The 119825-nt window shown below is 40.2% G+C and overlaps 6 protein-coding genes and 1 long non-coding RNA gene across 26 annotated transcripts; 4 read left to right on the forward strand and 3 right to left on the reverse strand.

Annotated features, from left to right (window-relative positions):
- Positions 1–2246: 2246 nt before the first annotated feature.
- rnf157 (ring finger protein 157) lies at positions 2247–25718 on the reverse strand. 9 transcript variants are annotated; one of them, XM_085169695.1, is made up of 20 exons: positions 24860–25715; positions 22365–22483; positions 17154–17242; positions 16600–16749; positions 15079–15196; positions 14900–14966; positions 14764–14807; positions 14560–14607; positions 14322–14393; positions 14045–14204; positions 13248–13360; positions 12924–13156; positions 12447–12546; positions 12201–12309; positions 10106–10320; positions 9941–10003; positions 9773–9821; positions 6667–6777; positions 5253–5287; positions 3332–3466 (listed from the first exon to the last, which is right to left on the reverse strand). In XM_085169695.1, exons 1-19 carry the CDS (start codon positions 24945–24947, stop codon positions 5253–5255), a joined length of 1983 nt encoding a protein of 660 aa, XP_085025821.1. In that variant the 5' UTR covers positions 24948–25715; the 3' UTR covers positions 3332–3466. The 9 variants fall into 9 exon arrangements, 7 of the variants coding, with proteins under 7 accessions (XP_085025820.1, XP_085025818.1, XP_085025822.1 ...); XM_085169694.1 differs by lacking the exon at positions 5253–5287 and having other exon boundaries at positions 2247–3466; positions 10106–10221; positions 24860–25718; XM_085169692.1 differs by lacking the exon at positions 5253–5287 and having other exon boundaries at positions 2247–3466.
- A 178-nt stretch (positions 25719–25896) lies between these two features.
- srsf2a (serine and arginine rich splicing factor 2a) lies at positions 25897–28759 on the forward strand. 5 transcript variants are annotated; one of them, XR_014875635.1, is made up of 4 exons: positions 25899–26462; positions 26788–27136; positions 28041–28130; positions 28622–28759. XR_014875635.1 is itself a non-coding variant. In XM_085169712.1 (3 exons), the coding sequence occupies exons 1-2, from the start codon at positions 26110–26112 to the stop codon at positions 27110–27112; spliced, it is 678 nt and encodes a 225-aa protein (XP_085025838.1). In that variant the 5' UTR covers positions 25897–26109; the 3' UTR covers positions 27113–27136; positions 27494–28759. The 5 variants fall into 5 exon arrangements, 2 of the variants coding, with proteins under 2 accessions (XP_085025838.1, XP_085025839.1); XR_014875634.1 differs by having other exon boundaries at positions 25903–26462; positions 26788–27706; XM_085169712.1 differs by having other exon boundaries at positions 25897–26462; positions 27494–28759.
- A 2279-nt stretch (positions 28760–31038) lies between these two features.
- On the forward strand, positions 31039–39553 carry mxra7 (matrix-remodelling associated 7). Of its 7 annotated transcripts, XM_085169710.1 has the most exons (5): positions 31045–32158; positions 32894–33113; positions 33218–33329; positions 34165–34220; positions 39064–39171. In XM_085169710.1, exons 1-4 carry the CDS (start codon positions 31883–31885, stop codon positions 34196–34198), a joined length of 642 nt encoding a protein of 213 aa, XP_085025836.1. In that variant the 5' UTR covers positions 31045–31882; the 3' UTR covers positions 34199–34220; positions 39064–39171. The 7 variants fall into 7 exon arrangements, with proteins under 7 accessions (XP_085025830.1, XP_085025834.1, XP_085025836.1 ...); XM_085169708.1 differs by lacking the exons at positions 34165–34220; positions 39064–39171 and adding an exon at positions 33882–34158 and having other exon boundaries at positions 31041–32158; XM_085169709.1 differs by lacking the exon at positions 39064–39171 and having other exon boundaries at positions 34165–39057.
- A 65-nt stretch (positions 39554–39618) lies between these two features.
- On the forward strand, positions 39619–50978 carry LOC146512438 (alpha-N-acetylgalactosaminide alpha-2,6-sialyltransferase 1-like). The gene is made up of 9 exons (XM_085169702.1): positions 39619–39826; positions 39921–40113; positions 40362–40524; positions 41940–42102; positions 46234–46372; positions 46462–46565; positions 46992–47075; positions 48013–48112; positions 49129–50978. The coding sequence occupies exons 1-9, from the start codon at positions 39732–39734 to the stop codon at positions 49330–49332; spliced, it is 1245 nt and encodes a 414-aa protein (XP_085025828.1). The 5' UTR covers positions 39619–39731; the 3' UTR covers positions 49333–50978.
- Positions 50979–52340: 1362 nt separating this feature from the next.
- LOC146512439 (alpha-N-acetylgalactosaminide alpha-2,6-sialyltransferase 1-like) lies at positions 52341–67786 on the forward strand. The gene is made up of 9 exons (XM_085169715.1): positions 52341–55113; positions 55247–55538; positions 55796–55958; positions 57172–57334; positions 61694–61832; positions 61919–62022; positions 62502–62585; positions 63125–63224; positions 66569–67786. The coding sequence occupies exons 1-9, from the start codon at positions 55019–55021 to the stop codon at positions 66776–66778; spliced, it is 1350 nt and encodes a 449-aa protein (XP_085025841.1). The 5' UTR covers positions 52341–55018; the 3' UTR covers positions 66779–67786.
- Positions 67787–76036: 8250 nt separating this feature from the next.
- Positions 76037–80523, reverse strand: LOC146512440 (uncharacterized). Its single transcript, XR_014875637.1, has 3 exons — positions 80446–80523; positions 79911–80284; positions 76037–79048 (listed from the first exon to the last, which is right to left on the reverse strand). It is a non-coding gene; the product is annotated as an uncharacterized LOC146512440 (long non-coding RNA).
- A 6221-nt stretch (positions 80524–86744) lies between these two features.
- LOC146512441 (alpha-N-acetylgalactosaminide alpha-2,6-sialyltransferase 1-like) lies at positions 86745–96350 on the reverse strand. Of its 2 annotated transcripts, XM_085171145.1 has the most exons (9): positions 96102–96350; positions 95665–95941; positions 95284–95446; positions 94271–94433; positions 90856–90994; positions 90663–90766; positions 89977–90060; positions 88937–89036; positions 86746–88466 (listed from the first exon to the last, which is right to left on the reverse strand). In XM_085171145.1, the coding sequence occupies exons 1-9, from the start codon at positions 96197–96199 to the stop codon at positions 88278–88280; spliced, it is 1317 nt and encodes a 438-aa protein (XP_085027271.1). In that variant the 5' UTR covers positions 96200–96350; the 3' UTR covers positions 86746–88277. The 2 variants fall into 2 exon arrangements, with proteins under 2 accessions (XP_085027273.1, XP_085027271.1); XM_085171147.1 differs by lacking the exon at positions 96102–96350 and having other exon boundaries at positions 86745–88466; positions 95665–95946.
- Between the last annotated feature and the right edge of the window lie 23475 nt (positions 96351–119825).

Consider the following 119825-nt stretch of genomic DNA (forward strand, 5'->3'; position numbering starts at 1 on the left):
GCCTTACCCAGTGAGCCAGCAGCTATGACCAGCGCTACTTGTGCAGTTAATAAAAGGACAGGTAATGTTTGTCACGCTGTTGCACACACAGCACGCTCGTTTGTTTCAACATACCAACGTGTACGTAATAAGCTAATACTCCTGTGTGCTATAGACTACAGTGTACGCTGTACACCTACTTACTGGTTTTGTCGCATCAGTCTGTGTCTCTGAGTTAACTTGTGTTTCTCTTACAGCTCCGGACCGCAAAAAATGCGCGTGCTCTTTGTGAGCTCGTTCCCGGCTCGTAACCAGCGCGTTCTGCCGTCAAGGGCGATCATTGGTTAAATGTGATCATGTGACTGATGCAAGCCAGATCCTTTTATTTAGCAAAACTGTGATTAATAGTTAAATATTATTGTTGAGGGGCACAGACAGGACTCCGCACGCACACACACATTAAAAAAAAAAAAAAAAAAAAAAAAAAAAAAAAAATTTAAAAAGTTGCCTCAACAAAAGGGCACTTTGGGCACCCATCAGGAAAGGGGCGGGTGCTCAAGCCCCTCCAGCCCCCCCCCCCCCCCCTCTGCACGTGCCTGTGTGTGAGTATTGTTCACAAATCTGGAAACTATTCAAATAACTGTAGTTATAGATACTGAGACTATACCCATGAGAGGACCAGAGTCATGTTTAAAGCTATTTTGGCATTTTTCAGTTGTGTTGCTATAGACCTGGTAGTCACAGAGAAACACTGTACTGTAATGTGTCTGGATTACAACAGGACACTGTGCTAGGACTGTCTAAATCTTCTCCAGCTCAAACTACATGCCATACCCTAGTGAAAAGGAGGGTTTGTCAAGAATTTTTAGTAGCTCCTGGAATTCCCTATATAGCCTTGTGTGAGTCATATGGAGGACGACCAAAACCATATCACAGAATGAGGACAATTCACCAGGCGGATCATTAGCAATACAAGATTGGTTTTAGTTTGGAGTGATGGAAACAAGTTAGCTGACAGATACAGAAAAATCTGCCGAGTTGTGTAGTTATAAGTAAAAAGATGAAACCATATTCTTCTTCTTTTTTCTGTTTTTGGATTATTACTTCATTTTCCTTTTTTAGGACAGGGACTGATAGGGATGCCACATTTGGCTACTGTTATGCTGATTGGTAACATCTGTTGGAAAGTACACAAATCCGCTCACATGTATATATTTGTAAGCAGAAAAGATCATTTGGGGCAACACAGATAAGGATAAAAGGAAGAGAATAGATGGATGGAAAGGTCAATTTTGTTGTGTGGGAATGGTTCCAATTTAACTGTAAGAATTTTCTACTAGTGAGTTTGAACTTTCTTCTGGGAAAATAAAGCATACCAAAGTCTGAAAAATGACTGTAAAATAAGTGCGTCGAGCGCTTTTCTCCTCAGAGAAGCAGTTCATGCTCAGAGACATAAACCAAAACACAACCTAGCACTGATTAATAAATCCTTCCATTTTAACTCAACAGAAAATCCCTTAAATGTCTGTTTAGTTGCAAAAACTTTATTGTCTGTTCAAAGTCTTCATTGACATTTTCACTCTAGAAAAGTGGGGTCTTGCAGATATGGGACCCATCCCTTTGATATCATACTGTGACTGGTGCTGTAATACAGCTTCATTAACACATTCGGACTGTGATCATGTGACTGTTCGCAGCTTGGTTATAGTAGTGCAGTAGTCTTGACCTTAACGGCCAACAGAATAGGGTTCCAGAAACTGATATTTAACACTGCAGAAGAATACGTTACGTCTTTATGCATGTGCAGTGATCCATCATCAAGTCTACAGTAGGGTGCAGGCTGACCTAGACTAACATGCTTACTCTACTGTCGCCTCATGCACCGCAAAGTGTGTCGTCTAGGAATCAGCTAATAGTGCATTAAATGTTGATATTGTCCCTTTTCAGTTATTCGTGTGTAAACCTTTACAAATTTTTCACATATTTTCATCCACATTCTAATAAACAACACAGTGTTCTGCAACAAATTAAAACACAGAAACAGAGGTCAACAACAGGTGATATACATTAAAGTGTATCTCACGAACTAAAAGCGTCACAAACAGGAAGAAACAGGCTCGAGGGAATGGTACAAACCGGGAAGCATGAAGATGAGCAAGATGCAAGACAGCAGTGTGGGCCAAGTCTTTCACTGTATTGATGCTTGTCTCACAAGAAATCCATTTACAATGGCAACGCTGAAATTTATTAATTTAAAAAAAAAAAAAAAAAAAAGCAGTAACAAACACAATGAAACGTCTGAATATGACCCAGCAGCGCAAACAGTTTTTTTCCACTGTTTGAACTGCGAACAAGCATCCTAGTGCAGGAAAAAAAGGACGAGATGCAGTGTCTTTATTGCTCGGTGGTATTTGTTGATTTCAAGTTGCACTACAATAATACTGACATGCTAAGATGGAGCTGTAGATGGAGACAGTGCCAGTGGTGTGTTTGAGTGTGAGTCAAAGTTTGTGTTTGATTCCAGTCAGGGGACATTTCAAACGTCCCGTACATTCCCCTTCTATGAGATTATCGTCCTACATTCTGTGTGGCATCTTTTTTTCCTTCCTCCAGTTGATCTCTGTTCATTTTGGCCACTGTAACTTGGCTCATCGACCGCCATACGAGTCCGATCACTTCTGCACTTTTGAATTGACATTCAGCACAGGTCGTTGTGTTTCAAAAGCATGGTGGAAATGAGAGGAAAACTTGGAAAGTTGCATGCGAAGTCGAGACAGGAGCTCCCTGATGAGAGGAGAGGGGTCAGCACTTTCTAGCTCAGTAAGGTAAGGTAGTCCGGTGTCAGCTGACTTTTAGCGTCAAAGCGTCCGACCACTCGTCAGGCATACAGTTTACAACAGAGAAGGAGAAATACGCTAGTAATAAATCCGATTGCCGATCACAGTAGCCCCTGACTGTTTAGCTGGTAATAGGAAGAAAGGGAAAAAAGAAGAGGAGCAGCATATATTTTTTCTAAAGATAGTGTCACAATACACAGCTCTCATTAAACCTACAGGTAATAAATAATAACGTAGCAGTAGGCTAATCATTCCCACAACAAGTTAGATCACAGATAAGAAAACAAGGAAACTCCTGTGAGGGGAAAAAAAACGCACAGACAATGGAGAGGTGTGATTCCTCTTTCCTCCTCACTCCAATCCAGAATCATCCAGGAAATTTTGAGAAAGATGGGGATGTGAGTCCCTGTTCAGTGAGGACAGTATCCAGCGCTGCAGCACTGTGGCAGGATTAAGAAGAGCTGACTGGATGAGTAAGTTTAGATTGGTGTGTGTTCGTGTGTGTTACACAATGAGTGGTCCACGGCAGGGATGTTTGGGACTCTGGACCCTGCTCTCTGCCCCCTGCTCCTCCAGGTTCATGTTGCTGGTGGAGTTGTGGTGGGGGAGAGGCTCCAAAACAGGCCTGTAGCCCCCGAGGTACAACAGGTCTGAATGAGAGAAGAGAACGAGAAGATGATTTGAATCTGTTTTTCCAGGTAACTCACAGACAAACCGTAATTTTTCAGTTAAACTTTATTTGCAGAAATCAATAAACCCAAGGTACCGTGCAAAAGTCTTGGACTGTCCCACATTTCTTTATGTTTTGCTAGAAAAATGGGAAATGGGTGCAGCAATTCATTGAAACGTGCAAATATATGTAGAAATGCAGTATTTAAGGCAAAAACAGAGTCTGTGCAGTTCTAATGAGCTTGGAAATTAATATTTCATATGATCACCTGTATTATTCAACACAGAACTAAATTCTCTTAGTCAGCTTTCTTGTATCTCTTCAACGATAGCTCTCCAGGCTTCCTAAAAGACAGTCAAAGCCCTTCTTTGGATGTTGGCTGTCTTTTTTTTTTTTTGGCATAACAATGTTGATCCAACTTCTGGAAGCCAAATCATGACTGATGGTGTATTATTGTGTTTTTCTATCCAGGTATGCTTTTCCTGCATTGGCAGGTTGTTTGTGTTATCTTTGCCGTGCTTAAAAATGAAGATTGTGCCTTTGATGCCTTTCAGGTGGTACTTTTCTGCATTCATAATTCCATCAATTTTAACAAGTTCCCCAACACTACTAATGGTAAATGGCCTGTATTTGTATAGTGCTTTACTAGTCCCTAAGGACCCCAAAGCGCTTTACACATCCAGTCACCCACCCATTCACACACTGGTGATGGCAAGCTACATTGTAGCCACAGCCACCCTGGGGCGCACTGACAGAGGCGAGGCTGCCGGACACTGGCACCACGGGGCCCTCTGACCACCACCAGTAGGCAAAGGGTGAAGTGTCTTGCCCAAGGACACAATGACCGAGACTGTCCAAGCCGGGGCTCAAACCGGCAACCTTCCGATTACAAGGCGACCTCCCAACTTTTGAGCCACGATCGCCCCATCGGCTGAAATGCATCCCTATACAATGACAGGTACAAGAACTAGACAGAAAGTGAGTAAAAACAGCTGACGTCCAAATAAAAAAAAATTGAAAGACTTAGAGAAAGCCTGGAGAACTATTGCTAAAGTGTTTTTAAAGACATAGAAATGGGGGGCTATGTCTTTGGCTATCATATATTTTAGACCGAGATCAAAGTGATAAACGTCCTAAGAATACTTTTTCATTACATTACAGTTTATTGCAATAACCATTAAGTTGATTACCCATTATAAAAAAAGAACAGAGATTGCTGAGGTGTAACCGTACAAAGACATGATACTCTTTCTTCTTTTCAAATCAAATTTATCCAAAACATTCAAATATTGAAAACTGTATTCTATTTTTAGATAAACAATAATAAATCAATGCTCAGTAGATCTCAGTGACGCATGTTGTGCTATTCCCTATTTAAAAATAAAGCCACAAACACAAAGAAAGAAAATAATTCATACTTTTCATGTCACCAGCGAAAACCTGAATAATAAACAGAAACACAATTCGGTGGATCCACATTTCCTAAACAGTTGTACCTTTTGCAAGCCTGAAGAAATTATAAATCGAAAAAAAAATAATGTAGACTTGCATTTTCTTTTTAAAACTTAAAAAAACGTTTCTTACTTTGATCGATTTGGTACTCGATGACCTAATTAGATTGTGAAATAAAATTTAATGATGAGGCTGAATAAGAAATCAAAAGGTAAAATAAGAACAAAAGAAAAACAACTGCTACAGTTTATAAATTACAACCCCCCAAATTGAGATTTTAAAGTCTGATCGACCATCTAACCACATCTCCATACCTAGTCCTCAATGTGCACTGGGCACGACTCCTCATCTGTCCATCCGAAAGAAAGCGAAAGAAGGAAAAAAGACAGAAGAGAAGAAGAAAGGGGCAGGAAGGAAAAATGTCCAGGAAAAGACAGCAGAGGATGTGAAGAATGATGGGAAGTAAAAAGGAGAGAAACAGAGAGATAACAGAACACCTTTACAACACAGGAATAGAAAACATGTCACGACATTCACCGTAAAACGCAAACAGGGTCGAGTGGGTTCATGGGAACGAAGGGAGTCTCGGGGTTTGGAGAGGGGACGAGGTCAAAAGCTACGAGAATGATGGAGAGCTAGAGGCTGTGAAGAAAGTTTGAACACAAAATGATATATGCTGACGAGGTAAACTAACACTCCAGAGTTTGTCTATTTACTGAATGGTGAACTCTTGTATTTGAATATCTAGTAGAAATAAACTGAGAGAATTCCTTAAATGTTTTATATGGAGTTTCTTTTATATGTCACATTTGTATTTGTATCAATAATGAAACAATATCCTTATCTTTCAGCCATTTAATAATATTTTTCATACCACACCAAAGGTTGTGATGGCTTTTTAAAGAGGTCTGTGTTAAATTAGCAGCTTTAAAATTGTTGAAATTACAAAGAAAGGGAAGTTTTATAGGCAATTTTTTAGTAGAAATGGAATCAAATTCAACCAGGAGTCCAGAAAATAACTGACTGCGCTTTACAAACGCTGGTCGTCAAGAACAAAATCGACACCTTTAGCTCTCATCACAGTAACTCACCCCGTGTGGCGAAGCAGACGGGAGGGCCGGGGAAGGACAGGAGGGAATATGGAGGGTGTGAAAATGAGTCGCAGATGTTTGGCAAAGCGGCTCGGAGCTGGCAGACACTGAACATGAACTTCAACTTTTGGGAAGGGCCAGATTGTTTCTCTCTCACACACTCTCATGAAAGCAAATGCAGAAATCATCCGTCAGTCACACGGTAAGATTCACTCAAACACGGCTACACAAACACACACGCGCGCGCTCACGCACACCGGGGCTTCAGCTAAAGGGGAGGAGGAGGGAGAGAGTGGACAACTAACCGCTACTGGAGAAATAAAAAAAAAAGCAATGAAGCACCACAACATCAAAGGGTAAGGATGAAGAGAAGAAGGAAGGCTCCTAGTCTTCATGCTGGGCAAAAATGCTACAAATCCTCATCTACAAACAGCGTTTAAAAACCTAACTGCTGCTCTCCCTAGCTTCCATTCACATTAGCACGTTAGCATAGCAAGCTAATGCATCAGAAATCCTTTAGTCCTCTGCAGATAACTCTCCTCACGTTTTCTTTCCTCCTGTATCTCTCTTCATCCCCCATCCCTACACTCTCAGTCTTCAGCTCTCATTGGTCCATGTTCGGGAGGTTGCCACTCACCCGCGAAACGGCTGTTGGGAGCCTGCTCATTATCCAACCCCAAAGAGGGCGTGTCACAGAGGGCGACGCCCTGATTGTTATTGGCCAACTCTGGACACCTGCTCCGCCCACCTGCAAGCGAGGGCAAAGGTCAAACAAGAGCAGCCAGGCACAGCATGTGGGGAGGAGGAGGAGGAGGAGAAGGTGGGACAGGCAGGAGGGTGAGAGAAAGAGGAAGAGGGGGGAGGGTGTCAGAGGTGGCCATGCTAGAATGGCAATAACAGAATAATAATTGATCAAATATTTGCACATTTGATCAATATGAGTCTCTAAGATCAAGTTTCAAGAAAGTGTGAAGATGTTCACTTTTTTTTCTTTATTTGGCCTTCAGCTTAATGCATATGTCAAATCATAATCCAGTGACTGGATGGAAAACATGGAGCAAAGGTGAGCATGTTCTGCTGAAAAAAAATGTGACAAGTGAAGGAACTATGATAAAACAAAGAAGTTTGGACACTTGCAAAGCTTAGTGTGCAGGACTGCAGTGTCATGACTGTCAAAACGCTGCCATTCTGACCTGTCACGGATCATCGTGGCTGTCAAATTCACTATTCCAACAGGAATCAATAGAATAGAATAATCCTTTAATTGTCCCACAGGGGGAAATTTGGGTGTAACAGCAGCAAGAAAGACACATATACAAACAAACAGCACACAAGACACAGAACAGAAACATACACAATTTTTCCATATTTATATGTAGAAATTTTTCAATATTTTTACAGGAAGAACTGTTTGATTTTTTACGCTCTTGACCAGTCATGGTTTACATCAAATGGTAGTGCATTTAATTTGATGATATCTTCAGTTCTATCTCTTGCGCTCATTCATATGCTGCTGTGGTGATGATGACAGCACTTATAATGAGAAAATAGTAGTAGTAAAAATCATATTTTGCTGCTTTTTTTCTTTAGCTTTGCCTGCCCAACATTTCTTCTGTGGAATTTAGGTCTTTCTCATACAAATGTCTTTGTATGTATATATATATATATATATATATATATATATATATATATATATATATATATATATCGTAAGTTAATATGAAGCAAATGAACTTGAGGTTTTGGTGTTTTATCTTATTCATGAAGCACAGATAAATGAGATGAGAAATAAATTAAAAAGAAATAAACGGGACCTGTATGGAATATGATTTTCTTCCTTTTCCAGCATGGCCAGATAATAAATACTGAGATGTATCATATGTGTGAGTGCCTCATGCCTGCAGCAAGCCTGCTCGTGTGCAGAGTGTGTGTGCTAATAAGGAAGTGATGAGTGAATGATTGGCAGCTCAGCACAGAGACACAGACAGGGCACATTCAGAAGCCGTCTGGCAGCGCTGGTGCAGATGCACACAAGTGTGCGTGCAAACATACATCCTACAGCGCGTGTGCTCATTCACAGTCTGTCAGGCAGCACAGGTCCGCTCGTCTCCTAAAAAACTGAAAGGTCATTCAGTAACTCGCAGAGATTGTTTCAGTCTGGCCCGAGGTATCACAACACACACACCCACGCGCACACACAAGTAATTTACATATACACGTTTCAAACCGTTGTCTAATTAAAGGTGACCTTGTTATTTTCGCTTCAAGCCTTACTGGTAATGGACGCCCACACGGTGCACATCACAACACTTTCTTTAGCACTCCATCGCGCTTGCCTTCTCTCTCTCTCATACATACATACATACACACACGCACTTCACACACTTGCAGACACATAAACGGCATCCAGGAGCAGTGCAGGTGGAGCATGTTTCATGATACAGAAGCTATAAAAGCAGGTGCAGGCAGCAAGGCTTAGGGAGTAAAAACACATAGATTGTACACTAACGCCAACAGCGAGTACACAAACATTCATAGAGAAATTCAAATCATGCAGATGCAAGTCAGCAGCCCCGTGTGGAGCAAAACCTGAATCTGATCAACAAAGGATGACTCTAGAGGCTCGTTTCCTGTTAGTGAAAGGATGCTCTGATCGATCAGAATACTTATTGCAAATGGCCAGCCTTTAATTCAGAATGAGGACACTTTGGAGAACAGAATAAATAAGTAAGAGCAAATCAACTGAGTTTGTGCTGCTTCATTCAGCTCTGTAACAACTCTGGGTGGCTGCTGACAAGAAAAGGCCTGGTTTGGTGCTTAGGACTGAGGTGGAGTTGGCTAATACTCTTACTCCTACCCTCAAACCTTTCCAGCATTAACTTTTAAAACTCATATCCAGAAACTGAACTGTCTTTGACTATACAGATGTAATTTACCCAGATGCTGCTACCAATACCTTGAAGCCTGTTGATGGATTTATCACTGCGGAAAGTGGAAGTATCATGACCGAGGTACGGTGATTACTGATAAAATGTCATTTTATTGATAGGGTTTATTCATAGGGTTATGGTACACATTCAAAAGAATGCATTCCTAGTTGCTTTCTTTCTAAGCTCCTTAGACTGTGTAATTAATAGTTATGATTTTCATAATGTTGGCTTTACTTGACTAATTTCATTGTGGAACCTCCATCCATACCTAGAAAGTATGCCTGCATCCTACAAGCTTACTGAGACACCTTCACAGTCCTTTTCTTAACTAACACTTGGATTAACAAATTTTAGATCATCACAGCTGTTAATGTCAGCATGAGACTTAAATATCACATACTGACTATAAAAGTGATTTAATTAGTAACTGTAACATCTTGAAGGCTTGATCAAAGCATCTGTAATTTATTTTGGCTCCTGTGGTCTTGTGAGCTCAGCCATCACTGTGCAGAAGATCAGATTCCTTTTGCAGACACGCTGCATGAGAAGCCATTCACTCTCATACAGATGCAGCCAAAATTGCAAGCATTTTGAAAGAGACTGCCCCATCTAGAGGACAGCTATTAACACACAACTCCATTACTTTGAAAGGGTTGGTATCACTCAGCCATGACACGAACAGATTTGCTATAATATGTAGTTTGTATGAAAGGGTGTATTTCCTTTTTTTTTTTCCTCATAGCTTGAGAACAACAAATGCAAACAGAGATGAGTTGCCATGGGTGAAAGGTGAATGATGGTTACTATAGTTACCTTTCCCATTAGATGGAGATGAGCAGTCCTCTTCGGTGACATCATTTCCCTGATGAAAATAGGGGGGGGGGGGGGGGGGGGGGGGAGAGCGTTATGAAACGTTGTAATAGGCAACTTCATTCATAAAATAAGCAATAATCGCAGTCTGCTCATCACCGTGTTAGTCACCTCTGAGTCCTGATCCTCTACAGCCACTGAATAGTTTTGTTCCTTTGGCTCTTTGGAAAATTCCTACGAAAAAGAAAACAACCAAAGGGAAGCTTTGAGTCCCGATGGGACAACAATTTATTTAAAACGACATGAATGTGCAGCTAGTTTATCCTCCATGCTCACCCTGTCTTGCTGTGACGGTCTTCGGTTCTCCATGGAGGCTTCCTGGTTCTCCTCGCAGTCCACATCTCCCCCCTCGTCCCCCCCGGGTTCACCTTCGGCCCCGGCCAGGTAGGACCCTGACATGGAGGACATGGTGTCAGTGCTGATGTGGGAGTGCTGCGAGTGGGACGAGGCCATGGACATCACTGACTGGGCCAGGCTGCTGCTCACTGGGTCTGGCAGACAGACGGAGACACACATCACGGTCCGGCTTTGGGGGGGTTCGGGTGTTTGTTTGTTTTCGTTTTTCGGCTGCCAGGTTGGAAAAAAACTAGGCCGTGCGTCCGCAAATATTATCAGCGGCAGAAAATGTAAATAGTGACTTGCAAAAATCGTTCCAGCTGGAATAATAGACCTTGCTTTCTGGGTTTTGCTAAAAGGCCGCTCTGTAGATTTCCCAGAAATTTTCATCTAGTGGCACCAACACAAAATGCTGAGGTGGTAAACCTCTGATTTATTTATGTTAAAAGCCTTCATTGAAGCTGCCTTCAGCTCCTTGTATTTAGCTTTCATGCAACATTTCTGAGACACTGAACACCATTTTGAGGAAAATGGGTTTCCTGGCTGGGTAGAGCAGCTGAAACCAACTTTTAGAACAAGATGGACCTAATTAACCCTGAATAAATGTTACAACAGAAAAAAAAGAGTATAGCAATAACACCACACTATGGACAAGCTACCCTAAAAATGAGAACACTACAATTCTTGTGACTTTTACACCTTTATTTGGGTGTGAAAGAACAAGAGTGAGTTTAATAGTTCGTCACAGCCTTTTTCTGTGATGGCAAACTTACTTTGTAATTGACGTCTTGATTATGACCATCATGTGTGTGCTTCCACTTAAGTAAATCTCTTATTAAGTGGACAACTTATGTTGTATTATGTAATTCAGGAATAGTGCACGAAATTAAGCTGGACTCTAGTTTGTTTCCTATTACCTCACATGCTGGGTGTTGCACAAATTAATTGGCATTAGAGTTGATGCATTTTTTTAATCATCTGATTAAAAAGGTTTTAAAGGGGAAACTATAGAATGATCATAATGGGTGTAGCCACAGTGATGGCCACCATCATCGTCACTTTCCCACAAGATTGACTCCCAACTTTTTTGATAGCTCTGGTTTTAGAATTGAATTTTGATATCCATTTGACAGCCTGCACCGAAACAATGAACTACAAGGTGTATTGCGGCCATAAAAAGACTTGATTTGGATTGAAAAAAGAAGGGAAATGAAAACAAAAGGGATGCAAAGGTACCACACTGTTTACATAATTACATTTAACAGTGAAGGAACTACTCACACTGCAAATCCCAGATTTAATAGCAAATGATTTTCAATCTTCTCAAATGTAATCCTTTTCAGTATTGTAGTGTTGCATAATAACACTTTACAATATACTTTGTAGTTTGTGTTGTATGTGTGTGGTACAGTACAGCCTATTTACTGGTACGGTCCAGTGCTTCGTTCCTGAATCGAAACTGTGATTTTATGCTCTTAAGTGACCTGATGTTGGCAGGTTTAAGCATAGTAAAAATGATCTCCACCAAAAAAAGCCGTTGCTATTTCAAAGTATGGTTGTGTGTAGAGTAGTTTTTGTCCATGGCGATGCAAAAAAACCCTTTTCTTGTTAAACATGGTTGATATAATCAGACTTGTGGTTTCTATAGGAGCACATACCAGCGTTTCACAGTGGCATAGATCATAATAAGCCTACTTGCTATCACTGGAAAATTATGTCCCACAATAAAAAATTAAGTCCAGAGTCACATTTCATGCATGATGAAAAGACTTACAGTGGCATCAACTATATAAAATGTGAGGCATAAAACAAAACCTTTAAAACCACATTTTGCCTTTAGCGAATAGAAGTGATTCACATCAGTTGCTGCAATTTTTAGAGCAACTCAAAATTTACATAAGTCACAGGCATTATGCATGTTATCATGCTTATGCAAGTGTGAGTCACACAAAAAATAGGCTTGAGGTGTTATAAAAAGGTAGGAAAAGGAGTATTTTGAGGTTTAGTGTGTGTGTGCATGTGTGTCAGTGTATACCTTCTGGGGAGGTAATGGTGGAGGACAGGGGGGTGCCGGTGCAGGATGACTGGTCGATGGCTCCAGAGGAGGAGAAAGTCAGGTTCTCGCTGTCTGGAGTTACTCCGCACTGTAAACCAACAAGAGCAAGCCGTGAGAGAGACGTTCACAACATGATGTGTAAACTAACGTGTAAACTCCCACAGCCGTAGGAGACATGTGACACTGTGAAAATGCATATTCTCTCTGTGTATGTTTAACACACACCTCCTGCTGGTCCACAGCGAGTTTGTGGCGACAGGCCTCGGATTCACTGCAAGACTTCTCGTCCTCCTCGGGAAGCACAGAGGAATTCTGGGAAAGTGACCTAAGACAAGCAACAAAGTGAATGTACATCAGAGAAAATAACACCAGGAGGCTGAAAATATTATGGAGCAGAAACTGAAATTAAATAGAGAAGGCTAATAATTTTGTAAAAACGTGTGTGGAAAAATCTTTTACTTTTTCTCTGTGAAATCTACTTCAAGGTCCAACCAATTAAGCTACAGTTAGCAGACTTGAACTGAAAAAAAGAATTTCTCATAAGAAAGAGCGGGGCAACCATATGTTGTTTTTTTTTTATATGCTCCTATGATCAAAGCATGCTGTCCTAAGCAGCCAGCTCCACCCTTCCCGCTGATCCAAGCAGAAAAAACAAACATCAACTTTGACCAGTTTTCTCTCTGGCCTCACAGGCAGGCTCACTTTGAACCACTCTTCTTGAGTTTAAGAGCCTGGCCGGAGTTGGAGTGGTCCAGAGGAGAGAGGGAGCGAGCCGGGGCAGGGTGAGGCTCGCTGCTATACGGAGGAAGGGCTCCAGAGACGTGGCTGGGACCAGAGTGGAGAGGAGGAGGAGCTACTGAGGTGGTGTTGAGGGGGCCGTTTAAGGCCTCCAAGAGAGACACCGCCTCATAACCAGGAGGGATGTGCTCTGATGCCTGTGAGGAGAAGAGGGCGGTAAGAATCTGAGTTCAGGATGACTGGAAATGATCACAACACTGTCTCTCTGTTACGTGGGTTCTGTCTCACCGAGTGTTCCTCTGAGTCGGAGGTCTGGGAAGTGATGACGGGGTTAAAGCTGCTAGGTGACAGAGGACTGAGTTTCTTCCTAATTGCTCGAATCTGCAGCAAAGCTCTGAATGCTTAAAGACAAAGAAGAAAGAAATTCAAACAATCCATACATCTACAAACAAAATTTTGAGGAAAAATATGATTTTAAAGGCTACAAACAAGATGAAGAGGGTTTGGAGGAACTGAGTTAATTATTATTTAATTGCCAATTTGACACCTTTACATTACAGATTATTTGTGAACAAGTGTCTTCATTTTTGTTTGGCTTTTATCAGTTTGGGAAACACTAACCTTGTCAAAGCGTATCAAAATGTACTATATTTTTAATTATTCTGGTTTTAGCTACAAAATATATGTTTTAGCACGAGAGGTTCCAAATCTCTCCTGCAGTGGATCTGTTCAATCTATGATCCAGATTTTACACTTTTTTCTTTTACATTTCTGATGCAGTTTCCTATAGTCTCTAGAACAGAAGCAGCTATTGTTTAAAATGTGTTTCCTTCCTCCCATATTTAATTCTACATGAAATCAAACAAGGATTTTATTTCTTTTTTATTACCTGTACTGCTTTTCCTCTATTAATGTAGTCTTTAAATAAATGAAAAACTAACTGAGTGAGGGACTATAGGATATTTATCCCCCTCAGTGTGCAGAATACATCTTGTTCAGCTAAAATATGAACTCGTTCTGCACTGTTTTCATTTGACTGTAAAACAAATCTGCCAAAAGATCAGTGTTTCGATATCTGAACTTACGCAGTCTGCAGATAGGGCAGCAGTTGGCCTGGTAGCGCAGGGTGTCTGCACAGGCGTTGCAGAGACACAGGTGTCTGCATGGCAGGATGAGCGTGTCTCGCACATCAGACAAACACACAACGCACTCCGCGCTGTTGTCGCTGATTTCGTCGTCGGCAACCTGGAGACAAAAATCATCAAAACACTCGGAAGAAGTCAATTTGCGAAAGCAGAGAGTGACACAGATTTTTTTTTTCTAAAGTGCTCTGAAATGCTTCATATGTTTTCCAATTTTTACCTTTGATTCCTGGCTGTTGTATTTGTTCTCGATCCCATAGATCTCCTGCAGTAGGTAACTCACGCCATCCACCTGGGAAAAGGAACACAGCGATGAATGAAGGCGGCCGCTCTCACGGGCCAGACGTGAGTTTCAAGGAGGAAATAAAGCTTTGGTGTGTCTTTGTCTTTCAAAAGAATAAAGCTGCTACACAAAAGGACGTAAGATGGAGGGAAAGAAGAAAGGCAGATGTATTCACCACTTGTTTCTGCTTCAGAGGCTTCACACAGTAGCTTCCATCCATGTGCTGGCAAAGAAGGCAACAGTTGTATGTATTATTAATACATCTGTAAAATATTAGCCTGTTTTTGGAGTTTAATATTGACAAGACATCATAATAATGAATCGAATTAAATCAAGAATAAATTATCCAAATTTCTGAAAATATAATTTTGGCTCTTACCTTTTCAAATGTAGCTAGCAGTATGTGAGAGTGGCCCAAATGATCTGCAAGGATGGAAATAAAACAAAAAACAAGTTGGTACATCTTTATGCATATTCATATGACATCACCAGTGTGACAAAGCACATTAGCTCACCCTCTCCCTCGTCTACAACAGCCTGCACAACCATGGGGAAGATTTCCTTGTCCATATCAAACTGCAGCTGAGGAGAGAAACACCGCAGATATCCATCTGTACAAACTGGCTTCACGCTCCAGCACAACCTCATGTAAACACACGTTTCAGTGATCGTGCTGCAGGTACAAGCCGCCTACCTCGTCGTCGGCCCACTCGCTGAGGTTGACGGTGTGTGATGGCAGACAGAACTGCTGGCAAACTCCCCTTTTGAAGTGTACCGTCTCAGACTGCAGTGAGCTGTCCTGGGGCAGGTAACTGCAGGAAGCAGATAGATACAGGTCAGGATATAAGAGGAAGGTAACAGGAAATGGCTGTTTCTATCTGCTGTAGCTGACTATAAGCAAAATAGGTAATTGTTTTTTAAACGTAGCAGCTGGAGAGGGGGAGTCTCATTTAAATGTAATTTATTCTGAGTAAAGTGGTGAAAAAGCAAAATGTGCATAGGTCCTCCGTCCTGTTTGGACAGAAATAGAATCACAGCTTCTTATGCAAGATATGCAAACACTGAGCTGCATGCGAGACCGTGCTGGCATAACAATTGTCTGGATGAATATTTATGGATATGCTTTTCTCTGCCACACTAGCCTGTTTTAATTTACACATTTATCTTTTTTCTTTAAGGATGCAGCAATGTCACTTTTTCTCTTCAAATATTTATTCAGAATCAGAAGCATCTTAAATGAATTGGACTCTGGTTCACTTTCCTCTCTGCATACAAAAAACAAAGCCTTTTAAATATGCAATACATAAATAGGCATATACACACAATATATTCACATATATTTAGCTTTGGTGGTCAGCTACAACTTATCTCAAACCCCAAACATCTGTTCTGTGTACGCTAATTTCAAGTCCGCATGGCATTGCAGAAAAGTCACTGGGCTCACTTTCATGTAAAAACACGAGTCCATAGCTGGTCTTCATATTTTAATATTAACCAAAAAAGAACATAGTGTTTCTGTTTTCCCTTGTAGGCTAGTAGATATTGTTGGCAGTGGCAAAAAAGAGAAGAAGCACAAAGCGAAAGTGATCAAATCCGAAATTAAAACAAGGGCAGTCGCTCTGTGGTGAGAGCTACACGCCTCCCACATTTTTATGATCCAAGCTGAAGATTTAGCGAAAATAAAATCAGCAAAACGGCATCAGCACTCTTTTTTCCTACACAAAGCAAAGTAGCACTTCATATTTTTCCCCTGGTCATCCACACCACAACCGCAGTTGCTCTATGCACCCACCAGTGGGGCCTGAATCACACTACCACAGGCTCTGTTTGGGCCACAAGTGGATGTTTAGAAAACAGAAAGAAAAAAACACACACACATAGAAATCGATCCTGTCTTTGCAGCAGTAGTTTTGTGGGGCGAAAGTAACCTGTTGCCACTTGGAGGAAGAATCTGTGTTTAATGTGGATCAGTGTTTTATGAAAACACAAGCCAGAGTAATTTGTGCTCAACTCAAGAGTTACGGACTCTCGATTCTAGACGGTTTCGCCAGAAATAAGCACAAATAGAAACACAGCTGTGATTACGAGACATCTGGTTCTACATAACTAGAACAAATTCTGCAGACTAACACCAGATATGCAGTTATAGTTCAATAAATGATAAATGGACTGGTTCTTATATAGTTACTTCATCAGGAAAATGACTCTCACTCACACTGGCACTCCGTTGTGAAACTCCTCTATGGCCTGGTAGTAGATGGTGATGGCCACCTGTGTGTCAGCATCAAAGGTGAACTCGACATTGTAGCAGGCTCTGGTCTTCCCCGCTGCTTCGTCACCGGGCAGCTTCAGGTCCTCACTGCACCTGGATGAAAAAGGGAGAATAACAATGTCAATTATTGTTTTCATTTTGTTTGTTAGGCTATGATTATGAGGTTTTTTGTGTGTGTTTGCGAAAAGCAAAAAAAAATCTGTTTTATAGAGTGCGATAAATCTCTCAATAACGTAAATCATGGTTAAATAACTTGTATATATGTATTTATTTGCCTTTGGCTCTAAACTCAGCACAAGCTTTCCTGTGTATCCAGGCCTCTTGTATGTCTACAAATAACAAAGATTTAATCTCGCCAAAAAATTAAAACAAATGAAATAAACACGCATAATTTGACACTCTCTCTTATATTTGTTGCTATGACTTGCTCCCTAAAAGCAGATCTGCTGACATGAAATTAGACCGAGGCTGTGTAATCAGTGGACAGATGTGCGTACCGTACGAGTCGCAGCGTGTCCTTTCGAATGTTTATAAGGCTTCGTAGCGTCTTTACAGGTTCCTGAGGTGGAGGGGCTGCATACGGGAACTGAAAACAGAAAGGAACAGAAAACAAAAAACAAATTATAGATGCTAAATACATGTTATGATACCGAAGAGTACTACCATTCATTTTCGTCTCGACCGCACAACATTCCTCTCTTCACCACAGCAAATTTAGGGCTGCATGATGACCCTGGCTGCTCCCAGTTTAACCTTAACACAAAGATGTTTTTGGTTTGTCAGCACAGATCTCGTCGATGCTGACAAGTGCTGAGCAAGAGTAAAAAATCTGCCCTTGCTGTGTCTTTCCAGGGATGGGCCTGACACTTCAGACAGTGTTTGGTAGGTTCCTGAACTTGTGTGTAAAACAGCCCAGCGTAAAACTGAATCTACTTACAAGACAAATGGCTAATTGACAAGAATATAACGACTTTCTGTGATGGGTTAAACCTTGGTGTAAATTAACACATGAGCGTTAAACTTGACCCTATCTGCGGATCACTTCTCAGCACTCCTTTGTTGCGTGTCTGAAGCCAAAAGTTGCTGAATTAGCGTAAGCGGAGAGCCGAGGTGGTTTAAGGATCTCTGGAGGATGTGGTCAGATACCTCGATACTACAACCCCCAAATCTGTACGCCTCTGTGTTTAAGTGTGTTTGCGTGGCTGTGAATGGAACCGTATTCAGCACTATTGCACATCTGGGCTCAGCAGGAGTCACGCCTGTAAACCACACAAACAAACACACATCGAGTAACAGATGCTGAAAAGAGCCATTCATCGGGAACTCACGGGCAACACTGTAGGTCTTATTAAAAATCATAAACATCAGAGCAACACTCTGCACTTCCTCGCACACTCCCAGAGTAAAATCAAAACCCACAGATTGTTTCTCCTGTTCAAATAAAGGCCAGTGTTGTTCAAAGAACCCACAGGTCAGTTTTGGTATTGAGAAACTGTAGCTCAGAGTGACACCACTAACAAGCTGATACTAGGCCGTTACAGTGTTTACCATGTTCACCATGTTAGTCTAGCATGTAGCATGCTAATATTTGGTAGTTACACTTTGCAAAACTTGTCCTAAAGCTCCTAATACTAACTCTATAGCAGGCACCACATATATAACACATTTAACCACTCAGGAAATAATACCTACACGAAGCCTCGGACAGCTGAACCTTAAACTCTTCTCTTTGATCAATTTAATTGAACATTTTCCAAATTCTTTCCAGAGATGCTCAACCTCTATCAACCTCTAACAGATTTTTTCCATCCATCTTTATTTATAAAGCACCATAGCTGACACAAGGTGCTGTAAATTGGAGCTAAACTAAATCATAAAAATACATAAGATATAAATAAAACCATAAATATAAAACAGGCAAATAAAAAGAAACCTAAAACAAGAAAAAAACTCAGTTTCGCTGGGCTGAAGGCCAAAGAATGAAAATGGGTTTTAACGTGCAAGGGCAGGTTACTCCATAATTTAGGAGCAACTCAAACTTGCACAAAAGTAATTTGCACTGAAATATCTGCACTGACCACTGCACCACTTGACATAAATTACCCCGACCATTCGTGCTCATTCTGATGCTCCTTGGACTTATGTCTGTGCTTAAAATTGTCTGTGCTTAAAATTGTCTGTGCTTAAAATTGTCAGTGCTTAAAATTGTCAGTGCTTAAAATTGTCTGTGCTTAAAATTGTCGGTGCTCAAATTGTCCGTGTCATCATTCTCTGTCTGTCTGTGTCACCCAGTACTGTGTACTTATATTATATATTATATTATACTGTGTATAATGACAATAAAAGCTTTCAATTTCAATTTAATTCAATGGCAGAAAAGGCCCTGTCCCCTCTGAGTGTCCTCCTAGACCTCAGTACTTTCAGGAGCAGCTGGTCAGCTGACCTGAGAGACGTACAGGGTGTGTATGGGTGAAGAAGATCAGAGCACTGAGGCAGGGCAAGACTGTGAAAGCGTTTAAGAACAGTCATAAGAATTTTAAAATGAACAGGCAGCCAGTGCAGTAAAACAGAAAACATTTCACTCTTGCCAATCGCCTTAAGTGATAAAAAGTGGACTTCACCACTGCTCTAATTTAAAATCACTGTCCAACTTAAAACCAAGGTCGGTAATGACAGGTTTAAAATAAACTTCCAGGGGTCCCAAATCAACAGAGGAAGACTCACAGGGACGACTGGGTCCAAACAGGAACACCTCAGATTTTGTTTCATTAAAATTTAAAATGTTTACATTTAAGATTGCTTTAATGTCATCTAGACAGGCCAAGAGAGGTTTTATTTTATTTTATCTTTTAATAAAAGTTTGTGTAGAATCCATGCTGTTGTGGTTGACTATTCTTTGTTTCCCAGAGTAAACACACTTGCCCTGAAAATTTGCTCATAGTTACCGTGAACATGTGGATTTGGAACATGCCGATTAAATACTTGTGGTCATAAATTAACCCAGCAAGCACAGTTGAAACAGTATTGTGGTTATGAGGCAGACTGCCAGACTGATGCTGTTTCCCAATCCAACAGTAGACTGGTGTGTCTTACAAGGCAGAACATATTGATCATATTATTCCATATCTAAAAAAATAAATAAATGCTGTAAATGTGACTCAAAATTCATCTATTTGTAAAAGACTTCTTAGAGAGAATGTGCTGCTGGCTGTCTATTCTACACATTCTAGCTTTGGCTGAAAAATAGTCCCAAAGTAAAAAATTGTGCTGTGATCATTGGCAATCAAGAACAACAGGATTTAAACCGCAGGTTTGGAGGAGGAGAAAGGAAAAGGCTATAACAATACAGACAAATACAGTACTGTGCAAAAATCATGAAAGCTTTGTTGTAATTTCTTTAAGTAGTCTTCAGGAATAGCTCTCTAGGCTTCTTGGAGGACATGCAAAGGTCGTCTTTAGATGTTGGCCGATGATCTCACACTGCTTCAGTAACCTTTAGGTGCAGCCTCTGGGGAGGCCAGTTCATGTTGATAATGTTTAACTATGTTGTTTTCCTTCCAGGTATGCTTTTACTACACTGAGAGTGTGCCAAGAAAGAGCGGCTGCAGCCTATCCTATCTGTTATAGGGCAAGAGTCAGGCTGCACCCTGGACAGGTTCTTAGTTTGTTTCAGGGCTAACACATAGAAACAGACCCAGGCAACTTTTTTAAAAAAAATACAGGAACGTCAGGCTCCTTTCATGTTCCAATCTGATATTTGTATATGATACTATTCCAATCCTGACACAAAATCTGCAGGTACCTAAAGTCCTGATTCAATAAAAGGACTAGGTGTTACAATCCCTTATAATACATTGCTTCAAATGGAGAAAGTCTTGAGGGATGGCTACTATGAGGAAAGGCAGGCCAGAAGCTTTACCAGCGGGACCCATCATCGGCTGTGTCTCAACTTCATACGGTCTTTCGGCCTTTTATCACAAATTATTCTACAAATTTTTCTTTCTTTTTACTTCCTTGGTTAGGTTTAGGGATTATAAATCCTTAGCCTAGCCTTAGCCTAAATGTTCTGGAATAATAATGGAAATGGAAAAAGTATCAAAATCCCAAAAATATCAAGCTGATGAGTGGAAGTCAGTGATCACCAAAGAACTTAGGATTCATCCTCTGTGAATTAGGAATGCCTCTGAAGAATCTGACAACAACCCAAAGGTACTGGATTCAAAGTAGGCCACCTAACCATCGTTGCCAACCCGTGTTGTGGCTAAAATCCATTTTGCGTTTGTGTTGTCCAGCCAGGGCACACAAAAATCCCTAAATATAGCCACGTCTATTATCCTGTTTGTCGAGTGGTGCGGGAGACTGAGAACACAACAACTGCGGTTGGATTTATGATTCCACAGCACCATCTGCTTCGAAACCACCAACCATTATATAATGCTGGTAAAGCTTCAGACACACATACAAGAACAAAAAAAACAAAACATCACCAGCTGAATTCTGAGCCCACGGGAGGATTATAAACACCCATATAATCGGGAGAAAAACTGCACTCCTAATTTTAGCCCCAGTCTAGACAGAAACGGCACTGCAACTGCGATTAGCACACAGAGCGAGATGAAGCCCAGTCTTTCTGTTCCATATCAGCTTCAATTTATTCCAACATTTTAGCCCCTTCAAGCCTTTTGGACTGTGTTAAATTCTCTTTTTCCTCTGCGGGTTTGAGCTCTTTGCAATCTGAAGCTCTCATTAGTTTGAACTTCAGGTTCATGATTAGGTTTGCACGCACCCACCGGAGGGACCATCACTTATCAACGTCTCTGTAGACGGACTCAGCAGACTCTCATTTCATTTTTAATTAGTTTGACAGGATGAGACGTTAAAATAAATTTCAATCAATGACGGTGTGAAAGACCGGTAATTGCCACTGCAGGAGTCAAGCCTGCTGAAACTTATCAACTCTTGTTTAATAGGAAGAAGACAGCAATACCATTGATGCTGAAGTGGTAAAGAATCAATTTTTCCATCGATCAAATGCAGAAAAATGTTTCTGCTGCTCAGATGTGCACATTTTTAAGACTGGACACATTTAAACATTGTCTTCTTGGAAACAATGAATATCCTTCATTTTCATTTCTTTGTTTTTTTTTCTTTTTTACATTTTATTGTGTAAAAACTTGCTGAAAAACCAAACGTATCATCTATCAATAGAAAATAAAAGGAGCCTTTGTTAATGTTTGGTCTTTTGTCCACGTTTAACATGAACATCAACAATTGTTACAGTATCAACAGCCACTTTTTTGGGTACACAAACATCTAACAGCCAATCACATGCTAGTATGCAGTGATCTGAGGCATATAATTATTGTACATTATTCAAGGCAGCCCGTCAAAGTTCAAACTGAGCATCAGAATAGGAAAGAAAGGTGATTTACCTGACTTTGAGAGTAGCATGTTTAGTTGGTTTAGTTTAGACTAGCTGGTATGAGTATTTCAGGGTCAGAATTTAGCATAAATAACAGTAAATCATCTGCGTTACAAAGAATTAAGGAAATTCTGAAGGCAAAAGGGGGGTGTAAATCTAGCAAAGTGTAACTAACAAAGAAGTATAAAGGAAAAAGCATGATAATGGGATAAGAAATTTCCTTTGAAACACCCCAAATTTTTGCTTTTGACATTATGTTTTGCTGTTAGTGTGTAAAAATACCTACCGCTACTGGTCTGGTCCCCAGGAAGTTAAGGTCTGTATTCTCCCCAAACAGGTAACCCTCCGGGTGAGTGGAGTCAAACTTCTCTCCCCCCATGATGAAATGGCTGGCAAAGTAACTCCCTGCACAACGAAAAAGAAGAAATAAGAACATATTTATGATTGTTTATTACGTTTCAATGTACATGAAAAGTACATATACAAAATGCAAATTGATGAAATCATTTTCATCGAAAACTGAAGGAGCCATGCGAAATTAAGCTGCTACAAACTGACACTTTGCGAGTCCTACCCATCTGGCACTTCACCGGCATAAAACATTTATACTTCCTATAAATCTCTGAGCCTACATTCTCAGTATTCACAGATAACTCGCTGTAAGAGCCAAGTAATCCCAAACTGCACGATATAATTACCTCATCCTGTCCCTAAACTGGCAGGTTAGACAAAATGGTCCTTTTCTTATTTTACTATGACCGAAAATAGTGAAATAAAAAGCTGATGACTAAAAGACTAATGCTGGGCTGTTATTGTGCTGTAGCTTCTATACCTGTTTACCTAGACTCAAGGGGGATGGCAGCTAGACTAAATGGACATTCTGCTTTTTAATAACAGGTTAGGCTAATATCATAAGACTGTAATGGAGGTTTGCGGTCTCTAAATAACATGCTGGGCAGTCGAGTCATGTTTCTGCAGGGAGGACATCTGGTCTGGCATTGCTGGTCTGAATCTGGCTGCTTGGTTTTTCACACTTATTAAGACCATACAGGAGGATGAGGGTTTGATAGTTTGACCTTAAAGCCATTAACATAATAAAGGGGAAAAACAGCCTAAGCGATGAGCCTGTCTCCCTCTCTCTTCATCACTTTATTTACAGCAGGTGGGAGAGGCGACCTGGGCTCAGGCTCTGTCACCAGATCCCACAGACAGGAACTAGGGCTGACAGATCGGTTTCGCTGGCAGCAATAGCCACCTCTATCCTCCCTGCCAGCATCACCACCACTACTGCTCCAGGCTACAACCGGGGCTGTTATATCACAAATTTATATCGCCTACGACTAACTCAGCTGCTGTGGCAACAGCGGGGCTAATGGCAGCCACTTTTCTTCCCTTCCATCCTCATCACAATCAGCACACGATGTCAGGATGAATCTGAAATATTACTCTGATGTTTCTGAGCGTGAGAAAACTCATATTCCCGGATTGTGTTGCAGATCTAATTTCGTGGGAGATTTTATTTTAATTTATGTAGTCGCATTTGACAGATTTGAACAGCAATACGATTACATTTTCTAACACAATGCCTGTTTGGTATTATTGTTAATCCGGGGAGGGGGCTGGACACAATGCAGCAATCAGAAAATATCAAACACGACAGACTGAAAACACACAGGTCAGTCTGAAGGAAAGGGCCACTTTATTAGCTGGGTCGAATGAGCCTGTGCGGACTAATGTTTATTCATTTATTTTTTAAATGTAAAGAAAAGGTCTTCCAGATATATCCCATAATATGGCATTTATATTTAGTCTGACTAAATTTATATTTAGTCAGGAAAAAAATTATCTTAGGAAAAAAGGAAATAAATGATCAAAACTAAAAGACTCCACAGAGCTGAAGGAATTAAATTATTATTGATTGATAATTATGTTGCAACTATTTTGATTATTCTTTTAGTAAAAGTTTGCAGCTTCAGCTTTTATTATGATTACAAATTATTTTTTGTATGAGTCATTCATTTGATTGAAAACTGTAAATTAGACATATTTAGATTTTAGACATTTTGAACTGTATTTTACAGTTGAAACCGAAAGAACATAAAATAATGCAAACATAATTGACAGGCAGTACTGGGTGGACATTCACAAATAAACTGAGATTAATAATTAGTAAATTAACAGTTTTAAAAATGCATAGATCATCGCAGCTAAAATTTAAGCTTTAAACTTTAAAATATATTCTAATTTGTGGGTTTTATATCTCAACGTGAATATATCTGACTAGTCTTTTAAATGCCATCCGTCAGGATTTATTCATTTCCACAGCCTGATTTAGTCCTAATGCCAACCAGATGCACCAAAGGAAAAGCCAAACCCAGTTCCGTCTGCCAGTTTCTCTTATTCATGAAAAATTTGAAGTTGAATTTGCATAAATACGTGCAAAGGACAGTTAGTTATAGAAACATAGGGGTGCTGGTGTGTGTTGCTGTCCCTCTATGGATGTCACTACAATGCTGCAAGATGAAGAATAAATTAGAATAAATCATCTAGCACATAAATATGGAGTAAAGGGAAAGCGCACTTTTAAGTGGGTGGAAAGGTGGCTCGTGAAAAACACCGGTCTCCACAGGTAGCCGCTCCGGGTTAAAGGCTGAAATGCCCCTGCAGGCCTGTAAGCTCACGGGATACGAACGTGATGTTTTCCCTCCAGAATAAATCATCTGCAGCGAGTTTTAGATAACGCTCACCCAACCCAGTCCGACCTGTTGTTTGATGACTTACCAGATTTCGGTGGATAGCGGTACACCGAATTGGACGGGATGTCCACTTCTTCCACGCCTATGTTTTGTCTGCTTGTTAGAGCTCCCATTTCCAGTCAAATAAAGACCGCACGGCTTAACGGGCATAACACTTCAGGTCCGCTTTGTACGCTGCGTCTCTTTACTCCCTATCATTTAATCCAGTTCGTGCTCCCCTGTCCATTACTGTCGGGTCCGAGCCCCGCCGTGAATGTGACCGTTCCGGGGATTAGTAGTTGTTCTCTTGCTGCTTATCCCTCCCTGGCCAACAGTGCAAGCTTGTGTTTTGAGGCAGAAAACAGCTGTGGTAGTCCCTTTAACTGCTGGGAAGCGCTTTCGTGGTACGCTGCAGTCGTTACCGAAGCGCGATCCCCGCTCCTGGCTTCACTTTACGGGCTCGTTTGTGGAACAAAACGGCGATGTGTTCGTCTCCCGGCCCTACTGGATGTTGATCGTGTATTCCCCCCTACCGGGTGCTCGTCGGTGCTGGATCCTGTCAGAGAGCTCCGTGGCTCCCCATGACGTCAGCCAGGCACAAATCCAGACCGTGGTTTTTTGCGCAGTCCCCCTCTCTCCTCTCCAGCAGGCGCTAGTGACGAGCCGCTTTATAACGTGACCTTCCTACGCCAAATGTGCAAGCAGCGCTGACTGCAGTGCAGAGAGAGGACGGCGCTGTGGGATACACGCCGAGCCGAAAACAGTGTTACTTGCTAGACTTGTGTGGGAAAACGAGTGAAAGCTGAATAATGTACGACAAAAAAGCTCCGAGAGCTCACGTAAATCAAGCTGACATGGACCCGGTGGTAATAGCAAGTTTGTGGAGTCTACATGCTAAAAGGAAAAAAGGTCGTTAACTTTTCACAAACGGCGGACAGGGGTGTTTTAACCCAGCTCATGGAACAAAGGCAGAAATAACGGTCTGCAGTCGCCGTTACAAGTAACCTCCTGTCCACAGGGGGCAGTGTAGCGTAAAAGTGACTCTTGGGACAGCCAATCAGAGGAAGCCAACACGGGCGCAAAGAAAGGGGAAAAGGAAGGGTCCTTGCCGCCATTTCACGTGAAAAACAGCGCGGTGAAAGAAACAAGCAGAGCGATACTATCAGAAAAACAGCGAGATTTTAAATTCAGTTCATTATCTACAGCTTTAACAAGCATTGTAGCGGAATAATAGCACGCTAGGGTCTAAAGGTTTTTGTCCTAATTGGCCTGCTTAGTTGTCTGGAGAAGAAGAAAATGAGCTACGGAAGGCCGCCGCCAGACGTTGAGGGGATGACCTCCCTAAAGGTGGACAACCTGACTTACCGAACTTCGCCGGAGACCCTGCGCCGAGTTTTTGAGAAATACGGCCGTGTGGGAGATGTGTATATCCCGCGGGACAGGTACACCAAGGAGAGCCGAGGCTTCGCTTTCGTGCGGTTCCTCGACAAGCGCGACGCCGAAGACGCAATGGACGCCATGGACGGCGCGCTGCTCGACGGGCGGGAGCTTCGGGTTCAGATGGCTCGATACGGAAGGCCGCCAGACTCCATGTACAGCCGGAGAGGCCCTCCGCCACGGAGATACGGATACGGACGCAGAAGCAGGAGGTAATTTAGGTCGTTGGTTTAGCGCAAGGGACTGTTTACACTAAGCTGTTTGCAAAGCACATGGTGACCTAAACGAAAGTAGTTAGCATTCTTCCACTGTTTATGTTTACCAGCCAAAGATTGCCTGGTAATCCTCACTGACATGGTGGCTAAAGCGCAAGGTAGTTTACAAATGCATTATTTGGTATAAATAGTTGTTGATAACTTAAATATATTGTTTAGTCGTGAATGAAAACAAAAAAATTACTTTCACATTTCCCCTTTAAAAAGCTGTAGGACCTTTGCTGACTAAGTTGTTATATTGTCTCTCTCTCTTTGTCTGTAGCCGTTCAGCCAGTCCTCGCCGTCGAAGACGTAGCCACAGCCGGTCCAGGAGCAGAAGCCGCTCTAGATCTAGGAGCCGCCACCACTACAGCCGCTCCAGGTCCCGTTCCTACTCCAGGTCAAGGTCCAAGTCTAAGTCCAAATCCAGAACCCCCCGGCGAAGCAAGTCAAAGTCGCCCTCCAGATCTCGGTCCCGCTCCAGATCTAAGTCAAGGAGTCGAACCCCAGCTTCCAACAGAGGGTCCAGGTCAAAGTCGAAGTCCAGGTCCAGGTCCAAATCCAAGAGTAGACCTAAATCCCCAGAGGACACCGGAGCAGAGTCTTAACCCAAATGCAGATGCAACATGACGGTATAAAGGGGAAAGGGTGGCTTATATTATTAGTTCCAATTATATTAACTAGGGTGGCAATCAGCACCAGTTGGGTTTGTGTTCTGCAGTCTTTGACATTATGGCCATTTACATACAAAGGTCTGCAGAATCCCTGATATTTGTGTTATTTAAATAAGAGTTGGACTGTTGTAGCCAACAGTCCTAGTTCTGTGTGTGCTTTACTTTGCTTGCATGTCCAGCCAATCTAAAGCATGCACAGGCAATGGGAGATTGGGATATTTGTTGAGTATGTATGGGAGGGAGTGGGTGGTTGGGACGTGTGGGGGGGTGCTTCACTCAACACGTTCACCTAAATGTGGAATTCTTTCCTCCAAGCTGCGGAGTCCTGTTTGCAAAGGGAGGAGGAGGAGATGGGGGTGTTGCAGTGTGAGAGCAGTTAGTGTGTGACCCGCCCATGTGACCTGCCTGTTGCTGAGAGCGATGGCAGGTACTAAGGAGCAGGTCAACAAGGCAACGGTGGTTGCTATGGAGCAGGTCGTCATGGCGGTGGTTCGGGCTGTCAGTTGGTGTATGAGGTGGTGTGGTGAGGTACGTTCACAGGGACCACAGGCAGATGCACTGTGGTGTCCTCCGCCTCTCACAAAGGGAACGGACCCCGAGGTTTGTTTTTCAAATATGCCCGAGTGTAAGAGACTTGTTAGAGCTAGTTTTGGGGAGAGGAAGGGTGTTTTTGTTTTTTAACTATTGTGACAATAAATAGAAATGTTAGGCTTATTAAGAGAAATGAATGTCCATAGAGCCAGTTTGATGTGTCAGGAGAAAGATCAGTACAGAATTACATGTTATAATCCAGGTCAGCTGCAGGAGTTGATGTAACCTCTGGGTTTGGCTCTTGCTAACTCTGTTCTGTCTTTCCTTCCAGATCTCAAATGATTGATGCTATGCTGAAGACATCAGGAAGAGTCTCAGATTGAAGTGGACTCAAATATTGCCACTGAATGCAGACTCAAAGGTTATTGGAACTTGGTCTAACATGTTTTAAATGTCTAATTTGACTTGATCTACCTAAACAAATTCTGTAAATTTGGCATGATTTATCATTGTTTGTAAAGCTGAGCTTATTCAAAGGTATTTGTGAGGGGTTTTTTTTTTCTTCCGTCATTTAAATTTTCTTTTTTTACTTTGATTTTTACACTTAATTACTCTGAACTAAAGATTTTCCTCCAGTGAAAACCCTTGTTTACACACCCTTCCCAGTTAGCTATGGAAAGTTTTGAAGTTGTTTAAAAAAAGAGGGGGTGTTATTCAGTGTATTTACAGCTATGTTTTACCACTCTTACTTGGAAAATGGCTTGTTGTTCAGTGACAAGCAACCCACTTAATTTGTGACTTGCTTATCCAGGAGCATGCATTTTTCTTTTCTGTCAATTTTTTTTTTCTGTCTGGTTAAAGTTGCTTTCCTATGACTCTAACCCTCTTTCTTGTGTATCTTTTGTGCACTAGGCGCAGTTGTGTAGCAGTTGAATAATGCTGGTTAGCTGTTAAGATGCGGTGCAGTGCGGTGGTGACATGGTGTGGCGTGTTGCGGTGCTGAGTGCCCGGTGTGTTCCGGGGCTCGACCCTCCGCTGCTGTTTGCCGGTTTGTAAGCTCACAGGTGTGGCAGATCATCCATCCTCTCCTGTCTTGTGACTTCACCTTCCCTCCATGTGCTGTACAGATCCTTTCTTTTCTTTTTCTTCTCCCTCCTCCTTTCCCCCCCTTGCTCCTCTCTATGGTTTATCAACTGTTGATAACTGGTCTTGCTCGCTTTGAAAGTGGTTCCAGTGGGACTCTTAGTTGAAGGGTTTCAAGGGCAGTTCTGCCTGCTTTATGATGTGTATTGCATTCCTCTGTGAACCTCTCAAATGTCTTGTAAGTGCTTACGGTGAATGCTAATAAACATTTTTGTTTAAAATAAAATAAATTCATTTCTCACACTTTGTGCTTGTTCAGAGTCTATATTGCTGCTGAGCAATATAGAACTCCAGTTAAAAGCTACAGTGTTCTACTTCTTTCTTTTTTTGTGCTTCCACTGACTGTGCCATTTATTGGGAACAGCAGTCATTGTCAGTAAAGATTTTCAGTGGTTAACACGTCTGCCTCACATGCAAAAGTTCCTCAGGACGTGCGACACCCCCAGCCTCAGCTAGGTGGAGGTGTTGTATCCATCATATAATCTGTCACAAGTGAAAGACACTGATCCATCGATATCTGACAACTCAAAGTGTTTATATCAACAGACTGTTTTGGTTTAAGATACTTGATAACAATCTGATGGGTGTTTTGTTCTTTTTTTGTGTGTGTTTATGACCATCACTGTGTAGTACGTTTTAATTGTTAGCTAATATCTATCTACAATAGAAATGTGACGCTTTGTCTTGAAAGCATTGCTAAGCCTGTGGAAATATGCTAAAATGAATTGTTCACACAAATGGGAAGGCTGGGGCGGCATACTGACACTACCTCAGAGGATAAATACAGCAGTCGATAACCTTCAAAGCTGGCTCCATGTTACAGATAAACTATTGGGCCCAAAAACATGTTCTGTGGACTTGCCTATAAGCAGCTGATAAATAACTGAGCCACTATAAGCACTCCCAGAGGAGCAGGAGTTGGTGTTCTTGTAGCAAATAAATGATTTAAACTTCCTTTGATGTACATAATTTTGAATTTATATCAAAACAGAAAACATTAAAATTAATATAAACAGATATTTAATGTTTAATTATGCACTCTGAAATGGATTTGTGTGTAAAACATAGGCTCCATAATTGTTGATTGGGTGCTTATAATTGTAAAACCATAACAATTATAATGCTTCATGTAAGCCAAGATGGGGATGGAAACGTTAAAGTGGGTGAACTCTGCTAAAGTTAATGTCAGCATTTTATTTTGCAACTACAGTTTTGGTGGAGAATTTGTCATTTCTAGCAGAAAAGTTTATCAAACAGGAGACTGTACACTGGTGCTCAGGGTAGTTGTAAAACTATTTACCATCATTTACATTAGCAACATCTATGTTTGTAAGTTGATCTTTAGTCTGTATATTATTCATTTATTTATTTATCAAAAAAAATTCAAACTTAAAAGTTGCAGATGCACACTGTAGTTGTTTGTCGTAGGAGGGATTGATGATGGATGGGTTTTCCTTCCAGGTCGGAAAAGTAAAAGTGCTGAAATGGCTTAAATTTGCATTCCTACTAATGGCCAGTAGGGGGGGCAACTTGACCAGTATCAAAGGGTTGTATAGAATCTAGCTTAGAAACCTAACCTTAGAAACACTCTCTTAATGAGTTTATGATCTAATTTTATTGGTGGGTTTAGACCCTTTTTGGGGTCTATAGTGCAGATTCAAACACACTTCACGAAACATTAACAAAGAAAAGAGGACTTTGTTCTGATAACACAGGGTTATTGATATAAAAAGTGATGGTTATGTGTAATTTGTTTTTGTTTGTTTTTTTGCCCTTTAAAAAACTCCTGTCTTTAGCATGTAGAATCATGGTCTGAATGCTTTGTTGCCCCAAACACATTTGCTTTCCCTCGCTGACCCCTGACAGAGCAATAGAAAAAGAAAAAGAGACATGAGGAAGGAGAGAGAGAGTAAATGTGTTTTCTAAATAGTGAAAGTTTAGTTGAATCTTAGCCGCTGTGCAGTGTAATGTAGATTTGAGTGACCAGTGGAAATTAAGCTTACAGTCATGCTAAGTTCAGTCACATAATAAATGAAATCATGGTAGAAAGGTTGATTGTGGTCATATCAAGCTCAAAAAGATTCAAGTAAAGTACAGATACCTGCAAATTCTCTATAAACAATACACTGTCAGTGCAGAGGATGGAAATAAGCCAGGCAACAGAAAAAAAAAAAAATATATATATATATATATATATTGTATTTTCTTTAATTTTCTCTGCTCATGTTCTACTTAACAGATTCAATTTGAGAGCATTTATTAGTATTAAAATTTAGACTAAAATAAAGTTTGTACTCCTATTTATTGTATTATTACATGAATATAGGACAGTTCAGTTAGCTTTGCATCAAAATAACTGGTACAATTTTTTTTTTACTTTTACTTGAGAAAAGAAGCTGATTCCGTAGTTTTACCGGAGTTTTTTTTTTTTTAACACTAGTACTTGCACTTCTACTACAGAATATCCGTACTGTGGCCACCTCTACAGTCCATCCATCCATCTCATGTAGTTCGCTCTTGGTTCACCTTCCACTTTAATCCGTGATGCAGACTACTTGGAAGGTGCACACTAAGGTGAGAACACCTTATGTATAAACTGTTGGTAAACCCGGCTTGACTTCATCAGCCTGCACCTTAGGCACACGGGCTCTGTCACAAAGCATTTTAGTTTCTCGCTTTGTGCGCTAGGACCGCCGCTGATGCGATTAACGGCACAGACGGGCGGCGAGCCGAGACCCAGCACGTTGCAGAGGGCCGTGCATGCCCACCTGACAAGCATGACAGCCTGGGGATATAACCGCAGGGATATTCGGCTCACATGGAGTGAGGGGCGGAACCAGAGGATGTGACGTCCAGCTCGGAGAGGAGATTGTACCATGTCTCGTAAACGCTGCTCGTTAACGTTGATGTTTGGTGGGGATTACTGCAAGCAGCGGGATGGCCGATTGAGCGCATACGGTGGGTTAAAGTGAACGGAAAGCGGAACAGCAGCATTTAAGAGTCACGACACGGGGGCAAGGCACGCCTACAATGGATATAACCTTTGTATTATTTGCTATTATTTCTACGCTTCTCGCCATTGTGGTCGCAACGTCGCTTTTTAACGGCTCTTCGCCTGCAGCAGACTTTGCAAATGCGCGGAGTTATTTCGGACACAGAGATGGTGTGACCAGAGGATTAGATCAATCCGGGCCGAAACAGAATGGCCATCTACCCGATAAGAAAAAGAAGAAGGAGGCGGACGACTGGTGCGAAATCAGCGGGAGCTCACACGATCACTGGGATGTAGTGAAATCTGTGCTTTCTGTAAGTAGCCTGTCTGTAATCCGCCTGTCATTTAGTGTAAACACAGATAGAGGTCTGCGTAGATCTCCCACAATCTGTTTCACAACTGTCCCTCCCACTGAGAGACTCGAACCCAAGTATAGAAGCTCAGAAAAACATTTAGATCCTTATTTCTATGATTCTCGATTTAAAATGACCGTAAACTTAAAGATTGTGTAAAAAATGCACTAATTCTGATCTATTAGTGTTTACAACGTTACATGTGAATACAATATCAGTACTGATGCATTAACGTAAAATCAGAATTTTAAAGTTGTAGCTTTTCCTCACAAAGATGTTTCACCTTCTTTGTAGACAGCTGCGTATGTCAGCTGATTGGACAGTATTCAGTATAAATTTTGATAAAATGCTTACTTTGAGCCAAAGTTGAATCTCAAATGTGAATAATAAAGGTTTTTCTAACTCTTATCATAGTAGGTGTATCATTCCTGATAGTTTTTGGCAATAATTCAAAAATAAGAGATGATTTGATCAGTCAAGAAAATGAGAAGTATAAACTGTACCTAGTGGTAGTTGTTTTTTAACTTAATAAAAAAAACAACTACCACTAGGCCCCTCATTTTGGGTTGCAACTGTGTGGGAAATCCAGGATGTGCTTACTGAGTGTGTAAATTCATCAGTGACATCACTGTCTGTGAGGAAAACATTGAAAAGTATGATATGATTTTCCTCATTTATCCCTTAATTATCTAACAGGAGGAAGCACACTCCCACCCTCAATCTGAAGAACTGGAAACCCTGGCTGATTGGTCCAGGCCTGGATCTAGGAATACAATCTTAGAGGCAGAGTCATCATCCGATGCTTCATCAGGGACAGGCCGAAGGTCGCTCATTGGGCTTTCTGATACACAGCTCCTAAAGTGTGCTTTTTCTTACCCCCAAACTGAAGGAGCATCAGAAAGAGCGGGGATGAATGGTATGCACTTTTACTCACTTGGAAAGAGCAAAATATTTTAGATTTCCTTTTTTGTTTTTTGGCCTTTGTTTGTTTGTTTTTAATCAAAATTGGTTCTGTTTCAGCAGAAAAGGTGGAATCAAATGCAAATAATTCCTTGAAGTACGTCCCAGGAAAGGCACGATCCCACCACATGGAAAAGATGATGACCAAAGAGGAGCTGGAGGAGGAGCAGAGGTCAGTGAAAACTACAAATATGAAAACCCATTTCAAGGCTCAGCCTATAGAAAAAGGCAATTTATTAATCAGCAACAAGCAATTATTATTCTCCAAAACTGTCCATCATGACACTTACCTGTACACAACCTGGTGACCGGAAATCATTTTTATTAAAGGTTCCATGCAGAACTTTTGATTGATTTAACTGCAGTCTTTAACATGGCATAGCTAGCACTGGTTTGAAGCTGACCACCCCAGCATGCTTGAAGGTGTTGTTAGGAAACACAATCCAAAGCCACATCCATTTTTTTGTGTGTTTTGCCTGTATGTGGAATCTATGTCTTTTAAACAGAAATCAGGCTGTTAGAGCGTTTAAAGGTTCACGTTTAGTGGCTTGCACTTTATTCTTAAAGCATCATAAAATGTTTTCTTATGGTAAATAAAACATCTATTTATAACATTGCAAATTAAAATCTCAGAATTGGATGTCATCACTCCTTAGTTTAACATTTGTAACTCTAAAAACAATCTTAACTAAATGTGTGTTTTTCATCTATTTTGCTTTTTCAGCGCCCTCCTCCCTCTAACCTTATCTACGCTGCCTCACGTGTGGTTGTGCCTCTTTAGACTGACACTCTGAGCCTTCCATCTTTAGCTCCTGTATCACTGCACAGCTTTAGGCTAGACTGAGTAAGGCGAGATTGAGTCTTTGCCAGGCATTAGCTGATGGATGAATGGCACTCAACTTAAAAAAAAAAAAACACTTCAAGTTTTTTTTGTTTTTGTTTTTTTTAGCACTGCTGGGTGAAAAATAATAGTTTTTTTTCTGCATGCCCTGCTCTTATCATTGCAGGATATACTTCACCACAAACTTTAACTGTCTGTAATCCTGAAAAAGGAGCAAACTGGGTAAAGTATGACTCATTGTCACCTGCTTGTCCCAGAAGAGTCACTTTCTGGCCATTGCATGAAAACTACGTCAAACTTGACCTCAGCAGTGTTTTCTGACTAATCAGCTCTTTAAGCTTCATTGGCCATTAAGCGACTGATGTAACTGTGGAGCGTTGCTTACCTGATCACACTCTCACTCCTCCTGCTGCCCCTTTATTCCACATTAGACGTGTGATCCTCAGGTGTCACAACAAGTGTTGATTGTATCTCCAGTGTTTGATCCTTCCAGGAATTTCCTCTCCTCTGCCACACGGTGGAGTCAGTATAATGTAACACAAGGACCTGTGGAGACAAGCAACCCCAGTCATCTCATAAAATATTCAGGAATCAATTATAAGTCATTAAATGTTAGACAGTCTGAACTGATACAAAGTCACATTGATGCTGGTAATGTTGTTTTTATTGAAATAATTTTCTACAAGATATGACATTCAATGTCTTTGTGTTTATAACTTTTACCTGTTAGAAGTTCACAATTATTTCTGCTGTTCCCTCCTTTCTCTTAGTTGCAGTAGTAGTATAACATTTGCAGTAAAAATGTTGATGCCTAGAGCTCACATATGCTGGTCCAAGTCAGTTGATGAGTCTGTAGCCTTGTAGGTTTTTGTTGTGGTTTCTTTTATCTCTAAGCAAATTTCTGCAGAGCCAAAATTCATGACTGCAAACCATGGGAGGATGTTCAGTCTGCCTACATATGTCTAGGTTGGGAGCAACAACAAAAGAAAACAGGAAGAAGGTGCCATGTTCTGGCCTAGTGAAAACTGAGAATTTACATTCATTTGACAACTATTGCTAGCCTGCACTGACTGTTTGTGTATTCTGCACATGGTACCACTGCTGCATCCCAGAATGCAAAGCATATGGGATGACTGGGGAAAGGTAAAAATCTCAGATTTGCAAATTATATGGTGGCTGGATTGGATTGAGGTCAGATCATGTTCTCACCATAAACAAACTGCTCTGGAGATTGTTTGGAGCTGAACAGAGACCCCTATTTCCGGAGGCTCTTGTTGCAGTTGTTTTATTCTTCACTCTAGTCAGATTGCTAAAACTAATCAAAAAATTAAACTGACTAAAAACTGCAGTTGAGAACACCCTACAAAGCTTTTGCACTCTTCACTATATTAGAATTGCTACAAACTTTCTGCAGAATCGCAAATAAGATTATGCAACCCTGCAAACTATTGATAATTTGGATTTGTTAATGACTTTTTAGTCCTTCCATCTGGTAAATATTTAAGGACCCAGTCCCACAGACCGATCAACAACCGTCTGGTAACAAATGGTCGCTATAGGAAAAGTGCCCTGACTGATTCTGAAGTGGTGACTGGAGGTTGCTTGCTCTTGGTTTATGAAATTGGTCATAGAAAATGTTTCTGGTTCAGCAAGCAGATTGCTTTAGGCACTCATAGTTTGCATGAAAGATGCCGACTAGTCTGCAAACATTTGCTCACTACTCACACTCAAAGAAATGCAACACCTGAAATGAAAGAAAAAGCACTTTTTAAAACATGTTGATTGTAGATGTAACTTTTACTTTGAAGTCAAGTATTCTCCATTGGATTTAGGTCAGCAAAGCAGAGGGGCAGTCAGTGGTATCAATATCAATAGCCCCCCTTTTTTTTTTTGATCAGCTCACCACAACTTGCCACGACTCGACTCGGATCAGTTGGTTTTCCATTACAATTGAGTACCACATAATGTGCATGGTGGTTGCTATAACAAAGGTGGACATTGAGGCAATGATATATCTGCTGCACCGGATTATAAGGTGTACTGTCAATTTTTGAGAAAATAAAAAGGATTTTAAGTGCGCCTTATAGTCTGAAAAATATGGTGCCTCATTCCCGGGTTTCAAAAATGCCAATTCTGATTTTCGCTCTCATGACTCATCAAGTGACACCACTGACCAGTCAATCAGCGGCATGCAGTCTGATGACTTCACATTTTACTACTTGCTCAGATCGCTTGCAACCCCAGCTGAGCAGGTACTATTTTAGTACCTAGTGCCATGTGCTGTGATGTAATGAAAATTCCTGAAAACCATGGCTAGTTGAACCGAGTAGGTAGTAATGGAAAAGGGGCTAATTACTTCATTTCCATGAATTCCCTCCATACTACATGGCGCCCCTTGTGGCAGATCTGTTTGCAACGCGCTCTGAGTTCTACGCTCGCTTCGACACCCTCAACATCAACTATCACAGAGGGATTCCACCAGTGGAGGCAGCACAGAGCTCTTCATTCACTGTGACATCAACTGAGTTTTATACATGGTTCTGAGGAGGACTAACCCCTGAAAAGCAGCCAGCCCTGACAATATCCCCGGCTGTGCTTTGAGGGTCTGCTCTTCAGAGCTGTGGTGTTTACAGACATTATCAATTTGTCCCTCACCCAGTCAGCTGTGCCCACATGCTTCAAGTCCACCACCATAGTGCCCCTCCCCAAGAAAAAAATCCATAACCTGTTTGAATGACTATTGCCCCATCACACTCACTTCAATTGTAATAAAGTGATTTGAGAGGATAGTCATGTTCCATATCAATGAAGTCATCCCGTACACATTTCAGCCTCTGCAATTTCCATATTGGAGGAATCGTTCTACCAAGTACGCTGTTAATCAGGGGTCCCCAATTCCAGGCCTCGAGGCTGTGCTGCAGTTTTTAGATGTGTCCGTGATCCAACACAGCTGATTCAAATTGCTAAATTACCTCCTCAACATGTCTTGCCGTTCTCCAGAGGCAGGGTGAGATCTAAAACCTGCAGGACACCGGCCCTCGAGGCCTGGAGTTGGGGACTCCTGCTGTTAATGTTGCCATCCACACAGCCCTGTCACACCTCGAAAATAAGGATACCTGTGTTCGAATATAGTTTCTAGACTACAGTTCAGCATTCAACACCGTCATCCCAAACAGACTGGTGGGGAAGCTGTCTACTCTTGGACTAACACTACCCCCCCCCCCCCCCCCCGTTGCTGGGTCCTGGACTTCCTCAAAGGCAGACCTCAGTCAGTCCACTCCTGTACACCCTCTTCACCTATGACTACGTCCACTCCAAGAGCAAGACCTCCTCCATTAAGTTTGCTGATGACACAACCATCGTCAGGCTGATCACTGGTGAAGAGGAGACTACTTACAGGGAAGAGGTGGCCTAGCTGGTGTCCTGGTGCCTGGAAAATAATCTCTCCTTAAATACTGAGAAGACTTGGGAGATTATTTTTGACCCAAGGCTGAGGAGAGACCAGCACGCTGCACTACACATCAAAAAGACTCGGATGGAGAGGGTGAAGACCTTCAAATTCCTCTGCACCCTCATCAGTGAGGATATCACCTGGACCCATAACACACGGCAGATCACCAAGAAGGCTCAACAACAACTCTTCTTCCTAAGGAAGCTGAGAAAATTTGAATTAAACCCAAACTTCTCAGCAGCTTTTACAGGTGCACAGTGGAGAGTATCTTGACAAACTCCATCATAGTGTGGTGTGGGAACAGCACCACTCAGGACAGAAAGGCTCTCCAGTGTGTCATTAAAACAGCACAACTCATCTGTGGAGTACCTCACCCACCACTACAGGACATTTACAACACTCATTTCAGGAAAAGGGCACACAACGTCAAGGACCGCACCCACCCAGAGCACACAGTGTTCACACTCCTGCCATCTGTCAGACGCTACAGGAGTGTGAAAGCAAGGACAACCAGAATAAACAACAGTTTCTGTCCACAGGCCATCAGACTACTGTCAAACTTTAATTATCCATAAATGTAAATTTGCCATTTTTTACATTTATATTAACCTGTAAATTTGCAGTTTTTGTACATATCTTTACATGTACACCTTAATATTGCATACTTTGTATATATTATCACTGTGATTGTGTTCCAACTACTTGTACTTTAAATTCTGATTACACCTACACATAAGCTACATAAGTTACAAGTGCTACAAAGCCCTGTATTACTTATGACTTTCTTTTAGTTGTGTAAAAGGAACCTGCAATGTATGAATGTATGAGTTTTATTGCTCTGCATAACTATTTCTGTTTTGCGGTACACATGGCAATAAACTTATTGAATCTTGAATACTATTGCAACATGAGGCCTAGCATTGTTGTGGACCAGCTGGAACCCCAGACCTACTGTATATGTGTAGGATCCTACAATGTGTCCAAGAACTTCATCCCAATACCTAACGGTAGTCAGGGTAACATTATCTAGTCTTACAAAGGTCCATGCCTCCCTGCATGGATATGCCTTCCCAGACCATAACTGACCCATCCTCAAGTCACACATGGTGAATGATGTTACAGGCAACATGTTGTTTTCTTAAGCTTCTCCAGACCCACAGTGTGAACCTCCTTTCATTTGTGAAAAGCAAAGGGCAGCGGTGGTGGACCTGCCAATTCGAGTATTCTGTGGCAAATGCCAGCTGGGCTCCACATTGCTCAGGCCACCCTCATGAAGCATGTTTCTGATTGTTTGGTCAAAGACAGTCACACCAGTGGCTTGCCGATATTTTGGGTTCTGGGAATGCTTATACTGTTCCTGCATCCACAACAGAGCAGATACAGGTCCTACTGATGGGTTAATAACTTTCTACGGCCCTGTCCAGCTCTCATAGAGTCAATCGTCAGTGGCCTCCACCTGTAAAACCGTTCCTATTTTGAGTGTTGTGTGTTTTGGTTATTTGAGTATATTATTGAACTAAATAGTGTAAATAAAGTCTTTGAAAGTAATCCAACATGTCCAGGATTGTTTGCATTTTTCACCTCTCAGTATTTCTTTTGGTCTTTTCTTCCCAGGGTGCAGCATGAGCAACTGACTGCAATCTTTCAGCTACTGAAAGAGAACAAGGAGACTTTTGGGGAGGTGTCAGAGGGAGACATAGAGGAGCAGCTCCGACTCTACTCCATCTGAGAGCCCTGTCGTGTCATAGATGCTCACTACGACCGTTTATTCTTAAAAACTACTAAAAAAACGTCTCCAGTACACCAAATGAACTTTTTTGCAGTATTCAACGTGGCTGGACAGTGCTCTCCCAATTTTCTGATTTATTGTGTTTTACTGCTTTGATTTTGTTGTTCTGACCACCTGTCATCCACATGAAGGGAAAACCAAACTAGACTGGATCAATTCTCACACTGAGCAGGTTAATATATGAATGAATCCTAAAAGAAATTAAAGGAATGCTGTTTATTTTACTTTTAAAATATATTGCAGATATAAGTGATATAAACTCTGAGTTATGTTTGTTTCTGAAGTTGGTTGTGTAATAAATCACATTGTTGCTAATATCTGTGTGTGTGGCTTTGTGTGGCTGAATACACACAAATACAATACAAATACACACAGTTTGCTTATCTGTCTGCAAACTGTGGTGTAGCCCAGCCCATTCACATCAGTGAGAGTGTGTCAGCTTTGTGTGCATACATGTGTGTTTAATTGACCAGCAAGCTTTCACTTGGCAGCGATGGCATCCCAGATCTCCAGGATGTTTTTATTGCTCCTTGTAATGACAGTTAGTTTTGTGGTTTTCATTCTATCCCAGGAATCTTTATCAAAAAGGTAATTTTTTTTCATATCTATCTATGTATATCTATGTATTAATTTGCTAATTCTGAACTTTTTGCTCCCTTTTGTCCTGTTGCTGTTGTTGCAGTTGGACAATTTTCTCAGGAAAACATGAACTCGGATGGGAAAACTTTTCGTTTAATATTAACCTCTGGGGACAGAAAGAAAAAACAGCTGTGGCTGAGACTCCAATACCTCTCCTCTACAGAGGAAATTTCACAAAGGCTCCTCAGTGGGATTTTGATGATGTCTATAACCAGGATGCCCCACCTAGACCAACAGTAAGCATGTTAAGACACAATATGACAGAAACAGGACAAATGTAGTAATTAACTTGATGGCTGTAGGCTGCTCAGCCATGCAGTCAGTCTGCTTTCACTTAATGGTTTCACTCCTTTAATTAAAATACATAATTCTTAATTATTCATCAAATTTCTGTAACTGTTGTGTTTGTTGTTTCCTCGGGGTATAAAGCTTTCACAAAATCATTTGAACCAATTTCATGATTTAATATTTCTGTTATTATCAGACATGTGCCCAATCACTGCGAAATTCTAAGGATGAGAACTTCAAGAAGGCTTTTCTTCCCAACATACGTTTGTTTCTGCACAAGGACAACATTAACATGAGCGAGTGGAATCGCCTTTCACATTTTAACAATCCTTTTGGGTTCATGCAGTTCAAATATGATGGTAGGTGTTTGTGAAACTGATGCCAGATTAAATATCAGTATATATGTGAGCTTGATCAGCAACTAAGTAATAGATTTTTTTTGTTATTTAATTTCTTCTTCCAGTTTCTGACTCCTGATATTATAATAAAGACAGATACTGTTGGTGTTAAAAATATATATATTATGGCACCTTTAAGCAGTGTTTTTTGTGTCATCTACAGTTTTCTGTAGTAAAAAGTTCCTGGTGAATCAGGCCAAAGCTCACCAAGGATTAATTAAATGATGAGTTAAAGAAAGTGAAGTTTGAACTTGTATTAAGACACATGAAATTATTCATACAACACTAAATTAAGATCAAGTTACTTGAAAAAAGTAATCAGTAACTAATTACTGATTACACTCCCCCAAAAAGTAATCCCATTACTTTACTGATTACTCATTTTCAAAAGTAATTAATTACTTAGTTACTTTTTAAAAACACGATTTACAACCTGAATAGGTGATAAAGCGATAGATCTTTCAGCCCAATTCTACTTTTTCTGCATAATCCATCATATAAAATGTAATCAAATGAAAAAGTCTCTTTTTAAAACTTGTTTTATTAGTTTTAATCTTTTAACTTTATGCATCAAGCAAAAATTTAATTATATGCAACATTCTCTGACTGGAAGAAATTTGTTTAACATTTAAACCTATTTTCTGCAACACTCCATCTTGATTTCCAGGTTAAGTACTTATGCTGTGAGAGGAATTATATTGAACTGGTTAAGTTCCTTAGATAATACTTTTCAATGTGTGCAGTATTTAGGTAACTCATCTGAAAGAATGAAAATAGAATGTGGGGTGCTTCAAGGTTCTGTTTTAGGAACAAAACGTTTTAATTTATATATAAACAACATTTGCAGATGACACAATTTTTTATTGTTCTAGAGAAAAGTTGAAAGAATTGGCTAAAATTTTGGTTATTGAAATGTAAAAACTAAAAAAATAGTTTGATGTAAATACGTTATCGTTGAATTTGGCAAAAACAAAGTTTATGATATTTGGAAATCGTGTAAAGGAGGAAGAGGTAGTATCATCTATAGATGGAGTATTGATCGAAAGAGTTACAGAATTCCATTTTCTGGGTGTAATAGTGGATGACAAGTTAACATGAAAATCTCATATTGAACATGTTTAAAAAAAGATGGCCAAAAGTTTTATTGGCCATCTTTATTTATATCCTGGGTAATGCGATATATATATTAGATTACAAGGCAATGCAAATATTAGATTTTTCATTATTTTTACCCTATCTGAGTTATTGTGTCGAAGTATGGGGGAATACATATGCGACTAATATAAAACCATTATACTTATTACAGAAGAGAGTGCTATGAATTATGCATGGTGTTAAATGTATGTCTGTACTCATGTGTTTCTTTTCGTTTGCAGAAGTGATGGCTTCAGTGAAGCTGATTCCAAAGCCAAAAGAGCCACTGCTCCTCCCAAAACTAGGTGGTGATGGCTGTATTCACTGTGCTGTGGTGGGTACTGCAGGAATTTTGAACGGCTCAAAAGTGGGTGCAGAGATCGATGCTCACGATTACGTTTTTCGGTACGTAAGAGGTATAAAACAAACCTGTTGTTAATGTTCTTTAAACTGAAGGGAATTGTAAGGGTCAAATGTCTCAAAATCTCATTGCCGTTTGGTGCAGAGCACAGCAATCACTTAGATTTGATGTAATCTCTAGGGACACACAACATTCAAAAATCCAGCAGAAATATATACCTAGTATATATCAAGTGTGTATTTCTATAATATGTGTTCTATAATATTTCTTCAATCAGTGATGAGTAATAAGGTTCTAGCTTTGAATGTAACTTTGAATGCTTTCTTCTTCTTCTTTTCCCATAAAGCAACAAACTATTTATCCAGGTTAAATGAAGATCTTCTAATTTAGTGAGATCCCATTTCCTCTCCAGCCTATGAGTACTTCTGATTTGAGGCTTTTTCAGAGGAGCCTCAGTATCCAGAGTGTTACGTAGTAAAGATGTAATACTATTAATAAGATGATCAACTGTGAGAGTAGAGTTCAGCTGGCTGCTCTGCTCTGTGGTGGCACAACGAATTGAGGAAGATAACAGTGGAGGAATTATATCCTTAAACGTAGTTACCGCACTTTCAGAGAGACATCTACTGTGACAGATGCATTAGCCCCTGCTGTGTAATGCATTATTGTAAATTTAAACAAATTTAAATTGGTGGGTGGGTTCTTTTATATTTGATCTGAGCTGAGCATTAAAGCAGATAAATGTCTGAGAAAATCAGAAGTTCTGAGTAAGGACCAGGTGGCTGAAATATGTGTATATATATATATACATACATACATATACATATACATATACATACATACATATATATATATATATATATATATATATATATATATATATATATATATATATATATATATATATATACATATATGTCTAAAGGCATATACATTAACTTTGTGATTCTCGATGAAGCCCTTACTCCCCTAGACAAACGCAACAGGTCCAGATGCTCTATTTGAACTTCAGGTCCATGTAACACCATTTCAAATAAAGTGGTGGACAAACATCATGCACTGATTGACATATGTTACTCACCGACCGCTCTCAAGCTGTCAGGCCGGGCAAACAAAGAGCTCCATCGTAGAGTCAACATCCTCTTCTGTATGCTATGTACACACAAATATCAATTTTTCTATAACATCAGCACCACTGTTAAGTTTGCAGATCATACAGTTCATTGGATGCGTGACGGACAAACAGGATTCGTACAAGGAAGAGGTTCACACTTAACATTTGCAAATAATAACATAGTCTTCAACACCAGAATCAACAAGGATGTTGCCACAATGATATTTAGGCAACATCCTGGTTGTTCTGACTTGCAAATTTAAATATCATGTATTAAAAATATAAATTTAACTTCGTACTCTAGAGAAAAGAAGAGAAGATGAATTAATGGAGTTTTAGAACACATAATGAAAACACCAAATGAGGAAATATCTTTAGGATGATTGATGGTCCATCCCTCGGACACAGTGTGGTGTTCCTGAACCAGCTTAACAATGGAATCACTACTTTATGCTCACCATTGTCATTCTAATGAACAGTGGTATTACTTTCAGTGTTATTTCCGCTTGTTGTCCACCAACTGATCTTTTTCAACATGGCACTATTGTATGACTGTGTTGGTCTTTACCATCATTTCAATGAACTATTATTACAGGAGTTCACAGATTCATCTCAGAAAGAGATGTTGCAACAGTTTTCTTTGTTTACTGTTTCAACTTCTTCTACTCTCATATTCATGCTGATGTGTAGGTCTCTTCCAAAATATTCATTTTATTTATGGAACTGATTTCAAAATGACTAAGGGCATTGAAGAAGAGATTTTAACTAATGATATTATAATGACACATCAAAAAATGAGTTTCTGTCACAAGTTTCCTTTCTTTAAATGGAAGTCTGTTGAAGACCAATAAAAAGGGTTAGAACTTGAATAAAATCACCATTGGGGTGAATTAATTTTTAATTTTTTGTTTCTTATAGATATTGAAACAGGTTAATTTCATCTTCCTCCACCTCATCCTTACATCTCCACTGGTGGTGGCAGAAGCAGCCCAGTGTGACTCTGAGGCCTGTACTTTTAAAGTATATTTTTTTCTGATCGCTATAATAAACAGCAATGAACAACAGCTTGCTAAAGCATTTGTTTTTACACTCTGGAGATATGAGATAAAAGCAACAGTGAAAGGGGGGACTGAAAACACTAATAAAACCTAGGCTGGGATCAGCTAAAGGAAGAAGTTAAACGTAGAAAACATAGCAAAACCTGACAACCGGGAACAAGGAGCCTGAGACATGAAATCATCAAGAGTAAAACACAAAGGTACGCAGAGTGAAACACTGGGACAACGGGGAAACAAAACCCAATGCACTGAACACAGGAAGCAAGACTCTCCAAAGTAAAACACGAAATACAAGACAGACACAGAGATGCAGACTCGACACTGAGACCCTGAAACATGAGACGCAGAACCAGAACAGATACCAGGAACAGAAACCTAAGAACTGGGAACAATAAATATAATACAAACAGAAAACCACAATTCCCAGAAGAACTCAGAAGAACTCATGGCATGGATATGGACATTACAGTTAGTTTTATTAAACAAAAGGACAAGAGCACAGTGGTGAATTTTTAAACAATTTTATTTGTCACATACAGACTACAAAATGTAGTGAAATGCTTGTGTCTGAGTTACGGACAGGCTGCAGATGTAGCTGCGCCATTCCAGGGCTTGGTTTCTGCAAGATACCAGGTGGGAATCAAACTACACAAAGGTGTGTAGTCTTACCACTACACTATCCAGCTGCCATTTACACCTGGGTGTACATGTACATCTTGGTTGACTGCTGCTTCTAAACATATGCATTATTAGTACTGTATGCTGCTCAGTAACATTGAAAATGTATTATTTACTGTTACTGATGCTTATGTTGGTTCTTCTTTTTTGCTTGTTTTTTTGGGGTTTTTTGTATCAGCAGGTGATTATCGAATTCGGTTCTTTAGAATTCTTTTAACGACAGAGAAAGACCCCGGACTCAGTGTGGTCAAGCTCAAAAAATAATCTTTATTGTACATTTCCGGAAACGGAGAGCTGTAGACACAAAGACGCACACACAGGTCTAAAAGCATTGCAAGCCAAAGGCATATTTATAGTTCTGCTATACATCACACACAGTTTCGGTCAAAACAACTCTGCTTAGTTTTTACTTTCTGTCTGCACGCTTCTTGTTCTCTGCACAAAGCGTGCAGTTTCCTGTCAGTACTTTTGGCTCAGATTCTAGTCACAATGGCATTTTCCTACTCTGGCCTCTATAAAACAATATAAACAGAAAATAAGCACTAAGAATATATATTTATTTCGTAACATGATCAAGCAGTTTTACTGTGTCTTTTCTCTCTCTATCCATCTTCTCCTCTATTTTTCTTCCCTTCTCCTTCTGTTAACTCTCTTCATTCTCTTTCCTGTCCCCCGGTCCTGTCCATTCTGATTGTAATAACTCAAAATGAAAACAAACAAAAAAATATAAATAAACATAATAAAAATAAAAAATATAAAAATGACAATCAAGTAGATATATATAGCCAAAGCTGCAATGGTCTACTTAGAAAAATAAACCTGTTAGGCATTTTTCTAGGCTTTCAGACAATAATTCTGATTGCTACAATGCCGGACAGGACATGTGCTCTGTGTAATATATGTGATTCTTACTTTTTTGAATAATGACACCAATACACAAAAAACAGAAAATACCAACAGGAAATATCTCCAACCTGCACAAACATTTGCATCCCTACTCAAAAGTTGAAATTTCTAGCTATTAAATTTAAATCTTGAGATAACAACCAATATTTTTAACATACTTATACTTTTGAGTTATCTATTTTTTTTAATTTCAAAAAAAAAGAAATCTCTTGTACCTTATGGGAATGCATTTAGGAAATCCTTGCACAAAGGCTGCTATATAACAGACACTAACGAAAAGCATAATAAGATGAAAGCTATATCACACTACCTTCAATTTGAATGCTGTTGCTTTAACTAGTGACTGATTTTGAACATTACAATTAAATCAACGTAAAATGAACCAAAGATCAACTTTCTGAATTGTGTCTGTTTGGCAGGATGAACGGTGCCGTTATCGAAGGTTATGAGGAAGATGTAGGAAATAGAACATCAGTGTACGTTCACACAGAGCACTCCATCACCGCATCACCTTATTTTTTTGGGAAGTACGGATACAAGTCTGCCCCTCATGATGAGGTAGTAAAACTTACAAGACAACAGTGTGATATTGTTTATACTCTCCACAGACTAAAGATTATTTTGCTCCATAATTTTTCTCTTGGCAGGGAATAAAATATGTGCTGATTCCTGAGGCAATGAGAGATTTCCGATGGCTTGAGGGTCTTTTCAAAGGACATGAGGGCTCTAGTGGCCCACACCACAAGAAATGGTGATTATCAAATTTTTTCTCCTGCTTTGACAAATCTCAATTTTTCCAATTGGTTTATAGTGTCATTAGACAATCTTTTAAGAGCAGCCTTCGCAGCTCAGAGGTGAGAGTAGAGAAGAACTAGAGACAATTTACCAGCTGGGGTTTTGTCTAACTGGTAAAAATCCATGGCCTTCCTCGTGGCTCCTACATGTCACTGCTGATTACACCCACAAGTGAGATGTTCACAGGTGCCTCATTATTAGCAGATGTACTCTACAAATGCACTCTGGAAAATGCTAAAGCAACTTGAGTTCCTATCTACTTTTTCTTTTAGGGTTTAATGGACAATTGTATTTCCTTTTATTTAAAAAAAAAAAAAACAACAACTAAAATTAATAATAATATCAATTATCCCTCCTCTCTCTTGTGTTTTCACCTCACCAGGCCAGGGACCTACTATTCAGGGCAGTACAATGAGAGCCGATTCTACGTTCTACACCAGGACTTCCTCCGATACGTGAAGAACAGGTCAGACTCCTATGAGCATACTGTGATACATATGAGCAGATGTTGGTAATAATATAATATAATATAATATAATATAATATAATATAATATAATATAATATAATATAATATAATATAATATAATATAATATAATATAATAAGGTTGCAGAAAAGCTGGTTCCATACCTGGACAGATTACTGGTGCATCCCAGGGCCAACATAGAAACAGGCAACAATTCACATTGTTTCATCATCTAATAATTGTTTGTCTTTCCTGAACAAGTTTGCTCTTAAAGTTAACTCAATCCTGGGAGAGTGAATCTTCTGAGCTTCTGCTCAGCTCTGTTGGGAATCATTAAAGTTATGGTTGGGACTTCCAGTCAGTCAATTGAAATACATTATGGATTTCAAAATCTTATTTGGTTTTCATATGTCCCTATTTTCGGTGATATCAACTAGCCGGAAATTATCTTGTCGATGTGCCTCGTCTCCTTTTTCCGTTTACATGTTTCCCTCCTTGTTTTTTATTCCATCTCTTCCCTCTCTGTCATGTGCTTTCCTATACATTTTCCCCAGTCCATCTCTTCTCTCTTTCCCCCTCCATGTCTCCTCTTTCTTAATTATTCCGTATTACCCTCTTTGTGTCTCCTCTGTTTGTCTCCCCAGTCTTTCTTGTTCCCCTTTGGGTTCCTCCTTCCCGGCCTCATGTTAGGCCGTGTGTTCTTGTCTGCGACTAGTGTTTTACTTTGACAGTGTTGGGTCCTGTGTTTAGTGTGTTCTGTTTTGCTCCGTTCTCGATTAACTCCTCCCAACTGTGTTCCCCGTGTATTTCCACTTCCCTCGTCACCATCATGTGTATTTATTGTGCAAGTTTTCCTTCTTTCATTTTCAGATTGTCTCTTAACCCTTCCAGTATTTTTATTTTTTATTTTTTTGTTTGTTTGTTTTTTAATCACAGGTTCCTAAAGTCACCTAATCTGAATAAAAGATTCTGGGCAATAGTCAGACCAACCAATGGAGCATTCACTCTCTTCCTGGCTTTGCATATTTGTGACACAGTGAGTTAATATTACCTTTACATTTCTGTGTAAGAGGTATTTGTTTCCACACCTATATAGACAATACACAGACTAAAAGCTTCAAAGCAGCTCTTTAATGAAAAGAAGCTATTTAACACATGTTTTCTGCAAAGTAGATGACATCTATATGTCACAGTCAAACCACAAAACAAACGAATCTTGAAAAAAAAGCAATCTTGAAATTACGTAAATAAACCCAGATGAACAATGCCACCACGTGACATATTAGACCAAGTAATCATTTATTCAACATGATTCGGTACCTTTTAGAATCGTCTTTACCAGCAATAACCAAAGTTTCTCACATTGTTCTTCAGGAATTTTTTTCCCACTCATCTTTGCAATGTTGCTTCAGTTCATTAAAGTTTGAAGCATTTTTTTTTACGTTGACTGGGCCATTGCAACACCTTAATTTTCCAGTCATTCTCCTATACATTCGGTGCACTGAGAATATTGGTTATAAACTAAAAACGTGCAGGAGTTTTTTTATATTATTTTTTTGTACTCAACTAAATGATTGTGCCCAGGCACTGTGGCTGAAAAATACAGCGTAACTCATCTGTCCTAAAAGCTAAAGTCTTGCTTGTTGGTATGAGGTGTTTATAATATGAAAAATAATGTGCTGTGTTTGTTTGTTTGTTTTCCTAAATGTGCCATTGTACATTATGGACAAAATTCTCCACTCTGTCTTGTCTGCCCAAATTGAACAGTATTTCTGAAGTCTTTCTGGGTCATTCACATGCAATTTGTAAATTAAAATGTGCTGCTATGTTCTTTTTATAGAGAAGAAGCAACCATCAGTCTTCTGGAATTGTGCTGTCAGGCACTTTCATTAATTATTATTTCATTAATTATTTTATTAATTATTATTATTATGACCTATTATTATTGTTGTTGCTGCTGTTGTTTTTCCTGATGGGAACTGTATTAAGGTATTCTGCAAACTATGTCTTGAAAAGTAAGGATTTTTTCTCTCTCTCTTTCTGTATCCTCAGGTGGATGCATATGGATTCATGACTGATGACTACATGAAATACTCCAACTACTATGCTCACAAGTACATTAAAACAAAAGTACATTTCTATGCCAACCATGACTACATTTTGGAGAAGAATACATGGAAAGATCTTCACAACAGAAGAATAATAAAGCTCTATCAAAGAACGGACCCAGAATCAGGGACTGAAAAGCCAAAGTAACACTGAGTCCACCCATAAGGATAAAACCTACACTACTGAAGATATTCAAGAGCCATGTCAGGCAGCACAGTAGTGCAGTGGTCAGCACAGCAAGAAGTGTTCACATCCAACATATAACTGGAGGGTTTCTTTGTGTGCCTGTTCTCTCTGTGTCTGTGTGGATTCTCTCCGGGTACTTCAGCTTCCTTTGATGCTGCATGAAGACATGCACTTAGTTGGGTTAGGTTAACTGGTGAGAGTATTTTGGCCATAGGTGTGAATGTGAGTGTCAATGGTTGCGTTTCTCTCTCTGTGGAAAACTGGTGAGCTATCCAAGGTCTGCCTCACCTCTTGCCATGTGACAGCTTACTTGTGTGTCTTGTCTCTGGTTTTTTTTAAACCTTTCTGTCTCCTCATTTGTGCCCCTACATCTGTCGTGTCTTTCATTGTGTTGTCCGTGTCCCAATTCTCTCAAGTTAATCTATTTTAGTCCTGGTCTCAGTGTAAGTCACCTCCTGTTTTGTTTTTATAGTCTCTAGTTTTATGTGTGTTATGTTCGGTTTTGCTTCTTCTTGTCTAGTTATTCAAATTCTATTCAGCTGTGTTCCCTGGTGTTTCTCATCTCCCTAATTACCTGGTCTGTATACATTGTCCTTTCTTCTTTGTTGTGTTCACCTTTAAGCTTGGGGGTTTGCTGTATGATACTTTTCATTTAGATAATTTGCACTTGGCTCATATTTTCTTATTTTTACAAGTTTTCAACAATAAAGCGGTTTATGGTGGGAGTTTCTGAAGTTGACAGAGTCTTCATTAATCCCATGCAAACGTACACCTATCTGGAACAACCCTGACATATTACAATAATATGATAAACTTTTCAGATTGGAGTGGTAAAGGAATCAAATATGTAGAACATATACTAGAAGGAACAGAATTTATTTCATTTGACAGACTAGTTACACAATATGGGATCAACAAGAAAAGATTTTTAGAATATCAACAAATTAAATCCATAATAAAAAAGAAATTTAAACCGGGTCAAGTTGAACTACAAACACCACCAAGTGTGGTTCAATTTCTTACTCTTAAAACCCCCCAAATTACTATCCAAAATATACAGAATGCTTTCTAAAACAGATGAATCAATATCACTTCTTATTGCAAAATGGGAAGCGGATTTATCAGTTAACTTAGACCACAACTTCTGGTCTCAGATTTGCTTAAAAACCTTTCATCTAATCAGAAATCCCAGTCTTCAATTAATTCAATACAAAATACTACATAGAGTGCACTATACAGGTCATCGGATGTTCAAGATGGGCTTTACGTCTACCAACAACTGCTCACACTGCCAAACCAATTCACCGGACAATTATATCCATGCTCTTTGGTTCTGTCCACCAGTTCAGAAGTTTTGGCGCGAGATATGTGAAGACTTATCAAAGTGTCTGAAATGTAACATTCCAACTTCCCCCTTAGTGTGTTTGTTGGGCAGCTAATGTCACTTCAGAAAAGAATATAGCCCATATGGTTTTCACTGCCCTATGTATAGCCAAGAAAACAGTCCTCATGAACTGGAAAAATAAAAATAATCTTAATTCTAACCAATATAGAAATTATCTATTAGATTACATTAGTCTTGATACAGCCTCTGCCACCACATCAGATCAATTGCTCTGGGCTCCTTTGATTAGCTCCATCACCTAGTGGGGGTGGGGGGTCATAGTTTGGTCCCCCCTTCACTGTTGTGATTGGTGTGGGGGTAGGAACAGGCTTAGGGCGTCGGGGGTGTTCCCCGGGAGCATCTTCCTTGGGGGGCTCAACCGGTCATGGCCAATTAGGGGCTCTGTTGGCTCTTAGGTGACGGTTTCCTCGTGGCTGCGTGCAGCGGGGCTAGGGGAGGGTCTGTGCTGACGGACGGGGGTTACTGACCTGGTAGCCTGGCTGCCCCTGGGTGGGTCCGGGACGGGCGTGAGGTTCTGGGGGCGCTCCGGCTCTGGCCTGGGGCCCTGGCCGGGCCTCGGGGGCTTGGGTCCTGGTTGGTGTGTTGCCGGGGTTGTGGGCGGGTGGGTGTATGGGGGCCCAGAGCTTTCCTCTCTTCAGGAACTCTCTCTGCAAGAGGGGGAGATACAGGAGAGGTGGAGGAAGATCTCAGCCTGGGCGTCTATTGTCTTATGTAGTCTGGAAGATGAGTGGATGATGGGGTGGGTGAAGTTTTCTCTGTGGTGGGGTTGGGTGGACTGTCCCAGGCTCTGTGGGGCTGGGCGGCGCTGCTGCACTGGTCCCCGGTTCTGATGGGCCTGGGCCCCCTTTCCCTGGCGGGTCGCGGAGTATGGGGGTGCTTACTGGGGTCAGCGGGGGAGCTGGCCCCAGGGAGGGGTCACTTGCCCCTCCCTTCCTTCCCTCCCCATCTCCAGCTGCCTCCCTCTTCCCGCTCCACCAGGGGGCTAGGAGGAGGAGTTGGCCGTCCGACTGGGGTCTGGAATGTGGAGCCTCCCTGCTGCTGCGGAGTCGGGGCGGTCTGCTTCTCCCCACCGCAGGGAAAAGGGTAGCACCACCTGGGTCTGGGTGCAGTTCCCCCCTCCAGGGGCAAGGGTACCTAGACCCGGTTCGTAGAGTACGCTTGGGGAGTGTGATTGTGTGTACAGCGTCTCTTTATGTCTGTCTCCACGTTGGTTGAGTGTTGAGTAATTGCATATGAGAGCATGAGGGTGGGAATGGATGTTTGTATCTGTGTGTGCCTGTATGTCTGTGTCTATATGTCAGGTTGGGTATCAGACGCCACCTCTCTGAGGACATCTCAGGCCCTCCAAGGTTTGGAGGCCTATCTCCCCCCACCACTTCCCCTGCCGGGGGCGGACGCCCTCAGACATCGGTGCGTTGGTGGTTCTTTGTGTCCGGGGATGGGCGTCCAGGTACACACCGGCTCACTCCTTGGCGGCTGCTTATCGGGGCCTGGAGCCTGGGGCTCGCTCGGGCCACTTCGGAGGTGGGGTGCCCTCGGCCTCTCGGCCTGGGGCTCGGTCACTCAGGCGGAGCTCACGGGCACGTCACTGCAACCCCCCCTGGCTTCTGCTCCGCGGCTGCTGAGTGACCCCTCATCTGGGACTCTCCTCAGCTCTTTCTGGGACAGCGGCACGGCTGCCCCTCTGTTGGTCTTCCTTGGTCTCTTGTGTTCTGGGGGCCTCTGGATGTCTGGAGTTTTGATCTCCTCCATACCTGCTTCATGCCCTGGTGGACAGGGCTGTGGCTCCCCACACCCTCTAGCAGATCATTGCATGAAGGAACCTTTTTTAAAAAAAACAAGCGCGTCCATGCTCACAGGTGTACACACGGGTGCTCACAAACTACACCCTTTTTGGCTCCTACCTCAAAGCACACTGTGCTGTCGATCTTACGTGCTGCACAATAATGTTTAATATTTAGTATTTACTGTCATATTCCCATATATCATTGTGATGTTGTTTATTCTATTACTCTCATTTTCTTCTGCTTGTTTTCTTTTTTCTTTCTCAACAGGTGATCCAGGTGATCGATATATGTATTTTTTTTCCTGCTTATTCTGTTGGTTTTTGTTTTTTGCCCTTCTCCCCATCCCTCTTCTCAGCTGTTTTTCTTTCCCTCTTTCTTTCTCCCTTTTCTTTCCCCCAGTCAAGTCTGTCCCGTATTCAGCAAGTGAAAATAAAATAAACAATAAAAGGTGAATCAAATGGACCATTACGGCAAAGCTGGGATGGTCAATTTGGTAAAGTAAATCCGTTGGGCATCTTTCTTTGCCTTTAGACAATAATTCTGATGGCAAAAGAGCCAAACGGGACAGGCAAAAAAAACAAAAAAAACCCCCCAAAAAACCAATAAAGCGGTTTTTGAGTTTAAAGTCCTGTTTTCCGAGTCCTGCTTTTGGGTGATGCTCTCCATGACACGCACTCCCCTTGACAAACTGATTTCTTTTAGCTGGAGGAAATGTAAAGCTGCTTAAAGAACTAAAATTACTCCATTTATGAGTAATTATAAAGTATACCTGGAATTTTACAGTATTGGGAGTTTTTCAGTCAGAAGCCCCACAAGGTTTGTGAGTCATGTCTTAACTATGTTTAAGAAAATATTAACTGTAGCCCCATAAAGAACATAAATGACTTCAGTACAATACCTAATAGTTGCATTTGAAATTAAAATAACAAAATTGTTCAAATGTTTTTAGCTTTACTTACTCAATGTAATATGTTTATTTTTAATTAAATATGCTTCTTAATGAAAAAACACATCAACAATATGGAAAAACAGATGCAACAATACATTGTGTGATGTTCAACCCAGATCATTGTTTACTTACAACCTTAGAAAAACATATTAATGTAAAGCAGCTAAATCTGTTTGCTCACCTACTGAAGTTCCTTGAATACATGAGGTTTGATTATACACACAATCATTGTGAGTAGAGCAGGGCGATATGACCAAAAATATTTATCTTGATATACATTTGAAAATTTGCGATAACGATATAACTGATGATATAATTGACACTAGACAAAATACTTTACAACTCCACAACTTTATTAGTGCAATAAACCCCATCAATGTATTTTCACTTAAACAAGCAGCTGTTTATAAGTTAAGTTATATAAAAATGTAACAGTGCAAATTCCTTGCTGACAGTTTAACCAAAAGGCATTTCCAGTGGAAATTGGCCGACACATCCTCAGCATGACCATGTACAATATCCACAAAACTTAAAAATAGGTTACACACACACAATACGGTAATATGTTGAAGCGCAGTACGTATCACTCTGCGAGGTGCCTGCCTCACTTTCCCCACTAACAACAAGTCCATTAGCCTAGCATGACCACGTTTACTTACAACGTTATACTTTCCTTTCACATGTTGACAACAGCCTTACTGTTTCAACTGTTACCTATGAGTCATTTTGAGCACTAGTAACTCTCAAAATGACTCAAGTAAAATAAAGATCATGAGCTTGTTTGAAGTTTCAACTTCAGGATTTATTCTGCAGATTTGCCTCCAAGGGGGTTTATGTTAAGCGCCACCTAGTGGTATCTTTAAGTAATGTCATAGAACATGTAGTGAGATAACAGTGAATCACCAATTAAAGATATAATAAGCACAAAAAATCTAACTAGGGTGCCCCCCGTTAAATTAAAGATTTTTTCTAATAATTGAATTACTAATTGAACTAAAAAAAACACACTCCTCGCTACTGAGCAGGAATAAGCAGTCATCTCACACACACACACACACATCTCACTGGCTACAAAACCAACAAGACTTTTTGCCCCTGAGTAGAGTCAGCTGTACAAAAAGTGTGGCACCTAAGGCAGGGAGATGGCAGGACGCACCCACACACGGTCAAATTCACAAGACAAACCAAATGAACCTTTTTGCAGTTTTCGACGTTATTAAAGGAATGCTGTGGCTGTTTATTTTAGTTTTAAAATACTACATGTATAACAGGTACAAACATCCCTGAGTTATGTCTGTTTCTGAAGTTCCATTGTTGTGTAACAAACCACATTGCTGTTAAGCTCTGTGTGGTTGGCTTTGTGTGTCTGAATATATTTGACTGCATATCTGTCCGCAAACTGTGGTGTAGCCCAGCCCAGTCACTTCAGTGAGTCAAATCCAGAAGGGAGTGCATATGTGTATCTATGTGTGTTCAATTTAACGGCAAAGCCTTCACTCAACAGCGATGGCAGTCCACACATCCAGGATGTTTTCGTTGCTCCTTATAATGACAGTTTGTTTTGTGGGTTTGATTCTATCTCAGGAAAAGTTATCAAAACGGTAAGCAGTTTGTTTTATTTTGTTTTGTTTTTTAAAAAAGGAACCATAAACTGTTTTGCTAATTCTGAACTTTCCTTTTTGCTCCCTTTTGTCCTGTTTCCATTTCTGCTTTTCTGTCAAATTTATGATTCAGTTGGATAACTTTCTCAGGAAAACATCAACTCAGATGGGAAAGCCTTTCATTTGATATTAAACTCTGGGGACAGAAAGAAAAAACAACCGCACTGCTTTCTGTGTCTACCACAACCAGCCCAGCAAAAAATGTTGATTCAACACAAACAAACCCAGTGACAGAACCGAAATACTCTACACATGGAGCCGTGGCTGAGACTCCAATACCTCTCCTCCACCAAGGAAATTTCACAAAGGCTCCTCAGTGGGATTTTGATGATGTCTATAACCAGGATGCCCCACCTAGACCAACAGTAAGCATGCTAAGACACAGTATGACAGAAACAGTATAAATGTAGTAATTAACTTGATGGGTGTGGGCTGGCAACGCTGAAGTGAGCTCAGCAATGCAGTCAGTCTTTTGCCTCTGCTGTAACTGTCCTGTATTTTCTATTTGACTGGGTTTCTTAATGGTTTCACTCCATTTAATTATTCCTAAAGGTTTCTAAAATAAGTCTGGCACAAAATCCTTTTAACCTATTTCACAATTTAATATTTCTGTGATTATCAGACATGTGCCCAATCACTGCGAAACTCTCAGGATGAGAACTTCAAGAAGGGTTTTCTTCCCAACATACGTTTGTTTCTGCACAAGGACAACATTAATATGAGCGAGTGGAATCGCCTTTCACATTTTAACAATCCTTTTGGGTTTATGGAGTACAAATATGATGGTAGGTAGTTGTGAAACTGATATCAGGTCAAGTATCAGTATTGTGTGACAGACTGCTAAGTAATGGAATAATACATATTTTTTTTATGATTTAATTTCCTCTTCCTAATTCTAACTCCAAATATTCTAATAAAATAATTGTGAAAAAGATACACATCAATAAGAAAGACAGTTACCTTAAGTGTTAAGAAATATTATGTCACTTTTTATTATTGTTTTTGTGTCACACACACTTTTCAATTCTGTAATTACACTATTTCCAGCACCAGAGAGACAAAGGTCCCGGTGAAGTAAGTCAAAACTCATCAAGCTTATAAAGGAGTAATTAAAAAATCAGTCAAAAAAAGCTAAGATTGAACTTGTAAGACATGACATTATTCTTACCGCACCCAATGAAAATACAGTCATTTCATTATATATCTGTTCAACAGCTCTTTAATGCAAATACCTAATCATCCAATCACATAGCAGCAACTCAATGCATTTAGACACATAGATATGGTCAAGATTACCTGCTGAAGTTCAAACTGAGCATCTGAATGGGCAACGAAAGAAGATTTATTTGTATTTAAGTGTGGCGCGGTTGCTGATGCCTGAATATTTCAGAAAGTGCTGATCTACTGGGATTTTAATCTTCCCACACAACCATCTCTAGAGCTTACTATAGAAGCTTTTTTTCTGCACTGAAAAAACGGTTTTTTTGTGAATGAAAAAATTACTTTTTGCCATCCATAAGTCAAATAATAATGATAATAACCCATCACAATACAATAATAAAATTATAAAACAATAAAAATAATTCATAAAATGGTAGGGAGCACTGGCAGTTCTCTGGGTGAAAACACCTTGTTGATCTCAGAGTTCAGAGGAGAACAGCCAGACTTCTTTGAACTACTATGAAGACAACAGCAAATAAACACAACTAAAGTATGCAGAAGAACACATAACAAATTGAAACTTGAATTACCAGAAAGCCACACCAGTTGCCACTCCTATCAAAACAGGAAACCAAGACTACAGTTTAGTTAAGTTAGTTTTAGTCTAACCCTAATCCAGCAAAACTGGAAAACATAAGATTGGAAAAAAAACACTATTTGGTCTGATGAAATTCTGCTGTGAAATTTGCATGTTAGGATGAAAATCTGGCATCCACAAGTCTGAACAGGTTTGCTCCTGTAAGTGTCTGTACTGATGCGTTCTCTTTTCGTTTGCAGATGTGATGGCTTCAGTGAAGCTGATTCCAAAGCCAAAAGAGCCACTGCTCCTCCCAAAACCAGGGGGCGACGGCTGTGTTCACTGCGCTGTCGTGGGTACTGCGGGAATTCTGAATGGCTCAAAAGTGGGTGCAGAGATCGATGCTCATGATTACATTTTTCGGTAAGAAAGAGCTTCAAAAAATACCACCTATTCTCTCTGAACTGAAGGGTAATTTAGGGGTAAAATGTTCCTATTTGAGAGCAGTTTAATGGAGAGCACAACAATCACTTAGGTCTGGTGAAATCTCTAGAAACATCCAGCTAATACCATATTTCAGTGGTATTTTTAAATACCACTGAAATATATTATATACCTTTAAGATCAAGATAAATTAAGTGGCTGAAACCATCACAAAGAGAGTATTTCTTCTTTGGTACAACATCACATAAACTCTCCAGGTACTTTATGAGATAAACCTTATTAGTACTATGCTGGAGTCCTTTTTCCCTTCAGAACTTTCTGAAATAGACCGGCCTGTCGGCACCAACAACCATGCCACTTTCAAAGTCACTGGGGTCACCTTTCTTTCACAATTTCTACATGTCTATATTAAATTTGAATTGAACAGCCTTATGACTGGCTTACCAGAGGTTTGGGTTGAATAGGTGTACCTAATAAAGTGACCAGAGATTTTTTTTTTTTTTTTTGCAGGACGTTACTCAAATTAACCTATAAGATATTTCTATTCACAAAATTTTCTGAATGTATAAAGAGAGAACTGCTCTTATGTATCATAACTAAACATATCATATCTTAACACAGCAAACCGAACACAATGGCCAGTTGTGACTGGGTTAGGATTAGACTCTCATGCCGGGCATATGTAAACAGAGAGTGGACAGAGCTTCTGTGAGGGAGTATATCAGCTCACCCAAACTAACTGCCAAACCAAACTGCCTAATCTCTGTTTACACTCAAACATATGTAATTGTAGAGTTGGGCAGATAGCACAGAAAGAAAGCCTGCAATGAAACCTGTCAGAGAGCTAAAGAAGGATCCAAGAGGAGAACACACCTCTTAAAATTCCAGGATATTCCACGCCTTAAAAAAAAATCAATGTATTATTTCTATGCATTCGAATGCATAGGACAATATTTAACTATGGTGGAGAGCCTTTGAGATATAATTTGTGTACACTTATGCAGACACTGATATGAAACTCATTTCTCTCAGAAAATCGGCAGTTGTTCTTCAAGAACTTCTTTCTTTTGAACAACTTAAAAAAGAAACAGAAAAAACATCCAAGAAATAAGAAGCAGGAACATGTGCAGACATGTATTTAAGTGTTTTCACATATTTTGGTTGAGCAGATTTTTTTTTTATCCTTTTTTGTAGCAGAGCTTAAAGACAATGGCAGCATATAAAAAGAAAACCCTTACAAAAAGAAATGACAAAAGTAGCAATAATTATGATATAATATTGTGTCAAAGAAGCCTAGGAACTAGTGTTGCAGAAATAATTTGTCGTTACTAAATTAAATCATCATATACAAAAGTTTGTGTTCTGCATTTACTTTAGTGTCTAATATTGAAATTACTTTCACGATCAAAAACATACAGCATGTGACAAATATGTACAAAAAAGAAAGAAAGACAGGAAAAAATTCAATATTGAGGCAAATATGTTTGACAGAAACAGTGCTATATCTTGTCTTATTATTTATTTATTTATTTATCTTTCAAGCCACTGTTTATGTATAAGGTGCATTCTGTCCTTTGACCCTCATTGTAAGCTACAGTATATGACTGGTTGGTCACAGGATGAAAACCCCGTCATATCAGACAGCATTATCAGTTGCAATAACTTTACACCAATAAAATATAGGAAACAGATTAACTCTCTGGCTCTTGATACAGCCCTTACTCTCGTAGACAAACACACTTGATTTGGATGCTCTTCATGGACTTCAGCTCGCCATTTAATGACATTGTTTTAAATAAGCTATTGGACAAAATTCATGCACTGACTTAAATATGTTACTAGATACTATATTAGCTCACCAAATGCCCCCAGGCTGTCAGGCTGGACAAGCAAATACCCCAAGCCTCAATATGAGCACTAGAGTCATTGCGATCCTCCTCTATATGCTCTGTACACATAACTGTCAATCCATCCATAACATGGACATCACGGATCATTCGACTCATGACTGACAACAAAGAGGATGTATACAGGGAGGAGGTTCACACTTTGACACCATAGTGTCAAACACTTAAATGTCTGAACCAGGATATTGCCTAAATGTCTGTGCACTTACCACAATTATATGTATGCCTACCCACAGGTTAGTGATTGAAGACCAGCTTTCTTGTGCTAGTTCCAAACAGTCAGTTTTATTTTCACCTTGCTGAAACAAGAATTGATATTTATAAGTTTTTAATTTAACAGTCACAAATAGGTCATTCAAACTATATGTGACCATTTAACATTTATAGCTGTATATTTTCATCATATCTTTCTCATTATGTCTTTCTCCTCCTTCCAAGGGATCTAATTATATCCATGGAGAAAGGAAGAGTTGCTTGAAATAATTATAAGTCTCTGTGTAATCACTTTTTAGCTATGAAGAGAAATTTCATTCTGATAGGAATGGTCCTCTCCAGATGCCAAAGCCTCTATCCATAAAGAACCAGCTTAACCAGCTTAACCATTAAACCTAATGCTCACCATTGTCGCAAGTCTGATTTCAGCTTGCTGTCCACCCAATGATTTTTGTAATATGGCACAAGTGTGCAATCATTTTGGTCTTTACCAACATTTTAATGATCTATTAGTACAGGAACTCACAGATTCATCTCAGAGACAGATGCTTCAACAGTTTTCTGGAGAAAACTGCAAATTCTTTGCTTCCTCTGCTCTTATACCCATGCTGATGTGGAGGTCTCTTCCTGAATAATATTATTATTTATTTATTTTATTTTATGTTGATAGGACAGTGAAAAGAAGCTTACACTGGCCCAGTGTGGTGTGTCCCACACCCTTACATGAAATCCAAAGAAGGAAATACACTTTCAAACTCAAATGAGAAGCCAAGCAATTACACTCACAAAACTTGTTCTTACCTCAACTCTTAAGGAAGTGATATAAGTAGAAAGAACCGACTTTATATGAGGAATGCCAAGATTGCCTTTGAGTTCCCAGACTGACTGTTATTTCCTAAGCCTAAACAACACCAGCTATTGTCTGAAAAGATCTCTTACCGGCAGAGATGGGCAGTAACGCATTACGCGTTACTGCCTTACTACAAGTAACGCGTTACTTGTAACGCGTTACTGTAATCCGATTACTTTTTTCAAGTAACGAGTAAAGTAAGGGATTACTATTGCAAAAACGGTAATTAGATTACCGTTACTTTCCCGTAGGAACGCTGCGTTACTGCGTTACTAAAACCGTGATTTTCTTGCGAGAATGTCTCATGACAGTGACGTAAGCGAGTGTGATGTTCGTGACAACAGCTGTGTGCAGATCAACAATGGATAATATATCGAGTGCGGGAGAGAGTATGAGCGTGCAGCGTTTAAAGCGTGGAAGTATTGACCTTATTTTGAGTTTGATTCCGTAAAAAGTGACAAAAACATTAGTGTCCGTTGTGCGTGGGAAGAAAACTTCTTTTTACAGCGAAAAAAACCCCCTAAACTTCCAAGCAAGCACCGAGTAGCTACGACGTAATGAGAAACTCACAGAGAAACTGCGGTATCCTTCCACTGACCGCTGCGGCACACCTGCACCAGGATAAACCTCCGCCTACTCTACTCCTGCTTTACAGGTGAAAATAGAGCAAAAGGACCGCTAGTCTTTGACTTTATTTATTTTCTGCTGTGTTTTACTTGCATCTGAAAGAGTGAGTGTAAACACAAATATATATATATATATATATATATATATATATATATATATATATATATATATATATATAATGTGCTGGAATGTGCAGAAAATAGGTTTAAATGTTAAACTAATTTCTTCCAGTCAGAGAATGGTGCATATAATTAAAATTTTGCTTCATGCATAAAGTTAAAAGATTAAAACTAACAAAACAAGTTTTAAAAAGAGACTTTTCCATTTGATTACATTTTGTATGATGGATTATGTAGAAAAAGTAGAATTGGGCTGAAAGATCTATCGCTTTATCACCTATTCAGGTTTTTAAAAAGTAACTAAGTAACTAAGTAATTAATTACTTTTGAAAATAAGTAATCAGTAAAGTAACGGGATTACTTTTTTGGGGAAGTAATCAGTAATTAATTACTGATTACTTTTTTCAAGTAACTTGACCAACACTGCTTACCGGCATGTGACTCAGCTGTACTGGTAAATGACACCCCCCTCTGGTACTCCAGACTAGAAATATGAATCACATCAGTCATCAAACAGACCTAATATTCATGCTATTTGTGGAACTGATTTTGAAATGGATGAGAACACTAAAAAAAAAGATTTTAGCCAGTCACTCATGGAAAATTTGTGTCTGTTTGGCAGGATGAACGGTGCCATTACCAAAGGTTTTGAGGAAGATGTAGGAAATAGAACATCAGTGTACGTTCACACAGCGTACTCCATCACTGCATCACCTTCTGTTTTTGGGACATATGGATACAAATCTGCCCCTCATGATGAGGTACAAAAGCGTAGACAAGATTGTGATACTTTTTATAATCTCCACAAAATAAAGATGATTACTCTCCATAATTTTTCTCTTGGCAGGGAATAAAATATGTGATGATTCCTGAGGGGATGAGAGATTTTCAATGGCTCGAAGGTCTTCTCAAAGGGCAGCAGGTCTCTGGTGGCCAATTCGACAAGGAATGGTGATTATCATCTGCAGGAAATTGACTGAAAGTTTTGATTTATGCTCATTGTTAAATTTTTAGCTTTCATCTGTGATTTCTCATTGATGTACATGACTGTTACATACACTGGTTATTTTTCTCTTCCTTTAACAAATTTAGATTTTCTAATTGCTTTAAATTGACATTAGACAACTTTTTAAGATCAGCTGTGGTTTTGTGTAGCTAGTAAAAATCCATGGCCTTTGTCACAGCTCCCAGATGTCACTGCTGAGTGCACCAACAACCAAGTGAGAGACGCACAGGTGTCTTGCTTAACAGATACAAATGACAAATACACTCTTGAAAGACCCAAAACAACATGAAACTTGGGTTGTAATCCACTTTGGTTTTACGTTTTAATAGGCAATTTTTAAAAAAAAAGAAGAAGAAACAAACAAAACAAAAAAAAATAATAATATAAATTATCCCTCCTGTCTTTTGTGTTTTAACCTCACCAGGCCAAGGGACTACTATTCAGGGCAGTACAATGAGAGCCGCTTCTACGTTCTACACCAGGACTTCCTCCGATACGTGAGGAACAGGTCAGTTGTTACCGGAGGTAAAAATAAATAATTAGATTTAAAAAAAAAAAACACACACACACACACACCAAAAAAAAAAAAAAAAAAAAAAACTAAAAAAAACCACCCAACATTAAAATACCAGATTTTATCCTATTTAAATGTAATAATGACAAATAAGATGCTTACATTTGAAGGTAATGTAGAATTGCCAAAATGGGTAAAACAACATTAGGAAGCAAAAAATAATTATTTTTATCATTCATGGAAAGCAGAAATTTTTTCCAAGCCAGTAAATTATGAAATAACTAATAAAAAATGCAATCACCATAAAATATTATGTTTGGTGATTGAACTCAAAATCATTTAATTGTTATAAATCCAACAATCAGATATTTGATCATTTACAGTTAACAGCCTTTCCTGAAGCTATTTTAACTTAAAGGTCAGTGTGAAGGATGCAGTGTTTCCTTGCTTGTCAGTATTTTTTTTCTTCTTCTTTTTATATGTTTGGTTTGTTTTCTGTTCATTTTCCATTGAAGCTTTTTTTTTATCCACAGGTTCCTAAAGTCACCTAATCTGAATGAAACATTCTGGCCAATAGTCAGACCAACCAACGGAGCGTTCACGCTCTTCCTGGCTTTGCACACATGTGATACAGTGAGTTAATATCACCTTTACATTTCATTGTGAGAGTCACAGATTTCAAAGCACACAATACAGATACTGACAGGCACTGAACCTCAGAGCAGCTCTTTCATTAAAAGAAATTATTTAACACACAATTTTGCAAATTGTAACCCTGGTGGGAGGGGTTACATGAATAGGATGAGGGACCTATGGATTCTTCGATACCCAACATCCACAATGACAGCGAAACAACTAGTAGCTCAGTGTTCCAACATTCGAAAGAAGGGACTGCTCTCACAGCTAGAGATTGACGAGGTACAACATAAATGCTATGGCAAGGGGGAGCCAGGACGCCAGGTCAGGGGGGAGATATCATTACCCCCACCCGAGATTGGGTACCAAGCCCCAAGTGCGATAGGAGAAGGATCGTTGAGTGCGAGAGGAACTGACCTGAAAGATAGGATCATGGCCAAGCTTGAAACCTGGACCCCCCCCCCCCCCCCCCCCCCGTAGCCGGTTACCAAGATTACGTGAAGTACCCTCAGAAAGTCTGCTAGATGATGTTAATGCAGAAATACGGACGATACCTACAGCCACGATTACCAACACAAGCTGATCTACAATACGGCAGCAGTGATCAGTGAGATGCTTGGCTACAGGTTGAACAGCCACAAGGGGCAGTACCCTCCATGGAGAAGGAGGCTAGAAGCTAAGATCAACGTAGCACGAAGGGAGGTTAGCCAGCTATCGGAGTTGCAGAAAGGCCTAAGAAGTACAGGAAGCTGTCCATACCTGAGGCCTTGGAAACTGCCAAGCAACGACTCACAGCCTTGGCCAGCCGCTTGAGGAGGTACACCAGAGAGATAGAAGGCAGGAGAATAAACCAGCTGTTCTCCACGGAACCAGCTAAGGTGTACTCTCAATGGCAGGGGAACAATATGAGAACAGCACCACCAAGGCTGGAGACGGAACAATACTGGAAGAGCATATGGGAGAAGGACGCAACCCATAACGGCAATGCTCAGTGGCTAGTGGATCTGAGGGCAGACCACAGCGACCTCCCCGAACAGGGTCCAGTAACCATTACAGTGGCAGATATCCAAGAAAGGGTCTCCAGTATGAAGAGTTGGACAGCACCAGGCCCTGACATGGTTCATGCCTACTGGCTGAAGAAGCTGACTGCACTCCACGAGCGCCTGGCAGCATAAATGAACCAGCTGCTAGTTAACGAGGGACACCCGGAATGGCTAACCGAAGGTCGGACGGTCCTGATCCCCAAGGACCCCAAGAAAGGACCGGTCCCCTCCAACTACCGACCAATAACCTGCCTCAGTACTACATGGAAGCTCCTGTCAGGCATCATATCGGCTAAGATGAACAGGCACATGGGTCAATACATGAGCGGGACACAGAAAGGGATGGGCAAGAATACCAGAGGCACAAAACACCAGCTACTGGCAGACCAAGCAGTCAGTCGAGACTGCAGGACCAGAATGACCAACCTGTGCACTGCCTGGATTGATTACAAGAAGGCCTATGACTCAATGTCCCACACCTGGATCCTGGAATGCCTAGAACTATATAAGATGAACAGGACCCTCAGAGCCTTCATCAGAAACTCAATGGGGATGTGGCAGACAACACTGGAGGCCAACCTCAAGCCCATAGCACAAGTCTACAAAGGAGATGCTCTGTCCCCACTGCTGTTCTGCATAGGCCTTAACCCCTTCAGTGAGATAATTGACAAGACTGGCTACGGATACCGACTACGGAATGGAGCAGTTGTCAGCCAGCTCCTGTACATGGATGACATCAAGCTGTATGCCAAGAGTGAACGAGACATTGATTCACTGATCCACACCACCAGGATATACAGCAATGACATCGGAATGTCATTCGGTGTAGTCGGATGGTAACAAAGAGAGGGAAGGCAGTCAGAACGGAGGGGATCAAACTACCAGAAGGCAACATTGCAGACATAGAGGACAGTTAAAAGTACCTGGGGATCCCCCAGGCGAATGGGAACCATGAAGAGGCCGCTAGGAAAGCTGCAACCACCAAGTACCTGCAGAGGGTCAGGCAAATCCTGAGGAGTCAGCTGAACGGAAAGAACAAGATCCGGGCTATCAACACCTACGCCCTGCCCGTGATCAGGTACCCTGCTGGGGTAATAGGCTGGCCAAAGGAGGAGATAGAAGCCACTGAGATCAAGACAAGAAAGCTCCTTACCATGCATGGAGGGTTTCACCCCAAGTCCAGCACCCTGAGGCTGTACGCTAAGCGGAAGGAAGGGGGGCGGGGACTGGTGAGTGTCAGCACCACAGTCCAGGATGAGACAAGGAACATCCACGAATACATCACGAAGATGGCCCCAACTGACAGCGTGCTCAGTGAATACCTCAGGCAGCAGAAACCCAAGAAAGTGGAGGAAGGCGAGGAACCATCATGGAAGGACATGCCCCTGCACGGTATATACCACCGGAAGATAGAGAAGGTGGCTGATATCCAGAAATCCTACCAGTGGCTGGACAAAGCTGGACTGAAAGACAGCACGGAAGCACAAATCATGGCAGCACAAGAACAAGCTCTGAGTACAAGATCCATTGAGGCTGGGGTCTATCACACCAGGCAAGACACCAGGTGCAGGCTGTGTAAAGATGCCCCAGAGACAATCCAGCACATAACAGCAGGGTGCAAGATGCTAGCAGGCAAGGCATACATGGAACGCCATAACCAAGTGGCCGGCATAGTATACAGGAACATCTGTGCCGAGTATAACCTGGAAGTCCCGAAGTCAAAATGGGAGATGCCCCCAAGGGTGATGGAGAATGACCGAGCTAAGATCCTGTGGGACTTCCAGATACAGACGGACAAAATGGTGGTGGTTAACCAACCGGACATAGTGGTGGTAGACAAACAGAAGAAGACGGCTACTGATCGATGTAGCGGTTCCGAATGACAGCAACATCAGGAAGAAGGAACACGAGAAGCTTGAGAAATACCAAGGGCTCAGAGAAGAGCTCGAGAAGATGTGGAGGGTGAAGGTGAAGGTGGTCCCAGTGGTAATCGGAGCACTAGGTGCAGTGACTCCCAAGCTAGGCGAGTGGCTCCAGCAGATCCCGGGAACAACATTGGAGATCTCTGTCCAGAAGAGCGCAGTCCTAGGAACAGCTAAGATACTGCGCAGGACCCTCAAGCTTTTTTTCACATTTCTGATATTTTGTTGACTGCATGTATGTATATATAGCCATTCTGCTGTAGATTTGTGCTGTGCATGATCCAGATTGATCCTGTATTAAGGTATTCTGCAAAATATGTTTTGAAAAGTGCTGTACTAAAATTTTTTTTTTCTTTCTCTCTTTCTGTATCCTCAGGTGGATGCCTATGGGTTCATGACTGATGAATACATGAAATACTCCAACTACTATTTTGAGAAGTACATTAAAAGTAATGTAATTTTCTATGCCAACCATGACTACATTTTGGAGAAGAATACATGGAAAAACTTTCACAAAAGAAAAATAATAAAGCTGTATCAAAGAACGGAGCCAGAAACAAAGACAGAAACCCCGAAGCAACACTGAGTTCCCTCTTAATGACAGAACCCGCACCACTGCTCTGTTGATATTCAAAGCTTGTTTCAGGCAGCACGTTGGTGCAGTGGTTAGCCTAAGAAAGTCCTGTGTTCAAATCCACCATACTGCCAGGGACTAAGATCCAGCCCCCCTGTGACCCTCAACTGGATAAGTGGAAGATAGATGGATGGATGGATGGATAGAATGAAGGTGATCTGATTTGTTCTAGTTTGTTTGGGATGTTTTGCCAATCCTAAAGGGGTCCTCAGTCCAGTATATAACAACATCACAAGCAGAAATCTTTAAATTAAAGACATTGAAAGATCTTGTTCTATAAGTCAGCCTAAAGGTTTATTCCATGGGATGTTTTGGGAAAAAGAAAAAAAAAGAAGTGTATGTCCGTAGGGTATTTTTTATATTATGAGACAACCTGATTGCTTTTAGCTGAAGGTAAAAGGACTCCTCCAAGGTTTATAACTCTAAACTATAACTAAATTGTCTCAAGGTTTAGATTTATTTATTTATTGTCATTATGTTACAAGAACGTAACAAAAATTACAGTGGTGCCCTCAGTGATAAAGAAAATACAAAAAAAGATCAATAAATAAATAAGATTAAAACAGGGCAAAAAATCAAAAAGTTAAATGCATTTTTTGCTTTCAGTTTTTTGATAGCGTTTTCCCTTCAAAGCACTTTTTAATTTCTTATTCAGATATTCAAGTAACTTCAAATAAAATGTGCAAATAGCAATAGCACTGTCGAATACTGAAGGCCTCAGCCAACGTTTTAGAAGCCTGAAATCCCCTCAATCACATTCCTTTTTGCAATTCAAATAAAAATAGAACTGCTCCCTTCAGGATTCAAATCATCAGAACCACTTTGTATCGCATCCTTCACTATCTTACTACAAGTAAAAGGTGTTGTCTGTCAAACATGGCCAACATGTTTGTTCTGTTTGTTTTTTCATTATTGAAAAATTGTTCGATCACCCCCTTCTTTGAGTGCATGCAACCTAACCTTTTCTTTTTTTTTTTTTTTTTTTTTTTTTTTTTTTTTTTTTTTTTCGCCTGTCCCATTTGGTTCTTTAGCCATCAGAATTGTTGTCTGAAGACCAACAAGGATACCCAATGGATTTATTTTGCCAAATGGATCATCATGGCATTGCCGTATTGGTCCATTTGATCGACCTTTGTTTTTATTATTTATTTTATTTTCAGTTGTTACAGACGGGACAGACATGAGTGAGGGATAGGAAAGGGAGAAAGAAAGAGGAAGGAAAAGAAAAACAGAAGGGGAGAGGGACAGTGAGAAAGGGGGGAAGAAAAAATATCTCCGGGATCACCTGTTGAGAGAAAAAGAATAGAAAACAAGCAAAAAAAAAAACAAAACAATGCAACATACTATACACAACACCATCGCATTAATCTAGCTAAGTGAAAACAGCAGTAAATACTAAATATTGAATGTTGTTGTGCAGCACGCAGGACAGACAGCGCACAATGTGCTTTGAAGTAGCAGCCAAGAAAGGTGTGATTTAAGTCTACGAATAGTGAACACCCATGTGCACACCTGTGTGGATCGGCGCGCTTGTATTCAAATGGTTTCCCCATGTAATGGTCTGCTAGAGGATGTAGAGAGCCATAGCCCCGTCCCCCAGGGCATGAAGCAGGCATGGAGGAGATCCAGGCCCCAGACATCCAGAGGCCCCAGAGTGCAAGAGCCCAAGGAGGACCACCGGAGGGGCATCCGTGCCACCTTCATGGGAAGGGCTGAGGATCCCCAGATGAGGGGTCACCCAGTAGCCACCGGGCAGAAGCTAGAGGGGGCTGCACCGGCGTGCCCGCCGGCTCTGCCGGCAGCCAGCTGTGCCAGAGTGAACCGAGCCACAGGCACAGAGGCCGGAGGCCCGAGGGCCCCCCGCGCCCCGGAAGAGGCCTGACCGAGCAGCAGGCGCCAGGCCCCGCCAAGTAGTCACCGGGAGTGAGCTGGTACATACCTGAGCGCCCAGCCCCGGACACCAAGAACCACCAACGCACCGACCCCTGAGGGCATCAGTCACCGGCAGGGAGTGTGGTGAGGGGAGATAGGCCTCCACACTTTGGAGGGCCTTGGAGTTCCCAGAGAGGTGGAGTCTAAGACCCGACCTGACATATAGACACAGACAAACAGGCACACACAGACACAGACATGCATTCCCACCCTCATGCACACATATACAAACACTCAGCACTCACCCAACGCAGGAATAAACGTAAATGGACATGTACACACAATCACACTCCCCAAACATACTCTATATCCCGGGTCCAGGTATCCTCACCCCCAGAGATGGAAACGGCACCCAGACCCAAGAGATGTTACCCTTCCCTCCGGGGTGGAGGCAAGCAGACCGCCCCAGGCTCCGCAGCAGCAGGGAGGCCAATCGGACAGCCAGCATCTCTTCCCAGCCCCCCCGCCCCGATGGCTAGCAGAGAACAGGGGTGTGTTAAGACCCCATACCTCCCTCCTCCCGCTCAAGTGTAGTGTTGCTGCGTGTTGCTCTAAAGTGTATTTAAAACAAGGGAGAGCATGGTGCTGCTGCCAGAGAGCAGCAGGTGTTAGCACGGCCCCTCCCGAGAACCCTCAATGTCTACATGGATTTAAAATTGAGAGGTGGGCACCGGCGCCAGAGGCAGGTTTGAATACACAGACCGTCTACTGGACGCCGTTAACGTGCCCACCCTCAAGGCCCTATATATATATATATGTGTGTGTTATGAGAGTGTAAGTAATGTGGATGTCTAAGTTGTGAGATAAAATTGAGGCACAGGTGGCCAGAAGAGGACAGAGGGGGGGGGAATGTCTCCCCTGCACCCTGGTGACACACCCGCACCCCAAAGCCCTACCTGTGTGGGTGGGTGTGGTGGAGCGTGAAGAGGGAGGCAGACGGGGATGGGGAGGAAAAGAAGGGAGGGGAGGGTGTCCCTCCCTAGGGCCAGCTCCCCCGCTGACCCCAATATGCACCCCCGTCCTCTGGTATCCACCAAGGCAAGGGAGCCCAGGCCCATCCAGACCGGGGCCTACGGCAGCAACACCGCCAAGCCCCACAGGACCCGGGGCAGCCCACTCTACCCCACCGCAGAGGAAAACTGTACCCACCCCAACATTCAATCATCTCCCAGACTACACAAGACACAGACACCCAGGTTAAGTTTATTCTCCACCTCTCCTATGTCTCTCCCCCACCTGCAGAGTGGACTCCTGCAAAGATGGAACAACCTCCCTGCCAGTTCAAGAGCCCCCCGGTTAGGCCGATGCACAAGAGGCCCCCTGCGCCAGGGCTGAGCCCCCGTGCACCCACCCGCCCACAACCTCGGCGACACACCGACGAGGACCGAAGCCCCCAAGGCCCAGCCAGAGCCCCAGCACGGAGGCGAAGCACCCCCGAACCCCAAACCCCCACGCCCGCCCCGGATCCACTCAGGGGCAGCCAGGCCACCAGGCCAGTAACCTACGTCCGCCAGCACAGACCATCCTCCAGCCCCGCTGCACGCGGCCACGAGGAGAACAACCTCTGAGAGCGACCAGAGCCACTAACCAGGTTATGAACACAACCCCCGGGTTAAGCCCTCCAGGGATAACGTCTCTAGGGGTCCTCCAGGTGCCCTAAGCCCATCCCAACCTCCACATCAACCACAATAGCCAAGGCGGGACCAAACCACGACCCCCCACCCCCGCTAGGTGATGGAGCCGATCAAAGGAGCCCAGAGGGATTGATCTAATGTGGTGGCAGAGGCTATATCGAGACTAATGTGATCTATTAGATAGTTTCTGTATTGGCTAGAATTAAGATTATTTTTATTTTTCCAGTTCATGAGGACCGTTTTCTTGGCGATGCATAGGGCAATAAAAACCATGTGGACTGTATTAATTTCTGTAGTGACATCATCCAAATTTCCCAACAAGCATACTAAAGGGGAGGTTGGAATTTTACATTTCAGACACTTTGATAAGTCCTCACATATCTCGTGCCAAAACTTCTGCACTGGTGGACAGAACCAAAGAGCGTGGATGTAACTGTCTGGTGTATTGCCTTGACAGTGTGAGCAGTTGTTGGCGGATGTAAAGCCCATCTTAAACATTCGATGACCTGTATAGTGCACTCTATGCAGTATTTTGTATTGTATTAATTGCAGATTGGGATTTTTAATAAATTTAAAGGTTTTTAAGCAAATCTGAGACCAGACGTTTTGGTCTAAGCTGACTGATAAATCTGCTTCCCACTTTGCAATAGGAAGGGATATTGATTCATCTATTTTAGAAAGTGTTCTGTATATTTTAGATAATAGTTTGGGGGATTTAAGAGTAAGAAATTGAACCACACTTGGTGGTGTTTGTAATTCAACTTGACTGAGGTTAAATTTCTTTTTACTATGGATTTAATTTGTTGATATTCTAAAAATCTTTTCTTGTTGATCCCATATTGTGTAACTAGTCTGTCAAATGGAATAAATTCTGTTCCCTCTAATATATGTTCTAAGTATTTAATTCCTTTACAACTCCATTCTGGGAAATTAATCATATTTTTGTTTTGTAATATGTCAGGGTTATTCCAGATAGGTGTACGTTTGCATGGGATTAATGAAGACTCCGTTATTTTTAGAAACTCCCACCATGCTGACAGAGAAAAGCTGATGTTGATGCTTTTAAAGCATTCATGTCTTTTGATGTTTGAGCTAATAAATGGTAGGTCTGAAATCTCTAGATCATTGCATAGTGCCTGTTCAACATCTAGCCAGGGCTCATCTAAGAGGGTACATTTTAACCATTCTGAGATGAACTGAAGCCTGTTGGCTAAGAAGTATTGGTGAAAATTAGGCAGATCTAGTCCTCCTCTATCCTTGGTTCTTTGTAGCGTTTTTAAGCTGATGCGCGGGGGTTTATCTTTCCAAAGGAATTTAGAAATATGTGAATCCAGAGATCTGAACCAATCTTGTGATGGTTTGTTAGGGATCATTAAAAATAAGTAATTTATTTTTGGCAAGATCATCATTTTTATAGTGGCGACCCTTCCCATGAGTGATATGGGTAGAGATTTCCATCTAGTCAGATCGCCTTCTACTTTCTTTAGAAGTGGGATGTGGTTTAATTTAATTAAGTCTGAAAGCTTAGGAGAAACAATAATACCTAAATATTTAATATTTCCAGATTGTAGTGGGGCAGAAGATGAATTGTGGAAGGAGCAGTTAATGGGAAGAACTGTAGATTTTGGCCAGTTAATTGAATAGTCTGAAACTCTTGAAAACCAGTTTATTAGAGTAATTACCTCAGAGAGGTTGATTTGTGAGTTTTGCAGAAAAAGCAACACATCATCTGCATAGAGACTGATTTTATGTTCTACGTTATTACATTTTATGCCCTTAATTGTTGTAGCCTGTCTAAGTGCTGCTGCTAGAGGTTCGATAAAAATTGCAAAAAGTGAAGGGGAGAGTGGGCATCCCTGTCTGGTGCCCCTCAGGAGACAAAAGCTGGAGGATGTCTGGTCATTTGTTCTGATACGAGCTGTTGGGGAATTGTATAATATTCTTATCCAATTTATGAAAGAGTTTCCAAAACCAAATTTGTGTAAAGTTGCAAATAAAAATTTCCAGTTAACTCTGTCAAATGCTTTTTCTGCATCTAGAGATAATATTATGGTTTCAATGTTTTTATTGTATGAGTAGTCTATTAAATTAAGAAATCTACGAGTATTTGTTGAGGAGTGCCGACCTTTTATGAAACCAGTTTGGTCAGGATGAATTAAGAGGGGGGTTATTTTCTCTAATCTCTTTGAGAGAGCTTTGCAGATTATTTTAAGGTCTACATTTATAAGGGATATTGGACGATAACTTGAGGGAAATAAAGGGTCTTTTCCTGGTTTTAGCAGGAGACTAATGTTAGCAGAATTCATATTTGGTGGTAGTCTGCCATTTTTCTTGATTTCCTGCAACATTCCATGGAATACTGGTGCCAAAATTGTCCAGAATTCTTTGTAGAATTCTGCAGGAAAGCCGTCTGGACCTGGAGCTTTATTAATGGGCATACTTATCAGGGCTTCCTGGAGTTCACCTGGCGTCAGTGGCGAATCCAGTGCCATTGCTTGACTGTCTAGTAATTTTGGAAGAGTTACGTTGTCAAGAAACAAATCAATTTCATTTTTAGACGGGTTTATTTGTGGTGAATATAAAGTTTCATAGAAATCCCTAAAAATCTTGTTTATTCTTCCAGGGTCATATATTGTGTTCCCTGATAAATCTTTAGTGGCACATATAGTTGTTTTTTCTTTATTTATTTTTAACTGGTTTGCTAGAAATCGACCTGGTTTGTTACTGTGTTCAAAATTCTGCAAGCGAAGTCTTTGTACAAGGAATTGTGTTTTTCTATTAATAATTTCATTTAATTCTAGTTTTGTTTTGCATATTTTGTTCATTATTTCTTGATCTTGGTGGAACGCGTAGGCTTCTTCTAAGGATTTGATGGTTTTTTCTAATTCCTGAATATTTTGTTTTCTTCTTTCTTTTTGTGTGATGAGAAAGAAATTATTTTACCTCTCATCACAGCTTTTCCTGCTTCCCATAGAACAGAAGCAGATGTTCCGGGAGTGTCATTAAAGTCTAAATATGAAGTCCATTCCTTTTTAAAATATTTAATAAAGTCTTCATCTTTAAGTAGTGATGTGTTAAATCTCCAGTTTTTACTTGGCGTAGTATTATTCTTGTGTATTAGTGTTAAAGATACAGGAGCATGATCGCTGACAGCTATAGGGTGAATCTCAGTGTCTGAAATGTCACTCAGCAGTGAGCTGCTGACCAAAAAATAATCCAGACGAGAGTAGGAGTGATGAACATGTGAGAAGAAAGTATATTCCTTACTGTTGGGGTGAAGGGAGCTCCATGCATCGCAAAGGCCATAGTCGCTCATATACTGTTTGATTATATTTGTGGATTGCCAATTGCGCTGAGTTCCTGTTGTGTTGAGCCTATCCATTTCTTCATTTAGTCCAAGGTTGAGGTCGCCTCCAAGAATGAGTGTGCAATCAAGGTGTTCAGAGAGTGCACTAAAAAATCCGTGGAAGAATGAGGGTTCATCAACATTTGGACCATATATACTTACAATACATAGTTTTTTGTTCAATATTGATAGTTTAATAATTAGAAATCTACCCTCTGGATCCATAACTGTATCAAGTACTGTAAAATTAACATTTTTATGTATTAAAATTGCTACTCCTCTTTGTCTAGAATTATAACAAGCTGCAAACACATTAGGAAACTCAGGTGTTTTAAGTTCGTTTAAACCTGTAACAGGTCTGTGAGTTTCTTGTAATAAAACAACATCTGCCTGTAGTTTTTTAAGCTGGTTAAATATCTTTAACCTCTTTCCTCTGGTGCCAGCCCCATTTACATTCCATGTGACAAACCTCAGCATGCCCATAATTGTGTGTGTATGTCTAATGATGTAAGCTGGGTGTTCCGTTTAGACGGGTGGAGAAAATGTGGAAACATCACTTGTTTGTAAATAGAAAGAGAAAAAAGTGTGGTGATAGGCTCCATAAGTCTGACTATGTGTGTGACTATTCACTAATATGAACAAGCGTGGCTTGCGTATGTGTCCTGTAAGTCTGTGCTTGCTGTGAGGCTGTTGTAAATGTGCTGCCGTTGAGCGTGTGTGTTTGCGTGATCGTGGTGCGAATATATGGAGAAATAGAGGGTGTTGTTTGTAGGTGAGTGGGGAAGTAGGTGATCACAGCAGTGAAAGACAAGAGAAAGAAAGAAACCACATAAAGTGTGAGCGACAACAAAAAAAAAGAAAAGAAACGGAAACATTCCAATTAAAGTAATGACGGAGGGTGACGGTGTTATATCTGCTATGACATCATACTGATATTACTAGGTTCAACCCATGTTAAAGGAGAAAGTGTGAATGAATAAGAAAAGAGTGTAGCGGGTTCTTATCTGGAGTGCAGTCAATATAACCACGGTGTGGTGCCGGGGTCGCGGTAGAGCTGTCCGTCCACGTAGAGCCGGTCCACGGCGATGACAGCGCGGGAGCCTTTCTGCATGAAGCTACGTCGGACTGGGAACAGGACCTTGCGTCGTTCCAGGATCTCTTTGGGGAACTGGTCGTTCACGCTGAAGTCCGTTCCTTTCAGTTCCCTGCCGCGACTCTTCACCTGTTCCTTCTGTTTAAATTGACCAAATTTGGCCACAATAGGACGTGGTCTCCCGGTCCGCGACCTCACGCCCCCCAAGCGATGCACTCTGTCGAAGGCGATGTTCTTTACGGTGTCCTCCGGCAGCTTCAGGTGGATTTTAATGAAGCTTTTCACCGTTGCCTCCGCGTCCTCTCCGGTAGATTCTGGAATACCAGAAAAAACAAGATTGTCTCTCATGCTACGGGCTTGTAGATCGATAACGGACTCTTTTATTTTTTTATTTTCAGTGTTTAGCTGGGTCACGTTATCGGCGAGAGATTTGACCGACTCCCGTAGCGTGGCATTTTCAGCGGCAAGCGTTTCCACCTGCTGCTGGCTGAATTCCAGGGATTCTCTCAGAGATTTAAATTCCCGGTGTAGAATCTCCACCAGGGACAGCCTCGCATCGAAACTGGACAATCGCTTGTCGATTGACTCCAGGATATCTGCGATGTCTTTGCCGGCAGGCGATGTTGTGCCGGGGGAGTCTGCCGGACGACATCTCTTCGATGACGGCGTCTCGGTTTTGGCCGGGGAAGATGCACTCTGGGCCTTCTTCATTACTAAATCTTGGAAGCAGCGTTCGATGTATTCTTGGAGAGCGTCTAAACTCTCCCCGTTGTCCTCCAGGGTGTTAGAGATGATAAGACAGATGTTGTTAGTTATATGACAGTTGGTTAGTTTATTTGGCAGTACTGAAGCTTAAGGAAACTTTGTTAAACTCTACGCTACCATTCGCTTTGTTTTTTCCGCCAAATCTCCGGCGTCTGACGTCACCTACAACATGGGTCGCTTACCTTACCCGTCGCTTACCTTACCCGTCCTTCTAAAAGCTCTTCTAATCTAACCTAACCTTTTCAAAGTAGCTTCAATGCTGGATTCTTAACACGTACATTTTCAGATTCTGATACTATAACAATTTGCATTTTATTTTAGTAAATATTTAGTATATTTTTGTTACTGTACAATGCAATGATAGTGTTAAGTTAATTAATTAAAAATAAAATGCTCAACTGTACTAAATAAGTACAGAATTACTTATAAGCAGGGTTAATTGTTTTTAATTGTGTCAGAAGCACAAATAATAATATTTGTTGTCAAAATTGATCAAATCATATTGATTTCTTGAATATGCTTTTTTGTATATATACAACTGCTGCAATCTCACTCTAATTAAAGGAATTCTATACCAAAAATACTGCAAATGTAACAGTTATTCACTTGACGAGTAACTCAGGCAGCTTGAAACACTAGATTTATTTTTGCATAAAACCACAGTGTGGATAAACCGAATCACTTTTAAAGGGGTAGTTTTAAATGAAGTTTAACGAGAGAAGAAATTATTTTTAACTGACTGTTGCCTAAAGGCAGGTGTAGGTTTTTGGATTGGCCTAGCAAATCCATTACTGCCATCTAGTGGTAAAAACTAATATTTCACATAAACATGTTGTTAACAGTATCTGCAATATATTACACATATATTCAACATGTCTGTATTTCTCCAAGGGTTTTAATTCACTTCAGCTCTGGGAGTAAGTAAGTGCTGTGCAAGTAAACGTTTTTTGTTGGTGGTGGTGGTTTTTATTGTTGTTGTTAAGGTAATCCGAAAACTATGTCCTCTTACTGGCATCCTCAGGGGGATGTATATAGATTCATATAAAACACAATTACATAAAATACACCAATCACTGTTTTGAGAAATATATTAAAATTTGACTTGACTTGACTACATTTTGGAGAAGATCATATTTTTAAAAAAAGCATTTCACCAAAGCAAAATAAAAAAGCTGCATCAAAGAAAACTAGAGACTAAAATATGTGACTGCCAAATTGTTTGTACTGGTGCAAAGTATGGAATAAAGGGTATCTGGTTTGTACCAGTTTGTTTGGGATGTGCTGTATGTCCTATTCTATGCAGAACTGAATAGAATAGAATAGAATAGAATAGAATAGAATAGAATAACCCTTTATTGTCCCTTAATGGGGAAATTCCAGCTGCAAAGTGACAGACAAATTGAGCATGCAGATTCAAACAAAAGAATATAAAATTTAAAGAAAAAAACTAGTGCTGTCAGCTAATCTAGTTAAAATGATGTTAACGGCATAACCGCATTAACACAGCAAATCTCCGTTAACGAGTTAGCGCGGCTCGCCCGTGTGTGGGGCTGGATGGCGCTAACACGTTAATGAGCTAGCCGCGCTAACACGTTGACGCCGTTATTGTGAGTTTGCGACAGTGAATGCAATCATAAAAACACTAAACATCCCACAAAGGTCAGCTTTATTTCATTCATAATATAGCTTTATAGATGATTACATTATATAATTTATTGTGTTCAGTATACATCACTACAATGTGATTTCAGAAATATATAAATATACGGACAACAGGCTCTTCCGCGGCAATCTCTTGTCGTCAATAAACAGCGTTTAGGGAGTTCTATAGTATTCAATGAGAGGACCCTGCAAGTCAATTCTCAACGCGAGGGGGGTACCCTGCACGTCGATAAGTGAAGCAGAGGGAGCCTGACCATGCGTCACACATTTGACAAGTTGGGAGTGAGAACGTGTTGGACACACACATACCTTCATACTTTTACTTTTTGCACAATGCTCAGTCTTTTTCCACATCCCACTGCCATTGTTGCAGTTTTCTATTGGAGGAACATTGTCTCACGTCACTGTGTACTGTACCACCGCACATGGTTGAAATGACAATCAAGCCACTTGACTTGACCTCCTTATCGTATTAATCATTTCATGTCTCACCAAGGTATTTCAGGTTTTAGAGTGTGGACTGAAGGCAAGCCAGTTTAGCAGGTAGAGAACTGCTGTTGTAATAAATCTAATAGTATGCATTGACGCAATAGTATGTCTTACTGAAACATACAAGGCATTCCTTATGCACTGATAAAAAAAAAATAAAAAAAAATTATAACTGCAGAATAGTTTTTCCTGCCTTGAGGTGACTGTATACCTGTTTTGCCAAAAAGCACCATTTCATTGAAAAACAGGAGCAATAAGAGTTTATATGTGGATGTACAGATCTGGTCTCTTTCTGATTGAAAAATCATAAACCATAAACCATCAAAACACAGACACATTGTAAGTTTTTAGTGATAGAAAAATCCTATTTTGTTTATATGTTGTTGTTATTTGGCAGTATAAAAAAAAATGAATGAAATGAATTTCTCTAGAATGAGATATATCATAGACTGTATATGAAGGCTGGACATCTAAAGAGTAAAGCCAATATGGAAGTAATTTAAGCCTGTATTCTTTGTACAGAAGTTGCTCAGAAGTCTATGATAAAACAACCCTTAGGTTCTCTTGCTCTCTAATTTCTACCTCTCACTAGTTTAAAGTCTTATTGAATACAAAATGAAGTTCATTTTGTAAATTATGAGAGTCGCAAAGACAGATAAAGCAGGGTATGTTTAACACTACTTTATCTTTCGTTACACTGGGCCTGCCATATGACCCTGAAGTGTCCCTAGGTTTCCCCGTCAAAGTCAAGTATTTTTCGCAATACTTCAAGAAATTAGGTATGGGTGATAAATACTAAAAGGATGACATCCTTCGTTAACCTTTTTGAAGTCTGGAGTCTTCTTACCCATGCTCATTTTTCCAGCCAAAATAGTTCTCTGTTAAATTACATTAGACCAACTACCAGAACAGAAAATGATACTTATTACTGCTTAACAACAGAAAAATGTAAACAAATAACTTGGAAAATTAGTAAGGTTGTCTGTAGTAGTATTTTTACATTTTCACACTACCATCAAGATAAAAGCTATAAGAATAACTTTGACATGAATGGCAGTAAATCTTCACCACTTTACTGTGAGTCAGAAGTAGTGCCTGTCAAACAAAACCAACCAAGGTTTGGGTTGCTTATTCTTACCGAAAAACGTAATCATGGCTATCGATCTCCACCCCCTTCTTTGAGCCGTTCAGGATTCCTCCAGTACCTACCACAGCACAGCGCACACAGCCATCACCACCTGGTTTTGGGAGAAGCAGTGGCTGTTTTGCCTTTGGAATCAGCTTCACTGAATCCATCCCATCTGCAAACCAAAAGAAAAACATGAATACACAATCTATAACTGTTTTATGGTTGCTGTATGAGTAGAGAAGAGGTTTGTTAGTTTGCTTTAAACTAATGTTTCATATTTAAAAGATGGATGTCTTTATAACGATGTCTCAAACAAGACAATATGATGCAGGTAGCATATAGTTTAAATCTATGGATATTAACAACTAAATCTTTATATCCACCATCAGAAAATATAATCAATCACCTGAAAAAAATAGCATGATTCATCCCAACACTAGTCTGATCTCTAGTCTGATGTGTAAACTCTGATATCGACATTAAATCCAGCATTTGAAAATTTCCAGCCAAAATAGTTCTCTGTTAAATTACATTAAAGTGACTACCAAAACAGTCGCTCTATTGTCTCTCATAAGTCTTCATTCACTCAAAATAACATGAGTGAATGCCTAAAATGCATACTTTAACTAATCTGTTTACATTAGTTAATTAGATTAGTTAAGTAGATTTTCAATCTAAGTTTTTGTTTGATTGGTATATGTTCAGTTTATACCAATCACATATTCCTTAATGATTAATTATTTAAATAAATAAATGTTTGAATTTATATATTTTAACTGTATCGTACTTAAAATAATTGCTTCATGTTTTTTTTTATTAAGTAGTCCAGAGTTAGGTTTATATCAGCACGCCATCTTTTCTATTCATCCATTCCTAAATGCATTGACGTGCTGTTATTTCATTGGCTGATTAAACATATCTCATAGAACTACATAGGTGTTTAAAAATCCAGTCAGAGAATAGATGTATATTACTCTGTTATTCTTCAGTCTGGCACACAATACTGTCCCAATATCAGCTTCATAAAAACCTACCATCATATTTGTAGTTCATAAACCCAAAAGGATTTATGCTTTCACTCGCTCATGTTAATGTTGTCTTTGTGCAGAAACAAACGTATGTTAGGAAGAAAAGCCTTCTTGAATTTCTCATCCTGAGAGTTTCGTAGAGACTGAGCACATGTCTGAGATAGCTTCTTGAAGTCTTTTTTGTAGAGGAGAGCCACGGGGGTCTCAGCTACAATGCGTTGTGTTGTTTTTTTGCTGAATCTGCTATTTTTGCTTCAAGTCTTCTTCTAAAGTCAGGATGTGGTGGTCCTGATTGTAATTTTCTTTTCCAGTATGACCTGTACCTCTCAAGCACAATGTCTTCCGATTCACTGTCATCTATTTCTATGAAGGTTGACCAGCTAATTCAAAAGGGAAACAGAAGCAACATAAAATAATTAGTGAGACAAGTAGTGTGTGTTTCTCTGAAAAATTTTACAGAAAGAAAAAAATAATTTACCAGTAAACAGATTAAATCAATCATAGGTTTTTCATGAGTCAACATAAAAAAAACACAACCCACCTGATACTTTTTATTCTATTGCCTAATAAACTCAAAATAATCAAGATACATGATGACAAAAAAAGCAAAGAAAAAAACTTTTTAAAAAAATTAACTCTGCCATCTCTGGTTTGTGGAGCTGTTGCTGTTCAGTTAAGCTCAAAAACTATCTGCTCTCCCTCCTGAGAGCTGCTCACAGGTGGAAGAGCCACGTAACACCTTGGCACTGATGCAGCAGGGCAGGGCTATAGCACAAAACGTCACCAGACATTTGTGCCTTTATCACAAAGGAAAGTCATGCACAAAAACATTTGGATTGATTCCCTGCTTATGCCAGCCTGCATTCCAAGCACCCTGGCAAACTACTAACCACAAGTAGGTTTCTATGAATGTGTGAATGTCAGATAGAAAAGACTTAAGCATAAAAAAATGCTTGCATGTAGAGCAGGGCGATATGGCCTAAAATCCATATCATGGTATAATTTGAAGCATGTGCGGTAACAATATATATCATGATATATTCTTTTCTTCTGTATAACGTATTTTACACACCATAAGGCACACTTAAAATCTTTAAATTTTTTCAAAAATCGACAGTGTGCCTTATGTATGAATTCTGGTTGTGCATACTGACCTCGAACCGATTTTATGTAGTACACTGCGCGCTTATGACTTTGGTAAGCTATGAAGGCGCACCGCTTGATGGATTGTCGGAGCATTACAGCTGCCGTCAGGAGCCTCGCAGAGTGATCTGGGTCCAAAACTCCGTCCTCTTCAGGTCCCAAAGTCAAACAAACACTGCGGCATCACTGAGAGTTAAAAACTGTTCAAATTCTTTCATCTTTAATAAAATGATCAGAGTTGCTGCTTTACCAGGTGTAACAATTAAGTTAACATCCAGGCATCCATGAAAACAGAATTTATTAAATTCCACGGAGTCAGAAGTTCGCTGGAAGTTCGCTTGCTAGTTTCCACCTTAACATGATATGCCATGTTCTGTCTGAGAGATTTCTGAAAAAATAAAAACGTACAGCTGTCACTTCCAACATAAATGAAGAGAGAGAAAACTAAACAGCAGTGATGATTGTAGGGTTACTGAAGTTGGACTAGCCAGTAGTGATGTGTCGGTCGCGAACGAAATGGCTCTTAGAGCCGCATCTTTGACTTGAACGACGCGAGCCGGCTCCTTATCGCAAGCTGTGTTTTTTTGGGGTTTTTTTGTCTCTCTCCCTCTCTCTCAGGGCGGTAGTTACACTCGCAGTAGCACAGGAACAGAGCGGGAGGGAGAGAGAAAGAGAGCCAGGGACATCAACTTCACATTAGAAAGGTATAGTAATCATCCACAACTATTTTCAGTTACAGATGATAAAGGATTCAGAAAGTTTATTCATGCAGGCCCATATGACAGAGAATGTGCATCTTCTTTTTGTTTTCATATTATAATTTATATTTAATTGTGTTGTGGTTTGCAGCGTTTTGTGTTGTTTCACTTTAAATTTGTTTAAAAGGATGTAGTGTTGGACCCAAGAAACATACGCTGGGGCGAATATGTTGACAGCAGAACTTTTATTTAACACTGTGGTTTCTGGACTGGGACACAGACACTCCCGCTCTCTCTCTGCTGTCACGTCCGCTCCCCCTCCGACTGTCACTGCCAACATATAAAGAGACTCAATCACTGTCAGATCCCAGCACACCTGTTCACCCCACCCCTGCGCCGCCCCGGGAGCTCACTGCGTCACCCCTCCTCTGCAGGTGGCCAAAGACCACACCCACGCCACACATCCCCACCGCCCGACTGAGGCCGGTGCCCATCCGTCCGAACCTACTCCCCCCCGCGAGCGGGAGAGGAAATCAGCCACGACCATCTGCGCGCCCGGCCTATGGATCACCTTGAATTTAAAGGGCTGCAGAGCCAGATACCACCAAGTGATCCGGGCGTTGGCATCTTTCATGCGGTGGAGCCACTGCAGCGGGGCGTGGTCTGAGCAGAGGGTGAACGGGCGGCCCAGGAGGTAGTAGCGAAGGGAGTCGACTGCCCACCGGATAGCCAGGCACTCCTTCTCCACGGTGCTATACCGTGACTCGCGGTCCGTCAGCTTCCGGCTGATGTAGACGACCGGCCGGTCAACTCCCCCTACCTGCTGGGACAAAACGGCCCCCAGCCCTCTGCTCGAGGTGTCAGTCTGCAGACAAAAAGGGAGGGAGAAGTTAGGTGTGAATAGCAGCGGCTCTCCACAGAGAGCCCGTTTCACCTGCACAAACGCCGCCTGGCACCGCTCCGTCCACTGGACCAGATCCGGGGCACCCTTGCGGTGAGATCAGTTAGGGAGCTGGTCAAGTCCGCGAACCCTGGTACGAACCGCCGGTAATAGCCGGCCAGCCCCAGAAACTGTCTCACCTCTTTTTTCGTCTTGGGACGCAGGCAGGATGCAATTGCCGCCGTCTTATCCACTTGAGGTTGCACCTGCCCACCCCCCAAGTGGTACCCCAAATACTGTACCTCCCTCCGTCCAATCGCACACTTCTTCGGGTTGGCCATGAGCCCCGCCTGCCTCAGGGACTCCAGCACCTCGGCCACACGCCGCACATGCTCCGCCCATGTGTCACTGTAAATTATGACGTCTAGATAGGCGGCAGCATAGGCAGCGTGGGGCCGCAGCACCCGGTCCATGAGGCGCTGAAAAGTGGCAGGGGCTCCGAACAAGCCGAACGTAAGCGTAACGAATTGGTACAACCCGTACGGAGTGGAGATGGCCGTCTTTTCCTTGGACTCTGCAGACAAGGGAATCTGCCAGTAGCCCTTGGTTAAATCCAGTGTCGTGAAAAAGTGAGCGGTGCCCAACCGGTCCAGGAGCTCGTCGACCCGGGGCATCAAAACGTGACACCTCATTCACTCTGCGATAATCGACACAGAACCGTATAGACCCATCCTTCTTCACCACAAGAACGATGGGGCTACACCAAGCACTGTGTGATTCTTCTATTACTCCCAACCTCAGCATTTCCTTCAATTCCCGGAAAACAATTTGCCTCTTATGTTCCAGCAGCCTGTAGGGCCGTGAACGCACCGTCACGCCAGGCTGCGTCTCAAAATGGTGCTCTATGAGAGAAGTACGGCCGGGCAAGGGGGAGAACACTTCGGCAAAGCGCTGTTGCAATGCGGCCACATCCGCCCTCTGGGCCTGTGTGAGATGGTCACTACAATGGAGGGAGGCGGGGATGTTAGATTTTGGCGCCTCCGGCCCCAACTCATCTCTCTTTCTTACTAGGCTCACCAGAGAAGCGGTCTCCGCCTCCCTCCAGGCTTTGAGGAGGTTGAGGTGGTAAATCTGCGTGGCTCTGCCCCTGTCCGACCGTACCACCTCATAATCAACGTCCCCCACTCGCCGTTTGACCACAAAGGGTCCTTGCCACTTGGCGAGTAATTTAGAGCTGGAAGAAGGAAGTAACACAAGCACTTTATCTCCCGGTGAAAATTGCCTAATTTCACCCCTCTGTTGTACAGGCGTTGCTGCCGCTGCTGGGCCTGGAGCAAATTCTCCTGTGAGAGCCTCCCCAGTGTGTGCAGCTTTGCTCGCAGGTCCAGCACGTACTGAATTTCACTTTTTGCAGGGCTCGGACCTTCCTCCCAGTTTTCTTTAATCAGGTCGAGCACCCCCCGCGGCTTTCTGCCGTACAACAGCTCAAAGGGAGAAAATCCCGTGGATGCCTGGGGCACCTCCCGCACTGCAAACAACAGAGGGTCTAACGTAACCGCCAGCGTAACCGCCGCCGTCAAATCCGCCGGGCGGTGGCAGCGGACCCAACGAGCCGTTGCCTCGAGCAGGCCTCCCACGAACTGCTCGAGGACGACCAGATTCAGCCTCCCCAGCCGAGGGGCCTGGTCGCAGCCACCTCGCTGCCGCATCCTCCAGCTGCCGAGCCCACGCAAACGGCCGCTCCCCTCCCGTCATCCTGCTGGCCCGGAATTGATGGTGGTAATCCTCCGGGGAGAGACCCAAACGATCCAGCACCGCCCGGCACACGTCCTCGTGTGCCGGGCGGTGCAACGTCACCGACAGTGGAGGGGCGGGCGCCGGCGTGGCCGCATTCCCCAGCATCTGCCCCAGAGCCGCGGTCTGCTGCTCCGATTGCAGGCGAAGCAACGCCAACTGTTGGTCCTGCATGGCCGCCTGACGAGCCGCCATCGCCGCCATCGCCGCCATCGCAGCCAAATGCATCCTTCATTTCCCCAAATTTGAGCAATGGGTCGGGTGTATTCTGTGCTCAACACCAGCACAAAGGTAAATAGAACATTGTTGGACCGCCTGACTAAGTTTACTGGCTGGAAAAGAGCTGTTAAATGAGCTGTTGCTTGTCTTAAATGTTGTGCTAAGCAAGTCAAAGGTCTTAATCCCAACGGAAGTACAAGTGTTGAGGAAAGACAACAAACTAAACTTTTCAGTATCAGATTGGTCCAAAGAGAAGCATTCAGCAGTGAAATCAAGAATCTACGGCAATGCAACAACATAATATCCAAAGACAAAGCAAACACGCTATGCAAATTAAGTCATTTTTTGGATAAGCAGGGTGTGCTGAGAGCAGGCGGCCACTTGACAAGATCTGATCTTCATCCACACATGAAACATCCTGCCATTCTTCCAAAAGCAAGCAACGTGTCTTCTTTACTGATCCAGCATTATCATAAGAAAGTACAGCATCAGGGAAGAGGTATGACTGTAAATGAATTGCGATCTAATGGGATATGAGTCATTAGATGCAGCAGTGCAGTTGCCTCACACATCTATAAGTGCATCACATGCAGGAAGTATAGAAGGAACACACAAGATCCAAAGATGGCGGATTTTGGCCTGTAGGTGAAAGCCTCGTCAGGCCAGGACTCTGCAGTCTATTTACACCTACAGGGTACATCTTTCGCCATTGATCGCTTTGATCAGCGGGTTTTTGGTCATTGGTTGTTGATCAATGGTCATGAGAATTTGCATAATTAAGATTAAGGAACTGACCTCCCAGTCCATGGTTCCTTCAGTGGGCTGGTTTCAGTCATTATGCAAATGTACTGTTTATAAGATTGGGAAAACCTGCAGTCAGCTGAGACTGAAGAAGTCACTTGGATGAGTGATGAAATGTTTCTCCCACAAAACGCTACGTCCAGATGAACAGAATCAACTTTGTGGAGATTTACTTTCCTGGATGATTGAGAATGCATCAAGACATCAGTGACTCGTATTATAGATATTACGAGAGCTTTTGAACTGGTCATGCCCAACTCAACACAGAAAATCATTCTTGAAATGACCTTTCTAAAAGGACTGTGTACTTTGGAGGTGAGAATTGGGGTCCTTGTCCTGGCTAGGGTGTCAATGAATTAATCATCTTTGGACTGAACTACAGACAAATGTACGGATGTACTTTGTATATTTATAGATGTATAGATCTATAGACGTATAGATATACATATACAGAGATGATCTGTATAGCATACAGATGTGCTACATATATACAGATGTACTAGTGTGTGGTAAACAGATCTACACAGTGCTATAAATATATCTACAGTAGTGGAAGCATAGCGCTCTGAACAGACTATAATAATGACAGTGTACACACTATAACAGAGACTATGCTATGTAAGGGTCCTAAAACTATAGTAGTAATCAATGTGAGCATATGTTCTGTTCCCACATCACTACAAATGGAAATGTGGTATTTTCCATTAGAGCTGTGGAACTTTCCACTTATGACAATAGCAAATTTATTTAAATACTTCCTGCTTGGCACACAGTAACCTTGACATAGGATGAGTTTGAGATAAATGAACATCTTGTTTGTATGAGCTTCTTTGGCGTGGGTGATCGTGGCTCAAGAGTTGGGAGTTCGCCTTGTAATCGGAAGATTGCCAGTTCGAGCCCCGGCTTGGACAGTCTCGGTTGTTGTGTCCTTGGGCAAGACACTTCACCCGTTGCCTACTGGTGGTGGTCAGAGGGCCCGGTGGCGCCAGTGTCCGGCAGCCTCACCTCTGTCACCTCACCTCACCCCAGGGTGGCTGTGGCTACAATGTAGCTTGCCATCACCAGTGTGTGAATGGGTGGATGACTGGATGTGTAAAGCGCTTTGGGGTCCTTAGGGACTAGTAAAGCGCTATACAAATACAGGCCATTTTACCATTTATTTGCCAACCCTGTTAATGGGGAAGTAAAACCACATTCCAAAGATTAACTATCAGTTATATCTCTGTGAATGCACAGTGCAGTTTAACACCGCCACAAAAATAACACTATGCTTCTGATCTAAAATTTTTTTAAAAAAAATAGACTGGATTATTTTCTTTTCACATTACATGCATTTATTCTTTGAGTAACCTAGATTTCCTTTGAGGTGCTGCTGATTGTGTGGAGTTTTAAAATGAGATATGCTTTTCTGTTCTTGCATAAGGGAAAAGAAGAACAGCATAGATGCATTAAATTAATGGACTAATATGTTAACATTCAGTTCATTAAATTTATTTAGCACCTGTTCACAATGCCAGTGATCCCAAGGAGCTTTATATTTTAAGGCACAGACTCTGCACAGAGACATATCTAATGATGAGATATCATCTTACTAGGACATTTTGGAAAGGTGGAAATGTACCACTGGATAAGGGGAATTACAGGATGAAGTACTGTGAATAGTTTGTGCTCAGATGAGATGATAACAGAAATGAGCAGCAGCAAGAAAAGAATCATAAAGCAAAAGATAAAGTATAAATAAGGGATCCTTCAGGGCACAGTGATTTTAGGTTAAAACTTTTAAGCAAACTAGAAATAGAAGTATGTTTACATTATGCTAGTAAATTATAAAATACAAAATTAACACATCCCACAAAAGTCAGCTTTATTTCCTACATAAAATTACATGCACAATGTACACAGATGTTACAGATCATTTGAGCTGTCATTGTGATGTCATTGATGCATCAAACAACTCTATACAAAACTTGTTGTGTTTGACTGAACATTTTGTGTTTCACAAAAAATAATTTTTCTGGAAGATACAACTTTTGAACTAATTAAGAAAATAAAATAACAGAGAAAAACTGTAACATCAAAACAAACAGCCACAATAAAATCAGAGCGTCTTTCCCCATTAAACCTCTAGAAATTTAAATTTACTATAAAAGCAAAGTCAACCACTAAAATCCAACAAACAAACAAAAAAAAGGATAATAATATAATCTTGTTATTATGCCTTTACCAGGGGTGGAATATATAACTGGCTATTTGGTTTCAACATGAAGATACTGTGCCACAAGTAAAAGCTGTAACTACAGCTGTCACAAACAGGTATTAACAGAGTTTATCTTAAAGCTATATAAGCTGAAAAAGCATAAATGAAAACTGAAAATCTGCAACCAATAGTAACCAAACAATATCAAGTATTCAAATGCAAGCAAATTTAAAAAACTGCCATTTATGCTGAAAAAACCCTTCAATGTGACCAAATTAAACCAATAGTAAAAAGAAAGAGGCAAAGAGTTCATCTGTATTAATGCACTTGACTCAATCCCAGCTATTGTCGATGCTTGATTTTAATCTATGGAAATTTACCCACAGAGATGCACTTTAAAATAACATGAGTGATAATAATCATAGCATCTTTGCTTTGGATGGTTTAGTTTGCGTCATTAATGAGATATTACTGCTCGGCCGTCTTTTGCTTTTGATAAAACCACAAAAGGAGTTGTAGAAAAAAAACAGCTATCATAATGAGTAAAACTGAGCATCACATATTGTCTCAGTCTGTGGAAAGTACACATAGTTATTTTTTAAATCTGGTAATCAGAAATCTTGATCATGTCAGTGTTGCTTTTAGTTCTTTGCTTTTGAGTCAGTTCTTTGATACAGCCTGATTATTTTCCTGTTATGAAGGTCTTTCCATGTATTCTTCTCCAAAATGTAGTCATGGTTGATGTAGAAAATGACTTTGCTCATCTTTTTCTCAACATAGTAGTTAGGATATTTGACATAGTCGTCAGTCATAAATCCATATGCATCCACCTGAGGAAGACAGAAAGGGAGGAGAAATAGTAGGAGAAATATATTATGGTTATACGTGTGTATGTGTCTTTTTATTAAAATAAGAGGAAAGCAGGTTGAGGACAAAGTTAGAGAGGCAAAGGCTATGATGGTTGGGATCCATCACATTCATCCCAGTTATTCTTGGATTTAAAACACAGAGAACAGTGAAAACGCTTATAACGCTTATGTTTTATGAAGGGAATTATCATGTGGTGGGTGGCACTGTATTAATCACTATGGTTCGGACCTTCAGTTTAACTTGCAGACTAAAAATATGCTTTTTCATGAAAGGTGTCTTTGACTCTTCATCTTATTTCTGATTCATCTGGGCTGTGTGAGAAAAATCCTGAAAGTTGCCTTGCTCATTCTAGAGTTAATTGCCAGGTCAATGCTTCTAAAGCTGTGAATACCAACAATAAGCACACAAAGTTCAAGTAGTTTTAACTCACTATGTCACAGGTGTGCAGAGCCAAGAAGACAGTGAATGCTCCGTTGGTTGGTCTGACTGCAGCCCAGGATTTTTTATTCAGACGAGATGACGGTAAGAACCTGTAAGTGAAGAAGAAGCATCAATTAAGCATACACATGGGGAAAAATTAACTACATTTCTATGACAGCAGAATAGGCAACCTCCAAATCCCAAACACACTGTAAAAGAACACATGCATAGAAAATTACTCAGTGGAACAATATCCCCATAGCCCAATTCTTAACATTATTGAAGCAGTGTGTATCATCGTGACAAAGAATGGGTCAGAAGACACCCGATTTTGGATGTACTTCAAGAAGACTGGAGTCCTACTCCTGAAGACCACTTAAAGAAATTACAAGAAAGTTTGCCTGAGAGAGTTCAGACTGTGTTGAAAAATAAAGGTGGGCACACCAAACATTGATTGGTTAGAATTGTACCAATATATTTTGTCTAATATATTGTATTTCTATGTATGTTTGCACATGTTTCAATAAATTGCTACAAATATTTCCCATTTTCAAAGTAAATGGGAAAAGTACTGTATAATTAAGTTGTTAAAGGACTGTTCATGCTGACATTCATGTCTGAGTTACAATCTTATAACAGTTATTCCAGTGATGTTTTGCTTGTTTCTCATCCTTATTGTTCATTTATAATAGGAATCACAACTGTATGGTTGAATTAGCTAATAAGGTTGCATTCCTGGGGGAGAGTTGTAAACAACAAAAAGAAACTGTAAGTACAGATTGGGACCGTTTCATCATTGTTCCACCTGAGTTCATCACAATGCTTTTTTGATGTGTTGATTTCGTTGGTTTGTTTGTTTGTTTTACATTCCATAGTGGCCTGGAGTTAAGTCCCAGATGATAAAACAGTCATGAATAATACCTTCATGGCTGATCACTCTCTATTAGATCAATTAATTCACCTCCAGTTTTGAGATCATTCTCAGCTTTTTAATTATTCATAGTCCTTTTAACAAAAATATTATGTACAGGGTGTTAATTGCAGGCTGACCTGTTCCGCACATATCGGAGGAAGTCCTGGTGCAGAACGTAGAAACGACTTTCATTGTATTGCCCTGAATAGTAGGTCCTTGGTCTGGTGAGGTTAGAAGACAAAATATGGCACACTTGTTAGTCACATATATGCCACAGAAGAAATTTTGATTTGTAAAAGATATTATATAATTCATATTATTAGAAAGATACATTTAAATTACATGTCACATTTTTTTGTTTTGTTTTGTTTTCTATATTATATTATGTTACAGTGTTGACCAAAGGCAACAGACTTTGAATAAATTAATAGATTAAATATATATAGTTGTATTGATTAATATTTTATTTTGTCCAATTGTTGTATAAATACTGTACAGGATAATGTATGATAGTACAAATAATCTTAATAACTTTCTCCTCAGTGGCATCATTATGTGTCCCATAAAATAGTAATAGGAAAAATAGAAGGTTATAGTGTTTATTTATTTGCTGGAAAATAAACAAACATATGTGTACAAAACATTCACATCATGATTCTGCTTCCAAAACGCAAGGCAGGACTATTGTGAAAGAAACAAAAAACAAAACGTAAACAAATACAGTTGGAGTCTTAATTCCTTAATGGGATAATTGCAACATTTTGAAAGTGGTGAATACACTTCTTGATTAATTTTCTTTCTTTTTTTTGCATTTTATACTCACAGTTTATTGCGGTATGGGCCAGCAGAGACCTTTTCTCCTCTCAGAAGAGCCTTTAGCCACTGGAAATCCCTCATCCCCTCTGGAATCAACACATATTTTATACCCTGCCAAAAGGAAAAGGAGAGGACATATGTTTATTCTGTGCAGGGAAAATAAGTACGATACAACACTGTTGTCTTTGAAGTTTAAGTACCTCGTCATGAGGGGCAGATTTGTACCCGTACTTCTTGAGCAAGTAAAGTGATGTTGTGATGGAGTGGGCTGTGTGAACATAAACCGATGTTTTGTTTCCTACATCTTCCTCATAACCCTTAGTGATGGCACCATTCATCCTGCCAGACAAGACAAGAATACATTTTATCAGTTGTTGCTAGCTAAAAGTGTAATACCAATGTCTAGGTGTTGACTACAAATATCTGCCATATATAAACTGCTTGTGGGACAGTGAGCAATTTCATGTGAAGTATCATCATAAAGCAACTCTAATTCGAAAGATGCAGGAACATTGTGTAAAATGTATCAGATTGCAGTTATTTTCAAATCTGAAAAACCCACATATTATACACAATGGAACACAGAAAAAATGTACAATTTTAAGAAGAATATTACACTTTGATGGCACCAACACCTCCGAAAAAGAGTTGTCCATATTTACCACTGTGCATCATCCGTCTGTATTCTAATAAACCTCCATAACTATTTAGGAACTGTGGTGTTCTCTGACCTCTCTATCCCATTCATCATTTTACATCTCACAAAGTTATTTCAGTTATTGTAGGGTGTGGACTGAGGGCAGGCCAGTTCAGCAGGTGGAGAACTGTTGTTGAAATAGATGTAATAGTATGTCTTGCTGAAACATGTAAGGAATTCCTTAAGCACTGATAACAAACCATAAATAGATAGACATTGTGTTCTCACAGAGAGAAGAGAGAGAAAGACTATGATTTTTAAAAAGAGTTTCAACTTTCAATTTTTCTGACCAGTTTTTCACTCTGCCTTAGTTACTTTAACCTCCTAGGATCTGGCGTCCACATATGTGGAGATCATATTTTGGCTGGTCTAGACCAAAATACTACATTTTGCTCTACAAGGGCCTGATATCCACTTACGAGGACATTATACTGTCACTATTGAATCGAAATTTAAAACAAATTTCCTCATATGTGGATCTCATTTTTGTCAAAAACAAAAATCAGGAAAAAAAATACAAATCAGCTAATTCTTTGTTTTTACATTTATCTAGTCCCAGTCAGCCCAAACAGCAAAGAGAAATTAAAAATGGATGCTATGAAAGAGTTCGGGTCTTAGGAGGTTAAATGATTTTGGCCACCTGAGGGTCCAAACATCAAGCACAATATTGATTTGTGGCCCTCTCTCTTGTAGAGATTTCTCTAGACTGTGTGGATCTTTTTATGATATTATTCACAGTAAATACTGCAAATTGTAAACATTGTACTGTAAACCATCACCCCTAACTGGTCACAGTAGATGGATATTCTGTTAAATAGGACATTTTCCCTTCAGGAGGGGTCCTTGGCTTGTTCTCTGTATTATTTTAGCATCTTTACCTTACAATAAAAAGTGCCTTCAGATGATTGTTGGTATATGAAAAAATGAATCGAATTGAATTCAAATATCCATCCATCCATCCATTCGCTTCCGCTTATCCTTTTCAGGGTCGCGGGAGGCGCTGGAGCCTATCCCAGCTGTCATAGGGCGAGAGGTGGGGTACACCCTGGACAGGTCGCCAGTCTGTCGCAGGGCCAACACACAGGGACAGACAACCATTCGCGCTCACATTCACTCACACATTCACACCTAGTGGCAATTTGGATTTTCCAATTAACCTATCCCCACAAGCTGCATGTCTTTGGACGGTGGGAGGAAGCCGGAGTACCCGGAGGGAACCCACGCAAACACGGGGAGAACATGTAAACTCCACACAGAAAGACCCCGGCCTGATGTTGGAATTGAACTCAGGACCTTCTTGCTGTGCGGCTAACCACCGTGCCACCGTGCTGCCTCTGAATTCAAATAATGACTAAATAATTATTTTTCTATAGAAACAATGATGTAAGTCTAGGAACCTTTTATGTTTTTTTAAAAGACTTTGATAAAGTCTCGCAAGTATCCGTTTTCTTTTTATAGATATAAAAATATGGAAATGTACTGATGCATGATCTGAATTATAAAATTTCTGACTGTCTGAGGCAAAATTTCCCCAATTTGAATCGAATCGAATCAAATCATGGATCGATTCGGGATCTTGTGAATCAGAATCAAATCGATTCTAGAAATCAGTGACGATACCCAGCCCTATGAAAGTCACAGAGAAAGATAAAGCAGGGTATGCTTTATCTTTTCTACACTTGGCCTAGTGCAGGGGTCGGCAACCTGCGGCTCCGGAGCCGCAGGTTGCCGACACTTTGTCACATTCTTTAGTCCTTATTTTGCGGCTCCGGGTGGTTTGGGAAAATAAATTAGAAGTATTTAGCTGAAGTGTATTTTATTTGTGTTTAGTTCTTTTTTTTAACTTGTAGTTCTAAATTGGAAGATTATTGTGATTTTGAAATATAAAAATAAAATTATATCTTATTATTTTTTTCATCGCTCAAAATAAGCATCACACTCGTGGTAGCCGGTGTACCCGCCGATACACCGTGCATTTATCGAGACTTTCAACCCCAGGTAGGCCAATTATGGATCACACAGTTGCTGTACGCATACAGCCGGCTGTAGCTTTTCAGCTCACAGCCTGACAACACAACAGCAGAGAGAGCACAGACTTTAAGGCGGCGAGGCGTGATTGCGGGTGCTGCTCAGGTGCGTCCGACTCTCATGCTGCGGCGCTGCAGACCACGCTCCGCCACACACACTAACCAGGTAAAATACATATTTAGGCACAATTTTGCAAATATCTATTTTTTCTTTTTTAGCAGCATAGTGCTTTTTTTCCAATTACTTTTTAAAAGTCAGGTCAAGGCTCCAAAAGCCCAAAGATGATATGAGGGTGGCGGCTCACAACAGTTTTTGTTTGCTACATGGATCATTTTAGTTCAGCTGGGTGTCTTTCCTTTTGTTATATTTCTTTAAGAGCTCAAAATCTGTTAATTACATAAATAAAATGTAATTTTCTCTGTAGCACTTCATGGATTTCATAAGCAACACACCTTAGTTGCTCTGTGGATTCTTTTAAAAAGCTGTTAAAAACTTTTCTGTTCAAACAAGCCTTTTGTTGATCTACGTATTTTATATTCTTTACATTATTTACATTTGATCTTTTACATTGTGTATAATGTCTATTGATTGTATTGTTTATTTTAATATTTGTGTACAGCGCTTTGTGACTGCCTGTCTGTGAAAAGCACTTAATAAATAAACTTTACTTACTTACTTTAGTTGTTCACACAAAGCATAAAGGTAAAAAACAAAACAATATATACAGTGTTATCTTCATTTTAGATTTCAAAAAGTATTTGCGACTCCCAGTGTTTTCTTTTGCGTGGAAACCAGGTCCAAATGGCTCTTTGGGTGTTAAAGGTTGCAGAGCCCTGGCCTAGTGCCTGTCAAACAAAACAAACAGGTTTGCTTGGGTTTTTTTGTCTTACCGAAAAACGTAATCATGGCCATCGATCTCCACTCCCTTTTTTGAGCCGTTCAGGATTCCTCCAGTACCTACCACAGCACAGCGCACACAGCCATCACCACCTGGTTTTGGGAGAAGCAGTGGCTGTTTTGGCTTTGGAATCAGCTTCACTGAATCCATCACATCTGCAAACCAAAAGAAAAACATGAATACACAATCTATAACTGTTTTATGGTTGCTGTATGAGTAGAGAAGAGGTTTGTTAGTTTGCTTTAAACTAATGTTTCATATTTAAAAGATGGATGTCTTTATAACGATGTCTCAACCAAGACAATATGATGCAGGTAGCATATAGTTTGAATCGATGGATATTAACAACTAAATCTTTATATCCACCATCAGAAAATATAATACATCACCTGAAAAAATAGCATGTTTCATCCCAACACTCTCATAATGTGTAAATTCTTTCATATCTAACCACATTAAATTCGGCACTTGAAAATTTCCAGCCAAAATAGTTCTCTGTTAAATTACAATAGAGCGACTACCAAAACAGTCGCTCTATTGTCTCTCATAAGTCTTCATACACTCAAAATAACAAAAAATGCCTAAAATGCATACGTTAACTAATCTGTTTACATTAGTTAATTAGATTAGTTAAGTAGATTTTAAATGTAAGCTTTTGTTTAATTGGTATATGTTCAGTTTATACAAGCACATTTTCCTTAATGATTAATTATTTGAATAAATAAATGTTTGAATTCATATATTTTAACTGTATTTTACTTAAAATAATTGCTTCATGTTTTTTTTATTAAGTAGTCCAGAGTTAGGTTTATATCAGCACGCCATCTTTTCTATTCATCCATTCCTAAATGCATTGACTTGCTGTTATTTCATTGGCTGATTAAACATATCTCATAAAACTACATAGGTGTTTAAAAATCCAGTCAGAGAATAGATGTATATTACTCTGTTATTCTTCAGTCTGGCACACAATACTGTCCCAATATCAGCTTCATAAAAACCTACCATCATATTTGTACTCCATAAACCCAAAAGGCCTGTTGAAATGTGAAAGCCGATTCCACTCGCTCATGTTAATGTTGTCTTTGTGCCGAAACAAACGTATGTTAGGAAGAAAAGCCTTCTTGAATTTCTCATCCTGAGAGTTTCGTAGAGACTGAGCACATGTCTGAAAATCATAAAAAAAAATATTAGCTCATGAAACAAGTTAAAATGAATGACTTGTAACAAATCAGGAAACAGCAAAAGCAATACGTCAAGAAGCCAAAAAGACAGAAACTGAAATGTCAGTCATCATGCAGATGGCTGGTATGACTCCAGCTATGCTGGCTCACATAAAGTTAATACATTTGACTGTTTTAATATATCTTGTCTTAACATGCTTACTGGTCGTCTATGTTGAGTATCTTCACTGTAAACATCTTCAAAATCCCACTGAGGAAGCTTCTTGAAGTCTTTTTTGTAGAGGAGAGCCATGGGGGTCTCAGCTACAATGTGTTGTGTTGTGTTGTTTTTTGCTGAATCTGCTATTTCTGCTTCGAATCCTCTGCTAAAGTCAGGATGTGGTGGTCCTGATTGTAATTTTCTTTTCCAGTATGCACTGTACCTCTCAAGCACAAAGTCTTCCGATTCACTGTCATCTATTTCTATGAAGGTTGACCAGCTGAATCAAAAGGGAAACAGAAGCAACATAAGATAATTAGTGAGACAAATAGTGTGTGTTTCTCTGAAAAACTTTACAGAAAGAAAAAAATAATTTACCAGTAAACAGATTAAGTCAATCATAGGTTTTTCATGAGTCAACATAACAAAACACAACCCACCTGATACTTTTTATTCTATTGCCTAATAAACTCAAAATAATCAAGATACACGATGACAAAAAAAGCAAAGAAAAAAACTTTAAAATTAACTTTGCCATCTCTGGTTTGTGGAGTTGTTGCTGCTCAGTTAAGCTCAAAAACTATCTGCTCTCCCTCCTGAGAGCTGCTCACAGGTGGAAGATCCACATAACAAGTTGTCACTGATGCAGCAGGGCAGGGCTATAAATTAACTCAGAGACGCAGACTAATGCGACAAAACCAGTAAGTAGGTGTACAGCGTACACTGTAGTGTATAGCACACAGGAGTATTAGCTTATTATCTACACGTTGGTATGTTGAAACAAACGAGCGTGCTGCGTGTGCAACAGCGTGACAAACATTACCTGTCCTTTTATTAACTGCACAAGTAGTGCTGGTCATAGCTGCTGGCTACCTGTGTAAGGTTGTCATGGGTCTGTAGCTCTGTCCACCGTTTTAGGGAACATATTTAGTTTTAAAGTAAGTTTCCGGGCTTTTCCTGCCTTTCTGGAGGGATTATATTTCACTAAAAAATTATCTAATATGCATGTCCACATAATTATGCATTATTATAATTATAATATATTAAAAAACACACGCTGTATTTTAAAGAACATACATTAAGAAGCAGATTATATTAGATTTATATTTTAAATAAGACAAAATTTGGATTTTACAGCAGTAAAATTATTGTATCTCTACAGTTTAAAAATGTAATAAGCTTTGCCCCTGCACAGAGTGGATAGTGAAACAAATGGAACACACGCCTCCGCTGCTTAAATAATGATAATATTAATGATATTATTTCATATTTATTACTTCTCCCTCCTCGTTGCTTTATTATTGTAGCTCTAGTAATAAATAATAATGTAAGGATTCTGGATCAGCACCGTGATGCCCATAGTATATACAGTATTCTGAAGAAGGTCTAAAACGTCACTGTGTGTGCGTGCATGTGTGTGTTTTATTTAGATGGATTTTTTTTTTAAAAATATTACTCATGATATAACATTGTCCAGACATGCCTGGTAAGGACATGAGGAGGAAACAGTAGGAGCTGTGTGAGGCTACTAAAGGCAGTGCTATAACATTTTTCTGTCATCATTTTATTATAGATTAAGTGCAAAAGTTGTTAGGTGTGGATAATTAAATTATAGTTTATTGCAATAGCAAGTTGTGCCTTGTTCTCAGATAGACAGCAAGTGGAGAGTGATATATGAAATGATGGGATGGAAGGAAGAAGAGAAGCAAAGAGTGATTCACAGGCAGAGCCTAAATTATTTCTCACAGTTTTTTGTGTCCTTATGGTTCCAAACGCTGTCAAAAATCTTTGCATTTTGTTATTATCTCATGACACTTGTTTAATCAGCTACCATCTCTCCTATGGACTTTTTAATGTCTACAGTCTCAGATAAACACAGCCCTGCCCTCCAGCACTATCCACAGCAACCCCTCAACAGCAACACTGTACCCATCAGGTAAAACATCGGCTACGTTTGCTTTGCCTTGTTGCCCATATTAGATTCTTGAGGAATGTGTGTTGTTGTTATTCAGCCTGGTTCAATGTGCCCCTTTTTAACTTTGAGCACCCACCCCTTTAAACCTCTCTGCACGGCCCTGTACTGGAGTGCAAAATTGAAACCAATTGAAGACGGACAAGAAAAGTTCAAAGCCATCAGGTGCTCAATTTAGAAAAAAGAAAAGAAGAGGAGGAGAAATGAGCAAAAGATACAGGTAAGCAGATGTGTCATTGGATAATGGCAGCTCATGTATCCTGAAACATTCAGGATACATGAGAATCATCAGAGGGAGTGTTCACCCAGGGCGCCAAACAGGCTAGGACCGCCACTGTGTCTCCTCATGCAGCGATGCAAGCATTTTATTTTAAAAACGGCACAAGTGGGAATTTCTTCTGTACGGGTAATTTCAACCTGTTCACAAGCGTTTCATTTAATCAAACCAGGGGCAATTCTAGGATCAGAGCTTTGGGGGTGCTGAGCACCCAGAGAGCTGCACAGCCAGGCAAGATAAACCTGTCTCTGTCAGTCCCTGCATCCTTAAATGTTGTCCCGAGTTCTCTCTGACAGTCACTTTGGTGCATTTAAACCCCTGTTCCTCCCTGTCCTCATCGTCTGTTGTCTTCGTCTCCGTTATCAGTCATCAAAATTTTACCATCTCTGTGCAAGTCTGCAAATTTCTTTATTAAATCATAAGATTCTTAAATTCATCAAGTCTCTCTGTGCCTGGGTCCTCGCCTCAAAACATGACATCACTGTTTTGTACATTTTAACACAATTTAATCCCCACAGTTGTGAAAGAAAAGCAAAACACTTTTTTGAAAAGTCTGTAATAAAACCATCAAATCTGATTGAACCATCAAATTTGCTTCTTAATTCAGATAAAACTGAGGTTTTTGTACTCGGCGCTGAAAAGCTTAGAACACATATTAAACAAATATGTAAGACTGCGTTCTTCCATTTGCGCAACATCTCTAAAATTAGAACTATCTTGTCTCAGAGTGACGCTGAAAAACTAGTTCATGCATTTATTACTTCCAGGCTGGACTACTGCAATTCATTATTATCAGGATGTCCAAAAAACTCCCTGAAAAGCCTTCAGCTAATCCAAAATGCTGCAGCAAGAGTACTTGATTTACGTGATGCCCTGCAAATCACCTGCAGGGCATAACCTTTGCTTTTGCAATCCTGAACAATTTCAAAAGATTAACCGGCTGTTGAAAAGACGGAGCGGGTCTGTGCGACTGGTTTTAGAAGTATCACTGCAGCGTTTATTTTCTAAAGGGCTGAATGTTATTTGCGACCATCTGTCGTGTTAAAAACTACTCTGAAACCATGAAACCCCTTACGGAAGAAAATCCAGTTTGATCCGTTTTTAAATAAATCAAATGCTTGCATCGCTGCATGCTGTGACATCAGAATCACAAAATGAGTGTGATTAAAACAATTAGTTTGAAAGAGCGATACTGGCTGCTTTGGGGGGAAAGGTGACATCGTGTGCAATGGGTTTTAGAAGTAGCCCAATAGCGTTTATTTTCTAAAGGGGCTGAATGTTATTTGCGACCATTTACTGTGTTAAAAAACTAACTGGCTCTGTCTCCCTCTTAGTTCAACATTCCGAAATGCGCACACGCACAAAACCGGTCAAACAGGTTGTCAAACCGGTTTGGTTGGCTGCCATATTGGACTAGTGCCATCGTATTACTACTCACCAACATTCATTCTGATCCACTTTTTTTTTTGCTGGGGCACATTTTAAAAAAATGCACCCTTTAGTGGTCCTAAGGCCACAAAACGGCCACGCCCCCAAAAGTGCTATAAAAATATTATATATTCATATTTTTTCCACTTTAAATGGGTCAGTCTTTTAAAACTAGGCTGGCCTGACCAGGGAATCAATTAAAATGTTTTACCATTTCTTCTTGGAGCAACTGTAACCCACGTAATTTCCTTAGGGATTAATAAAGTATTCTGATTCTGATTGTTTCATTGGATAATGGCAGCTCATGTATCCTGAAACATTCAGGAATCAGTAAATATTTATTAGTTTGCATCCCTACTCATAAGTTGAATTTTCTAGCTATTAAATTTAAATCTTGACATAACAACCAATATTTTTGCCGTAGTTACTTATACTTTTGAGTTATACAAATTTTGTTTTTGTAGTTGTTAAATTCACGTTTTTCAGTGATGTAAATAAACTTCCATAAAAAAAATTCTCTTGTACCTTATGGGAATGCATTTAGGAAATCCTTGCACAAAGACTCCTATGAGCATACTATGCAGACTATTTGCGGCTTAATATGTACCTATGTTGGTAATAATGCAATAAGGTTGCAGAAAAGCTGGTTCCACACCTGGACAGGTTACTGGTGCATCCCAGGTCATAGAAACATAGAACATAGAAACAGGCAACAGTTCACATTGTTTCATCATCTAATAATTGTTTGTCTTTCCTGAACAAGTTTGCTCTTAAAGTTAACTCCATTCTGGGAGAGTGAATCTTCTGAGCTTCTGCTGAGCTCTGTTGGTAATCATTAAAGTGATTGTTGGGACTTCCAGTCAATCAATTGAAATACATTACGGATTTCAAAATCTTATTTGGTTTTCATATGTACCTATTTTTGGTGATATCAACTTTAATAGCAGGAAATTAACTAGGCATAATTCTTTTTTGAGTTTATGGGGTTTCTGTCACAGTCAGGCTGTGAAGCTGACTGTGTAGAGAGAGGAGCTGAACCCAAGCACAGACACTCTCAAACAAACTTAACAGAAAACGATCCGTTTATTAAGGCAGGTAAAACACTACAAAACAAAAGCTAAACAATAACCTAAACTGGGAAAACTAGAAAGAAAACATGGTACATCTTAAACATGAAAAAAAAAAAAAAACCTTAAACGTGGCTGCTTGGCATAAATACATAAAGACCTGGGAACATATGATCTGACAAAGACTGAATGAACACACATAGACTAAATACACACAGGAAGTGATCAGGGCAAGTGGAAATACATGGGGAAACAGCTGACACTAATCTGACATGACAAGACAAAGGAAGTAAAACAGATTACACTGACATAGGACACAGACTATCTTCAAAATATAACAAAAGCGATCAAAAGCCAAATGAAAGCGCTGGGTTACAGACCCAGCTCCTGACAGTTTCTTTGTGGGGTTTTTTTTAGTTTTTTTGCTCAGGGTGTACCCCGCCTCTATACCTATGACAGGTGGTATAGGCTCCAGCACCCCCCACAGCTATTTTCAGCTCTTCTCTTGTACATTTGTTGCACAGAGAATTCCAGTTATAAATGGTAAATGGCCTGTATTTGTATAGCGCTTTTACTAGTCCCCCCTAGTAGTGATGGGTCGTTCGCGAACGAAATGGCTCTCAGAGCCGGGTCTTTGAAGTGAACGACGCGAGCCGGCTCCTTATTGGGAGCCGTGAGGGTTTTTTTTTTTCTTTCTCTCACCCTCTCTCTCGCCCTTTTTTCCGCTAAACGCCGCACGCGCGGCCTGTACTTTACGATGAGCACAGGGGGGAGGGGTGTTAGTTACACTTGCAGTAGCACAGGAACAGAGCCAGAGAGAAAGAGAGCGAGGGACAACAACGTCACATTAGAAAGGTATGGTAATTAGGGATGCAATGATACCAATTTTTTCAAACCGATACAATACCGATACTGGGATCTGAGTACTTGCCGATACTGAGTACAAAAACCGATACTTCTACCACACACACACACACACACACAAATGCAATGAATTGGAAGACAGGTTTTATTTTATTCTCTGCCGATAAAAAATAAAATCGTAATAAAAATGACTACAAAAAAAATTTCAAGTGAAAAATAAGCACTTCTGTTAAATTATTGCAGAGTCTCCACATTGTAATTTTACAAAATATCACTGAACTATTGGGTACTGTCTCGAGCTTTCAGAATAATAAATAAACACTTCTGTTTGGAATAAAATAAATACAAATTAGGTTTGAGAATAAAATAAACTTTTAAATTATTGCAGAGTGTCCAATTTCATATCGCGGCTCGAGTATGCTGAGAAGACGGTTCAATCCTATGCTTTCCACGACCGGCATTGGCTGGTCATCCAGAGAAATAAAATGAGTCAAAGCCTCTGTTATTTTAACTGCCTGTGGATTTTCTCTTGACATTTTTTATCGTTTTTCCAAAACCTGAGTTAAAGTTGGCTGTTCTGGTCCACACTGCTGACATTTTGTTTAGCCTTGCTACAGCAGCCTCCAGTTTCTCTTTTTTATCTGGAGCCGCCAGTCTCGCTCGCCTAACCCTGTGCCTGTTTAGCGCGGGATGTCCCCCTAGTGACCAATCTAAAAAACTACAACAGAAATGACCAGCCACCCTCTGACTAATGAAATAAGTTAGTATCAATTCATGGTATCGGTTAACTTTTACGAGTATGAGTACACACACATTTTACAGTATCGGCCCCGATACCCGATACCAGTATCGGTATCGGTGCATCCCTAATAGTAATCATCCACTATTTTCAGTTGCAGATGATAAAGGATTCAGAAATCATGCAGGCCCATATGACAGAGAATGTGCATCTTCTTTTTGTTTTAATATTTTAATTTATATTTAATTGTGTTGTGGTTTGCAGTGTTTTGTGTTGTTTCACGTAAAATTTGTTTAATAGGAAAAAGCTGAAAATTTAAATAGTTAAAAGTTTAAAATGTAAATAGTTGTTTTTTGTATTATATGATTTATTTATTACATTTTATGTGGAGTGAATAAATAAAAGTATATTTACGGTGGCCCTTAGAGACAAAGGACGTACAAACTCCAAAACACGTACAAACTCAGAATCAAGTACAAAAGACAACAGAAGTGCTCCAGGATGCTAGGGCGCAGTGTTGAGCTTTTGTTACATAGTGGCTACACAAGCCAGGAAGTATCAGCAACCGGATTTGGTGTGTGGTAGTAACAGGTAAATGAACTTTTTATTTTAATTATTTGAATAAATATGAGTGCTTGTCTATAAATACACAAACAATACACACATGCTTTCAATTGTGTAATTTAAGTGATCTGGGTAGCTCTGTTTTGGAAGTTCAGTTAACGCTAGAAATGTGTTTTGGAGTTTGTACGTGCTTTTTGGAGTTTGTATATGCTTTAGAGTTTGTACGTGCTTTGTCTCGAGGGGCTATATATAAACATATATAAATGAAACCACTTTTTTTACATTAGTAATTCCTTTTCTGCATAATTTTATATTATTGTTAATGATTAAATAATTAAAGCAACAAAACAACCTGAAGAGCCAGTTCGGAGCCGAAAGAGCCGGCTCTTTTTAGTGAGCCGAGCCGAAAGAGCCGGATCTCTAAAAAGAGCCGGAAATCCCATCACTACCCCCTAGGGACCCCAAAGCGCTTTACACACCCAGTCATCCACCCATTCACACACTGGTGGAGGCAAGCTACAGTTGTAGCCACAGCTGCCCTGGGGCAGACTGACAGAAGCGAGGCTGCCGTATCGCGCTGAGGAATTCGTGTTCAACTAAATGATCAAAAATCTCCACTCTGGATTTTTCTGCACAAAAGGACAGTGTTTCTAAGGTCTTCACAAGCAATTTGTACATTAAACTGTGCTGCTATGTTCTTTTTAGAGAGAAGAAGCAACCATCAGTCTTCTGTAACTGTGCTGTCAATAACTTTTATTAACTACTATTTTATTAATTATTATTATGACCTATTATTGTTGTTGTTGTTGTTGTTGCTGTTGTCGGGAACTGTAATAATGTATTCGGCAAACTATCTCTTAGAAAAGTGCTATACTAAAAGAGTTTTAGTATAGTATCTCTTTCTGTATCCTCAGGTGGATGCATATGGGTTCATGACTGATGACTACATGAAATACTCCAACTACTATGTTCAGAAGTACATTAAAACTAAAGTTATTTTCTATTCCAACTATGACTAAAAATTGGAGAAGAATACATGGAAAGATCTTCACAACAGAAGAATAATAAAGCTCTATCAAAGAACGGAGCCAGAATCAGGGACTGAAAAGCCAAAGTAACACTGAGTCCACCCGCATGGATAAAATCTACACCACCACTATTCAAGAGCCGTGTCAGGCGGCACAGTAGTGCAGTGGTCAGCACAGCAAGAAGGTCCTGTGTTCACATCCACCATATAACTGGAGGCTTTCTTTGTGGAGTTTGCATGTTCTCTCTGTGTCTGTGTGGATTCTCCCCGGGTACTTCAGCTTCCTTTGATGCTACATGAAGACATGCACTTAGTTGGGTTAGGTTAATTGGCGAGGCTATTTTGGCCATAGGTATGAATGTGAGTGTAAATGGTTGAGTCTCTCTCTGCGGAAAACTGGCGAGCTATGCAAGGTCTGCCCCGCCTCTTGCCATGTGACTGCTTACTTGTGTGTCTTGTCTCTGTGTTTCTTTAACATTGCTGTCTCCTCATTGGTGCCCCTACATCTGTCGTGCCTTTCATTGTGTTGTCCGTGTCACAATTCTGTCAAGTTAATCTATTTTAGTCCCGGTCTCAGTGTAAGTCACCTCCTGTTTTGTTTTGTTAGTCTCTAGTTTTATGTGTGTTATGTTCGGTTTTGCTTCTTCTATTCAGCTGTGTTCCCTGGTGTTTCTCATCTCCCTAATTACCTGGTCTGTATGCATTGTCATTTCTTTTTTGTTGTGTTCACCTTTAAGCTGTGTGTTCCACCTTGGGGGTTTGCTGTATGATACTTTTCATTTAGATAATTTGCACTTGGCTCATATTTTCTTATTGTTATAAGTTTTCAACTATAAAGCGGTTTTTGAGTTTTAAGTCTTGTTTTCCGAGTCCTGCTTTTGGGCCCTGCTCTGCCTGACACACACACACCTTGACAAACTGATTTCTTTTAGCTGAAGAAAATGTAAATATTTTTAAAGAACTAAAAGTACTCCATTTATGAGTAATTATACAGTATACAGGGAATTATACAGTATTGGAAGTTTTTCAGTCACAAGTCCTACAAGGTTTGTGAGTCATGTCTTCATAACATGTTTAAGAAGACGTGAAATATTAACTGTAGCCCCATAAAGAACATAAATGTCTTCAGTACAATACCCAATAGATGCATTAAAAATTAAAATAACTAAATTGTTCAATTGTTTTTAGCTTCACTAACTAAGTGTAAATGTACATTTTTAATTAAGTATACTGGTTAATGAAAAAACACATCAACAGTATGGAAAGACAGATGCAACAAAACAAAACAAAACCCAAGATCCAAAACCTTTTACAGAGAAGCATAATAACAACAGTTTAGGCTCATAGCATCAAGGTCCTTTGCAAACTGTGTGTATGTACAATTATACAAATAATCATTAATAATTGGTCAATGCTCAATCACATTGAGAATCATCCAGGCAACAGGTAGACTCGGGAGAGTGGGAAGGAAATCAGTCTTTTTTACAAAAATAAATGTCTCCTCTGGTATCAAAATAGACGACAATCTTTCATCTTTCTCATTTTCGGGAACCTTGTGGTGCCACCAACACCACAATGCGACCGCAGCCCTACACAGTCTGCGTACCAATTTGACAAACTGACAGTGATGCGACTGACATTGTCTGATGTTCAACCCACGTCATTGTTTAATTACAACCTTGGAAAAACTATTAATGTAAAGCACTTAAATCTGTTTGCTCACCTAGTGAAGTTCCTTGAATACATGAGGTTTGATTATACACACAATCATTGTGAGGTTAGATAGTGTCAAGTAAGTGGGATGTAATCCAGGTATTTCTTTAATATGATAATATAAATCTGTCATTCAGCTGTCAAATGAGAGCTTCATGACTGAATCAGTTTGAATGCCTCTCTTTATGTTACAGTCAGTGCTTAAGAGCAAAACACAAAAAATGTAAACGATCTGATTATTTTTCAGACCTGACGGACCTAAACTTATAGATCTTCAACACGTACCTCGAGCAGAACTTCAACAGCTTTCCAAGGGAGGTTGGTATTTTTCATTAGACCCTCTGTTTCCTGAACTTCGACCACATCCCTCGGAGGAACCTTTGGCGTGTGCTGGGGAAGTGTGGGGTGTCTGGCTCACTGTTACAAGCCTGAGTTGGAACTCTTTCTCCCAAGCTGAGCCACTAAAATTGCTCTTAGGGTTTCCTCACATGCTAAATCTCACTTCTGACTTTCAATTTGGGATATAGCTCAGTGAGAGAGCATTTCAGGAATTTTTTCTACTCTGCTACATGATTGAGTCAGTGTAACACAAAGACCTGTGCAGACAAAACAAGCAACCCCAGTCATCTCATCAACTATTCAGGAATCAATCACAAGTAAATAAATATTAGGCAGTCTGAACTGATACAAAGTCAGACTGATGCTGGTAATGTAGTTGTTATTTTCTACAAGACATGGCATTCAGTGTCTTTGTGTTTATAAGTTTCGCCTATTCAAAGTTCACAATTATTCCTGCTGCTCCCTCCTTTCTCTTAGTTGTAGTAGTAGTAGTAGAAATATAACATTTTCAGTAAAAATGTTGATGCCTATTGCTCACATATGCTGGTCCAAATTAGTTGATGAGTTTGTACAATACAATACAATACATATTTATAGAGCACATTTAAAAACCAACGGCATACCAAAGTGCTTCACATAAAAGACAGAAAATAAGACATAAATAAAGTTAAAAAAAGTACCAAAAAGTAAAAAGTTTGCTAACAGGTCAGTGTCACTAATACACAGGAATAGCATAAAATGAATATCAAGTAAAAAAAGCATAAAACCATACAAAAATGTATATAAAAGATAAAATAGAGTAAGTCTAGGGATCAGATGCAGGGATTAACAAGCAGGAAAGACAAGGTTAAATAAATAGTTTTTTAACCGTGATTTAAGTGATTGGATAGAATCAGATGCGCGGATAGCAATAAGAAGGTTCTTCCGTAAATCTGGTGCAGCCAAGGCAAACGCACGGTCACCTCTAGACTTCAGCCGAGATCTTAGCTGCACCAGGAGTAACTGAGCAGATGATCTTAGTGCTCTAGCGGGAATGTACGATCTAAGGAGTTCGATAAGGTAGCTCGGGGCTGTGTTGTTGATCATTTTAAAAGTAAGCAGCAGTATTTTAAATTGGATGCGGTATTTAATGGGTAGCCAGTAGGGATGGGTATTGATAAGATTTTCACGATTCCGATTCCATTTTCGATTCTGTTTAACGATTCGATTCTTTATCGATTCTCTTATCGATTCTTTTTAAAAAAGGAGAACATTAAGGTCTAATAGCTTAGAACTTTGTTTTATATCTTCTCTTTGAACAAGATAGAAATTTAGGAGTAACATGGCCTTAAAAACCCAACAGTGAGATCTTAAGAGATCCACAGCCTACGGCTCTTCAATGGGGTGTCGCAGGGTCCCCAGGAAAAAAATTGTAAATGTAAAATAATAAAATAAATATTCTTCTGTAGCAATAACACTGCTCGGTGACATTCGTCTATCCTGGCCTGAAAGGAGACGCTAACGGTAGACTGCAGTGAGAACTGCCAGCATCTGAGCCAGACTCTGTCTGTCTCTCTCATCATGGTCACCTAAATACACAGTAATGGCAGGTTTTGTAATAAGGCAGATCGCGCTAACATAATATGCACTGTTAGTTGATTATTTACCTGCCGCATTAACGGGAGAGGACGTGCAAACGTTACCGCTGCTGCTGGGTTGAGGTTCACGAGTCCGGAGCGGAATTAAAAACACGACATTCATTTAAGGTCATCGTGTGTTTTGTGAGCAAATGCTTTTGTATATTTGTAGTGTTTCCTCCCTTAAATGAAATATCTACTTTGCAAGTATTGCAAGTTGCCCTGTTGTCATCCATTCTCGTAAAGCAAAACCAAACTTTTGAGCGTTTGAGCCGCTTAGGCGCCGTGTTTCCTGCCAGGTAAATGACGCTCCGCAACGTGGTGACGTCATTCGGGGCAACTGGAATCGATAAGGGAATCGTTTGCAAAAATGGCAAACAATTCCAAGGAATTGAAACACTGGGAACCGGTTCTCAACAAGAACCGGTTTTCGATACCCATCCCTAGTAGCCAGTGCAGGTCAGCTAGAACAGGGGTAATAGAGGCAAACCTCCCAGTTCCGGTCAGAAAGCGTGCCACCGCATTTTGAACAGTTTGCAGTGTATGAAGAAGGGCAGAATGAAGACCGAAATAAAGGGAGTTTCAGTAGTCCAACCTAGAGATCACAAAGGGCGTGAACAAGCTTTTCCAGGTCTATTTTCAGTTCGGATGATAAAGGATTCATAAAGTTTATTCATGCAGGCCCATATGACAGAGGATATGCATCTTCTTTTTCTTTTCATATTTTAATTTGTATTTAATTGTGTTGTGGTTTGCAGTGTTTTGTGTTGTTTCACTTTAAATTTGGTTAAAAGGAAAAAGTTGAAAATTTAAATAGTTTAAAGTTGAACTGTGAATAGTTGTTTTTTGTATTATATGATTTATTTATTACATTTTATGTGGAGTGAATAAATAAAAGTATATTTAAGGTGGATCCTAGAGACACGCTTTGTCTCGAGGGGCCACTGTAAATATTTATATATAAACATAAATAAGTAAAACCATGTTTTTTTTTACATTAGTAATTCCTTTTGTGCATAATTTTATATTATTGTTAATAATAAATTAATTAAAGCAACAAAACAACCTGAAGAGCCGGTTGGGAGCCGAAACAGCTCTTTTTAGCGCTACTACTGTATGTGTCTGTACATGTATGTATGTGCAAGAATATGTGTGTGTGTGTGTATGTGTTTGGGGGTGTGTTTGTGTAACCTCCTGCCCAGAAAAGGGTAATAAAAGCAGGAAGTTTATGACACAAGAAAACAGAACCTTCGGATAGGATGTGCCTATAATAAAACACTTCAGCCTCCCCCACCAACAAACTGGCTGGAGAGGTGGTGAGAAACACAGGAATGTCATTGATCATGCTGCTTGAACTAAGACTTACAAATTTAAGTAACACAGTGACAACATTTAACAATTTGACTCCAACATTGAGAACCTTTTAGAGCCTGCACTTCTTCACTTTTTTTTTTTAATTTGAGGAAAGAAGTTGAATTAGTACATTTACTAGAGTATTTTTATTTTATAGTTCTACTTATATGAAGCATGTGTGTATTTCTTCCACCTCTGGCTTGCATTTGCATTTTACACAGCTTCCCAAGTGTTTCAGAATTGGGCTTGTATAATAAGAGTAAAACACTAACAGAGCTTAACTGTTTTTTTCTGTAAAAAAAACCACAATGTTACTTTTTTGTGGTTTCACAGTGACATAAGCTACATTTGATCAAAATATTTGTTTTACTGGCTTCTCCCTTTTCATTTGTAAGTATAAAGGTAGTTACTCACCTTTCTTCGAATGAGTACCAGATAAAAGCGTTCAGTAGACACCCCAAACAGAGGAGATTGGCCATCATCGAGAGCCGTTTCCTCATGTCTCTCCAGTGGTTCACATTTCACAGCACTCAATTTCATTTCACCTTATATATATTTTTTGGGTACTTCCTGTCTGTCTGGTTTGGCTGCCTGTTGCTGCTGTTTCCATGTTTGTGTGTATGAATAGGGGTGTGTGTTAGTGATGTGTCGGTCGCAAACGAAATGGCTCTTAGTAGTGATGTGTGGATTGATCCTGAAATATCGATTCCTCCGATACCAATCATTTATGTCCTAGAATCGATTCTCACATTAAAATATCGATATTTTAGTAATTTAGGGTAAATTTGTAGTTTATCATTAACAGGAACACAGTGTAGCCAGGCTGACAAAAGGTCAGAGGTCTATTGAGCCAACCATCCCTTTAACGTTAACTAGTAATGACTTCATGAACTTCTTCACAAATAAAATTTTTATCATTAGAGAAAAAATTACCAATAATCATCCCACAGATGTAATATCGTCTACAGCTACTGTTAGTACCATTGATGTTAAGTTAGACTCTTTTTCTCCAATTGATCTTTCTGAGTTAACTTCAATAATTAATTCCTCCAAATCATTAGGTCTTTTAGACCCCATTCCTACAAAACTGCTCAAAGAAGTCCTGAAATTAATTAATGCGTCAATCTTAAACATGATCAACCTATCTCTAATAATCGGCTATGTACCACAGGCCTTCAAACTGGCAGTAGTTAAACCTTTACTCAAAAAGCCATCTCTAGACCCAACTGTCTTAGCTAATTATAGGCCAATCTCCAACCTTCCTTTCATATCAAAAATCCTTGAAAGAGTAGTTGTCAAACAGCTAACAGATCATCTGCAGAGGAATGGTTTATTTGAAGAGTTTCAGTCAGGTTTCAGAGTTCATCACAGCACAGAAACAGCTTTAGTGAAGGTTACAAATGATCTTCTTATGGCCTCTGACAGTGGACTCGTCTCTGTGCTTGTCCTGCTAGACCTCAGTGCAGCGTTCGATACTGTCGACCATAATATCCTATTAGAGCGATTAGAGCATGCTGTAGGTATTACAGGTACTGCGCTGCAGTGGTTTGTATCATATCTATCTAACAGACTCCAATTTGTGCATGTAAATGGAGAGTCCTCTTCACACACTGAGGTTAATTATGGTGTTCCACAGGGTTCAGTGCTAGGACCAATTCTGTTTACATTATACATGCTTCCCTTAGGCAGTATCATTAGAAGACATAGCATACATTTTCACTGCTATGCTATAACACCCAGCTCTATCTATCCATGAAGCCAGATAACACACACCATTTAGTTAAACTGCAGGAATGTCTTAAAGACATAAAGACCTGGATGGCCGCTAACTTTCTGCTTCTTAATTCAGATAAAACTGAGGTTATTGTACTCGGCCCTGAAAATCTTAGAAACATGGTATGGCTTAGAAACCAGATTCTTACTCTGGATGGCATTAACTGTGAGGAACCTTGGAGTTATTTTTGACCAAGACATGTCCTTCAACGCACATATTAAACAAATATGTAAGACTGCATTCTTCCATTTGCGCAACGTCTCCAAAATTAGAAATATCCTGTCTCAGAGTGACGCTGAAAAACTAGTTCATGCATTTATTACTTCCAGACTGGACTACTGCAATTCGTTATTATCAGGATGTCTTAAAAACTTGCTGAAAAGCCTTCAGTTAATCCAAAATACTGCAGCAAGAGTACTGACAGGGACTAGAAAGCGAGAGCATATTTCTCCTGTTTTGGCTTCCCTTCATTGGCTTCCTGTTAAATCCAGAATTGAATTCAAAATCCTGCTCCTCACATACAAGGTCTTAAATAATCAGGCCCCATCTTATCTTAATGACCTTGTAGTACCATATCACCCTATTAGAGCACTTTGCTCTCGCACTGCAGGCCTACTTGTTGTTCCTAGAGTATGTAAAAGTAGAATGGGAGGGAGAGCTTTCAGTTTTCAGGCCCCAGCTTCCAGTTTGGATTCGGGAGACAGACACCGGGGCTGGGCTATATCATATTGTTTACGGTAATACCAGTATAATGTCGGGCAATGATAAGAAATTGAAATATCGCGATAGAATATGGGTAATACGCGCATGCGCAATGTGCTTCAACATAATATTACCGTATTGTGTGTGTATAACCTCTTTTTAAGTTTTGTGGATATTATACACGGTTATGCTGAGGATATGTCGGCCAATTTCCACTGGAAATGCCTTTTGGTTAAACTGTCAGCAAGGAATTTGTATTTGCACTGTTAAATTTTTATATAACTTTAATGCACATAAAAAACAGTTGCTTGTTTAGGTGAAAATACATAGATTTTTTTTTTTGCACTAATAAAGTTGTGGAGTTGTAAAGTATTTTGTCTAGTGTCAGTTATATCGTCAGTTATATCGTCAGTTATATCGTTATCGCAAATTTTCAAATGTATATCGTGATAAATATTTTTGGTCATATCACCCTGCTCTAACAGACACTATTTCTGTCACGGCGAGTGAGATGAGCCGTGTGGAAAATAAAGGAGGATCCAAACGCAGGCACTTGTACAGGTGTGAGGGTGGTTTATTAAACACAAAAAGGAAATGGACAAACGGCGAACGGAGCAAAGACTAAACTAAACTGGGAACAAACTGACTACAGAACACGAACCTGGACATGAATAAGAGCGGGGGGAAAACAGATGACGGTAGACTGCAGGGAAACACACAGATGAAGCAGGGTGGAAACACAGACGGACCAGCGACTACAAACACAAAAGACCTGACTAAAATACACTCAGGTGGGGGACACAGCTGGGAGTCATTAACGAGACGAGAGGTAAAACTGAACACACTCACATGAGACGCAGACCTTCACAATAAAACAGGAACAAGAAACCATCACACTAAGACGCAGACTCGACATTGAGAGACAGACAGAAAATGACACATGGAACTAGACCAATACAAAGCAGACACAACCAAAGAACAAATCCTAAACACAAATAAACAGAAACATGAAACTAATAATACACATCATAATCATTAACACAACAAGAAAACAATCCCTGATGCAAAATTAAACCAAAACATAAGAAACTCAAAATACTGGGTCCAACGGACCCAGAACCGTGACAATTTCTACTTTTAAGATTAGGCTTAAAACTTTCCTTTTTGTTAAAGCATATAGTTAGGGCTGGACCAGGTGACCCTGAATCCTCCCTTAGCTATGCTGCAATAGGTGTAGGCTGCCGCTGCAGATGGCCGCCTCTCCCTGAGCCTGGTTCTGCCGGAGGTTTCTTACCATTGACTGTAGAAAACATGAACGACGCGACCCCGCCTCCTACCATAGTGCAAAAATACCCCGCTTGTGGAGGCTGCCATCTTGCAAATTTGGAGCCAGAGTCTGCGCAGTAGTAACTTGAGGTGGAGCGACTGTGTAACGCTCCCGCCCACACACCCGCTGGACTTGACCGCAAACACGCCCCCCTACACTTTTTACGTAGCCCGGCTGCTCGAGTTTTTTTGCTGGTTTATCTCGACTGACGACTCGTTTAATTAAGGTAAATACAACAATGTCACTGTTATAAAAAAGACACAGCTTATCATCTTATAGTTCTAAAATCACTCTGTTGTTAATTCGTTAGTTAGATTAGCCGCTAGCATACGCACTGTGTTGGAGGCTTGTTGCTAGCTAGTTAGCGATGCTACACACCTGCTACTCTTAATAGTCTTCAACACTTATGTTTTCTTTTATCCATTTTTGACAGCGATGAGATCAGCTGCACACTCTACAGAGGCCCAGAGTTACTGTTAATATCAAAAATATAATGCTGTCCTTTGAGATTTTAACATAAGACTGTGAGTGTAATGGATCTAAAACTGTTTAAATCTTCAGAGCCCTCTACAGCCTGGTAACATGGAGACTTTAAAAACATCAGCAGAACGTCTCAGTAATGTAGTCCAATTTGTTCTTTTCATTTAATTAGATTATCTATTATCTATTTAATAATAGAGTCAATATTATATCAACAGCTACATTCACCCTGGAGAGAAACTAGTGAGGGAGACCATCGGGACCAAGCTGGGTTTCCTGGGTCCAGAGGTTTGCAGAAACTTCTTCCCTTTCTTTCATCACAGCTGTCCTGTGCCATAAGTCCTGTTGACCCGCTGTAAGAGGCATCATTTAAGAAACATCAGGAAGACTGAAGCTCATCGCATTGATCAAGCAGGACTCATGATCTTCACCAGCAGCTCCCTCACAGGGAAATCTTCAGCACTCCTCTGTAGGCCCGCCCCAGGAGATGGATAAACCCAGCATTTCATCAACACTGTGATGAGACCTTTGGTTTGCGTAATGTTATAAATACTCAGATACTCCGGACTTTTACATAAAGATATTATATTCAGTCCTGTAGAAAGTTATATATTTAAAAATATGTGATCCTCTCTGGTTACTCTGGTATGAATAACTCTGAATCACTTTATGGTAAATAACACACTATGTGTAAAAAAAAACTGTGAAAAAATTCCAGATGACAAGTTTGCAGTTCAACATACAAGTGACGACCTTTGACCTTCATCAGGTTTTATTTAATTGTGTTAGAGAAAATCTCATATGCTCTTCATGCAGCTGAGTACATCAAGTGTTTAAAATGGAAGCTGTGCAGGTTTGAGATCAGCAGCTTTGTGAAACACCAAACTGAGGTCCTGTTAATGCTGATATATAGTGACACAGTTACATGAGTGATTAATCCTTTTGTTTTTTTGTCTTTAACTTTATCAATAAAACAGCTGCAGCTTTCACTACAGCACGTGTGGTACTTTAACCTTTGTACTGTTTTCATCAGTTTATTTTGCAGTTAACATGTGAACATGTTGGATGATCTGTCTGCTGTCACTCGATGGGGTTGAGGTCTGAATCTGAGGGCAGCTCCTGTAATCACAAAGACAACAGAACCATCAAACTCAGATATAAATTTTATCCCTCAATATTGAAATAAAGCTGATTCTTCTGTCCTCACACACTCAGGATCTGAAGTTCTTCTCTTACATTTTTTCAGTATTACAGTACACTACAGTACTTTAATCCATAGTTCCTGATTAATGAGTTACTGAAGTACAAGCTTTTAAAAAAAATTGTTACTGTCTTTACAGATATGGCAAGAGACTGAAAACATGATGTTGTTTGCACATATTTAATATTCAGTTCTGCATAGGAGCTGAAGCAGGGTGCAGCCGGTTGCTTTTACAGTATAATACTTGTAATAAAAGTACAGTAACAGTAATTAGTGACTGAGCAGCCCGGAGCGTTTCTCTTGATTTCTTTAGTAAATTCATTCACCTGCACAGCTAAACAAACCCTGACAGCTGAGTGCTCATTTTAGATAGCTAGGTCTCAGGAGCTAGCAAAGGACGGTAGTTACGGATTAGCTTACAAACACGTTTAACTTACCGAAAAAGTGCAGCGGGGCCTCGGGTCCTTCTGTCGGGTAGTCCAGTTTACTGAAGAACACCTCAGGCTGTCAGGTTAAAACACTCGGCCGTGTTTTTGTAGCGTAAACGCTGGGCGTCCTCTCAGAGCCTACGCTCTATCCGCTATTCCCGAATAGAGATACGCAAGTTTCTCCGTGACTGCAGCTGCCAGTCAAAGCTCTTATGATGACGTTTCACCCCAATTTAACATCACCGCGGTAGGAATTAGAATCAAACTTATGGGAAAGGAGACCCCTTGAACATCAATCAGCGTGATGAGAACTATTGAAAACAAAAGAAAGAATCTTTGGAAAAAAATTATCTAAGGAGAATTAATTTATTTTAGTCTGACCCCAGTCCCATCCGCTAACGTGGAGGAGGCGGGGTTTATGACCTATACTGCAGCCAGACAACAGGGGGCGATAGAGACGTTTTGGCTTCATTTTTGGGGAGCTGTCGCGTCATCCATGTTTTCTACAGTCAATGTTTCTTACTGTTAAAAGGGAGTTTTTCCTTCCCACTGTCGCCAAAGTGCTTGCTCATAGGGGTTTATGGGTTTTTCTCTGTATCTATTATTATAGGATATACTGTACAATATATAAGCGCCTTGAGGCAACTTTTGTTGTGATTTGGTGTAACCGGTGTGATTCTGCGTTGTGTCTGATCTCTGATCACAAAAGGTAAAAGAAAGAAAGGCCTCCAAATAAATAATTTGCCCACTCCAGCTCCTCTCCCACAGGGGAATTGTAGAAAAGGGCTGCATTTATTTTTACATTGAACATAAAGTATGGATTTACACGTAAAATATTTGACATAAGATAAAACAAAAACAACAACATGAAATCCGACATACCTGATCACAAAAGGTAAAAGAAAGAAAGGCCTCCAAATAAATAATTTGCCCACTCCAGCTCCTATGACCAAATACAAACAGTGGGGAAGAGGGTTAGCTCAACCCACCACAACTTCCAAGCTAGCATTTATGGCGCCTAAAACACATTTATAATACACACATACTACACACTTATAACATCTAACAAAAAACAGGCTTAATAATGACAATAATTGAACTAAAATCACAATCAGGAACATCCAGGTGGCTAAATATGCATTATATGAGCGTTTTACAGTGTTGGGAAAGAAATGACACCCACCTCTCCCACAGGGGAATTGTAGAAAAGGGGAGAGGCAAAAGGGGTACACTGTATTTATAGGGTTGCACCAAAGAAGAAGAAGAAAAGAATGAGGAGGGGCTCTAACTGATAATGAACATAACTACAGGCTTGGAGGTCCTAAAAGTCAGGTATAAAAGGAACAGTTTGGGGGTTTAGGACACATTTTGTGTAATTATAACAATGTGACTTATGACCCTGTTACATTGGCACTATATAAATAAAATTGAATTGAATTGAATTGAATGGCTAGGAGACAGGTGAGGAGCGTTCAGCTCCAAGAGCCTGGTTCCGACCAGTCTCCCTTGCTAGCAAGTAAAAGATGTTCGTCTTGCTTGTCGTTAACAAGAATAAATAAAACCAGCGGGGCCTGTAGAAGCGCAGACCCAACACTCAAGCATAAAAATAAAAATTAGGTCTTTGGAGGACATTTGTACCAGCTCTCTGCCAGGCAAACTTTATTATGTGTGCCAACTTTATTATGTGTTTGCCTACATGTCAATTATTCTCTCACACGTCACTACAAACCCCAACCAAGGAAACTCACTCCCTCTTCACTATTTACTTTTACAGGAATAGCTTTGTATTTTGTCTGTATTCATTTTTTATTATTTTGAAAGGCACTTTAAGAAGTTTGAAGTGCCTTTCAAATTAAGTTAGCAAGCTGCAAGGTAACAAATTTTTACTCTAAACAAAAATGTAGGAGTAGGTAATGGATGGTAGGTATTAAAATTTTTCAGCTTCCCTGCATAACATATGGTGCAAAAAAACCCTCCCCAACAGAGAAGAATGAGCATCACCCTACATATAGGCACATAGGAAAAGATGTATGTGGATTCTAAATATCACATTACGTTGGACCTCTGACCTCTTCTTCAAGGTCAGATAAAGTCAATTTACCAAAAATATCTTTTATCTTGAACACTGTACTTAAAATTATCCTGTCTTTGTTTGTGTTGGTAACATTTAGGACATTATACTGGTTTATCCAGGGCCACAGGGGGGCTGGAGCCTATCCTACAATGCTGTTTCTTTAATACTGCCCAGAGAGTGAGCTTCCTTGGCAGAGGTTTTCACTCTAGGAGTGTTTCTTGTTTATAAATACAAGCTGATTTAAAAAAAAAAGAAAAAAAAAAAGCAGAAAATAAAAGAAATAATAAATAAGAGTGATTTTGACTGGCTTTGCCTTAAAATCAAAACACAAAATAAAAAAAGAGTATGTAAGGTCTAAAGTGAGATTTGACAGCCAATCTTAGTGTGAAACCTAAGATTGGTTGTAGTTGGGAATAGAATTCACTGCTCTTTATGGATTTACTAATGATTACACAGCAGATTGAAGCATACATTAGTGAGTGAGTAAATCCAAACACGATCATCCACCTAAATTCAAATTGATCTCTGGTATGGTTGATGTGACTGAATTATGACAGGAAGCAGTAAAGCTGCTCTGCACCAGTTCATCATCAATGGCACTACTCTAAACTTCACCGCAATGCTGACTAGACTAATCAATCTAACCTGCCACAAACCAACGGTATTTCCTAGCAACCTTTGAATAACACAGAGTTGGCCATGTCAGCCCTGCAGCGATGATACTTCAAACTGTGAAGTGGAATTAGTTTGTTTTCCAAGACATTTAACACCATAAAAAAACAAAACAAAACATGTAACAAGTTGTTTATAACGCAGATATCTGATCTAATATTATATTGAATATGTAGGTAACTTTTGGAATTTTTGCAGGTAGCATAAGAACAGGGTTCAGACACAATGAGTTAAGATCACAAATGACCTTCCAACACATGTACAGAAAACAACAACAGCAATGAAGCTGAGGGAAAAAATGGGTACAAGAAAAGGTAACTTTTTTATGTGCACATACTAATCTGTCTCATTTGTTTCTCACAGTTTGGAATTTCACCGACCACTTCCTCAAAGAAGCGCCTCAAAGCCCTCTGAACTTTGTAAAGGCTGCAAGTAAGGGCGAGCACTGTCATAACTTTTTTCTTAATAAATTACAGTATTTTTGCCAAGATTGAGTCATGTCAGACCTGCAGGCATGATACTTCTAACTGTGTGTATGAATGCTTGTGCATTACAGGGAAGCCATCGATAAAGTAAAAAAGCTCTACAATCAAACATGGAAAAAGCAGGAGGAGAATTACCACAGATTCTGGTAAGATCATACACTTCAAGCCTTCTAACATCCTGATATTAGACAGTGAATTACAGGTCATTTTACAGCAATTGTAATGTAAACAGTAGTTTAACAGATTACTTCCTCCTATGATTAATTAAGTAAAGTACTGAATTACTTTTAATAAAAGTGTTTTGTGTAATACATTATTTTTTCGAGTAATGACTTAAACACTAGTGATGGGTCGTTCGCGAACGAAATGGCTCTTAGAGCCGACTCTTTGACGTGAACGACGCGAGCCGGCTCCTTATCGCGAGCCGTCACGTGGGTTTTTTTTTTTGTTTTTTTTTCTCTCAGCCTCTCTCTCGCACTTTTTTTTCCCCTTCACTCTGCACGCGAGCCTGGTGCTTTACGCTGGGCAGAGGGGGGAGGGGCGGTAGTTACACTCAGTAGCACAGGAACAGAGCCGGAGAGAGAGAAAGAAAGCCAGGGACAACAACGTCACATTAGAAAGGTATAGTAATCATCCACAACTATTTTCAGTTGCAGATGATAAAGGATTCAGAAAGTTTATTCATGCAGGTCCATATGACAGAGAATATGCATTTTTTTTTTTGTTTTCATGTTTTAATTTATATTTAATTGTGTTGTGGTTTGCAGTGTTTTGTGTTGTTTCACTTTAAATTTGTAAAAGGAAAAAGCTGAAAATTTAAATAGTTAAAATTTGAAATGTGAATAGTTGATTTTTGTATTATATGATTTATTTATTACATTTTATGTGGAGTGAATAAATAAAAGTATATTTACAGCCCCTAGAGACAAAGCACATACAAACTTCAAATCACGTACAAACTCCAAAACACGTAAAAACACGTACAAACTCCGAAGCACGTACAAACTCCAAAGCACGTAAAAATGTAAAAACTCCGAAGCACGTAAAAACTCAAAACACGTACAAAACACAACAGAAGTGCTCCAGGATGCTGGGCACAGTGTTGAGCTTTTATTACCTAGTGGCTACACAAGCCAGCAAGTACCAACGACCCGATTTGGTGTGTGGTAGTAACAGGTAAATGAACTTTTTTAAAAATTATTTGAATATATATGAGTGCCTGTGTATAAATACACAAACAATACACACATGCTTTCAATTGTGTAATTTAAGTGATCTAGTAGCTCTGCTTTGGAAGTTCAGTTCATGCTAGAAATGTGTTTTGGAGTTTGTACGTGCTTTGTCTCTAGGGGCCACGGCATATATTTATATATAAACATATATAAATAAAACCACTTTTTTTACGTTAGTAATTCCTTTTGTGCATAATTTTATATCATTGTTAATAATAAATTAATTAAAGCAGCAAAACAACCTGAAGAGCCGGTTCGGAGCCGAAAGAGCCGGCTCTTTTTAGTGAGCCGAGCCGAAAGAGCCGGATCTCTAAAAAGAGCCGGAAATCCCATCACTATTAAACACCGATTGTTAAATTGAATTGCTAAATGCTGTCATTTTTATGCTTACCATCTCTACATTGTTTCAAGCAGTAGGATCAACAACGTTCTTTTGTCTCTGACCACCTCTCCAGCTACTCTGGTGCTGGGGGAGGTTTTATTGTAGATACATCCTATCTGAAAGATCTGTTTCTTGTATTGTAAGCTTCCTGCTTTTATGATCCTTTTGGTGAGCAGGAAGTCACACAAACGCACCCCCACGACACACACACATTTTTGCACACATGCTTACACGTGCACACGCACACACATAGTGCCTTGTCTTAGAACCATTGGTGGGTTTTACAGTGGAAGGTGCTTGTGTTGTGTTGTGTAAACTATTGTATATTGTAACAGTTTGTCAATAAAAAGGCTACGAGGAGAGCTGCTCTTTGAAGGATTTGGGCTAGAGACAGGTATTGAGCATTATGCTCCACCGCCTGGTTCTGACCAAAGCTTCCCTCGTTAGC

The sequence above is a fragment of the Neolamprologus multifasciatus genome, chromosome 8 (assembly GCF_963576455.1).
Source record: "Neolamprologus multifasciatus chromosome 8, fNeoMul1.2, whole genome shotgun sequence".
Taxonomy (NCBI): domain Eukaryota; kingdom Metazoa; phylum Chordata; class Actinopteri; order Cichliformes; family Cichlidae; genus Neolamprologus; species Neolamprologus multifasciatus.

Excerpts from the sequence above, each read along its gene's own strand:
- mxra7 (XM_085169704.1), top strand. The coding sequence starts at position 31,883 with ATGGATATAACCTTTGTATTATTTGCTATTATTTCTACGCTTCTCGCC. Across the intron at positions 32,159-32,893 it reads TAGTGAAATCTGTGCTTTCT|GAGGAAGCACACTCCCACCC; the intron begins GTAAGTAGCCTG and ends ATTATCTAACAG. Across the intron at positions 33,114-33,217 it reads AGAAAGAGCGGGGATGAATG|CAGAAAAGGTGGAATCAAAT; the intron begins GTATGCACTTTT and ends GTTCTGTTTCAG.
- srsf2a (XM_085169712.1), top strand. The coding sequence starts at position 26,110 with ATGAGCTACGGAAGGCCGCCGCCAGACGTTGAGGGGATGACCTCCCTA. Across the intron at positions 26,463-26,787 it reads TACGGACGCAGAAGCAGGAG|CCGTTCAGCCAGTCCTCGCC; the intron begins GTAATTTAGGTC and ends CTTTGTCTGTAG.
- LOC146512441 (XM_085171145.1), bottom strand. The coding sequence starts at position 96,199 with ATGGCAAAGTTAATTTTAAAGTTTTTTTCTTTGCTTTTTTTGTCATCG. Across the intron at positions 95,942-96,101 it reads AATAGAATAAAAAGTATCAG|CTGGTCAACCTTCATAGAAA; the intron begins GTGGGTTGTGTT and ends CTTTTGATTCAG. Across the intron at positions 88,467-88,936 it reads CTCTGCACACCTGTGACATA|GTGGATGCATATGGATTTAT; the intron begins GTGAGTTAAAAC and ends TGTCTTCCTCAG.
- rnf157 (XM_085169692.1), bottom strand. The coding sequence starts at position 24,947 with ATGGGAGCTCTAACAAGCAGACAAAACATAGGCGTGGAAGAAGTGGAC. Across the intron at positions 22,484-24,859 it reads CCGCTATCCACCGAAATCTG|GGAGTTACTTTGCCAGCCAT; the intron begins GTAAGTCATCAA and ends TTCGTTGTGCAG. Across the intron at positions 14,205-14,321 it reads ACAACAGCCAGGAATCAAAG|GTTGCCGACGACGAAATCAG; the intron begins GTAAAAATTGGA and ends TTTTGTCTCCAG.
- LOC146512439 (XM_085169715.1), top strand. The coding sequence starts at position 55,019 with ATGGCAGTCCACACATCCAGGATGTTTTCGTTGCTCCTTATAATGACA. Across the intron at positions 55,539-55,795 it reads ATGCCCCACCTAGACCAACA|ACATGTGCCCAATCACTGCG; the intron begins GTAAGCATGCTA and ends TGTGATTATCAG. Across the intron at positions 62,023-62,501 it reads GGCCAATTCGACAAGGAATG|GCCAAGGGACTACTATTCAG; the intron begins GTGATTATCATC and ends TAACCTCACCAG.
- LOC146512438 (XM_085169702.1), top strand. The coding sequence starts at position 39,732 with ATGGCATCCCAGATCTCCAGGATGTTTTTATTGCTCCTTGTAATGACA. Across the intron at positions 39,827-39,920 it reads CAGGAATCTTTATCAAAAAG|TTGGACAATTTTCTCAGGAA; the intron begins GTAATTTTTTTT and ends CTGTTGTTGCAG. Across the intron at positions 47,076-48,012 it reads CTCCGATACGTGAAGAACAG|GTTCCTAAAGTCACCTAATC; the intron begins GTCAGACTCCTA and ends TTTTAATCACAG.